The following is a 144,179-nucleotide window of genomic DNA, read 5'->3' on the forward strand; positions in this document are numbered from 1 at the left end:
TCAATCTCCTCCGTGCCGTGTCTCCTGTACAGTACAGAATGTGTTCAGCTGCCAAATTTACATAAATGTTCAATCTCTAGCCGTGTGAAGTGCTGTATGTTTGCAAGTTTTCTCCCCGACAAAACCCACAGTGTCGACAAAACGTTCTGCACCGACAAAGGCTCCTGCGGTCGCACTCAAAAGGCAGAGGAAGATGCAAACTATGGCACAAAAAGTTGGACTTTTGGACACGCTGAAGGAAGGGAGAAGTTACGGCTGTTGGGCGCTATTACAGAATAAAATAATCTTCAGTTCGTTACATAAAGAAGGAGGAAAATAAGAAAAGGACGACAAAAGCGATAAGTTTTAAGAAGGACACAAAAAGGGTTGTAACTGTCCTGTCTGAGAAAAGTGTATAAAGTGTGTGGTGAGGGGTTTTACAGCCTTAAAACAGATATAATAATAAAGCTGACTACTTTGCGGATTTCAGTTTTAGAATGTAACCCCCGCGATAAACGAGTATAAATATACCACGACGTTTTAAGTACAGTTTAGTTTCAAATTCATATAAATAGCAAAAATCGAAAGCTATATTTGGGACTTTTTTGGTTAGAAGACTTGAAATGACTTGAAGCTCAAAGCAGACGACTTGGACTTGACTTGGACTTACGGGCCAGTGACTCGAGACTCAACTTGGACCTGTTTTTGACTTAGACTTGAGGTTGAAGACTTGAGACTCGCAAAACAACGACTTGGTCCCAATTCTGGTAAACTTCTGAACATTTCCACCGTTAGAGACACGCGTAGAGCACCCCCATCGCGACGTCCCTGCAAGCTTGTCGTTGATGGAAGCCTGACCTCTGCTGGAAGATCTCAACCCGCAAAAGGTCTATAAAAGGATGCTACCCGTCTACTATTTTAAACCCTCCCAAATATTTGACAGAGTTCAAATTAAAAGTGCTTGGCTGTGAGTGGGGAGGCTGCTCAAACACAGACGTCTGTTTTCCTGGCTCCTGTTGATCCTCTGCCCTCTTCCTCTGTTCTGCCACAGGGAATGTTTGGAGTCCTGAGTCACACGCAGGGCAGTCTACCACACAGCGAGGGGAGCAGAGACAGGTCAGACCCCAGACCCTCCCCGCACCAGCAGCCCGTCTGTCAGCACCAGACTCCAAACCTCTTCCTGCGCTCGCTGGAAATGAAACTCGGTGCTTTTTTCGGAACTTTTCGCCCGGGTCAATTTGAAGTTTCCTTCCGAGTAATTTGACAGTGACCCCGGAAGATGGAGCCGCACCGGTTGGAGATAATAGGCTTAATGACGGTGGGTGGTGGTGATTATGGGGCTGCTACGGGGTGTGCAAAGTCTGAGGGGAAAAAAAGGTAGACTGCACGAGAAATGCGTCCTTGACATCCACAAGAGAGTCTGGAAGAACGGGAAGGTTTCGCGTGTTTTTGCAAGTGCATGTTTGGGTTTATAGAGGAAATCAGAACACACACAAAGAGTCTACGAGGTCCAGAAAGTTAACCCAATTTAAAGGTCCTACATTACACGAAACTGACTCGTGTGAGCTTTAAGCCACGCCAACAAACAAAGTATAAAGCAGAACATTTTAAAGACAAATAATTTTGCTCTTTAAAGGGACAGTCCCGAATTTTGGACCTCATTTCCTAGTGAGCCAGAGACGTGTGGAGACACTTTTTGAAATATTCCATCCAGTCCTTGTATTTGCAGAGGTCGCTGGTGCTAGACTAGTGCATGTCAATGGCCATAGTTATCCTGCCACTAAAAACAGTCTTACCCACTCCACAACACACCCGAAACAAATCTATTATTACACCAGACTGTCCATGTGAATGTCTGTGTTGATAGAAGTAAAACCAACTTTGTATTTGAAGGATTTATGTCTTGAAGACATGAAAAAAAATAAAATAATAATAATAATAATAATAATAATAATAATAATAAAAATTGAAAAAATAAATAAATTAATAAATTAAATTAAAATAAAAAAATAAAATTAAATAAAAATATATAAAAAAGCTTGGCAGTGGCGGACTGATATATGAGAAAATAGTCCCTCAACATGCGACGATTCATGAGATGCAAGGTTAGTTTTATTTCAAACGTTATTCTATCAACACAGACATTTACATCGACAGTCTGGTGTAATAATAGATTTGTTTCAGGTGTTTTGTGGAGTGAGTCAGAATGTTTTTTGTAGCAAATGCAAGATATATGGAATTCAAAATTAAAAAGTGGAACACACCCGGGTTGGGACGGTTGGTCATAGTAAAATTGTAAAAACAGTGCTTACATCCTTTCTCGACTCACACGTGTCAGTATTTGATCTGAGGGACTTTTTTTTTTTTTGCCTTATTCTCATTTTCAAGCATGGTTTTCTGTATTTTAGCTAAAGAAAGACAATATATTGACCTCTTACTGATGGTGGGTAACAAATTGGTGAAAAATAGGGACAACTGGGGCATTTCTTGTATTAAACTGGGACAAATCACTGGTTTTGGATAAACCTGCTGGGACAGGGCTCAAAACTGGTAGCCAGGCTGGCGCCATCTAGTCCCTCCGCTCAATTTCATTTCTCTTCAGCGACTAGGTCAGGAATCAGAACACACTAGACAGTTTGCAAGAACCCCGGAAGTGCGAGTCAGGGCACCAGCCAATCGGAGAAGAGCCGTACATTCTGTGTTGGCAACGATTCCCGAGATCGAGGATTTAAAGCCAGAACAAAGAGAATGTTTGGTGAATTTTATCAAGGGGAAAGACGTTATTGTCCTTCTTCCTACGGGATTTGGGAAAAGCTTAATATACCAGTTAGCCCCATTTGCGGTGCATTACATACGTCATGACCAAATAGCAGCAATTGGTTAAATAAAAAAAAATACCCGCCTACCTTCAAGCGAAAGAATCCTAATGCTGTGAGGTCAGACGGTTTCCACAAAGTGAAACTGGTTGATGAATCAGGCTACAAAACTGGGACTCTCATGAGTAAATAGGGACGTCCGGTCACCCTAGACATGACATCACAAGGTGGAACAGAGTGTTTTCTGGTTTGGGAGAAGAACTGAGCCTAAAATTGCAGGGTTTGTGTGTTAAAAATGTGTAAATGAAACAAAAACACAACTCCAGGTCTGTTTATGACGAAGAAAAACCTTAAAATATAGATCAGAAAATAGTGTAATATGGGCGCTTTAAACATATTGCAATAGTGATCCTATACAATTCTTATAGTCGATCAAGATGTTTTAGATGAACTGAAATCATAATAAAACTAAAAATCATCATCTTTTATTCATTATTGAGTGGAGTGCAAAAGGATAAAGCTACAACAATTAACGTCAAAATTTCACTAAACACTAACAAGCTCGTAATTCTGTTTTTAAATTTAACATTCTGCTAGTTACTGCACCAAAAATATAACGGACCACCACAGTTTGGCAATGACATTTGTGTTTTATTTTCATTAACCATCCAAAACAGAGAACTTTAGAAAATGGAGCAGAAAGTCTGACTTGTGTTTCTTGTTGCCAGTTGTAATGAACGCACAAAGAACAAATGTGGGCTGTCTACAAACACATGAACATGCTGTGTGCGCATTATTCTAACGGACTATCTATTAATGTTTATCCAAACCAGACCTGGGCATCTCGGCTTCTTTTAATGTGACCTCCGCAAGCTTTTGGTAATAGTTATTATACTGAAGTAATAAATAAAAGTAATTTGAGCATTTGACAACAGCAATAAATGCAGCAACAAACCCACTGGAGGTTTAAAGGGCCCAGATTACGTGATTTTCTGTTTTATAATTAGGGGTGTGCAAAATACTGAAATATCTCCATATTGTATCGTTTAATGGGATGATACAGTATCGATATCATGAGCTGCTGTTTCAATATGTCACCAAGAGTATTTTTTGCAAAATTATTTTGTTACAGTGCTACAGTTTTGTTGTTTGTTTAGTGGAAGGAAATTCATTTATGCAACAAATTTGACATATTCACTGTTTTGAGGATTGAATTAGGTGTGTTTCGTATTAACTTTGCACAAGAAGGGGTTTAACAAAGACTTTTAGTATCACAGTCATGATTTAGGCCCCATCCACACTAGTTTGTATTCGAGTCGTTTTCATCGTTTACGATCTGGTGCTGCCAGCTCCCACAAATTCATCTGAGTATGGATCTGATCTGGCACTGTATGGACGCCTGAAAACGTTGATATGCTGACGTAGGAGCTCTCGTTGAGTCTTTTTTGGACCACGTCACTGTGACTTGTGCCTTCCGGATTCGCTGGATTCATGACACTGGTCATGTGACGCTATTGCGGAAAACCAAAGACAAACAGGAAACAGCGTAGCTCGAACTACTTACAGTACTACGGCTCAAAATCGACTGCTACAATTTCAGACACGGTGCTCCACTTCCTTATTTTTACCGTCCACAATTACGACCATACCTCAGTTTTCATCATTTCCCCACTGACACACAACTCCGAGCGCACTGGGTACATGTGATTAGAAGAGATGAGGGCGCTAAATTCAAGATTTAAAAGTGCTTCTCAAGTCACAGGCCTCAAGTCCAAGTCAAGTCCCAAGTCTTCGTCCATTTTATCAAGTCCTAAAAATAATGACTTAAGTCTGACTCGAGTCCAAGTCACGAATTGCAAGTCCCCACCTTTGGAAACCTGGCATGCAAACCCAATCCAATTCCACACACTTTTCCGTCACTGTATGTACGCAGATTTCCTCCTGAAAACGCTCGTCTAAACATGGAATAAAAAGTGAAGACGCGACGACACTTTTGCGTCTTATGTTCAAACTGTCATTGTATAAACATAGCCTTACTTCAGTGGGTTTCGTCACAGTCGGTCGACGAGCCCAGTGTCGGGAATTACACCGGAAATTCATCGCATGTTTCCAAACGTCTTCCTGGTTTGTGACGTAAGTGTGAATAGAGCCTATATAGAAGCTTTTTATGATTTGTAGGGGGCACTGTGTGCAATGTTGTGATGTGACCCTTCCATTCCAACAGTAGGTGACACACACACATACACCTACACACATGCACATACACACACACATGCACACAGAGAACAGAATGTGACTGTGACAGAACCTGGAACAACTTACACACAACAAAGAGCCACATCAGGAAAAACTGCAGCCTCTTCGAAATAAATCTCACCACAATGCCCCGAGAAATCCCCAACCTCACCCCGAGGACTGCAAGAAAAACCTGCTTTCTCCCTTTCAAAGCAGTCAAAAGTGTCTTTCTAAAGCTGAAATAGAAAACATTTTAGATAAAGGGATCCAGGCCTCTCGCTGAAAAGGACCTCACACCAAGTTGTGTGTAATTCCAACCAGAATCCAGTTTATTTACCGAAAAATAATACGATTTAATGCCAAGGCACTTAGGCTCCGAATAAAGGGCAACAAGTGGTGGGTACGCCAGAGGGGGCAGGGGCAAATCCTTTCTTCTGCTTGTTATTTTCTCAACAGTGTTTACATGACACACAGGATTTTGGACTTGGGAGGGGCTATCTGAACAGTAGGGCAAATAAAAGGCAACAATAAACATGTCAGTGGAATTTGAACATGGGCAGCAGCACCGGGGCAACTGGACCAATCAAAACGCTCCCTCCCTCTCGGCTTTCTCCGTGAAGCAAAATCAACATTTGTAGAGAAAGTGAACAACGTTGCTGACAAGTGCGCCGGGGCCAATGACAATACAACAGAACAGAGATGCAAAGAACAAGAGAGCCACCCACGTAGTCTGAAGCGAACTGTAAAACCTCCAAGAGCCCTGTCCTGACCACACTGTCCCATTCACTTTGCCTTGAAATAAGCCACTCGCCCCCTCTTGTGCATCAGAGCAGCCTTTTCCACTGCTAATGCTGGTATTATGTTCCTATTTCGGCCACATTTCTGCAGTCAGTACGGATACCACTGTAAAATGTTTCACGGTTGACTGGATACAGCCATAAATGCAGGTCGGTTTTGGAGGAAAAGTCAGTGTTTGGAGTGTTAAATCTTGTTATGGCTGCTTTCGGGTTAGGTTTAAAATGGATTGAGTTAATGAGCAAACTGAAGGGATGTGTTCAGTTTCATATAATAATAAGAATAATGTCCATAATCTACGGCTTCTGTGAAAATACTGCTTTACTCTTCAGTCACACAAAGAGATGCTTCATATACACAGCTGGCCAAGTTGGCTCACGGTAAAGGTGGCTGCCAGTTTGTGCCAACCTTTCTGTTCATTGTATTACAGTAGAATATGCTTCATGCTGCAGCTTGGACAACCAAAAGAAGTACAGATGGTTTATTGGTTACCGGTTTTGAAAAAAAAACAAACAGCTATTGGTAATTAGACAGGCTGGTACCACCTAGTGCCTCCGTCCAATTTTATTTCTCTCCAGCGACTAGGTCAGGAATCGGAATACACTAGACGGTTCGCAAAAACCCTGGAAGTGTGAGTTCGGGCACCAGCCAATCAGCAACGAGCCATATATTCAGTGTTGTTAACGATTCCTGAGATCAAGGATTTAAAGCCGGAACAAAGGGAATTTTTAGTGAATTTTATCAAGGGGAAAGACGTTATTGCCCTTCTTTCTACAAAAAAGCTTAATATCCCAGTTGGCCCTGTTAGTGGCTCATTACATAAGTCACCAAATAGCAGCGATTGGTTAAATAAAAAAGTACCAGTCTACCGTCTAGCGAATCCTAATCCTAATCAAGCTAATTGGTATTGGCTTGATATTGAAATTATAGGCGATATTTGGCGATATTTTTTCTGTGGTGCCTTAATCTCTGTGTGCATCAGACTTGTCTTTCTGAACAAACTAAATGAGTGAAAATATGAATTTACACTCCCGGTCAAAAGTTTTAGAACACACACATTTTTCCAGTTATTTATTGCAATTCAAGTCGTGCAAGTCCAATGAAGATCTTAAAATGGTACAAAGGTAAGAACTGAACAGACAGAGGTTTAAAAAAAAGATAAAAGATACAAAACACAAGACCAAGCTCTGCCAAAACTACTTCAGGAAAAAAGAGCAAGATGGTAAAGCTTGAAATCATGGAGTGTCCGGCACAGTCTCCAGACTTAAACCCCATCGAGCTGGTTTTGAGATTACCTGGATAGTAGAGCCCTGCATCACCGACACATTTTGGAAGCTTATTGTGGGTGCGGGCAGGAGCAGGACTGCACAATGCGGGAGCAGGCAGGTGGGATGATAAACTGCAGTCCTGCAAACTAAATGTGAGTGTTAAGTAAAATATACTAATGATTAATGATTAATGTATGACTATTATACATCATTTTTTGCTGGATTTAAGATTATTTAGACACATTTTAGACAATTCCTTTCTGCTTCTCCGTGTTTGATAGAGTTTAAGAAAGCGAACGTCCCCATCTTGCGGGACTTGCGGGCGACAATGGGACAAAATATCACAGATGTAGGCGGGAGCGGGAATGAAAATTGCAATTCTTTGCGGGAGCAGGCGGAGCAAGACTGAAAATTTTGTCCCATGCAGACCTCTACTGGACAAGCCAAGCAACCTACCACACACAGTAGACACACATTTATGGGAACTTCTGCAACAGACCTGGGAAGAATATTTGATTTCTATTGTAAAAAGAACAAGCCATGAGTGTGTTCAGCTGTGATATCTGCCAAATGTGGACACTTTCATCAATCAAAAGTTTAGAAAACATTTTGGTCAACAGTAAACAGTGATTAGTAAAAAACTGGAAAAAGTATGGTGTTCTAAAACTTTTGACCGGTGGTGTAGAGCTCAGATAAATTACATTTTATTAAAATTTTATAAAAGCAAAAAGTTAATTTGCCTCACTCCACCTGGAACTCAAACCTGGAACCCTCTTGATGTGAGGCTAGAGTGCTTCACTGTAAAAAGGTTTGGAGACATTTCATCTCTCATGCAAGACACAAAGAAAAATGAAGATCCATCCTGAAGTGTCTCTCGTGGTCATTAGGATCACTCACAGGGACGCGAACATCCAGCTTTTTCATTTCCGATACTGATTCCGATACTGTAGCTTTAAGTAGCCTGAGCCTGAAAACAGCATTTATTTCTTTTAAACAAATACAAAATAATCCAATCCAAATTTATTTTTATAGCACATTTTACCAACCCAGAATCTCCAAAGTGCTGCACAGAGTAGACACAATATAAATTAACACATGAAATAAAATAAAGCATGAAATAAATAAATAAGCAAGTCAATAAAAAACATAAAAAAACTAAAAATAGCAAATAAAATCTATAAAAGACAGCCAGAGGACCACACAAATAAGACCAAACTGATCCTAATCTGTTCTGTAGCTGTTATTTATCTGTCAAGTAACTTCAGAACAGCTGCATAAATAAAAATTCAAACATTATGAGACTTTCTTGGCCAAGTATGACCGAGTATTACGTCAATTTAACCAACCAGGATATTGACTGAACCGATATTTGGAAGCCAGTATCAAAAACCATATCAAATCGGTGCATCCTTACTCAAACACTTAACACCAATCCAAAAGCTCGACAGTCCTAGTCTTTATGTCAAAATGCTTACTTTTAGAAACTGAAGCTACGTATCTTTGGTCATGATCGATTTAAAAGCTCCAGCTCCACTCTCCTCCTGCACAGTACAACATGTCAGTGGTCTCCATGAGATGAGTCCAGACAATCAGTGACAAGTGAGTTTTACCAACACAAAATGAAGGTAACCACATTGATTGGCGGAGATACGATGTGCTGCTGAGATCGTCATAAAGACCACACACTCCACACACGAACCAGATCTGCCAAAACATGATTCATTTTGAACAGTCCAAGCATTTTGGAAGCCGCTCCATCCTCTGTGGTGAAAAATAATGGAGTGAGTTTTGTTTTTTTTAACAGTGCAGCACAAGCAACGTCTGTCATTATTCTAGTTTTGAACACTGGTCCCCACAAGTCACATCCGGGGGTGGGTCGTAGGGGCAGCAGTTTAAGCAGTGGCTCTCAGACTTCCTTCACCCCGGACACTTCCTCCAGCTCCTTCAGGAGGACCCCAAGGCGTTCCCAGGCCAGCCGAGGGGCGTAGTCCCTCCAGCATGTCCTGGGTCTTCCCTGGGGCCTCCTGCCCAAGCCACCTCTGCTCCTCTCGACCTGGAGCACTCACTCTGAGCTCTCCCTGAGACTCTATCTCTAAGGGAGCACCTCCCTTGATCCGCGATCTCGTTCTTTCAGTCATTACGAAGAGTTCATGATCATCGGTGAGAGTAGGAACGTAGACTGAGATCTTTGTCTTTTGGCTCAGCTCCGTCTTCACCACAATGGTCCGATACAGCTACTGCTGTACTGCAGACGCTGCACCGATCCACCTGTCAATCTCACGCTCCATCCTCCCCTCACTCATGAACAAGACCCCGAGATACTTGGACTCCTCCACTTGAGGCAGGGAGTCTCCACCCACCCGGAGAGGGCAAGCCACCTTTTTCTGGTCGAGAACCATGGCCTCAGATTTTTAGGTGTAGAAAAACATGAATCACATTTTCATAACCCCACAAATCTTGTAATTGTCCATAAAGTTTCAATATTCCACTATTTTCTGATCTATGTTATAATGTTGTTTCCTCATCACAAACAGACCTGGAGTTGTGTTTTGCTTCATTCACACAAGTTTAAAACACAAACCCTGCATATTTAGGCTGAGTTCTCTCTCGCTCAAGCATTAAATACTCTGTTCCACCTTGTGATGTCATGTGGTAATACAGGAAGTGCTCTACTTTGTTTTAAACACTGTTGGGCAAGTTACTTCAAAACCGTAATGCGTTAATCGTTACAGTATAATATTACTGCATTTAAAATGTAAAACATTACACGAGTATTGTATTACTTTTAAGTTACTCTCACCAGAATAACTGTGAAGATGCTGAACTTTTGCACCATATATGGACTGAACCAGGACTAAACCAGGTCTAAACCAGGGCTAAACCAGAGCTGACCCAGGACTCACCCAGGACTAAACTAGATCTAAACCAGGACTGAACCAGGTCTAAACCAGGACTGACCCAGGTCTAAACCAGGTCTAAACAGCGTGGAGTTCTTTGCTGGTCCATTCACCCTCGTTTACCTGATGGTCTATGCGGGCGCGTCTCCGGTGTTTCAGCACTGCTGATATCGCAGTGATTTAAGTGAATTTGTATGAAGAAAAACCCACCACTTCAATCCAGGTTAAAAAAGCATTGTAATGTGCATTACTGACATTTGAACCAAATAAAATATTAAACATTTTTTTCCCCTGTAATGCCTTACAATACTGCGTTACAGCAAAAAGCAATGCATTACAGTAATTCCTTAATTTTATAACGCATTACTCCCAACACTGGTTTTAAAACCTCCACTAGAATCATTTGGATACTTTCAGACCTGAAATTGCCAAACTCTACTGAACAAAAGGTGAACAGTAGCTGAAAACTACCACTACATGACATCACAAAGTAAAACGGAGCATTTTGAGCTTTGCAGATGCAGACAAACATGCGTGAATGAAACAAAACACAACTCCAGGTGTCTGTTTTTGAGGCAGTAACAACATTTTAACGTGACTTAAACCCATTTTGTGTAACGTGGGCCCTTTGATACAGCGTCAGCTCTGGTCTGTGTGAGGCCTGACGCTCTCCCAGTGTTGAAAGAGTTTAAGCCCCAAAACATCTTTAAAGTTCACCGCTGGGTATTCATGTTCGCACTCTCACTCTGCCATGTCCTTTGGAGCCACGGCGGTGCTCCTTTCTTCTGTCAGCTTTAATTCTCTGTTCGAGGCAGCTGTAATAAGTGGAACGTTCACATCATAACATGAAAGTGGAGGCCTAACCTGACCGGAATCCACAGTGCCTAAATCACTGTTAATATGAGAGCCTCGCGCCCCTTGTTCTCGGGATTATCCGCCGTACAACAGGAAAGATTTTACAGGCTAATCTATATCGGAATGCCCACGTCAGACGAGGTGAAGGGAAGTGCCCAGGACTCAAAAGTCTCCCTCTTAGAAGTCACTACTTTATACTTTTGTGTAACAGTTTGAGGGGGACATCAACAGACTCATTACTTATTTTCTACCATGTGGTTCATCTGATACACATAGAGGTTTGTTTGGTAAGTGTTTGGAAAAAAAATCAGTAAGAGTTTAGATATAGATTTAGATTATATAATGCAAGTGGGAACAGTATTTTTATCTTAGGCACAGCGACTTCTGATACCCCGACTGCATCTTTAGACTTCGACTTCAACTTTATTGATCCACAAGGGACACAGAAGCTCTCACATCACAATATATTACAATAACAAAGAGTCAAAATATATATAATAATAATGGCAATAAACTCATAAAGATAGCAAGAGACATAGACAAACTTTACTGATCCACTAGTGAAATTCTTTGGACACAGTAGCTCTCACATCACAATATCATATAAATAAAAACAAAGAGAAAAAAAAAAAAAAATGTTAATAATAAATTCTAAGTAAATAGCAAAAGGTAGCAAGAGACTGGTGTGGAATAAGAGATAATTATATAAATGCATATGTACAAGTCAAAATAAAATAGAAAATTAAGTAAACAAATCTCAGCTTTGGTGTCAAATAAGACTTTTTTTTTTTTTTATTTTTTATGCATTTATTTTGTGCAAGTAAAGATTTACATTCATATACAATGGAACATATAACATAAGTGAAATCATAATAGAAATGAAAATCCCACTCCTTTTTGGGCAAAATAATAATAATAATAGTAATTTTTTGTTGTTATTTTCATTTCTGATTTCACTTATGTTCTATGTTCCATATGTTGTATATGAATGTAAATCTTTACTTGCCCCATGGTTACAGTTGTAGGGAGTATTATCTGTTACATAAAGGTGAGTTGTTGTACAGTTGTAGGGAGTATTATCTGTTACATAAAGGTGAGTTGTTGTACAGTTGTAGGAGTATTATCTGTTACATAAAGGTGAGTTTGTTGTACAGTTGTAGGGAGTATTATCTGTTACATAAAGGTGAGTTGTTGTACAGTTGTAGGGAGTATTATCTGTTACATAAAGGTGAGTTGTTGTACAGTTGTAGGGAGTATTATCTGTTACATAAAGGTGAGTTGTTGTACAGTTGTAGGGAGTATTATCTGTTACATAAGGGTGAGTTGTTGTACAGTTGTAGGGAGTATTATCTGTTACATAAAGGTGAGTTGTTGTACAGTTGTAGGGAGTATTATCTGTTACATAAAGGTGAGTTGTTGTTGTACAGTTGTAGGGAGTATTATCTGTTACATAAGGGTGAGTTGTTGTACAGTTGTAGGGAGTATTATCTGTTACATAAGGTGAGTTGTTGTACAGTTTGTAGGGAGTATTATCTGTTACATAAAGGTGAGTTGTTGTACAGTTGTAGGGAGTATTATCTGTTACATAAGGTGAGTTGTTGTACAGTTGTAGGGAGTATTATCTGTTACATAAGGGTGAGTTGTTGTTGTACAGTTGTAGGGAGTATTATCTGTTACATAAGGGTGAGTTGTTGTACAGTTGTAGGGAGTATTATCTGTTACATAAAGTGAGTGTTGTGTACAGTTGTAGGAGTATTATCTGTTACATAAGGTGAGTTGTTGTACAGTTGTAGGGAGTATTATCTGTTACATAAAGGTGAGTTGTTGTACAGTTGTAGGGAGTATTATCTGTTACATAAAGGTGAGTTGTTGTACTGTTGTAGGGAGTATTATCTGTTACATAAGGTGAGTTTGTTGTACAGTTGTAGGGAGTATTATCTGTTTACATAAAGGTGAGTTGTTGTACAGTTGTAGGGAGTATTATCTGTTTACATAAAGGTGAGTTGTTGTACAGTTGTAGGGAGTATTTTCTGTTACATAAAGTTGAGTTGTTGTACAGTTTTAGGGAGTATTATCTGTTACATAAAGGTGAGTTGTTGTACAGTTGTAGGGAGTATTATCTGTTACATAAAGGTGAGTTGTTGTACAGTTGTAGGGAGTATTATCTGTTACATAAAGGTGAGTTGTTGTACAGTTGTAGGGAGTATTATCTGTTACATAAGGGTGAGTTGTACAGTTGTAGGGAGTATTATCTGTTACATAAAGGTGAGTTGTTGTACAGTTGTAGGGAGTATTATCTGTTTCATAAGGTGAGTTGTTGTACAGTTGTAGGGAGTATTATCTGTTACATAAAGGTGAGTTGTTGTACAGTTGTAGGGAGTATTATCTGTTACATAAAGGTGAGTTGTTGTACAGTTGTAGGGAGTATTATCTGTTACATAAGGGTGAGTTGTACAGTTGTAGGGAGTATTATCTGTTACATAAAGGTGAGTTGTTGTACAGTTGTAGGGAGTATTATCTGTTACATAAGGTGAGTTGTTGTACAGTTGTAGGGAGTATTATCTGTTACATAAGGGTGAGTTGTTGTTACAGTTGTAGGGAGTATTATCTGTTACAGTTGTTGTACAGTTGTAGGGAGTATTATCTGTTACATAAAGGTGAGTTGTTGTACAGTTGTAGGGAGTATTATCTGTTACATAAAGGTGAGTTGTTGTACAGTTGTAGGGAGTATTATCTGTTACATAAAGGTGAGTTGTTGTACAGTTGTAGGAGTATTATCTGTTACATAAAGGTGAGTTGTTGTACAGTTGTAGGGAGTATTATCTCTTACATATAAAGGTGAGTTGTTGTACAGTTGTAGGGAGTATTATCTGTTACATAAAGGTGAGTTGTTGTACAGTTGTAGGGAGTATTATCTGTTACATAAGGGTGAGTTGTACAGTTGTAGGGAGTATTATCTGTTACATAAAGGTGAGTTGTTGTACAGTTGTAGGGAGTATTATCTGTTACATAAAGGTGAGTTGTTGTACAGTTGTAGGGAGTATTATCTGTTACATAAAGGTGAGTTGTTTGTACAGTTGTAGGGAGTATTATCTGTTACATAAAGGTGAGTTGTTGTACAGTTGTAGGGAGTATTATCTGTTACATAAGGGTGAGTTGTTGTACAGTTGTAGGGAGTATTATCTGTTACATAAAGGTGAGTTGTTGTTACAGTTGTAGGGAGTATTATCTGTTACATAAAGGTGAGTTGTTGTACAGTTGTAGGGAGTATTATCTGTTACATAAAGGTGAGTTGTTGTACAGTTGTAGGGAGTATTATCTGTTACATAAGGGTGAGTTGTACAGTTGTAGGAGTATTATCTGTTACATAAAGGTGAGTTGTTGTACAGTTGTAGGGAGTATTATCTGTTACATTGTACAGTTGTAGGGAGTATTATCTGTTACATAAGGGTGAGTTGTTGTATAGTTGTAGGGAGTATTATCTGTTACATTGTACAGTTGTAGGGAGTATTATCTGTTACATAAAGGTGAGTTGTTGTACAGTTGTAGGGAGTATTATCTGTTACATAAAGGTGAGTTGTTGTACAGTTGTAGGGAGTATTATCTGTTACATAAGGGTGAGTTGTTGTACAGTTGTAGGGAGTATTATCTGTTTACATAAAGGTGAGTTGTTGTACAGTTGTAGGGAGTATTATCTGTTACATAAGGGTGAGTTGTGTTACAGTTGTAGGGAGTATTATCTGTTACATAAGGTGAGTTGTTGTACAGTTGTTAGGGAGTATTATCTGTTACATAAGGGTGAGTAGTTGTAGGGAGTATTATCTGTTACATAAAAGGTGAGTTGTTGTACAGTTGTAGGGAGTATTATCTGTTACATAAAGGTGAGTTGTTGTACAGTTGTAGGGAGTATTATCTGTTACATAAAGGTGAGTTGTTGTACAGTTGTAGGGAGTATTATCTGTTTACATAAGGGTGAGTTGTTGTACAGTTGTAGGGAGTATTATCTGTTACATAAGGGTGAGTTGTTGTACAGTTGTAGGGAGTATTATCTGTTACATAAAGGTGAGTTGTTGTACAGTTGTAGGGAGTATTATCTGTTACATAAAGGTGAGTTGTTGTACAGTTGTAGGGAGTATTATCTGTTACATAAAGGTGAGTTGTTGTACAGTTGTAGGGAGTATTATCTGTTACATAAAGGTGAGTTGTTGTACAGTTGTAGGGAGTATTATCTGTTTACATAAAGGTGAGTTGTTGTACAGTTGTAGGGAGTATTATCTGTTACATAAGGGTGAGTTGTTGTACAGTTGTAGGGAGTATTATCTGTTACATAAAGGTGAGTTGTTGTACAGTTGTAGGAGTATTATCTGTTACATAAAGGTGAGTTGTTGTACAGTTGTAGGGAGTATTATCTGTTACATAAAGGTGAGTTGTTGTACAGTTGTAGGGAGTATTATCTGTTACATAAAGGTGAGTTGTTGTACAGTTGTAGGGAGTATTATCTGTTACATAAAGGTGAGTTGTTGTACAGTTGTAGGGAGTATTATCTGTTACATAAAAGGTGAGTTGTTTGTACAGTTGTAGGGAGTATTATCTGTTACATAAAGGTGAGTTGTTGTACAGTTGTAGGGAGTATTATCTGTTACATAAAGGTGAGTTGTTGTACAGTTGTAGGGAGTATTATCTGTTACATAAAGGTGAGTTGTTGTACAGTTGTAGGGAGTATTATCTGTTACATAAAGGTGAGTTGTTGTACAGTTGTAGGGAGTATTATCTGTTACATAAAGGTGAGTTGTTGTACAGTTGTAGGGAGTATTATCTGTTACATAAGGGTGAACAAAACACCACACAAACATCCACCATAGCACAGAAATAAATAACAGACCGAGTACGACCACAAGTGATGCACCAACACGACCTTTAAGTCACTCTGTACAGGCAAACACTTCGCAATCTATTAATAATTGTACATTCCCTAAGTCTGTGTGCAGTTTTGATGGCACATTTTCTTGATCTATGTGCAGTTTTTATAACAGGGGTGTCCAGACTGTGAGAACAGGGGTGTCCAATTTTTGTTGCTTCTGCTAAATTGGCCCGACTCATCATAGTCAGAACTTTTACTACAAGTTGAAGTGATTCTTGTCATGGTTCATGTTTTGTAGTCGTTGTTTTTGCTTATTTTGATATCTTTTTCCTGTAGTGTAGTGCGCCTTTAGTGTTTTATTTTGACATTTGTCCTGTCAGCTTGTAGTTTTGAGTTTTACTTCCTGTCTTGATTGATCTTTGCCCCGCCCTAATGTGTTTCACCTGTGTCTGTAGCATTTATACCCTGTGTTCTCGTCTGCCCTTTGTTGGTCCATTGTCTCTGTCGGAGTTTCTCCTTGTTTCGTGTCATGGCATTTTAGTCTTGAGTTTTGGATTTTTTTGGTTTTGTCATTAAATACTTTGAAGCAGTCCTGCATTTTGGGTCCTCCCTCTGTTTCTTCGTGACAATTCTAGCGCAATAACCTCAATAAAACCACATTGCATTTGTACTACTGACCTAAAATTAATGTTCCCCATTATTAAAGGTGCAATGAAAAAACGGATAATGATTCGTTTTTTTCAGGTTTCGATTTTGTGTTTAAATGAATAATGGAAAAAACAACCGTTTCCTGTTTATGCGACTTAAACTGCGATGCCGGACTGAATCAGGACTAAACCAAGACTAAACCATTTTCAGTCCTAGTCTGGTCCCAGTCTCAGTCCCGGTCTCAGTCCCAGTCTAGTTCCGGTCTGGACCTGATTTAGTCCTGGTCTGGTTCAGTCCGTATGCGGCACAAAAGTCCAGCATCGCAGTTTAAGTCACAAAAACAGGAAATGGTTGTTATCCGTTTTTTCATTTTGGTTTTGGAGACAAATAATGAAGAAAACTGTTAATATGTGTTTCATTTGTTCATTTGATTATCAAAATAAAACCAAAAATAAGAAAACAAAAAAAAAACAACGGTTTTCTTCATTATTTGTCTCCAAAATCAAAATGAAAAAAGAGATAATGATTAGTTTTTTCAGTTTTCGATTTTGTGTTTAAATGAAAAATGGAAAAAAAAAGGATAACGGACTGAACAAGGACTAAACAATATCCTGGACCAGACCGGGACTGAGACCGGGACTGAGACCGGGACCTGGCCGGGAACAAACCGGGACTGAGATCAGGACTGAGACTGGGACTGAGACTAAGACCAGCACTGAGCCCGGGACCAGATCGTAATTGAGACCTTGACTGAGACCAGGACCAGACCGAGACTAGACCGGCATCGCGGTTTAAGTCACGAAAATGGGAAACATATCCGTTTTTTTCCATTCTTCATTTAAACACAAAATCAAAAACTGAAAAAACAAATCATTATCCATTTTTTTCATTTTGGTTTTGGAGACAAATAACGAAGAAACCCGTTGCTTTTTCATTTTCTTATTTTTGGTTTTACATTGAAAAACGAATGAACGAACGATACACAGATTTGCCGCCGCTGTTTCCTGCAGTGATGCGAGTATGCAAATCACCTGCGTAAAAGTCTGATTCTTTTTCCTCTGCTCGTAAATCTGGTGTCCCCGAATAACCATCCCAGATCAACAGGGCCATTGACCACGTACCTGCGCAGCTGTAAAACGTATGGCGCATAAATCTTCCATGTGTACCCTTACTGTATATGGCATCAGGGGAGGGCCGGTGGAGAACTTTTAATTAGTTTGGCGTTGGGGGGGGGGACTGCACAGAGCCGCCGTTGTAGAAGCTTAGTCTCCAGCTGTAGCGCTAAGTTCTTCCTCCTCCTCCTCCTCCTCCTCGCCCCGGTGCTGGTTCAGGTGTCCCGGGCCGCTCCAGGGACCCTTGGGTGGCACCGACCCCAGACGCGGCGCTGGAATGTATGAGCGGGTTCCTGGCAGGCGTTGCCGTGGAGACGAGGAGGCCAAGTCGCTGTCGAGAGCGGCGCGATGAGCTCACGGGAAGACAGGATGTATGCAGACAGAGATGGAGTTCTTTCGCGCCGGCCAAGGAACACGGTGACATTAATAAAGTCAAAATATCCAACGAGTAGTGACTGGACTTAATTAAAGGAGACGTACTGGGCTTGTGACTGCTGAGTCGTCAGAATCTGTGACACCCTGAGTCCTGCACGGGTCCATTTTTGGAGACCCGGTCCCGACCGCACCCGCCCGTCAACCCGTGATTATGTCAAAGTTAAATCCGCACCCACCCAGACCAGTAACAATCACCTGTTACACACCTGTGCCCGTGATAAATCGGGGTCAGGCCATTAGTCCGACAGCCCAGTAGTCCCGGACTAAACCAGGACTAAACCAGGACTGAACCAGAACTGAACAAGGACCGAACCTACGCTGCGTCATTAACGGATTATAAATATATACATGCCACAATCGCAGAGCCGATCACCAGGACTACACCAGGACTGGACCAGGACTAAACCAGGACTAAACCAAGTCTAAACCAGGACTGGACCAGGACTGAACCAGGACTGAACCTACGCCGTGTCATTAACGGATTATAAGTATATACACGCCGCAATCACTGAGCCGATTGCCAGGACTACACCAGGATTGGACCAGGACTAAACCAGGACTAAACCAGGACTAAACCAGGACTAAACCAGGTCTAAACCAGGACTGGACGGGACTAAACCAGGACTAAACCAGGACTGGACCAAGGACTAAACGAGGACCAGACCAGGACTAAACCATGCGTAAATCAGGACTAGGTCAGGACTGGACCAGGACTAAACGAGGACTAGACCAGTGTCATTAGCATAAGCATATACAAGCCGCAACCACCGAGCCAATCGCCAGGACTACATCAGGACTGGACCAGGACTAAGCCAGGTCTAAACCAAGTCTTAACCAGGACTGGACCAGGACTGAACCAGGACTGAACCTACGCCGTGTCATTAACGGATTATAAATATATACACGCCGCAATCACTGAGCCGATTGCCAGGACTACACCAGGATTGGACCAGGACTAAACCAGGACTAAACCAGGACTAAACCAGGTCTAAACCAGGACTGGACTGGGACTAAACCAGGACTAAACCAGGACTGGACAAGGACTAAACGAGGACCAGACCAGGACTAAACCATGCGTAAATCAGGACTAGGTCAGGACTGGACCAGGACTAAACGAGGACTAGACCAGTGTCATTAGCATAAGTATATACACGCCGCAACCGCCGAGCCAATTGCCAGGACTACATCAGGACTGGACCAGGACTAAACCAGGTCTAAACCAAGTCTTAACCAGGACGGGACCAGGACTGGACCAGGACTAAACCAGGACTGGACCAGGTCTAAACCAGAACTGGAACAGGACTGAACCAGGACTAAACCAAGAGCGCAGCAGCTGGGCCAATCACCTCCGCTGATGGTTTTATGTAATAAATACACTAAAGTCAGAGTGGCTCAGCCTGGTCCATTTTTTCTGGAAAAGACCAAGAAATGGTCGTCGCCGTTAATTTCATAACAACAAAGAGCTATGACGTTGTCGGAACCTCCTGTGGATCACGCTAGAGAGTAGTGCTTTTTTTTTTTTTTTTTGTATTAAAGTGACAATCCAGTACTACCAAATCCTATGTGCATCACCATATAAGAAAACAAAATTGGAGAAGTAAGTACAGAGCTCTGAAAAGTCAATTTTGTATAATAGGCCTGCTTAAAAAAAAAAAAATCTGATAATAAAATCTGAAAAACAACAAATGTGGCTCTCATACATGTCTATGCCCAAGTGTTGATAAAGTTAAAGACTCACTGTGTAACTTTTCTAGTGAAGAGGCCTTCACCTGTGTCTCATGAAAACTTTATTGCTTTGCCAACATGCAATAAATCCAATTCATTTCACTTTATATTTATACAGCACATTTTATAAACATGACAGTTTCCTAAGTGCTAATTATTACAGTAAAAAAACAGTAAATCATAAATAAAAACAATAAATAAGTTTTAAAAAGTGTTTAAATGCATAAAGCTAGGAAAAGAGAGAGAGAGAAAAAAAGGTTCATTCATTTATTTAAATGCAGCCGGTTTCATTGCCAAAAATACTTGGTTTTGTGGAGTCACCAGCTTGTCTCCATGGAGATTGCTAAATTTTATGGATTTTTGACGATAGATGTTTTTTTTTTTTTTTTTTTTTCTAGCCTAAAAAAGAAAAATCTCCATGGAATACACATTTTCGTACCCTACATTTAAAACCGTACAGTGTCCTTTAATTTTATTTTTTATGATAGTTCAGTTGTGTGTGGCGCTGTCTCAGAGTGTTGTGTGCATCGAGTGACTTATCGTGGTGCATAAAAGCGATACAACAGTGACACCTACTGGACAATATCCTGATGTGCACCATTTCTGTTCTGTAACACGACGAGTTCATGGTCCTGTTAGGAGTTTGATTTTCAACAAAAACGTGAGAGTGACTAACAGAGAAACTTTGTTAACCGCACAAATAATTTCACATGTTTTAATTCCAGATAAATCAGATTATGTTAAACTAAAACTCAGATTAAATCTAAATTGAGTAACAGAGCTTCAGACAGAGCAGTGCTTTCAGTTAGCATCACACCTCCTGGGAATGTTGATGGCATCAGCTTCAAAGTATCAAAAGCATTTAGGTCTAAAGATGAAATGCATTTGACTTTAATTCATTTGAGTCGAATGATGAAGATTGTAAAGACAGCGCTTTACTGCCACCTAGTGGGAATATTCTGCAGGTGCGTTTTATATTATGATACAAGCCGACGTTTTTATTTGCTCAAGAAACAGACTAATGTTGGCAAAGTTACAGAGATACAGGTAAAAATTCTGACTCATAATAAATTGATCCAGGTTTATATTTCTGTTAATCGCTAAAATAACAAAATGACAACATGTGTTCATCTTTGATAGTATTAACAAAATGTATTATTCTTCTCTCAAAAATGGTGAAAAACAAAAGCCTTTAGTAAATCAGTACCACTGATCAGAACATTTTGAGTCCCTACTACTTTTTTTTTTTTTTGCCTATAATTGATCTAATTGAACACTAAAATAAAATATTATCAGTCCTTTCTTTCAGAAGGAAATGTAAAATAGAATCACACTACCTTGCTATATTGTTATTTGAAATTTTAATTATAACTATCAATTAATTAAATAACAAAATATATATATATATTTTTTTTTTAAATTATATTTTTGATTCATTAATTCATTGTGTGGGGGCAGTAACAACAACTTCACAACACCTCTCACTACAGTTTCAATGTAATATCATGCGCCCATGATGACCTGTGACTTTCAGAGTGTGTGCTCTGTGGTCTGAGGATGTGAGGACAGGACCGAGCGTCATGGTCAGCTCCGTATCAGGGACCAGGTCTTCTCATGTTCTGCTTCAGTCTGTCAGTGCAGCTGCTGATGAACTCTGAGTACAGTTTCACATCTGTGGAGGTGTCCAGAGCTCTGTGCCTTATTCATGTTGAGTAGATTTCGGTTTCATCTGCAGCCAGTGTCCCTGATGTAAACTCTGGAGTGGATTATCAAGCAGAACATCACTGCAGCTGTGGGGTCTCATCTGGGTCTCCTCCTGTTTGTATACTGGGTTCAGAGAGGTGTGGATCAGGAAAAAATCTTCCTAATCATCACTCTCCAGAGCATCTGGAGACACCAGGCTCTGAGGTTAGACTTCTGTTTCATCTGGATTCAACACGATGCAACCACACTGGCAGAAAAACTCACCAAACTATTCAGCTGGAGTAGAGTTTCAGTTTTGTTCTGTGGATGAGACTTTTTCTCAGAGAGGCCACAAAGAGTCTTTGTTAACAACACGTCTGACAGTAGGAACACTGACAGGAGCACCACAGGGCCATGTCCTGTCTCCTTTATTATTCTTCCTCTAAACCAGGGGTCTCCACCCTTTTTCCTCTGGTGAGCTACTTTTACAAAATAAAAATGCCAGAGAGCTATCAGTTATGGTGGTCGCAAGAAATCGAATCAATATAAGAAAGAGGCCAAACCTTAAATGGGGTTCAGTTAGATGCCTGTAAAACATAAACCATTATGTATTTATTATATGCACAAAGTTAGGCGTCAAAATGATATTGGTAATAGGCATTTAATTAATCAAATTGTAATTATTAGCACGATACGTATAATTCAGAAATCCCTTGACAAGCGACTTGTTGCCCCTGAGCTACAGGTCGGAGACACTTGCTTTAAACCAGGGGTGGGCAAACTACAGCCCGGGGGCCGTATGCGGCCCTTTAAACTTTTTAACTCAGCCCGCCGAACTGGAATAAATTACAGTAATAAACCTTGTTGATGTTTTATTTATCATGCATTTCCGGCGTTTCCCAGTAGATGGCGCACTATATATATATATATACATTGAGGTGCGGCGTATTATGTTGGCCGCAACGCTTTATGGGAAAGTGTTCTTACAGGAGTTATTTGGACCATGTGTGAAGTAGAAGTGTTCAAGATATAAGGCTGCACTGCTTTCATCTTAATTTGGTAAATATCAAACATGGATGATCTATAGACCATATGTTGTCATTCTTGATGCATGGACTGTCTAAGAGTCTGGTTTTACTGCATGCACAGGTAGTGATTCTGTGATGTGCAGTGGAACAGATCTATACAGTTTTATATGTTTTGAATCTTTCGCGGCAATGTTGTAGCGCATAGTGCACGTCCTACATAAGCGTAAATACAAATGTAATGAAGCCGAACTCTTAACCCGTTATGTCCTGTCTTCTGTCCGGCCCTTCAGTCAAATTATAGGACCCTATGTGGCCCGCGAGCCAAAAAGTTTGCCCACCCCTGCTCTAAACTCATGACTCCTGGAGCAGTCAGGTCACTCGGTGAGGTTTGCACTAGATACTGGTCCCTGCTCAGAGTCCGTCACACCAGCACAGCTCACGACTCACGCAGTTTGAATGGTGTGACAAATCCATGTCAAACATGACGTAAAAAAGACCAAGGAAATGATCATTAATTACTGCACCATGCAAAAAGTGTGATGAAGAATTTATATTTTAACCAGTGAACTGCCTTAGTGCACACAGCTCAACTATGGTGTAATTACAGCAAAGCAAAGATGCATAAGATTAAGGTGACATATAACGATGCTCTCAGAATTCTGCTGAAGACTCCAAGGTGGGAAAGTGCCGGTGCTTTGTTTGTGACTGCAAATATTCCCACGGTCCAGGCTCCAGTGAAGAACTTCATGTACAAATTTATGTGTAGGTTAAATGAATCAAGAAATGGAATTATAACGAGGAAAGTGACACCCAATATTACTCTGACATCTGGAAATATTGGAAGAGCCAGCTGTATGTATTTTAATTCTACGGACCTTACGTCACTGTGGGTTTTGTGTGTGTGTGTGTGTGTGTGCTGGTGGTTTTATATATGAATGTAGTGTATTGTGAGTGTGTGTCTTTCTTGTGTACGTTTTGGACCCTGATTCTGTAAATAAAGTTATATATATATTACTCTTCCTTCTTTAAACTATCCACCAACGGTTAAAATATCACAGTAACACAGTGTCACCTGAGAAAACTCAAACACTCAAAGAGGCGTTTGGACTTCATTTAATCATTTTTATCTGCCTATCTGATAAAAGAAAAAACCAAAAGTTCATGGACATAAACATGAGGGGAAATCTGCAAACCGTCTTATTTTCAGTCAAATATTCTGGGAAGAATCTGGACTTTCAAACCCACAAATAAAAAAATACCAGAAAATTCACAAAACTTTAATAGGCTTTTAGTATTTTTTTAACCTAATTACAAGTCCCTAAATCCCATTGTTAGTGACGTATGCTTCAGCTTTGACTGAAAGGTCCAACAAATAATCCATCTCGAGTCGATCCGAGCGTCCCTCCAGAGAGCAGCTGTGCCTACTCCTATATTTACAAAAACAATTAGGCGGGTTTCCATTGTTAGCTCGTATAATGGGAGTAAACGAGGGTTGAGAAACAGATTCAGTTTGGATTGATGGTCTTTTCAGTCCGCAGGTGTCTGAGGAAAAATAGACCTCGTTGGTAAAAGGAAACCATTACATCATCACGTACAATAAGATACAACGTAAAATGCTCACCAACGAAGACTTCTCTGTGAGTGAAAAAACATCTGGGTTAATTCAAAGGGCCCATCTCATGCAAAATAACTCTTTTCACATTGTATCTTCTGCACTTATACAAGCACAATTTGGGTTTTGGATAGTGATGGACGAATGGAGCCTCGTGAAGCATTGACACCTCAGTCGCAATATTGTCTCAAATGGTTCGACGTGTCTGAGGCCTCAGACAAACACTGACCTCTAGTGGACAAATTTAACTTGTGTGCAGAGCGACACCGTACCTAACAACAACAGTAATAATGATGATTTTAAAATAATATGTAAAGAGCAACATAAATAGCAGCTGTAAATAAGAAAATAGTTGTTACCTTGTTAGGTGGAATCCCAAACCATGGATCGCTTTTTTTCCACTTGTAGATGCCATCGAAAATGAAACAAATGCCAAAAGTCGCCAAAATCACCACTAACGTCACACAATACTCCTCACTACCCAACATTTTTAAGAAATATTGGTGCATCTTTTATACTGTAGCAGTTTAGAGCTTGTCAAACCACAGAAGTGCGCTGAACACTCTGAAGCACTCTGAACCAATCGCAGAGCGGAACATTTGCCGAGCCAATGAAACGCTTCGATACACTGAAGCGATTGACACGCAGACGAAGAGGGGGAGGGACCGACACTTCCACACTTTGGTCACGTGAACGGCTGCTGCAAGACGAGCTCCGAGGTAGTGCTTCGGAGCAATTTGTTTCAGAAAGAACGAGACGTGCTCCGGAGCTCCGACTCATTTGCCCATCACTAGTTTTGGAATATCCATTACACAATAGTCATGAAATCTTACCGGCTATTGCTCATCCCCCCGCCCGTCCTGAGAAAGCACAGGCTCCGCCCTCCAAACGTGACGTAGACTCTGAGTGAGCCGCCCTTCCTCCGCCATCTCAGGGAGGGAGGGGGAGACAGACGTGCACCCTGATAGTGGTAGGAATAAACTTTTACAGCGTGTTCAGCCGCATGTGTTGGACCCGGAATCGGACGAGGACTTTGAGGAGCACGAAGCTCAAGCACCACGTTGGCATCAGCTGAACATTACTGATTGGTAAAGTTGTCATGACTGGTGCTCCCCCTCCCTCTTTTCCCCTGTGTGTGTGTGTGTGGGTGTCTGGACCTCTAATTCTACTCACCTGCGAGCAATCAAGAGCCTGACTACTTTAGACCTGCTCACCTACTTACCTGGGTTGTCTGCTCTCCAGTGATCCCTGCCGTTTCCAGTCCTGCTCCAGCCCACATCCTACCTATTGTAAAATAAATTCTCCTTTTTTTCATTTTGTGAACCCGGTCTGCAGTCTATTTTTGGGTCCCTCCATTGTTGCGCCACAACAAAAGTATTAATAAACACTAGTAGATAAACTTAGTATATCATGTTCACTGTAGTGTAGAACAATGAGCTTATGCTGTCACTTTTGTTTAGGTGTTCATGTTGGAATTGTCAGCCGATACGTGGTGGAGGTGGTGGCGTGGGGGAGGGGGTCGTGTGCGAAGCGTTTTCTGCTACGTCAGACACGTCATAGGTGTAGCTGCCGCGTCATCGTTGTAGCAGCTTTAATTTGTTGTCACGTGGGAGAGTGGCAGAAATACGTTGCAATTTGTTAAAAAAAAACACCGAATCAATCTAAAAAACACTTCACCGACATATACAAGGCCCACACATCACTCTTAGAAGGTAGAAAGCTCTGAAAAATTGATTTTGCATGAGATGTTCCCTTTAATAAATGTCTCCATGTCATTTTTATTTGTTTATTTCAGTTCAAGTGTTTAAATAGTCCAGTGTAATCTTCTCTCTGACTCTGTGACATTTGACCCGCGCTGTCTTTCCTCCGCCCTGTGCTCATTTTTGCCACAAACTATCCGTCATCATCTTTGTTAGAGGAGCGCTCTATTTTTCGCCCGCAGATCAGCGTGGGGGTCTGAGCCAGGAAGAGGTGATGTCATGATGCTATCACTTACAATGGAAGGGCCAGCTGCAGATGTCCACGGCCGCTCTCCCGAGGTATGAGCTCACAGAGGAACATCTGCTGGGGCCTGGCTCTGGAGAACAGGATGCACCTTTGATCTGACCACAGACATTACACCCCCGAACACTGCTATTCTCTCATAATTAGAGCCCGGCCTTCACAACACGCTCACAAACAAGTACACCTTTAGATTTGTGGAATTATTTGACATCAGTCTCTCGCTATTTCTGCAACTTCTTTAGAATTTATTACGCCATTTATTTGTTTCTTTTTGCTTTTATAATGCGCTGTGAGCTACTGTGCCCAAATCATTTCTCAAAATTGAAATCTAAGTCTAATAAAAAGAAAAAATTTCAGAATATTTTTGATCAGTCTTATTTTTAGTTCCGCTCTCGACATAAATACCATTGGTTGGCGGTGCGATTCCAGCTCCCGCAGATGAATGCTGTCGTTGTGTTGTTCACAGTGTTGGGGAGTAATGGATTAAATGTAGCGGAGTTACGTAATCAGAGTACAAATCATGAGTAACTGTATTCGGTTACAGTTACTGTTTCAGTGAGTGGTAATTGGATTACAGTTACTCTGTTGAAATAAATGGATTACATGGCAATATTTTCACATTTTGGGCTATATCCCTGTTTTTTGTTTTTTGTTTTTCCCTCTGGTAATTCCACTCATTCCCAGAAACTAAACCAGGTCTAAACTACATCGAAACCTGGTCTAAACCAGGTCTAAAACCAGGACTAAAACCAGGTCTAAATCCAGGTCTAAACCAGGACTACAACAGGACTAAAAGCAGGTCTAAACTAGATCTAAACCAGGTCTAAATCCAGGACTAAACCAGGACTAAGACAGGACTAAAACAGGACTAAAAGCAGGTCTAAACTAGATCTAAACCAGATCTAAACCAGGTCTAAAATCAGAACTAATTCCACTCATTCCCAGAAACTAAACCAGGTCTAAACCAGATCTAAACCAGGTCTAAACCAGGACTAAAACCAGGTCTAAACCAGGACTAAACCAGGACTACAACAGGACTAAAAGCAGGTCTAAACTAGATCTAAACCAGGTCTAAATCCAGGACTAAACCAGGACTAAGACAGGACTAAAACAGGACTAAAACAGGACTAAAAGCAGGTCTAAACTAGATCTAAACCAGGTCTAAAACCAGGTCTAAAATCAGAACTAAACCAGGACTAAAACAGGACTAAATCATGCTGGGCGGACGTGTCTCCTCCTCTTCTATCAATAATATTTTTAATACGGTTAAGGGAAGTCTGAGCTTTTATTTTCTTTTATCAGACATGTGAAGATTTCCTCATCTTTGCTTCTCTACAGCAAATCAAGTAATCTAAAGTATTCAGATTACATTACTCACTTTAAGTAATTTAATGGATTAGGTTACAAACTACATTTTGGGGTATGTAATCTATAATCTGTAGAGGAACACATTTTAAAAGTCACCTTCCCAACACTGGTTGTTCAAATGATGAAACAAAGTTCTAAAATAGGACCTACACTACAAAAGTTTTAGAACACCCTAATTTTTCCAGTTATTTATTGCAATTCAAGTCGTGCAAGTCCAATGAAGATCTTGAAATGGTACAAAGGTAAGAACTGAACAGACAGAGGTTAAAAAAAAAGATAAAAGATACAAAACACAAGTCCAAGCTCTGCCAAAACTACCTCAGGAAAAAAGAACAGGATGGTAAAGCTTGAAAACATGGAGTGTCCAGCACAGTGTCCAGACTTAAACCCCATCGAGCTGCTTTTGGATGGAAAAACTACAACGTGAAAAGTAAAGGAACGGAGAAGTTGGAAACGTAAGTAAAAGTAATTATCATTATTCGTTTCACGTTGTTGTTCTTCTTCTTCACTTGCCGCTTGATCGGTCTGTCAGAAAATAGAGTCCTGCCGTCACTTCCGTTGTGGCTTTTTAATGTGTTGTGGCTTTTTAATGTGTTGTGGCTTTTTAATGTGTTGTGGCTTTTTAATGTGTTGCAGCATTTGCGTTTGTGTTGTGGCATTTGTATTTGTTGCGGCGTTTGCATTAAAATAGAGTCCTGCGGTCACTTCCGTTGTGGCTTTTTAATGTGTTGTGGCTTTTTAATGTGTTGTGGCTTTTTAATGTGTTGCAGCATTTGCGTTTGTGTTGTGGCATTTGTATTTGTTGCGGCGTTTGCATTAAAATAGAGTCCTGCGCTCACTTCCGTTGTGGCTTTTTAATGTGTTGTGGCTTTTTGTTGTGTTGTCCCATTTGTATTTGCGTTTGCGTCGGTTGTGATCCCTCTTGACTTCCGTAAATAACACTTTTTTCATCATTCTTAAACACATATATTCCTTGTTCCTGTATCACATTTATCCATATTAACATTTTTCCATGTATAACCCTTATATTTATAGCACAGTGGTCAGGTCGTGTTCAGATGCTGCTTTGAAAAGATGAAAAAGCAACGTGGCAGGTAACAACAAGCCTCTGCTCAGCTCCGACCTCCGAATCTTCAAACAGATCGAGTGTCCTGAAATTCATTAATCAGGAGCGACCCCCTCCTCCCACTCAACACCTCGTCTCTCACACGGACCCGGCTAAAAGCGACTTACAGGCTGTACATATATGTAGACCTGTGTGTGTGTGTGTGTGTGTGTGTGTGTGTGTGTGCGTGTGTGTGTGTGTAAGAGGAGATCGTAGCGTGACACATGTATCTTTGTCGTAATAAGCAAAGTAAGTGATGATCTACATCTGACACAAACAGGCTGTAAACATTTAGGACGCCATTCGAAACAGTCATTGAGTTACCGCAGGCCTTTGATCATTTCCCTTTCATTAAACTGAATATTTATATTTTTCTTAATATTATCAGTATCATTACAGTTTATTTTTCTTTCTACATACCCTTACGTTGATATGAAATTTATGTTGGGGAAAAAAAAAACTATGTATATACAGCAGGGGTCATCAGACTAAGGCCCGTGGGCTGACTCCGGCCCGCCACGCCCCTTTGACCTCAGCCCATCCCACGCCCACAACACAACTCGCCCTATGAGGCAATACTCAAAAGTTTTCATGGAATATTTTTTTAATACATTTTGGCAAATAACATGTCTGCATCTTATATTTTGTTGATTTTTTTCAATTAAAAATTATATTTATGTAAAATATTTATCTTTATATTTAAATAATTATGTGAAGTATTTACATTTGCCGCCAAATTTGTGCAGAATTTTCACCACCCGACAAGCTCGAAATCAAATCAAACAGTGATAGTCAACACACACAACAATAAATAAATGGAATATTTGTGGTATTTCCAATTAAAACAAAGTGTGAAGTACTTACTACTTTGCAAACCACTAGTAATGATAATATAAAATAAATAAATAAATGGATATAACATAAAAAGTCTACAGTGAGAAAGTTCCAGGTTTGACTCCTGGTGTGTACATGGTTGGGATGATTTCAGAACATTCATAATAAAATCCTCCATCTAAAGTAGAGCTGACCAAACCTAGCTCAAGATCTGGAGACAGAGCTGCATTGTGCTGTCAAATATTTATATTTATTTATTTACAGCACACCTGTTCATATATATATCTTTTGCTCATTCATATATGTCCTAGACATTTATATTTTCTAAAGCACACCCTGTACGTTTGTTCATAGTATATATTGTTTAGAGATAATACCTAATTCCGTCCTGTTCATACTGCATACTCTTCATACTACCATATTATTTGTACATATTCACTACAGTCTACACTGTAATATACTGTATATTGTCTATATTCCATGTCCCCAAAGCTCCATGTCTGGAGATCTGGTTGTCGAGGCCTCTGCCTTCGACTGCCGCCCCGATCTCCCTGCACCGGCCCCTTATGGATCCTCCCGCCGGTGGTGGGTCCATGGGAGGACGGCCCCATGTCGCTCTTTTGTGTGCCCCATGGGATAAGGCCCGGTTACCAGGTGCTCGATTTTGAGCACCCACCTCAGGCCTGGTTCCAGGGTGGGGCCCTGGTACCGCCAATCTGGGCAACGTCACGTCAGGACCTGTTTGCCTTGGGTGACCCTACCAGGGGCATGAAATCCGCAACAACATTGCTCTAGGGATCATTTGGGCGCTCAAACCCCTTCACCACGTTAAGGTGACGGTTCAAGGAGGGGTCAAGAGGAGCCAGTTGAGGTGACTCAGGCATCTGTTCCGATGTCTCCTGAGCGCCTCCCTTGGGAGGTGTTCCAGGCAGGTCCCATCAGGAGGAGGCCCCGGGGAAGACCCAGGACACACTGGAGGGACTATGTCTCTCGGCTGGCCTGGGAAAGTCTTGGGGTCTCCCTGGAGGAGCTTGAGGAAGTGTCTGGGGTGAAGGAAGTCTGGAAGTCCCTGCTTAGACTGCTGCCCTCACGACCCGGCCCCGGAGAAGTGGAAGAAAATGGATGGATTTATACATGTGTAAAGTAAAAGTAAAGTTGAATCTAATCTAAAATTGTCCTGATGGGTTGTCCCAGTGGCATTGAAGGATGGGTCAAATACAGAGGACAGATTAAAAGAACTGGAGACATGATGCAAATCTCACCATAGACCAGCAGACAACCACAACTTTTGAGATTTAATGTGCTTTTTCATTGTGTGCTCATGTGTCATAAGATTTAGGTGGAACTGTGACCATTTTGACTTTTCTGGGTCTTTCTATTTTTATCTGAGTCTGAGTTTTGAGTCATTTGTACAGAAGAGCACAGCTGAAAATACAGGTGGACCTCATGTGTCGCGCACAGACAGGCCGTGGGGGCAGTTGGTTGAAGTTCAGAGCGACACCTTTGTGTGAAATGGGGCTTTGACGGACAGCTGTGTTTTTGGGGTTAACTGTGTCTAACAAGTGATCATGACAGCTGCATCACCCCCACGGACGCACACAGATGCACACACACACACACACACACACACACACACACACACACACACAGACACACACACAGGGGCTGGGGGCAGACACTCTCCACACTGAAGGCGTTGCAGGTGGGGGGAGGTCTCCACACCAACAAGGGTCATTTTACGCTGAAACTCAGAAATGCTGCATTATTTGTCGAGTCCAGTGGTTTCTGATCATGGGGCTGTTCATTTACTGCAACACACTGGCATTAAAGAAAACTCCAGCAACAAAATCTGCTTTCCCAGGAGGTTAAAAGCTGTGTTTTTGTTTCTTTGCTGATAAAATAGCGTGTTGATAAATGAGCCAATAGAGACTCCCCTGAGGATCTTACATAACACTTGAAATTATTGTTCAGATGTTCAGATCTTCAAATGCTTTTGGTCAATACTTCAACAGAACTTTAACTTCCATAACTTCACTTTGTTGTTGCTGGACTTTTCCCTGTAAAAACGTAAATCAGTGTTTCTCAAACTTTTTAATGGGGACCCATATTTTAAAAGTCACAAACCTTTGCTGACCCAAGTCAATAGACATTATTCATAAATCAGAAAAATAAAGTTGGATTTGACCATTATTGAACATTAATGAGGATATTTTATTGTTGACTAAGTGATTTACTTAAGTTTTTAACAATGAAAAACAGTAATTGAAGCAGCAATAAAAGGATCCATAAGTCACCTATTTGGACATTAAATAAAGCCCATTTCTTTTTCTTTTCAACATTCATTTGAACCAGCAATATTGGAACAAAATTGTCAATTAAATAATTACAAAAAGATTGGATATTATACAAAACATGTCTTAACATTTCAACATTTCTAATGAGATAGGTGGGCCTGAGTGTGTTTTTGTAGCGTGTTCCAGTCCAGGTGTAAGAGGAGAACGCAGCAGCAGATCAGTGTCAGAACTCTATATTGCAGATCGTGATAAGGCGACCCCCCCAAAAAAATCTCTTGCAACCCACCTGAGGGTCGCAACCCAGTCTTTGGGAAGCAGTGCTATAGATGATTTCACATCAATCTGCCAAAGGACTGAAGATGGAAATTGGCCAAGTCGGCTATAATCGTTACATTGACATAAGTGCTTATTGATCAAGTCAAAATCAAATCAAATCAAACTTTATTTATAAAGCGCTTTTCAAACAAAATATAACACAAAGTGCTTTACAGTGATTAAAAACAATCTCACATTTCCATCCACCGACCCACCCAACCCCCACAGCTGCCTGACCCCACACAACCAAACAACCCAAACACACACACACACACACACACGGTAAAATACACAAAACTACACCAAGTAAAATATGAGGCTGAATACAGGCGAACCAGTTGAGAAAGCACCATCAGAGGAGCCGTCTACACCAGGAGCAGAGAGACGTCCACCACCACCAGGAACCACCACAGGAGCCAGGGGAGAGATGAAGCCCAAGCACCAACTCTCCACCAGGAGCCCACAGGACAGACCCAGCAGCTACAGCCGACCTCCGCTCCTGATGCAGAGGCTCCTACAGAGGAAACACTGGAAATCCTAAAAATATGCCTAAAATAAATAAATATAATAAAATGAATACAATAGAAACAAGTAAAAGTATAAGATTTCAATCAAAAGCTGAGCTAAAAAGGTGGGTCTTGAGCCTGCTCTTAAAAACATGAACGATCTCTGCAGCTGTCCCTTTACAAATAAAAAATAAATAAATAAATAAATGCATTTCATTTATTCAATATTTTACCAGGGAAGTCAACTGAGAACATCTTTTGTAATGATGACCTGGCCAAGAGGAAGCATAAAACAAGTCCAAACTCTCACACGTCGATCGTAACATGAAAACTTCCACCACAGATTCAAGGTCACATGTTGATAATGAATAAATTGGTTCAAATGTTCAGTACATTGAAAAGAATCGTGCACATGTACATATACTCAGTGTTGGGGAGTAACAGATTACATGTACTGGAGTTATGTAATCAGAGTACAAATTATGAGTTATTAACTGTATTCGGTTACTTTTTCAGTGAGTGGTAATTGGATTACAGTTACTTTGTTGAAATAAATGGATTACACGGCGGGATTTTCCTGTTTTCACATTTGGGGCGTTTTTTGTTTTTTTTCTTGGTAATTCCACCCATTGCCGGACACTAAACCAGGTCTAAACCAGGTCTAAACCAGGACTAAAACCAGATCTAAACCAGGTCTAAACCAGGACTAAAACCAGGTCTAAACCAGGACTAAACCAGGTCTAAACCAGGACTAAAAGCAGGTCTAAACCAGGTCTAAACCAGGTCTAAACCAGGACTAAAACCAGGTCTAAACCAGGTCTAAACCAGGTCTAAACCAGGACTAAAACCAGGTCTAAAACAGGACTAAACCAGGACTAAAACAGGACTAACCCAGGTCTAAACCAGGTCTAAACCAGGACTAAACCAGGACTAACCCAGGTCTAAAACCAGGTCTAAACCAGGTCTAAACCAGGACTAAACCAGGACTAACCCAGGTCTAAAACCAGGTCTAAACCAGGATTAAAGCAGGACTAAAACCAGGTCTAAAACAAAGGCTAAACCCAGGTCCAAACCAGGTCTAAACCCAGGTCTAAAACAGGATTTAACAGGACTAAACGATGCCGTGTGGACGTGTCTCCTCCTTTTCTATCAATAATATTTTTAATACGGTTAAGTAAAGTCTGGACTTTTTATTTTCTTTTAGCAGAAAAAACATCTTAAGTGAAGCTATCTTAGTCTTTCGCTTCTCTACAGCAAATCAAGTCATCCAAAGTATTCAGATTACATTACTCACTTTAAGTAATTTAATGGATTATGTTACAAATTACATGTTGGTGTATGTAATCTGTAATCTGTAGGGAAATACATTTTAAAAGTCACCTTCCCAACACTGCATATATTTCACGAGCGCTTATTTAACAACCCAACAACATTCGGCACAAACGATTCTCTGTACACTTTTTGGTGCCAAACTCTTTCTGTACCCACACCCTCATGGCATTAACTTCAACTCACGACACAGAGATGAGTTCAACATGAGTAACGTGACCATCCTGTGCACATCTGACTGATAAAGGACCTCAGACTTTCCAGCTCTTTGTCATTGGTCTTTCCTGTATTCTTTACTCTATTCACGCTTATGTCACAAACCAGGACCACGTTTGGAAACATGCGATGACACCTTCTGGCGGGCTCATGTTCGTGGCAGTAAGTCTGACAAAATGTAGGAAAAATGAGAAAATGTCCCAGTTTTCTCCATCTCCGTGTCACTGTAGTGTTCCGTTATGTTCGGCAAATCAACAGTTACAACCACACCTCAGTTTTCATCATTTCCTCACTGACACGCAGCTCCGAGCGTGCTGCTTCAAGGTGATTCCAAACAGCACATACGTATGCAGTCTTCATTTTACCGCATTTTACATTTACTTCAGTGGGGTTGATCACGGTCGGTCGGCGAACCCAGTGTCGGGAACTACACCGGAAGTCGTCATCGCAAGTTTCCAAACGTCTTCCTGGTTTGTGATGCAAGCGTGAATAGAGAATACCATATTTTCCGCACTATAGAGCTCTGGACAATGGATGGCACCACCTCGGAAGCTTTCAAGCCAGCGGAGTACTCAGCTCACTTTAATTCACAAGAAATTGAGCTTTATATCAAAAAATGTAATCGATTAAACATTACCGACCCGTATAATGCTCCTGGGGTGCTTTTTGAAAAAATATTTCTGCTGAAGAAGACGTCCCAGATCTGCAGTACACCGGCAAACCAATCAAAATTGGTCCGATTGACGTGCCTCTGTTTCCCGGTAGAACAGCGATACCTCCAATTATCAACACCGATGTTCCCTGTTAAGACCGCGGGCCGTCCTCATCTCAAGTGTCATCATGAACTCATTAAACAGCAGCATGTAGAACTTTGTACAAACTCACCACATCAGCCCCGAGCAGAAGATCTAAGCTCCGGAAACAGCAGCAGCCAACAGCCGTAAAGAGGAGCACTCAGCGCAGCGCAGCTCCTCAGGACGGGGCTGGGGTCTGGTCCTTGGTCTGGTTCTCCGAGCGCGTTGGTCAGATGGTCCAGAGGCTCCGTCCTCCATGTGACGGTTCCAGACAGGGGTGAGCAAAACCAGTGCTTGATGGACTGGGTCAGAGCGGTTCCGTGTCGTCTGCGCGTTGGTTCCGTGCGGGGAAAGCGAGAATGCGCTGTGGACTACAGGTCCAGACGGGCTGCTTCTCCGCGCTTAAGAACCGCGGCTGGTTCTGAGGTGATGCAGCATCCGACAGAAGTATGAGTCCAGTTTGGTTGGTTATATGTTGTTCTGAGTGATCTTCGTGTATTATATTCTCTGTATTGGCCATTGTTGGCAAAATAATTCTAAAATGAATCGCGGCTGCGTCTGGAGAACAATCTGTTATTGTGCTGGAGTCGTACAACACGAGTCAGCCGATCTGCCGATTACTGCCAAAATGGCGACACCTAGTGCGTGTGACGTCAGCTCTATAGGATTATAAGACGCACTGTCATTAAATGGTCTATTTTCGAACTTTTTTCACAAATAAACCGCACTGGACTTTAAATAAAACACAGTTAGATGACGAAACAGTTAGACTCTGGGCTTTGTTCAGTTGTGGCGTGTAGGGAGGGTGCTGTCTGGGACCGCTGGATTGTCGGTGTGTTCGCAGTGACTCAGTTGTTCAGTCGTGTCTAGAAGCGGCACATTGCACTCGCTTTTTCGGTTCGTTCCTCCGTTCCGTTCCTCTTCGGCGTGGAGTGATGAGTGTGGCTGTGGGTGTTTTTCACTGTGCGGTCGCTGTCTGCTCCGTGTGTGTTTGCGTGTTCTGCGGGTGGTGCGGCTTTGTAGTTCACTGAAGTCGTGCTGGGACACCCGAGAGGATTCGTGTATGGGGCGCTCTGGATTGTGGGGCGCGCGGTCGTTTTTTGATGGGGTTGGAGGCTTAAGAACGCGCCCAATAGCCCGGAAAATACGGTACTCTGTTGAGCAGGCAACATTAAAGGAGCACTGTGCCACTTTTCTGGTGGAGGGTCTGCAACATAAACCTGCCAGCAAGATTCATTCTCACAATATTACATCACAAACTCATGAGAATCGCTCAGATTGCTGCTGCTGTGATTGGCTGGAGCCGCACTGTGCAGAATTCAGAGTGTTACACATCTGAGTCTGGTGTTAGCCCGGTTATGCACCACCTGCCTGTCTGCATGTTGTTACTTTACCTGGAATGTTCCACAGCATGAGGTTAAAATAATTTTCTCCACGGAGACAAGCACAAGGCCAAGTTACAGATAAGATCTGCAGAGGCAAACCCGCATGGTAAGAAAGCAGGTTTTTTCAATTTGTTTCTGTTTGTGTGTTTCTTTTTGGCAATAAAACACCTGTTATTGAGTAATGCCATAAGGCGGAACATTCTAGGCATAGCAAAATCACAAGCAGGTGCCAGAAAAGTTACATAGAGCTGTATTCTTCGGACTAATTAGAGTAAAATCATATCTTTGACTAACGTATTTTTCGGAATATAAGTCGCACTTTTTTTCATGGTTTGGGTGTTTTTTGCGATTTATACTCCGGTGCGACTTATACATTAAAATTTTCACACTGACAGCCTCGAGAGGCTCTAGTCTTGTGTGTCAGTATCTGCTGCTCCTGTTCCTCCTGTACCACTGTCACTTCACTCTACTGCGCATGTCTCCTGCAGAAAGAGCCTCTGTCCTGTCTGAGCAATCAATCGCACCACTGAAAATTTCAAATTTAAACAAACTTATTAAAACACTCAGAAGACTGAACACAAATGCCCCCCAAAAAGAAAATCATATTCTGCAGATAACAATCTGCAAGTAGTGAAATATTCAGCCAAAAACGGTAATCAAGCAGCAGAAAGAAAGTTTTTAGTGAGCGAGAAACCTGTGACACCAGGAGGATGCACCATGAAACTTTCCTGGAGTCACTGGATGGATGGACAAAGCCTGGACTTCAGTGACACCGAAACCATCCTGTCGGGATTCAGAAAGGCCCGAATAATTCTAACTGGAACTGATGCTGAGTCTGACGACAGCGACACAGAGGAGGAAGCGGCGCTCTGTTTACCTCCAGAGGTCACGGAGTTGCTCAGAAGTGACACCGAGGATGAAGAATTGAATGGATTTAGTGATTTGGAGTGAGATGGAGAGTTTGGTAAACTTGTTCTGTTCTGTTGTTTATGTTATAGTTTATCTGAAGAACTGTTCATATGTGACGTTAACAGTCTGTTGTTCTCTCTTCTATTGTTTTTACTATAACTTGCCTTTCAAGATCAAATGTCAGTTCCTGGTCTCTGATTTTATAAAATACATTTCCCTCAAAAAGTGCGACTTATATATGTTTTTTCCTTCTCCATTACGCGTTTTTTGGCTGATGCGACTTATACTCCGAAAAATACGATAATAAAACTACTGCTGTACAATGCAAACATCAGAATTTTCCATGGTGTGACTTCAAAAATTCCCATCTAGTATTTATTCATTTCATTTTTATTCATTTTCTATTGCTCAGTGAATGTGAATACCCCCGACTCTCCACAGATCTGAATTGTAAAGTTAGAGCAGGTTTAATCTACACTGTGGAACATTCTAGTCGGCGCAGTAACATTTCCATGGAGACATCGGGTGCATGCAGGACCCTTCAAAGAAATGTTACGCAATGAACCATTAAGATTTGAACATCTAATCTGTCCGTCACTTATCCTCTGCTGGAAACTGCTTGAGAAAATACAACATTATATAACTTGGCTCTCGCTATCATTGTTCAACCACAAAATATAAATATAACCACGCCAGCGCTGCACTCCGCCCGGGTGTAGGTCAGCGCGCCCCGAGGTGAAATCTGATTGGTGCATCCCCTGTCTCCGTGCAGTAAAGGTAGATAAGGTAAACCAAAACCCCCCGGAGACAGCTTTCAAATATGACCACGCCGGACATTATTTCTAGAAGGACTCGCGCCAAAAAGCGTCCCGTTTGAAATCCGACCCGGCCAGATGCAGTGCCGCCCATTCCTGCCAAGTCCTCGGCGATACCCAAATGAATCGCATGTGCAAAAAGGGGGTGTCCATGTGTGCCCGTCGCTGTTCAGCATTTCAACCATGTGCTAAGACCACGGAGCTAATGTTGTAATCAATCCGAACCCGGGTGTGTGTGCACTCTTCCTCTTTGTGGGTAGTGACAGGCAGCGGTCCAAGCTTTCCAAATGGCTCCCCGTGAACCCTGACCTAATACTACCTACAGCTCAGTGGCTCAAATGTTAATGCTGCATCTGTGTGTTTTAAAGGCAGGCGACATCGCAGTAAAGACAATTATGGCCGTCGCAAATCTTCAGGTATTTTGTGATATATGTGGATCTGTTAATATAAAATAATAAATAAGAAAATGTAAAAACTGTTATTTTCTTCATTATTTGTCTCCAAAACCAAAATGAGAATACGGATAATGATTCGTTTTTTTTTCAGTTTTCGATTTGCAATTCCGGACTAAACCTAAATGGTAACAAAGGGATAACGGAGGATTAAAGTTGAGTTAAACTGTGATGCCAGACTGAACCAGTCTGGACTAAGACTGAACCAGGACTAAAACTGGTCTAAACCAGGACTGAAACAGGACTAAACCAGGACTAAATCAGGACTAAAACAGGACTGAACCAGGACTAAACCAGGACTAAAACAGGACTAAAGCAGGACTGAACCACGGCTAAAACAAGACTAAACCAGGACTGAATCAGGACTAAAACAGGACTGAACAAGGACTAAACCAGGACTAAAACAGGACTAAAGCAGGACTGAACCACGGCTAAAACAAGACTAAACCAGGACTGAATCAGGACTAAAACAGGACTGAACAAGGACTAAAACAGGACTGAACAAGGACTAAAACAGGACTAAAACAGGACTAAAACAGGACTGAACCAGGACTAAAACAGGACTAAAACAGGACTAAAGCAGGACTGAACCACAGCTAAAACAAGACTAAACCAGGACTAAAGCAGGACTGAACCATGGCTAAAACAAGACTAAACCAGGACTGAATCAGGACTAAAACAGGACTGAACAAGGACTAAATCATGACTAAAACAGGACTGAACAAGGACTAAACCAGGACTAAAACAGGACTAAAGCAGGACTGAACCACGGCTAAAACAAGACTAAACCAGGACTGAATCAGGACTAAAACAGGACTGAACAAGGACTAAAACAGGACTGAACAAGGACTAAAACAGGACTAAAACAGGACTAAAACAGGACTGAACCAGGACTAAAACAGGACTAAAACAGGACTAAAGCAGGACTGAACCACAGCTAAAACAAGACTAAACCAGGACTAAAGCAGGACTGAACCATGGCTAAAACAAGACTAAACCAGGACTGAATCAGGACTAAAACAGGACTGAACAAGGACTAAAACAGGACTGAACAAGGACTAAAACAGGACTAAAACAGGACTGAACCAGGACTAAAACAGGACTAAAACAGGACTAAAGCAGGACTGAACCACAGCTAAAACAAGACTAAACCAGGACTGAATCAGGACTAAAACAGGACTGAACAAGGACTAAAACAGGACTGAACAAGGACTAAAACAGGACTAAAACAGGACTGAACCAGGACTAAAACAGGACTGAACTAGGACTAAAACAGGACTGAACCAGGACTAAAACAGGACTGAACCAGGACTAAAACAGGACTAAAGCAAGACTGAACCAGGACTAAAACAGGACTGAACTAGGACTGAACAGGACTGAACCAGGACTAAAACAGGACTGAACCAGGAGTGTCGGGACGGGCCCAGAGGTGCAGTGGTCCAAGCTTTCCAAATGGCTCCCCGTGAACCCTGACCTAATACTACCTACAGCTCAGTGGCTCAAATGTTAATGCTGCATCTGTGTGTTTTAAAGGCAGGCGACATCGCAGTAAAGACAATTATGGCCGTCGCAAATCTTCAGGTATTTTGTGATATATGTGGATCTGCTGATAATCAGGTTACTCGTTTTTCAATATAAAACCATAAAGAAGAAAATGAAAAAACTATTTTCTTCGTTATTTGTGTCCAAAACCAAGTTTCAGTTTTTGATTTTGTGTTTAAATGAATAATTAAAGGACTGAACCAGGACTAAAACAGATCTAAACCAGGACTAAAACAGATCTAAATCAGGACTAAAACACGACTGAACCAGGACTAAAACAGGACTAAACCAGGGCTAAAACATGACTAAACCAGGACTGAAACAGGAGTAAAACAGGACCAAAATAGGACTGAACCAGGACTGAACCAGGACTAAAACAGGACTAAAACAGGACTAAAACAGGACTAAAACAGGACTAAAACAGGACTAAAACAGGACTAAAACAGGACTGAACCAGGACTAAAACAGGACTAAAACAGGACTGAACCAGGACTAAAACAGGACTAAAACAGGACTGAACCAGGAGTAAAACAGGACTGAACCAGGACTAAAACAAGACTGAACCTGGAGTGTTGGGTCGGGCCTAGAGTTGCGCCCACGTAGACTGTCTGGTGATCAGGACTGAGACCAGGACTAGACTGGGACTGAGTTTAGTGCTTGCTTAGTCTGTCTTAGTCCTGTTTTAGTCCTGGTTTAGTCCGGAAACGCAGTTTGTTTAGTTTTTTTTTTTTCATTTAAACAGAAAAATTCGAAAACTGAAAAAACTGAATCGAATACTATTTGAATTTGAAACTCTGTTTTTAGGTAATGTGTTAGGAGCTCAGAGTAGAGCCACTGCTCCTCCACTGTTCCGGATGCCTCCTGGACGCTTTCCTCAGGAGGTGTTCCAGACATGTCTCACCAGGGGCCCCGGGGAAGACCCAGGACACGCTGGAGGGACTGTGTCTCTGGGCTGGCCTGGGAACGCCTCGGATTTCCCCCGGAGGAGCTGGAGGACGTGTCTGGGGTGAAGGAAGTCTGTGAGTCCCTGCTTAGACTGCTGCCCCCGTGACCCGGCCCCGGATAAGCAGAAGAAAATGGATGGATGGGTTACTTTTTAGGAACGGAGAAGTGATAAGAAACTGCTACAAACTCTCTTGGTGGCAAGCAAAAAAAATAATAAAAAATCACAAAAAAATGGTTAACCTCCTGTTCCTCCTTCACTGTCTGGACTGATATAATATCTGATATATTTAAGATGGAAAATCAAACTTATACAATAAACAAATTTTACTGTATTGGAACAAATGGATCAAGCCCAGTCAGAACAGATTTCTTGTAACATCTCCATTTCTGGTGAAGATTTGTTCTATTTTATTTTACATACAACATAACACAATATTTTTGGTAGCATTTTTGTTTTGTTCTGTAAATAGTTTAGTGTTTTTTGCTTTTTCTTTCTTTTTTGTTTTGGCTATAACAATAATTGAAAAGATCTTATTTGAACTGGAATGTGTAAAATGGAAAAAATATTCAACGTTAAAGTCTTGGTTTACTAAATATAATCACTGCACAAAGAAGAAGGTTGGATTGGGGTTATTTGTCTGATGATAATGTCAGTGAACCTCAAAAAACTCCACGAAGGCTCTAAAATCTAAATAAAAGATTGAGTTCTGTGGTTTGTGGCGACCAAACGTGTGCTGAAACCAACTTGTGGCAAAAACAAAACCTGCCTCCTGACCTCAAACGGATCGCTCTCTAAAACAGCCGTTAAGTTTTTGTTATGCCTTTTCCCCATGAAGCCTGTGGAATTTTTACAACTGCATTTGAACACACCGAGCTGTGCCGACCCCCTGGAATCTCTAGCGCCCCCTGGGGATTCTGGACACAGGGTTGGGGGACTAATGCTCCAGAAAAGCAAGGTTTTCTCCACCTGCTTTGATATTTCTTTGCACTGGCTGTGACTCAACAAAGCAACACAGAGAACTGGAGATTTAAAAAAAAGTATGGTTCACAAATTGAGTTTAATGATGTGATAAAGATAAAACAGTCTAACATTTATTGACTGTTGTAGCTTGATCATTTCTATGTGCATGCATTTAAAATAATTTCTCTTTCCCTTTTGCTTCGGGCATGTCATAAACTTCTGATGACAAAACAGGACATAATTATATTTTTTATATTTAGTGCATTTCTAAGCTCAACACTCAGTACATCCAGTTAAAGAGCTGCTGGTGCAATTCTAAAAACCAGAGGGGCCTTTCTCAGGGCAGCCGCGAGGTCTTAAAAGTCTTAAAAAGGTCTTAAATTTTATGTTCCTAAATTAAGGCCTTAAAAAGTCTTAAACTAGAAAAGCACTCAGAGAGCGCAGAGGACTACCCCCATTTTTTATATAAATTGCGATAAAATCAGTCTTCTGGATCAGATCCGGATCAGCCTTTGGAATATGAAAGAGGATCCCATTGTCCATCCCTGAGTCAAATTTCATGGGGTTTGGTCAATAATTAACCGAGATATTGAGAAACAAACTTTTTGGCCCCATTTACCACAATGTTAACTAAAATTTCAAAGTGATCCAGAATCCAGGATTTCTTCCGGATCACCCCCAAAATGAAATCAGTTCTTCCTTTTCACATTTCCAACAAATCCTGAAAATTTCATCAAAATCGGTCCATAACTTTTTGAGTTATGTTGCTAACAGACAAACAAACAAACAAACAAACGCGGCAAAAACATAACCTCCTTGGCGGAGGTAATTATGTTGTCTAAGTCTTATTTTTTCACGAAGGTCTTAAATTTCATGAGTCTATTTTTTGTATACTCCACCGGGCTGCAGTGCGATGTAAAATGTTAAACGAAACGTGACTGAACGTCTAATTTGGAAAATGCGCAAACAATATTTTGTTTTTGGTGCCGGTGGCAATGAGTAAACAATCAGTTCCGTCCACACTGCCCAAGACGCAAAACTCTGGTCAGATCTGCTCACGTCACGTACGCGTTTACGTCACACGCATCACCACCAAGCCGCCTGGCATGCATACCCAATCTGCACGCAGATTTCCTCCCGAAAACGCTTTTTTAAACGCGGACTAAAAGGTGAAGACACTTTTGCGTCTTCTGTTCAGACCGTCATCATCTAAACGTGGACTTAGATTCTAGATATAGTACCAGTAGTTGGTTGGTCATTATTAGAATTAGACCTGGTGTTTTTTGCCCACAGCGGTCTTAAAAAGGTCTTTAAAAGTCTTAAATGTGGGGTAGTCAAACCTTGGGATACCCTGTTTCTGTGTTGGTTTATTTAGTCTCCTCCTTCCCCAAAACTGACCAAGATACGAGTGGAGAAGAAACCCTGCAGCTGACGGGTCACAGAGGAGGGCAGAGAGGGATGGGTCAAATGCAGCACACCCAGAGGAGATCATAAAGTCCACAATCATTAACAGTGTTGGGGAGTAACAGATTACATGTACTAGAGTTACATAATCAGAGTACAAATTATGAGTAATTGTATTCAGTTACAGTTACTGTTTCAGTGAGTGGTAATTGGATTACAGTTATTTTGTTGAAATAAATGGTTTACATGGCGATATTTTCCTGTTTTCACATTTGGGGCTGTATCCTTTTTTTTTTTCTCAGTAATTCCACTCATTGCTGGACAGTAAACCAGGACTAAACCAGGTCTAAAACCAGGTCTAAACTAGGTCTAAACCAGGACTAAACCAGGACTAAACCAGGACTAAAACCAGGTCTAAAACCAGGTCTAAACTAGGTCTAAACTAGGTCTAAACCAGGTCTAATCCAGGTCTAAAACAGGATTTAACAAGACTAAACCAGGTCTAAAACAGGATTTAGCAGAACTAAACCAGGTCTAAACCAGGACTAAAACCAGGTCTAAACTAGGTCTAAACCAGGTCTAAAACAAGGGCTAAACCCAGGTCCAAACCAGGTCTAAACCCAGGTCTAAACCAGGACTAAACCAGGTCTAAAACAAGGTCTAAAACCAGGTCTAAACTAGGTCTAAACCAGGACTAAACCAGGTCTAAAACCAGGTCTAAACTAGGTCTAAACCAGGACTAAACCAGGTCTAAAACCAGGTCTAAACCCAGGTCCAAACCAGGTCTAAACCAGGACTAAACTAGGTCTAAACCAGGTCTAATCCAGGTCTAAAACAGGATTTAGCAGAACTAAACCAGGTCTAAACCAGGACTAAAACCAGGTCTAAACTAGGTCTAAACCAGGACTAAACCAGGTCTAAACCAGGACTAAACCAGGTCTAAAACAAGGTCTAAAACCAGGTCTAAACTAGGTCTAAACCAGGACTAAACCAGGTCTAAACCCAGGTCTAAACCAGGACTAAACCAGGACTAAACCAGGTCTAAAACAAGGTCTAAAACCAGGTCTAAACCCAGGTCCAAACCAGGTCTAAACTAGGTCTAAAACAGGATTTAACAGGACTAAACCATGCTGTGCGGACCGTGTCTCCACCTCTTCTATCAATAATATTTTTAATACGGTTACGAAAAATCTGGGCTTTTCATTGAGATTTCCTCATCTTTGTTTCTTTACAGCAAATCAAGTAATCCAAAGTATTCAGATTACGTTACTCACATTAAGTAATTTAATGGATTCTGTTACAAACTACATTTTTGGGGTGTGTAATCTGTAATCTGTAGGGGAATACATTTTAAAAGTAACATTCCCAACACTGTTCATTAACTGTCTTCATGCGCAGTGGGTTTATAACATCAGTCCCCTTCGCTCTGACAGGGGGAATCCTCGCGTGCAGATCGCTGAATGAATGAATGGCTGTCTGTTTTGAAAGCTCTCATCTGAACAGCTTTGGAGAGCCATCTTTCTGTTGCCACTCATCATCATCTTCATCGTAATCAGCGCCCTTCCATCCACCTCTCCCGTGCGCGCCCTCCCTCCCCCGGCTCCGTGCGTCCGTGCGTCCCTCCCCCGGCTCCGTGCGTCCGTGCGTCCGTGCGTCCCCCCCGGCTCCGTGCGTCCGTGCGTCCCTCCCCCGGCTCCGTGCGTCCCTCCCCACGCTGTTTTCCCAGATTTATTCACGTGCGGCTCGCTCAGACATGCTGTCGCCAGCCCCGTGACGTCACCTGCACCAGGAGCCCTCCTCCGCTCGCGCTGTTTCCTTCCGCGATGTCTTCTCAAGAATCTAGTCCCCCTCCAGCTCCTGCCACAGCGCTGAACTTGACTGATGAGAGGAACTTTTTAAGCATTTTAACACTTTTTACTTATTCTTTTTATTTATGATTTACCGTCTTTTATTGCGTAAATGTGTCTGGGAACTGTCATGTTTATAAAATGTGATATAAAAATAAAATAAAGTGGATTGGATTGGAGGACTTTTCCTTTCCATTTGCAAAAACTCAAACTTATTATCACAGCACAGACACAAAAACTGATTCAACTCATTAAACAGACAACTCGACATGATTTAAATATTACAAACACTTAGACTAAACTGGGACATTCCCGATTTGGGTTGGTTGGTAATAACGAAATTGTGAAACGAGCGTGTAATTAAGGAAAATTCTGCGTTCGGCACTAATGTGAGTCAGTATAGTCGCATTTTCTTTGTGTTTTGGTTATTTTTGGTTAATTTTACCTCAACAAATGGGAATAAATCTCTTTTTACGGTCGGCAGGGATCAGATTGGTCAAAAATAGCGACACCTGGGTCATTTCTTGTATAAAACTGGGATAAATCAGTGGTTTTGGATAAATCTGTTGGGACAGGGCTCAAAACTGGGACTGTCCCGAGTAAATAGGAACATCTGGTCACTCAAACTTTATCTTGATCCACAAAAGAAATTATTTGGACACAGTAAATGGTAATAATACATGTACAAGTCAAAATAAAATAGAGAAATAAGTAATAAAACATAAAAGAGGTCATAGGAAAAGAGTGCAACAATGATATGATGATTGACAGGACATAGTTTTATCCGTTACAAAGAGAAAGACAAAACGCTGCTGAATTAACGACGTGTTTCCTTGTGTTTCGTGGCTATTTTCATGCAAATGCGTCTGGCATGCGGCACGTCTTTGAGTTAACTGTTAAATCTCACACTGGAGGGCTCCCGGAGGACGTCTGTGTAACGCTGATCCTATGGGGGCATGTGTGTGCACGCCTTCAGCTTGTTCTGCTCTTCACATGCTTTTGTTCTTGACACTATAAATTGCTGTTATCGTCTCACTATCAAAGCAGAAAGGGAACCGAGAGCACTAGACGGTTCACAAGTTCACAGAGCTATCAGATAAACCGCACACTCACAATCAGTTAAGACCTTGTTTGGATAAACTTGTGATTTTAAAAGTGTGGTTAGGTTAAAGCGCTAGACCGGTGAGCAAAGTAGCAAATTTGAATCGAGATGTAAACAGAAGTGGAGTCGACCCCTCGCCAAAACCGACCACAGGTGAGTCCACATTTATCTATCCAAGCAGACGCGACCTAGATATTCCGCTCAGTTTCATTTCTCTCCAGCGACTAGGTCAGGAATCGGAATGCTACGGAAGCCGAGAGGGGTCACAACAAACGCAAACGTCGCAATAAATACAAATGCGACGACACAAACGCAAATGCCGCGACACATTAAAAAGCCACAATGGAAGTGACCGCGGGACTCTATTTTAATGCAAACGCCGCAACAAATACAAACGCGACGACACAAACACAAATGCCGCGACACATTAAAAAGCCACAACACGTTATTTTAATAGATCCATGGCCACAACACATCAAAAAGCCACAACGGAAGTGACCACGGGACTCTATTTTCCGACGGGCCGATCAAGCGGCAAGTGAAGAAGAAGAACTACAACGTGAAACGAATAATGATAAAGTAACTTCTCCGTTCCTTTACTTTCCACGTTGTAGTTCTTCTTCTTTACTTGCCGCTTTATCGGTCCGTCGGAAAATAGAGTCCCGCGGTCACTTCCGTTGTGACTTTTTGATGCGTTGTGGCTCTTTAATGTGTTGTGGCTTTTTAATGTGTTGTGGCATTTGCGTTTGTGTTGTGGCGTTTGTATTTGTTGCAGCGTTTACATTAAAATAGAGTCCTGCGGTCATTTCCGTTGTGGCTTTTTTTTGTTTGTTGTGGCTTTTTGTTGTGTTGTCTAGGTCCCTTTTGTGGAAAAGCACAACGATAAACAAAGCGATCGAGATGGATGTAGACGAAGACAGACATTCTGTGTTGGCAACCATTCCCGAGATCGAGGATTTAACGCCGGAACAAAGAGAATGTTTGGTGAATTTTATCAAGGGGAAAGACGTTATTGTCCTTCTTCCTACGGGATTTGGAAAAAGCTTAATATACCAGTGCATTACATACGTCACGACCAAATAGCAGCGATTGGTTAAATGATAAAAAGTACTCACTTACCGTCGAGCGAACGAATTCTAACCCTGACTCATCAGACGGTTTCACTTCACAGAAACTGTCTGATGGTCAGGCTAAGATGATGAAGTCATGTCAAAACTATTAAATGCAAAACCTCCTTCAAAATAAGACGAGTTATCTCATGACAGACATACGCAACGCAACTGTCGACACAAACGAGCGACCCAACTGACTTTGTGCCTACCAGCCACTGTGTCCATGTGGAAAAGCCGGATGTAAACAAAAACAAAATTTTCTTGTTTTTTGATTGGTGTTATTCGAAATATCAAGGGGAAAGACGTTATTGTCCTTGATTTGGAACATTACATACGTCACGAAGAAAAGCAGCGATTGGTTAAATAAAAAGAGTACCTGCTTACCGTCGAGCGAACGAATCCTAATGCTGCGAGGTCAGACGGTTTCCACGAAGTGAAACCAAACTACCCCATGTTCTTGACGAATCATTCTAGTTCAATGATTAATCAAACTGGGACATGTCGAATTCGCTTTCAAACGATTCAACCCTAAACGATTCTTCGCTATCATAAAAGTACAACACTAACCACAATCACCAGCTGTGTTAGTAAACTTGAAACAGATTTGAGATTTGAGCGTTGTCTCTCAAACCGAAAACACTCTTTTCCACCTTGCGATGCCATGTGGTAATACAGGAAGTGCTCCATTGTGTTTTTAGACTCCACACATTTTCATGAAGCTAAATTATTCCCTGATTATGGTAAAGATGGACTGGCTTGGGTTGTGTTGTGTTTTAGTTTTTCCTCGAGTGACCCACAAAAGAGAGAGCCACTGTCTGTGTGAATGTTCATATACAGTAACTAGAATCATTTGGATAACTTCACTCCTAGACTTTCCAATCTTGGTTGTTCTAAAAAAGGGTGAGGAATTTTCAAAATAAACTTGGACACCCCCAGTCTGGAGCAGTTGGTAATAATAAAATTGTGAAACGAGTGCGTGATTAAGAAAAATTGTTGGACTCGGCCCATTCAAGACGAACATGTGAGTCAGTATAGTCCCGTTTACTTTGAGTTATGGTTGTTTTTAAGCAGCTTTTTCTATATTTGATCTAAACAAATGACTTAGATTTTAGATTTTGAAAAACTTTGATCCACAAGGGAAATTATTTGGACACAGCAGCTCGCAAATTACAATATAAAAAGACAATTCATGCCTCTCTTTACTGTTGGAACGTATCAAATTGGGCAAAAATAGGGACATTTCTTGTATAAAACTGAGACAAATCAGTGGTTTTGGATAAATCTGCTGGGACAGAGGACACAGGGCTCAGAACTGGGACTGTCCAGAGTAAATAAGGATGTCTTATCACCCTATTTTAAAGGTAAAACGTAGCTCTTAACTTGAAAACTAAAAAAACAAGACTCATGTTGTTGTGTTATTATTATTATTTCATTATTTGTTTATTTATTTCATTCATACACACAAGAAATTAATGAAAAGGAGTAGTAAGAAGAGTAATCTTATGTTATCTGCCCTGTTTTCCCTTTTCCAGACAACACATCAACACTGATAGTCACTTTAAAACATTTCAAATCAGTCCGTTTCCGTTCACTCGCGATAAATCACAACGATTGCAAACAGAAATCTTCCCTATTACGCACGGACAACTTTTTCACGGTTACATAATCTGTATCCACGCAGCGACTGAGGATGGGAGAAGTGTAAAAAGTAGGTCTTGTTGTTGTCAGAGTTGCATCCCGCGGCGTGATACTGGCTCTGGCGGAGTGTGAAGCGGCCCCGCGACTCACTGACGCCAGCCCCAACACAACCGAGACGCACACTGAAGAACACACAGGAACAGCGGCGCACTCAAAGAAAAGGTACGGGCAACTTTAAAACTTACGTATCGTGCACAATACCAACTTTACGCACGCGTTTTTTACCCTCCTCGCACCCGCTTTAAAGTTGTAAAAGTACGTGATTGCAGCTTTGCAGTCGGACGCTCCACTGTTGCTGAAACTTTTTTCTCCTTGTACAAGAGTTGGAGCTTACAGTAACGATCGTTTCTTCGCTTCGTGGAGTTTTGCGCGAATATTTCACGCGTGCATTCCTTCGCAGATTGAGCACAACTACCTTCGAGCTCATTTGTAATCATAATTTCGTGCTGCTTCTCGCGGATACGTTCACGTCTGACACTGAAGTAACTTGAATGGGGCAGAAGTGGGCGTCAAAACTGTGCGTAATTTTGCGTAAAAGTCTTTTTTGGAGGGAATGTTCGCCTCTGTGTCTTATCGTGTTAACAACAATGTGACTTCTTATAACTTAATTAGAAAGCAACAGGGTGTGCAAGCGCAAGTGGCCTCGTGGATTAAAAAGTGAACTTAATCTTTGTCTGGATAATTGCGCGTGCACAAGAGATGGCCTACAGCACGCTAATTACGCTCGTCGAAGTTTTATCTGTGCGTAATGAGCGGCGTGCCGTAATTGCTTAATTGGGTTGTCATAGCTACGCCGTTGGAGTTGCTTGAACGTGATGTGTGCGCGATCGTGCGTTTCGTGTTGAGTGGATGTCGAGGTATGGTGAGTGAGAGACGTACAGCAGCACCACAGCGCTGATCTCCTGTCCCTATCGAGGATGACATATCAGATAACCCACAGGACAGGAATTTGCCCTTGTCCGTGATTTTCCTCGAGTTTGAGACGTATTTAAAGGTCCTACATTGCGTAAAAATCGATTCCTGTGAGCCTTAAGTCATGTTATAATGTTGGTTCATCAGAAACGTGCCTGGAGATGTGTTTTGTTTTGTTCATATGTTTGAGAAATCCTTTATTTTCAATCTGTTTCAGTCTTTTCCACCTTGTGATTGTTCCGAGTTAACAGCTTCCTTTTAGCTCTAATTTCTGTAAAGATCGGCAATTCCAGAGCTGAAATCAATCCAGTTTTTTCTACTAAAGGTGTATGGAGTTTAAAAACACAGTGGAGCACTTGCTGTTTCGCTCAAGCTGGAACAGTTTTCCGTTTGAGAGAAGAACTGAGCCTAAACATGCAGGATTTGTGCATTAAACATGTGCTGATGAAACAAAAACACAACTCCAGGTACGTTTTGGATGAGGAAACATTTTAACAGTGTAACACAGTTCCTTTATAATTTCTAGTAAGATGCCGCTTTATTTCTAGAACCTTCTGTTGCTATGTATTTGCCCTTGTCCGTGATTTTCCTCGAGTTTGGGACGTATTTAAAGATCCTACATTGTGTAAAAATCGACTCCTGTGAGCTTTTAGTCATGTTGTAATGATAGTTCATCAGAAATGTACCCGGAGATGTGTTTAGTTTCATTCAGACGTTCGAGAAATCCTTCATTTTCAATCTGTCTACATCTCAAAATGCTCTTTTCCACCTTGTGACGTCATGAATCGGTCATGTCCGAGTTAAGAGCTTCCTTTTAGCTTTAATTTCGGTAAAGGTCGGCAATTCCAGGGCCGAAATTAATCCAGTTTTTTCTACTAAAGGTGTATGGAGTTTAAAAACACAGTGGAGCACTTGCTATTTTGCTCATGACATCACAAATTGGAGTATTTTCTGTTTGAGAGAAGAACTCTAAAGCCTAAACATGCCAGATCTGTTCTCTCTGTTGCTATTTATTTGCCCTTGTCCATGATTTTCCTCGAGTTTGAGACGTATTAAAGGTCCGACATTGCTTAAACTCCTGTGAGCTTTTAGACATGCTGTAATGTTAGTTCATCAGAAACGTCTTCAGAAACGTACCTAGAGATGTGTTTTGTTTCATTCACACGTTTGAGAAATCCTTTATTATTAGTCTTGGCTACATCTCCAAAGCTCAGAATGCTCTTTTCCACCTTGTGATGTCATGAATTGGTTGTTTCCGAGTTAACAGCTTCCTTTTAGCTTCAATTCGGTAAAGACTGCCAATTCCATGGCTAAAATTAACAAACAAAACACAACTCAAAATAGGTTTTTGATGAGGAAACAACATTTTAACAGCGTAATACAGTCCCTTTAAAATTTCTAGTAAGACGCCGCTTTATTTCTAGAACCTTCTGTTGCTATTTATTTGCCCTTCACACATTTGAGAAATCCTTTATTTTCAGAGTTTCTACATCTCAAAATGCTCTTTTCCATCTTGTGATGTCATGAATTGGTTGTTTCCGAGTCAACAGCTTCCTTTTAGCTTTAATCTGGTGAAAATCGGCAATTCCACGGCTGAAATGAATCAAATTTGTTCTACTAAAGGTGTATGGAGTTTAAAAACACAGTGGAGCACTTGCTGTTTCGCTCGAGCTTGGAACAGTTTTCCGTTTGAGAGAAGAACTGAGCCTAAACATGCAGGATTTGCGCGTTAAAACGTGTGCTGATGAAACAAAAACACAACTCAAAATACGTATTTGGCGAGGAAACAAGATTTTAACAGCGTAACCCAGCCCCTTTAAAATTTCTAGTAAGACGCCGCACTATTTCTAGAACCTTCTGTTGCTATTTATTTTTACAGCAAATGTGGAAGTTATCGTAGGCCTAACTGTATGAGCCAGACGAAAAGCACTTGGAGTAAATATAGGTTAGAGGCATTCCTATAGCCTCTGTATCCAGTCACAACAGTAGTGACCGCAGTGTGTTTGTGTCTCTCTGTGTGTGTGTGTGTGTGTGTGCGTCCAGGGACAACATATGTCGGGGTGAGGTGTCCACGCTAACACAACACTAACCCAAAGCCGAGTGCCGAGCGTGGTTGAGATAGCTGCAGGGACCCCATGTGTTCTCTGGTTATGTCTACAGAGCATATGTACCACCGAGCCCGCTCCACTGAAAGCTGCGAGGAGGCGGATTCTTACCGTGTTTTGTCTAGAATTTTTAAGATTTGGATTGATTTTTGTCAGAAGGGTTTAAAGGTTGTATGGAGGATTTTTTTTTCAGTTTCAAATTGTCAGTGAAAGTTTAAAATACCATTACAGAGACGCAGCAGCTTTGTAATTATGATGACTAAAAAAAAAAAGAACGAAAATCTATCAACTGTGGACGTGTTGAGGCCAGATAAACATCAGCCAATAGAAAACCAGGCTCCCTCATTTTCTATTGGCTGTTAGGTTGTCAATCAAACTCCCTGCGTTTCTAGTGTAACTGACTCTTTGGCGCACGGGATTATGTGGTTTTTGCAGCGGTTCTTAGAGGCTTTTTTTAAAACTGTCGCTTCCTCGCATTTCGCACAAAGTTTGTCGGGACGGCGGACGAGAATCCACGACCGGTTCGCCGCAAAAGAAAGTCCGTTTTTGAGGTCGCTGAAAGAAGAAGAGAAGAGGAAAAGGAGCGAAGACAAACTGAGGTGATTCTTGGAGATCTCGTCCAGCGATGGCGCGACCGAAGCAGACGAAGCGTCTAAAAACTGACGCGTCGGTCGCTGAATTACTTCTAGACAGGAAACTTGAACAGTAATTCTGAATGCGCACAAGGACTGTCGCTGTATTTCTCTTCCCTTAAAAAAATCCTCTGTACAACCTTTAATTGTTGTGTTTAATAATAATAATAATAATGGTGCGTTTTATTTCTGGACACGCAAGGACGCCGTACAAACAACAATTAAGACGCGTAATTAAAAACAATCAAACAATACAGGACAGAAATTGCAGATATGATACATACCTCGATACAGTGTGCTTTCGATTTTATATATTTCAAATCGATTCAGTACGGTTCAATAAAACATAATTTCTAAATCATGGCTGTGGTACTAAAAGTCTTTGTTAAATCACTTCTTGTGCAAAGTTAATATGAAACACAAACGTTTTAATCATCAAAACAGTGAAAATGTCAAATGTGTCGAATCCGTGTGTCATTCGTTCATTTGTTTTTCAAAATAAAACCAAAAATAAGAAAACGAAAGAACAACTAATGTCTTCGTTATTTATCTCCAAAACCAAAATGAAAAAAATAGATAATGATTCATTTTTTCAGTTTTCGATTTTGTGTTTAAATGAAGTCCTGTTTCTGGACTTAAACTGCGATGCCGGACTTTTGCTCCGCATACGGACTGAACCAGGACTGAGGCTGGGACTGAACCTGAGACCGGGACCAGACCGGGACTGACACCAGGATCCTGGTTCAGTCCTCGTTTAGACCTGGTTTAGTCCTGGTTCAGTCCTGGTTCAGTCCTGGTTTCAGTCCTGGTTTAGTCCTGGTTTAGTCCTAGTGTAGTCCTGTTTTAGTTCTGGGATCAGTCCTGGTTCAGTCCTAGTCCTGGTCCCAGTCTCAGTCCCAGTGTCAGTCCTGGTCTGGTCCCAGTTTGATCCCAGTCTCAGTCCTGGTTCAGTCCTGGTTCAGTCCGTATGCAGCGCAATTTTTTTTTGCATTTTGGTTTTGAAGATAAACAATGAAGAAATTTATTTATTTTTTTCTTATTTTTGGTTTTATTTTGACAAATGAATAAACAAATGTTACACAGATTGTGTCGCATAAACAAGTTTCCTTCCTCTAAACAAACAACAAAACTGTAGCTCTGTAACAAAATAATTTAGTAAAATATAACAAAAAATACTCTTATATCAATACAGTTTCCAACGATATTGATACTGTATCATCACATTAAACGATACGATATATTGATATTTCGATATTTTTGCACACGTAATCAGGTTGTTAATGTTGAAGGCGAATTTAAATAAGTGTTTTGAGGGGAATCTGCTGGAAAGTCCTCATGAATTGTACCCTTTATTAAAGTTAGTTAATCTTAAAAAAAACAAACAAAAAAACATTGTATTGTATTAATTAGACAAGCAAATTACAATATATCTCAACACAAAACAAAATGATGTGGTCTTAAACACGCACAAATATAGTAAATACAGTTTGTCAAATTACTCCTCAGGAATAATCCAACACTGGAAACTCTTGTGTTCTCAATAAATGTGCCACAACTAATTCAGAATTTATCTTACAGAATTTGTTCAAGTTCTTCTGAATGATTTTTTAAACAAATTCTGTATCTTTTTAAGTTTCTTGCGTTGCGCTGCTTACAAATTACGTTCATGGCGGGTAAGGAAATAATTAATATTTCGTCTCAAATCAACAGTTACAGATGCTATAGGACATGGGAGCAAGAATAAATGATTAATAAAAATACGATTTCATAGTAAACGTCAGCGAGCAAATGAGGATTATATTGATATTACAAACTGAAAAAATGTGTGCTGCTTCAGGAAAATCGGTAAAATGACATAAACAAGGCCCGACGTTTGGTCTCGCTTTGTTCACATTTCATTTTATTATGACATAGAAGCTGATTTTCTAACTCAGTACTTCACAGACGAAAGGCCGGAGAGAAGGGGACATTCGAGCTGGGACTTTCAAGCTTTCAAGAGCCTGTATTCGTTTTGAGTCTGGATTTTGAATGTTGGGAGTGAATCAAAATTACGGATTTACGGATTATTTACAGTTTGTGACGATTGTGGAACCAGATTAGAGTCATATTAGGAAAAAAGACGGAATTGATGAATAAAAAATCTGCTCAAACTACTTCGAATGGATAAAATTATAGAAATAAAAAGGCAAAACGTAATTGTCAGTGCTAGAAAAATGTGCCAGTTATGAAGAAATAGCGTTGTTGGAGTTCTGCGCTGGATGAAAACTTACAAAAACAGGTGCTTATTGGAAAAACTTGGATTCATTTAGAGGTGAAAAAAGGATGGCAAACGCGCTCTGATTTTCAGAGTATTTATTAATCGTCACGCAACAATAGAAAAAAAAAAAAGTTATCATCTGCGCAAACTGTTTGGAGCGAATACAGTTATAGAAAATAATAAATTTTCATAATTGTCGATCTGAGATAAAACATGGCAATAATAATGTAACTATTTTGACATAAGAGTAGAGCTGAAATATTGGGATGTGCAAAGCCGTACACGTCAAAAATCTGTTACTAGTTTGTAAAATACGCTTTGAATTTGGAAATGTTGTAACACTATGTTTTAAAATATGAGTTAACGTACTTATAACGTCATTAAGAGACTGAAAAGTATTTTGTTAATAATATTTGCCGTTAATTTACACTTAAAAAATGCAGACACTGGAAAAAGAAATGTTCAGGAACTGGTGTAGAAAAAGAGGAATCGTTATGTTACTGATATCGAAAAAAAATGTAATGTAAAATGAAAAAAATGTACAGTACCCAGCTATTAAAATCTCTTTCTTATCTTTATGTATGACTGTTTTTAATGCCTATATTAAATCTCTGTATGTCTGACGTATTGCAGCTGGGAAACAGAATGTCCTTTGGGATTAATAAAAACTATATATGGTTTGGCCGATATATCAGGTCGATATTTGCACTTTTTTTGCAAATTGTGTATCAGCCATAACTCTCCACCACATTCTGATAGTTTGTTTTGGCCGAACTGCTGCCAAAAAGTCCACAAATGTTTATTTGAACACAACACAAGTGTGAAAAGATAACTGCATTTAATGTGACTACGCTGCTCGAATGCAGGTTTGTACTGAAACAGGTTTGTGAATGAGTTTGGAGTAAAATGAAATTACAGAATTTGGAGAGAAAGAATCAATATCGGACCAAAAATATCGGCAGAGCTTACGGGTCATCAGTTTCTCTGGTCTCTAATTAATATAGTTTACATCGGCCATGAAAAAAAAAAAATGTATTGGTCGATCTCTATAATCTATCTATAATAATAATTAAGAATGTAACAATAACCGAAATATCGTGATATCGTATCGTCAAAGTTCCCACAATAATATCGTGGACCATCACAATATATCAAATTACAAGTCTCTTTGCTTAAATTAAGAGTTATGGTGCAGCAATTGTCAAAAAAAGACAGAGGAACCACATAGACCATGATCCTTTGCTCTGTTTCAGTGCAGACTAGAAGAAGAAATAATAGTTCTGACCACTTTTAAGTCTTATTTCTTTGGATTAAGTCTTGTCAAGACATATTAAGAGGAAAAAGTTGCATATTAACAGAGTAGCCTCCACAAAATATCACAATAAATATCGTACGTCTTGAAAATTTTGCGTAAATATTGTAAGAGATTTGTTTGTTTACATCCTTAATCATGAGGCTCCCTACCATATTTTCCTATGATATTGCAGTAAATATTGTACCGTGAGGTTCATAACGTGACGATATCGCATCGTGACACTTGGATATCGTTACACCCCTAACAATAATAATATATCGTATCGTTTCATATGATGATAGAGTATCGATATCTTGGGCTGCTGAATCGATATATTGCCAAGAAACTAAATTATTTTGTTACAGAGCTACAGTTTTGTTGCTTGTTTAGAGAAAGGAAACTCATTTATGCGACACATTTGACATTTTCACTGTTTTGATGATTAAGATGTTTGTGTTTCATATGAACTTCACACAAGAAGTGGTTTAACAAAGACTTTTAGTATCACAGCCATGATTTAGCCTTTATTTTTTATTCAAACGTATCGAATCGAAAGCTCAGTATCGAGACATGTATCGTATCGTGGCCTTTGTATTGAGGTATGTATCGTATCTGCAACTTCTTAATGATACCCAACCCTAATAATAATAATTATAATAATAATAATCTTTATTTTGAGCTGTGTCACGGCAGAACAAACAGATGAACGCCATCTGTACTATTGGAGTCTAATATTGATTCATACAAATAAAAGATTAATGCTCGAAATGGAGGATATTTTTAACCCTCTCCAGTGTCAGAAAATGAAATAAAGAAAAGCCATTCATCCATCCATCCATCTATCTGTCGAGTTGTGTCCACTCTGTATCTCTTCACACAGACACCAGGGCTCTTTTGGAACAGGCTCCGTGTGTTTTATTTATTTATTTATTTATTTTTTATGGCTGCTTTCGAGGCTCAAATTGCTGCATATTTATGTGTTTATAATTGCGCCAAAGCATAAGCCGCCTCCTCGTAGCATCACCATCGAGTCCGTAATGAGACCTGAAGGCACTTAATCCAGAGACCAGCGATTCTCCCAAACATTCTGCTGTCCGTCTCCCTCCCTCCGTCCCTCCCTCCGTTCGCATTTGTCTTTCTAGTTATCTATAACTCTCTCTCTCTCTTCCTGCACTCGTCTGTTTATAGCCATTGAGCGGGGGCTAATGGAGGCCCCATCCAGGACCCTGCTGATAAATAATGTAGGTTCTTTATAATGCTGGCTCCCCGGGGAGGGTCCAGAAAGCATTATTACTGTCTCCTCATCCTCTTCAGCCCGAGCCTAAATTGATTAACAGACACTGGTGCAAAATGATCTGCAGGACTAGTGTAGCGGCTAACAGCTCGCACCAGGTGGGTCAAACCGGGGAGGCCCGAGAGTGTCCCATTAGCTTCACTAACTGTCCGCCGGGCTAAAGGATGGCCATCAGGAGCTACCGCTAACGCAATAGCCAGGGTCGTATCCTCGCGCCGCGCTGTGGGGAATGTCAGAGAGGCTTTTATGGGGCTGTTGTGTAAATGATGGTGTGTGTTTGAGCTTTTATGGAGGAGGAGAGAGGAGAGAGAGGAGAGAGGAGAGAGAGGAGAGAGGGGGCCAACTCCATCCCAGACATGACTCTTCATTTAGTCTGTGTCACTTAAGATGACCGCACAGTTATCTATCTGACTGGGCTCTGAGCTACTGCTGCTACTATACTGACATTTTTTTTTTCAAACTTGATTTCAATACTAAGGAATAGACACTCAATCATACTGATTCTGATACTAAGATAATAAAAAACACACTTTATTTTGACAGTACAATCAGATTTTTCAACATTAAATCTTAAAAAGTTGAAGGGAGTCTCCTAGGGATATAACAGTAATCGAAATATCTAGGGGTGTGCAAAAATATCGGAATATCGCTATATCGTATCATTTAATGTGATGATACAGTATCGATATCGTGGGCTACTGTATCGATATATCACCAAGAGTATTTTTAGGTGTGTTTTACTAAATTATTTTGTTACAGAGCTACAGTTTTGCTGCTTGTGGAGTGAAAGGAAACTCATTTATTCAACACATTTAATATTTTTACTGTTTTTATGATTAAAATTTATGTTTTTCATTTTAACTTTGCACAAGAAGTGGTTTAACAAATACTTTTAGTATCACAGCCATGATTTAGCCTTTATTTTTTACTGAACCGTATCAAATCGATTTGAAATATATCATATCGAATCGAAAGTGCACTGTATCGAGGTATGTATCGTATCGTGGCCTGTGTATCGAGGTATGTATCATATCGGCAACTTCTTAATGATACCCAGCCCTAAAAAAATCGTGATATCATATCGTCAAAGTTCTCACAATAATATCATGGACCATCACAATATATCGAATTACAAGTCTCTTTGCTTGAGTTAAGAGTTATGGTGCAGCAATAGCTAAAAAAAAGACAGAGAACTACATAGACCATGATCCTTTGCTCCATTTCAGTGCAGATTACAAGAAGAAATAGCACTTTAAGCACTTTTAGTTCTTTGGATTAAGTCTTGTCAAGACATTTTAAAAGGAAAAAGCATATTCACAGTGGTTTTAGCTCCACAAAATATCGCAATAAATATCGTAACGTGAGATGTATATCGTGAAAATATTGTACCACGTTAGACCGTTACATCCACCAGTTACCTGTGAGGAAGTTTCTGAGACAAGTGATGGCACTGCCGTTACAAACTGCCATCTGACCACATACAGAACCTGGGGGACTTTCCATCCAGGAGGACTTTCCAGCTGATTTTCACTACATCCCTCCATCCAACTCGAACAGAGCCCCACTGAGGCGCTCACTTTATCTCCTGTTTTCATTAAATCGTAGTACTTTTTTAATATTACCATTAAATCTGTGTAATCCCTCAGTGGTCCAAGTACTTTCCATAGTGGTCCATGTGCGTATACTAGTCTATGTGCTCTTATACTTGCTCAAGATCAGTCCAAAACCTTTCAGGAAAAGTTCATTTCTGTCTCGTAAACATGATTTTTTTTTAGTATTGATATTTGCTCAAATGAGTATCTACTTTTGATACTAGTTTAAGTGTTGATTAGTATCTGATTCTTTTGATTCCATTGACAACTCTACACTGAGCACATGTTAAAAAGTGTGGGTTGTCAGATAGAATAGAGAAACAGTGCTTCTATCAGCCATATGTTCAGTTTAAGTGGATGAAACACATGGATGTCTGGATCATATTTAGGCAGTTTTTTAAAAGAACTGTACAGCTATTTTTGATCAGTTTTATGACAAAGGCAGCGTTCACATTTACACACACACTATATCGGTGTTGGGAGTGAATTAAACCTGGACTAGACTAAACCAGGACCAAAGCAAGTCTACATCAGGGACTAACCAGGATCAAACCCAGTAAAATGTGAACATATGTAGCCTAAAGAGAAGACTGAGTACCATCTGGTTAGTAGAATGTGGGATTTATACTGACAAATAATAAAATGAATCTATAATTTTAGGGATTAGCAGGACATTCTCTGGAGTCTTGACCACGACCTGTGACACTAACACTGCAATACAATTTTTTTCTTCCTTCACTAGGGCTGAGTATCATTAAGAAGTTGTCAATACGATACATACCTCGATACATAGGCCACGGTAAAATACATATCTCGATACAATGCGCTTTCGATTCGATTCGATGTATTTCAAAGCGATTCGGTTCAATAAAAATAAAGGCTAAATCATGGCTGTGATACTAAAAGTCTTTGTTAAACCACTTCCTGTGCAAAGTGAATATAAAACACACTCATATTACTCATCAAAACAGGGCATATGTCAAATGTGTTGCACAAACGAGTTTCCTTCCTCTAAACCAGATATATTAAACTCAGGCCCAGGGGCCAAATTTGGCCCGTGATATAATCATATTTGGCCCACGAGATCATATCAGATATGTATTAGAGCTGACCCTCTGTTACAGATAGGCTATAGAGACATTATTCACATAAATTTTGTTATTATTTTATATACTGCTTGTTCTGGATTCAATGTTTAAGCAAAACTGTTATTAATCATTTAATAAATAAGAAAAGCTTTTACATTACATATCTCAAAAGAAGAGAAAACATGCACATGTTGTTGGAATTTTTCAATAAATATTTAGTTTGGCCCACGACTTAGTCCCAGTTTTTAATTTTGGCCTCTGTGAATTTGAGTTTGACACGTCTGCTCTAAACAAACAACACAACTGTACATACCAAAAAATACTCTTGGTGATATATCGATACAGCAGCCCACGATATCGATACTGTATCATCACATTAAGCGACACGATATGTCGATATTTCTATATTTTTGCACACCCCTGTCCTTGACGCTCTTTGAATAAGCTTAAAATGTGATATTATTCCAAATCAAAAAACATGCCTGGGGAGGTTTCAGATGTCATCCATGCATGTTTGAGTAATTTAGCAATCTAACCTGGGCCCTATTCAAACCCTTCTTCTTATGGTTAACTGTTAAGATTCTGTACACGGCTCCGCCCACAAGCCTACGTCCTCCACACCCCCGCGTGACAATTCTCCATAAATACACAAAAACGTGATACAAAACTGTGCACAACAACTTGACAGCCCTGATGGGATGTGATGCAATAGTTTCATTGTGTTGTAATAGCGCTCTGAAGGAGGGAGTGGCTTAGCATGGGGAGCAAAGGGAAGGAAGACTCAAAAGCGAAAGTAGATACATTTTTGGCAGAGACAGCATTTTCAAAACAATAAAAGAGAACACGTTGATCTAAATATGTTACGTGTTTGCAGTTAATACCCCATAGAAGTAAAATACACCTTCTTTGATTAACTAGTGAGAAAATGTAATGACTTTTTAGCGATATTTCTGAATAACTTTGGTCTTGTCAATCTGATTGTAACTCCCAAAAACCCAATTCCACCAAACTGTCACTCAGAAAAGCTTGTTTATATCAGTGGAACATTGTAGTCTATACATAGGTATAGAACAGGGAGGCCCATTGGCGCCTTCGTATTTTGTCTGCCCCCAAGGAAAATCCAAACTTGCATTGTCCAAAGAAGCAACACAAAGCCATATCAGGCTCTTGAATACGCATGTGGTCAGATATTTGAGCTTGAGTTAAAAATATGCTCACATTTAGTCCACGCAGCTCTCGCCCGGTGACAGTGAAGAATTGGGAGCTCCAGATGTTACCGGGCCGAACCTTGTCGATTTTTCCATCTGAAATAGATTACTGGTCTTTGTACAGCCAGTCCTGAGTGTAGGCTGCTGATAGAGCAAAGTGGTTGGAAGGGGATCAAAAAGACTAGATGGGGCTTTTGTCTTTTGATTTGCATTGTGTTGAGTTTGTATTGTTCTTTTGCGCAGTTATGGTTCCAATAGAAAATGGCCCCACAAAGCTGCACAACAAAGACACAGCTAAAAAACACAACAAAGAGGAGACGACAAACTATGCGAGTTTCACTGAAATCGAGGTTTTATTCCATGTATCAAACGCACATGCTTTGACCAGCTGTTTTTCATGTTTTATCATGACTTTTGTTCATACCAATGGGAAAAAACAGATATAAAATGATAAAACTCAACATAATATTTATATTTTTTATGCACTGTGGAGATGATTTTGCTTTGCCTGGAATGTTCCATGGCATGGCATTAAAAATATTAGACATAAACATCAGTATTTTTTCATTACGGGTGTTTCTATTGCTCAAAAATACAACAATTCCTTCTGTGAATAGGGGCGACTCTCCATAGATGTGAACTGTAATGTAGCGTAGTGCTGTGACCTGCTCGTCTCCCTCGTGATACATGAGTTTAATCTTGACCCCGACCGATATATCGGTTGGCCGAAATGGGCACTTGGAGACATATCGGCCTAAATCTTACCAATATGAGCCGATACTCCACATCGACAAGTTATACCTCGTTATAAAGCTTAGACTCTCTATATTATATAGTTTAATCCAATTTACAGACAGACAAATGTCCAAATATGTGGCACCACAGCAGTATTTTTATTAAATTGTAATTTATCTGCATCTGTGATTAGGCCTGTAATGATAACAGATTTTGCTGGAAGATTAATTGACCAAGAATTTATTGCGATAAACGATAATATTGACATTTTGAGACCAATTTCAGCTAATATAATGACCACGGAATAAAAATGCAAACATAGGCTTTCAAAGATCAATAAACTTTACTTTCTAAAGAACATTTAACGAAAGAAAGAAACCAAAAACAATAGGCTTAATTAAAACAGACTTGTTAACACAGGACTAGCCTAATGTAGTCTGGCTCACAGCAGGGACTTGTTAACAAAAATGCATTTGAATAAACCATTGTTGAACCAAATACAACCAAAGCAATAAATAAAAATAATTATTAACTCTCTGTAACAAAATTGCCCTTAGAACTGATTTTAGTCACTGACTTACATTGGTATATTGTGTCTCGTCTCTCTGTGGCTGCTGCTGTGAGACTCGTTGTTTTGGTCTTGAGGTGTTCGTATTAACCTGCGACACAGGATGTTATTTCGCTATGAGGGAGCCACTGTCCTGTCTGGTGTCGTGTCGGTGTCTTGTGGGATTTCAGTGGATTTCAGGTTCTCCCGGGGGCTAGGCTAGTTGTGTCGCTCAGGTTTGGGTTTATATCGGCTGCTGGGGTTTGCGACATTTCTTCTCGTCGTTTGCGTTTCGCTCGCTGCATTTGACGCATGTGGCTGTTGAGACGTGTCCCGCTCACCAGTGTTGATTTGGCATCGTGACTTGTTTTGGCACATGGCGATGAACTGTTTTGTCACTCTGACAGCGGCGCTTGTGTTGTGGCTTCATGTTTAGCCGCACAGACAGCGGCGCTTTCTGCACTCAGACGACGCGCGCATCCGCTGTGTTGATAAACACAGTGCACACTGGTTCAAGCGTCATTACACTTGTTCAGCGAGAGGAGTCAGCGAGCGATAGATGCTTCTAACATCCAGTCTCTTTGAAAGCGAGAGAGCGAGTGAGGAAAACAAGCATGCAAATTGAATTTATCGCAGCCAGAAAAGTGATTGACCTTGTTAAAATTTATTTTACGATTAATTGATTTATTGATTATCGTTACAGGCCTATCTGTGACCCTGTACTGCCCCTGAACGCACCCCAGACTCACGTGTGCTTGTTTACACATGCAGCTGCTGGATTATATTATTTTTACACACAATCATTTTGAGTCAGGATTGAAAGGACACTTTTTTGTGAAGACTTGTGACCAGTTTGAGCACTGAGTGTTGCAAATGTGTTGGTTTTGAAGCTACTTTTGGTTTTACTCATTGGTTAGCTCTTAGCTGCTGTAGCTCCCTCACATAAACAGCCTGTTTTCTTACATTGGCCTAGTGCAGTGGTGTCCAAACTTTTTTCATCAAGTGCCACAGATCTAAACACAGACAAAGCAGAGGGCCGATCATGGCCATAGACTGGTGCTCAATACAGTGAATAATTGAAATATGTGCATGTTTATCACATTAGAATGAGTCATCAGTCCTTTATTCATCCTAAGATCCTTAAAAGCACTCACTAAATATTCAATATTGGCTTCATGAAGGTAGATTTTCAAAAAACTTGCAATAAAAAGTTAATTTTTCATTGTTGCAAGGTAAATTGGGCCAATTCTCCTGGAAGCCTGAGGGCCAAGAAAAGTTTTCTGAGGGCCGCATTTGGCTCATGGGCCATAGTTTGGACCTGCCTGGTCTAGTGTAAAGAGAATATAGTGGCTGGACACTAGGGGTGTGCAAAAATATCAAAATATCGATATATTGTATCATTAATTGTGATGATACAGTATCGATATCATGGGCTGCTGTATCGATATATCACCAAGATTGATTTGGTATATTTTACTAAATTATTTTGTTACAGCTACAGTTTTGTTATATGTTTAGAGGAAAGAAACTCTTTTATGCGACACATTTGACATTTTCACTGTTTTGATGATTAAAATGGGCGATTCTCACATTAACTTTGCACAGGAAGTGGTTTAACAAAGACTTTTAGTATCACAGTCATGATTTAGCCTTTATTTTTATTGAATAGAAAGTGCACTGTATCGAGATATGTATCATATCAGCACCTTCTTAATGTTGGTTCCTGGTCTCTCATTTTATAAAATATATTTCCCCCAAAATTGCAGCTTATAGTCCAGTGCGATGGTGTATGTTTTTTTTCTTCATCATTACGTATTTTTTGGCTGGTGCGACTTATACTCCGGAGGGATTTATAGTCCAGAAAATGCGGTATTTAATGTCTTCCTTATATAAAATAGAAAGTAGTAATAAAAATAAAGAAAACAAAAAATGAATGAGAGGGAGTGTCCAAACCTTTGACTGGTAGTAGTTTTTACTCTTACAAAACTATTCTTGAACTGTCCCAGTAGCAACAGCAAAGAAACCGCAATCAAAATCCATTTGGTTCGCCTTTTGTTTACGCGAATAGAAACAAAACAGACTCCGGCGTACAGTCAGATCTTTCTCAATGGAAAATACTCGATTTGCTCATTTGTTATGGCAATAGTTGGACCCACGCCCATGACATCTCTGCCCTCCCCTCCTCGACTTTTTCCACAAATCCTGGTTCCACCCTGCACCTGTACAGAACTGTGCCACGCTCAGCAGAAAGGAAATGAGTCTGCTGCCCTGTTAACCATCCCAAACCTACAGTGCACTTCCTGTCCATAGGCGCAGTATAGAATGTATAGGATGGCTTTGATGAGTGATATGTGCTCTGATATCTGCCCCCCGTCTCCTCCCATATTCCCTTTCCGCTGTGTGCTGCTGTTGTCATGATACTAACATTTCAAACAGGATTTCTGCTCAAAGGAAAACGTTTGATACTGATGATTTTATTCCGGCTTTAAAGCTGCATTGTGTGACTTTTGTGGTGGAGGGTCCATCAAAAGCTTTTTTTTTTCCCCATGTAGATGTTATTGTTTTGTCTGGAACGTTTCACACTAAAGCTGCTCGATCATGAAATTATTATTTTGGTCACAATTATTTTTTAGTAACACAATGCATTTATTCTGCTTTTCTCTATCTCAAAAAACACTTTGTTATTGATAATTTAGTTTCAAATTGAAAATAAATCTGTGCCTTAGAGCAGTTTGTGATGTATAAAACCTAAAATGAATTTAAAAATATACTTTGAACATGAAATAAGGCATAGAAAAGCATAAATGTATCCAAAATAAAATATGTATCCAGCTGATCTACAATCTCTATAGTTAAAAAAATAAAATAAATATTTATATAAAAAATATTCCAGAACAAACTTTGTTAAGCTTTATCGTTTCAACTCGATTATATGAGTTTGGAGATCGTTTGACACACAACTTGAAATCACAATCAAAATTCAATTAATTGCACGGCCTTATTTAATTTATTTCATTTTAAATCTTTCTATCTTCATGGAGACCAAACCAGACCAATTTACAGGTCAGATCTGTGGAGAGGCGACTCCGCTCACAGTCAGAATGCCTGTTTTTCTAGGTATTTTTGAGCAATAAAACCACCTGTAATCGAATAAATGTAAAGTAGAGCTGTTTAATGTCTAGGAGTGTGCAAAAATATTAAAATATTGATATATATTTTTCATTTAATACGCTGATACAATATCAATATCATGGGAGGCTGTATCGATATATATCGTCAAGAGTAGAGCTGGGTATCATTAAGAAGTTGCCGATACGATACATATCTCGATACAGTGAGCTTTTGATTTGATACGCTATATTTCAAATTGATTCAATACACTTCAGTAAAAAATAAAGGCAAAATCATAACTATGATACTAAAAGTCTTTGTTAAACCACTTTTTGTGCAAAGTTCATATGAAACACAAACATTTTAATCATAAAAACAGTGAAAATGTCAAATGTGTCGAATTAACAAGTTTCTTTTCACTAAACAAGCAACAGAAGTGTAGCGCTGTAACAAAATAATTTAGTAAAATATACCAAAAAATACTCTTGACAATATATTGATACAGCAGCCCACGATATCGATACTGTATCATCACATTAAACTATACAATATATATCTATATTTTGACATTTTTGCACTCCCCTAGTCAAGAGCATTTTTAGGTATATTTTACTAAATTATTTTGTGTAAGAGCTGCAGTTGTGTTGACATTTTCACTGTTTTGAGTAAAATGGGTTTTAATACTCGACGCATATTAATGAACTAATTTGTTTTTCATTGAACTGTATTGAATCGATGTGAAATATATTGTTACGACCCAGCTCGTTTGGGGTGAGGGAAGTAACAAAAATAAAACCAAGATGTAAAATGGAATAAATTAAGTAATGTTTAATTAACAGGAATGTAAAGGTAAATTAACAAAACACTAAAAATATACAGAAAGCAACCTAAACTAAGAAACAGAACAACAGAATAAACTGAGTTTTGTGCCAGAAAAGGGGTCACGCAGGCTTACACAAAAACGAGTGGTAAAACTTAGGGACACACACTAAACCAAAACACAAGTTCCCCAAATTAAACCACATAAACTCACAAACAGAATCAAGTGACCAAATCAAAAAAGGCACAAAACAGAACTAGACTAAACTACATACACGAAACCAAAATGGCAGACTGGCCACCAAGGCCAGCAGCCCCGAACAGGTGCTGGCAATCTCCTTAAATAGGGGGAGGTGGCTGCAGGTGAAGTGGGCGTGGACTTGCCCCACCAATCACAGACCAGGGCTCGTGCAGCAGGAATCAAGAGAACTCTGCAGAAATATTACAACTAAGGCCTGGGGCCGTAACAATATCGTATCGAATCGTATTGAATCAAAATCTCACTGTATCCAAAAGCGTATCGTATCGTGGCCTATGTATCGAGGTATGTATCGTATCGGCAACAGCTTAATGATACCCGGCTTGGTGGACCCTCAACCAAAAAGTTACATAGTGCACCTTTAAAAAAAAATTACTGCGATTTCATTTTTTGTTTTGTTATATGATCTTATCCAGGCTCTGATATGGATCCAAACTTTTCCAAAACTATTAAAGAGGGTGTCCATTTTTCGAGCTTTCTACCATGTTGTTCCCTCATCAAACACATTCGGACCTTTGTTGTGGTCAGCTGTGAGATTCTGTGCAATACTCGGCCCACAAACCTACGTCAGCCGCGCTCCCACACGACAATTCTCCGTAAATATACAAACACATGGTACAAAACTGTGCACAAACAACCAACTTGACAAACCTGATGCGATGCAGTAGTTTCATTAGCGGGATGAACTGGCTGTGAGAGAACAAAGAGACGGGGCTCAAAAATGAAACTGAACCTTTTTTTTTAAGCAAATATAGCACTTTCAAAACAATAAAAGGTAACACGGTGATCTAATTATGTTATTTGTAAAACCTCCATAGAAGTAAAACACTCCCGCTTTAAGGAAAGGTCCAGGTTTGAAGAATTTAAACTGTTTTTTTATGTATGTTTGTTGATTTTGAGATTCATCGTGCTGCATCATTCTGCTGCGTGATGAATCTCAAGAGGCTATGCAAAATAAATAAATAAATAGTTGGGAGTGGTCCTGTATGGATTTTGTCAGATGATACTAATATCCAATGTCCTCCTGCTGTTGTGACTGATAACCGATGCATCTATTTGGCCAGTATCAATTTAAAAATCTATTGTAAAATTCGCAAATGAACTTTTCGCTTTGTAGAAAATTATTACAAAATGAGGTATCGTAATTTCTCATTTCGCAGATTTTTATTGTTTCGTAAGTTCGTTTTAGCTGCAGTGTTTCTCGCAGAAAATTGGTCAGTCAAGGTGGTCACTGTTGGCCTGATTTGTTTCGTTTGACTTTGTAGAAACCGTGTGACCTCGCAGTGTTAGAATTTGTTCGCTCGACAGTAGGTAGGTACTTTTTTTCATTTAACCATTTAGCTGCTAACGGAACCAACTGGTATATTAAGATTTTCCCCAGTCTCGGTAGAAAAAAGGGCAATCACGTCTTTCCCCTTGATAAAATTCACCAAACGTTCTCTTTGTTCTGGCTTTAAATCCTCGATCTTGGGAATCGTTGACAACACAGAAAATATGGCTCTTCGCTGATTGGCTGGTGCCCGAACTCACACTTCTGTTTTTTGTTGTTTTTTTTACGAACCATCTAGTGTATTCTGATTTCTGACCTAGTCGCTGGAGAGAAATGAAATTGAGCAGAGGCACTAGGTGGCGCCAGCCTGACTATGTGACTGTGCCAGCGAAAGGCAAAAGTGAGGACTGAGACTCGACAACTAGGGATACAGCGAAATGAAATTTGTGGCCGAAACCGTAACCAAATAAAAATTAAATGCTTGGCTGAATTCTGAAACCAAATATTCAGTTTTTCTTTTTTTTTCTTTTTTATATTGCATAAATAGCCTAAAATTAATTTTGAGACATGTCTTTAAAAGAAAGGAGAAGAACAACCTCTAGATATTTTGGTCTGACATTAATTGCAAATGGCAGTTCTTTTCTCGCTCTCAGACACTTTAAAATATTTCCACACTGCCGACATTTTAAAGTAGGCGCCAGATCACCCCGTCACTGCACGTTGTTTGATTGCGTCATCGCATCATACGCCACTATTTAACTCACTCCACCGAAAGCCGAATGTGGCCGTTTTTGCAAAATTTGATGTATCCCTAGTGACAACTGAAGTTTTGTGAGGTTCACGTAGTTATAGACAAAGACAAAATATCAGTAAGACAGATCTGTGTTTCTAAATGTATCTATATTTTTCCTTTATTGGACTAATACCACTATGAGAAAAAAAACAAAAAAACATATATACTGGCCAATAATGATCTTAAAGGGCCCATATTATGTTATTTCCTAATCTCTGTTATTATTAAGTCTGGGTATCATTAGGAAGTTGCTGATACGACACATACCTCAGTACAGTGCACTTTTGATTCAATATGATATATTTCAAACCTGATGCCGTACGATTCAGTTAATAATGGCAAAGTCATGGCTGTGACACTAAAAGTCGTTGTTAAACCACTTCTTGTGCAAAGTTCATATGAAACACAAACATGTTTAATGCATGCAAACAGTGAAAATGTCAAATGCGTCGCATAAACGAGTTTCCTTCCTCTAAACAAGCAACAAAACTGTAGCACTGAAACAAAATAATTTAGTAAAGTACACCAAAAAATACTCTTGGCGATATATCGGTACAGCAGCCCATGATATCGATACTGTATCATCACATTAAACTAAAGATATTTAGATATTTTTGTACACTCCTAATTGTAAAGTAAAATTCACCAATTAACTTTTCACTTTGTAGAAAATTATTACAAAATGGGTAAATATCGTAATTTCTCATTTCACATACAACCACCTCTTTATCTTTATTGTTATGTAATTTATTTAAAAAGGCAAATTAGTGATGAATGAATTATCGAATGTGTGAATGACACATAGACACAGAGACAAAATATCAGTAACACAGATCTGAGCTCGGTCAAGCAGAAGTAAACAACAAGGCCAAAAGTTCAAGTTAATGCATCTGATATAAAAATGTATTGAACAGATACATATGTACTCTAGTTTATGAAACTGTTTACCTTTTTTCTGTACCATTTTTGGTTCTAAAGTTCCATACGTTTTAAACAGACCATGTATGAAACATGGAACAAAAATTATTTCCCAAATTTCAAAGACCTGCAAATCATGTAAATAAATGGATGTATTTCATCATATCTTGTGTTATTCCATCTTTGAACTGTTGATTGTTGACATGAATTTAAAAAAAAAATGTATTTAAAATTATAAAAATTTGCTTGGAAGGACTGACATATTTTATAGAAATAGTTTCCTTTCATTTTGAAGTAATATTAAAATATTCAGAAGAAAAAAGCGACAAATTATGCAAAATCCTGCACCTTCTACTTGTTTGCACAATTTTCCCTCTGTTACTTTTCCCTCCGTTACCATGACCTTTCTTAATAAAAAATCTCGTTGCTCAAAAAGTAAGAGGTTTTTCAACCTAATCTTGTACCATATGGTAGAAAACTATATGAAGCAAATATTCAAACCAGTTTGTTAAGGATATGTAAGTGAGAACCAAGAGTTATCACTGTTTGGATTTATTGCCCAAAAAGTGCTGCATATTTCATTCCCTCCGTTACTGACATGAGTTTTAACATTTTTTGTCAACAACTTGAAAGAATATCACAGGTTTAACTTTACCCTGTTGGAGTGTAACTCTTTCCTACATTCTGATACTTTACTTATTTCAATAGTCCCTCTAGTTTCTGAATAAGAGGTATTTGAATGTAAAAAATCTGCCCCTGTTTCCCTCCGTTACCACTTGACCAGACCCATCTGTTCTCTAAATGCATTTATATTTTGCTCTTATTGGACCAAAACATAAATACAGGCCAATAGCGATCTTAAACGGCCCATTTTGTGTTATTTCTGATCTATTTTATAATGTTTCCTCATCACAAACAGACCTGGAGTTGCGTTTTGCTTCATTCACACATCTTTAACACACAAAACCTAGCATATTTAGACTCTTCTCACACAGAAAGCACTCTACAGGAAGTGCTCCACTGTGTTTTTAAACTCCATACACCTTCACTAAAATCATTGGATAATTTGTAGACTGGACAGTTTAATAACAAAGACTTACTCGAAAACATGTGAATGAAACAAAACACAGCTCCAGGTCTGTTTTTGATGAGATAACATTTTTCTAACACGACTAAAACCTCTCACGAGTCAATTTTGCGTAACACGACACCTTTAACTCCGCGATCTTGCCCATCCCTCTGTAGTTACGACATTTTTAGCCGCTGGAGTGTCTGGGCTAAGTATAGGCACAAACTTTAGCTTTACAGTTTACAATAGTAGCCCACGTTATAAACAGCACCTGCTCTCATCGCCGTGCCCTGGCTCTCTCGCTCATGCAGTAGCTGATAAACATAGAAATATCTGCTCATCCCATAATCTGAAGGGCCCAGAATAACTGCGCTCCGCTCGCTCTTAATCATCTATTTGTTCCTGCGCGTAGGAAATACAATCTTCTACCAGCTTTACTGTCGGAGGCTTCTTCTACGGTGACTCATTAGGGTCAAAAAGGTTAGTGCTTTTTGACACACGGGCTATTCGATTTCGTCCGTACGTTTTCTTTGCACTACGTGGGTGTTTTTGGTTATTTTTTCGCTCTTCTAGGTGGAGGGTCCTTCAAATGCTTTGCTGGATACGTGGATTTTTTTCGGCACATTCTGATGATAAAATTATTATTATTATTGTTATTATCGTCACAGTTAGAGGTGTAACAATAACGGAAATATCGCAGATAATAAAAAACACACTTTATTTTGACAGATTTTCAGCATTAAATCTTAAAAAGTAAAAGGGAGTCTAATAGGGATGTAACAATCATCGAAATATCCTGATATTGTATCGTCAAAGTTGTCACAATAATATCGTGGACCATCACAATATATCGAATTACAAGTCTCTTTGCTTAAATTAAGAGTTATGGTGTAGAAATAGCTAAAAAAAGACAGAGGGAACTACATAGACCATGATCCTTTGCTCCATTTCAGCGCGGACTACAAGAAGAAATAACAGTTTTTTTTTTTTTTTTTTTTAACTTAATTTTTATTTTCTTTTTCAGCAATAATACAATGATTTAAAGTCAATGCAAACATTTCAATTTTTTTAAACAATATACGTTTGTAACAAAAAAGAAATAAGCAAGCAACAGGGTAATAATGACATAATTAAACGTCCACTCTTTATGTATCAGAGACAATTATAAAAGAAGCTCCATGTCGTCTCTACTGTATTAGCAGAGGCAAAACAGGTTTCCAGCGCTTAATAAATATGGGTTTATGAATCCTTAAAGAATAGGTTATCTGTTCCATTTGGTATATATCCCATACTTTCTGAATCCGTATGTTATAAGAGGGAGGATCTGGTTTGAGCCATCTGATGGTTATACATTTTAAAGCAGCTGTAAGTAAAATATTCAAAAGGTATTTTTCCATCTCGTGTGCCAATACTTGTCGGTAACGCTCCTCGTAATGCCACTACTGGGGTAGATGGGGTAAGAAATAACAGTTCTAAGCACTTTTAGTTATTTGGATTAAGTCTTGTCAAGGCATTTTAAGAGGAAAAAGTTGCGTAGTAACAGTTTTGTTTGCCTCCACAAAATATCACAATAAATATCGAACCGTGAGATGTACATTCGTGAAAATATTGTACCGAGAGATTTGGATATTGTTACATTCTTAATTGTGAGTCTCCCCATCATATCGTGAACTTTTCCACGATATAGCAATAAATATCGTACCGTGAGGTTCATACTGTGACACTATTGTATCGTGAGACTTGGATATCATTACATCCCTAGTCACTGTATGATATTTAATGGTGGGGAGGCTCGCGATTAGAGACGTAACAAAATCCAAATCTCTCGGTAAGATATTATCACGATTTAAATCTCGCGATACGATATTTATTGCGATATTTTGTAGAGGCGAACAAAACTGTTAATATGCTGCTTTTTCCTCTTAAAATGCCTTGGCAAGACTTAATCCAAAGAACTAAGACTTAAAAGTGTTTAGAACTGTTATTTCTTCTTGTAGTCTGCACTGAAATGGAGCAAAGGATCATGGTCTATGTAGTTCTCTCTGTCTTTTTTTTAACTATTCCTGCACCATAACTCTTAATTTAAACAAAGAGACTTGTAATTTGATACATTGTGATGGTCCACGATATTATTGTGAGAACTTTTGTTGATACGATATCACGATATTTCAGTTATTGTTACATCCGTAGCGATTATCTTTGTTGGCGATTATCACAATTATATAAAATGTCCCATGAACGATTATTGTGTACCCTTTGTATCACAAAAAACGATATTATTGTTCCATCTCGATAATTACTGTATCGACTTGACTGACTTTTTGAGGTTCAGTATTTATCGTCTGTACATTTTTTTGCACTATATAAGATTTAAAGGTGCACTGTGTAACTTTTCGGATGGAAGAGCGTGGAGATGTTATAGCTTTGTCTGGAATGTTTCACAGTATGCTCGTAGGAAATACAATCTTGTGATGACTTTGCTGTCAGAGGCTTCTTCTACAGTGACTCATTGGGGTCAAAAAGGTTAGTGCTTTTTGACACATGGCCTGTTCCATTTCAAAGCTCAAAGTCTCGTAGGTTAGGGGCGTGTATTTCCGTGAATCTGGCTTTACGATATGGCTGGTGTTGATTCAATACTGTCTATCGCAATAAAGCCTAGATCAGGGGTCTCAAACTCAAATTACCTGGGGGCCACATTAGATAAAGTCTGAGTGAGGCTGGGCCGCATTGAGTATTCGATAAATAGCGGTTGCATGAAAACAAAACGCTGTATGTGCACATGTACTCGTATTAACAGATCCACTTAGACTCGTTGCTTCACAGCTGCTGTAAGTTGAGTTTTGGGATGTAAGTTGCGTTAATAATCTGTTGTTAATCTGCACGGGCGCCGATTGCAGCGTCATCTGTCAGTGTGGCCCGCGGTCGGGGGGTGGGACTGTGTGTACATCTACCGCGGGCCGCACTGACATTATTCTTTGGAATTAAGTGGAGGGCCGCAAAAAATCCTTCCGAGGGCCGCAGTTGGCCCCCGGGCTGCGAGTCTGAGACCCCTGGCCTAGATAGACAGAAGGACAGATCTGATTCCCTTTTGCATTTTTTTTTATACTGCTTTTCAGAACTACAGCTTCTCAAATTGTATAACTCACCAGCTCTTTTTTGTCTAAGGTAAAGGTAAATCCAGGTTGAAACAAGCGCAGTCAGAAGTAGCAACCTGGTCCTCATCGGTGGGGTCAGTTCATCACCACAGAAGCAGTTTACGAGGAGCTCAGCCCACATTACATGATCGTTATATCCACAATGCAATGTGTGTATCTGTACAGGCCAATGAACATTTGTGTGATATTGGTCACACACAAGAATGTCTGTGTTTACGAACGTGCAACCAAAATGTAATGTTTCGTGAGTTGTGTTTATGTTAGTTGTGTGACTGTAGATCAGTGTGTTGTGTATCACCAGAAAAAGAAGCAATGGAATTTATTTTTGTTCCAATTATAATTTTATTTGCATACACTGAAAGAGAAAGGAACTGTTATAATTAGTGATTATCTCGAAAACTATTAATATTTTACTATACAAATGCATAGAATTATAAATAGATAATAATTTTTCTGAGATTTTGAGACCACTCCCGTTGCTCTAGCTCGATCCTTCGCGGAGTTATGACCAAAAACGCATATTTGACCTTGTTGTTCAAGTGACCTTGACCTCAACCTATAGCATCCAGTGGACCCCGGTTATCTGTGTGCCAACTTGTGTGATGATTGAGTGAATATTTTAGCGCGTAGATGGTTCAGAAATCGCCGAAATTGTCTATTCTTTATAATGGCGTGACCTTTCAATTGACCCGTGTGACCTCAAATGACCTCAGATCGTCACCAAACTTTTTTGCCGCATCGGGCACAAGGGCTTGACCCACGTACCAAATTTGGTGACGACTGGTCCATAAATGGCGGAATTATCGCGGGTGGACTGATACAGACACACAGGGTGAATACAAAACCTGGTCAACCTTTCAGGGACCAGGTAAAAATCTCATGAGAAAATTTTTCTCATGTGTGCACGATCTTGGGGCAATTTTGTCTCGCAAGATCTTGTCCCATCCCTAGTATTTGTGTATGGTTGAATGTGCAAACAATATGTAGTAGGGATTTGATATTAGAGACAGTACAAACAAAAAGACAGACATTTGGACTTGACGGGACAGGATACATCGAGGTTTGAAGGGATGACAGGACAGTAAAAATGGCTTCTGTTCTTATATGAAAGGGCAAATGTGTGTGTGTGTTTAGGTAAGTCATAAAACAGAAGAGATGTAAGAGGGTAAGGGCGGAAGGGAGGGAAGACAAAACAAAAATAAGATAAGAAAACGGAAAAAACTATTATTCTTGTAATTAATGATCATTCTTTTTTCCCTTGTTCCTTTGCTTCCTCTCCTTTCATTGCCCCATTGTTCCTTTATGTATTTTTTACAGTTACAGTTACATTTTTTGAGCGTAGTCTTGTCTCGTTTTGTGAAAATTGTATCTCATCGTGCCCCTCGTATGTTATCGTAGGTTTTGTTTTAGAGAACCAAGCTAACTTAGAATTTCCTCATACTCTTCTTGGTATGACTGGTAATTCGATTTTCTAGAAACTGGAACTGAAAACTATTTATATGACCAACCAGACCCACACGCTTCGACAAAACTTTACAAAGACGAGTGGATCTGGAGCTGTGTTCTGTCTCCATTGTCTTAATGGTCTTGGGCCTTCTTATCTTTCAGAGCTGCTTTTACCCTACGAACCGTCGCAGACCCACCTTTTTAGCTTACCTTTTGATTGAAATCTTATACTTTTACTTGCTTTTATTGTACACATTCTATTATATTTATTTATTTTAGGCATATTTTTAGGATTTCCAGTGTTTCCTCTGCATCAGGAGCAGAGGTCGGCTGCAGCTGCTGGGTTCTGTTCCGTGGGCTCCTGGTGGAGAGTTGGTGCTTGGGCTTCATCTCTCCCCTGGCTCCTGTGGTGGTTCCTGGTGGTGGTGGACGACTCTCTGCTCCTGGTGTAAACGGCTCCTCTGATGGTGCTTTCTCAACTGGTTCGCCTGTATTCAGCCTCACATTTTACTATAGGTAGTTTTATGTATTTTAGCGTGAGTGTGTGTGTGTGTGTGTGTGTGTGTGTGTGTGTTTGGGTTGTTTGGTTGTGTGGAGTCGGGCAGCTGTGGGGTTTGGTTAGTGGGTGGGTGGAAGGAAATGTGGGCTTGTTTTTAATCACTGTAAAGCACTTTGTGTTACATTTTTGTATGAAAAGCGCTTTATAAATACATTTTGATTGATTGATTGATTGACAGGCGAATTAACCAATCAGAGAGACACATGCTCTGTCTGCTTCATTTTCATTACACTTCATAAATGTTAAATTATTTGTGATAATATTAGACTTACCAAAGTCATACTAAAATATTTTGGTAATACGGTAATACCATATTAGGGATGGGCATTTGATGAAATCTTCTTAATCAATTGTCAGAAGAATTAACCATCGATTATCGATTAATCATTAACGTTTTTATATAAAAATGATCATCATTATTATTACTATCTGCACTACTAATCTGCATAAATAAATTCAACTTTACGACATATAAACCGTAACGACTCTAGAGCCACATCAGTCCGTTTTAGATTATAATGTGTTTAATTCAGTTTTGTGCAACTGTCACAGAAACAAAACTTAAAACTGCATCGCTAATTTGCATAAACTAAGCGAAGATAAAACTACAGCTCTTGTGCGCTGATGCGGTCAACTTCTGTCGGATTAAAAGACTTAGTGGAACACAGGTTAGTGTGACCATATTTGCGTTTGTCAAACAGGACACCAGGACACCGTACGGGGGGAGGGAGGTGGGGACTCGTCATCCACATTGGGCGACTCTCACCTGGCAAAACTTTTCCCACTGGACATTGAAACATATGTGCCGCTTTGTACATTGTGCACATGGACTCACACTTGTCTCGACCGGAAAGCGTGGAATTTCTTGTACAAGTCATCGTTGCACATCGTTCGCATTTGCACTTCAGTACGTTGCAGACTGACCGACATGTACGGACCTGTTTGGTCACAATACGCACAGCAACCTACATTCGGTTTGTCGATTAAAATGAACGTAATCGATGAAATTCTTAATGAGCAATTATCACGGTATCAAAATTTGAATACCGCCCAACCCTAGTATCTATGGAAACAAGCAGGCGACGGGCCGCTAAACAAAAAATTACATAGTGCACCTTTAAGATTAGATTTTCAATTAAGTTTTTAAAATGAAAAGCTCAGTCCAGAATCTTTACCATTTGAGAGCAGACTGAAATATGACCTACTAAACTAAACTAATACAATAATGCACCTATACATTCCGAGTACATTCTCCTGTATCACGTATACTCTGGTTGGCGTATATACTGTAACTCTGGAGTAGGGGAATTCGGCGTGCCCTTGTTTTCGCCTTCAAAAGCTCCAGTGCCACTCTGGGGGCTTCTGAATAGCTCCTGCGAGACTCACTGAATGGGCACATTTATCCTGGGGTCTGCATACACTTCCTTTTTATTGTCCTAAACGTTGCCACATTCCTGCCCTGAGTCACTGGGCGCAGGTCGCTGGTGGTAAAGCCCAACTTGAACGTATAGCTTCCTCTGCACACTTCAAGGCCCTTTCCTAATCTGATGGAGACAATAATAACGTAGTAGAAGAAGTCATTTTGTTTCCAATGTAAAGAAAACGTGTTGTTGGCTACACGAGTACATGAAAATACTTTATAGTTTGATGAATATCTGACCAATGGAAACTTGGAGTTAAAGGTCTTTACTATTACACAGTTGTGAGTCGTGTTTTAGAAAGTTAGAAGTTGTTACCTTATCAAAAACATACCTGGAGTTGTGTTTTTCTTTCATTCACACGTGTTTTTAAGGCCAAATTATTAGGGATGTAACAATAACCAAAATATCGTGATATCTTCAATATCGTCAGAGTTCTCACAATAATATCGTGGACCATCATAATATATCGAATTACAAGTCGCTTTGCTTAAATTACGAGTTATGGTGCAGCAATAGCTAAAAAAAGACAGAGGGAACTACATAGACCATGATCCTTTGCTCCATTTCAGAGCAGACTACAAGAAGAAATAACAGTTCTAAGCACTTTTAAGTCTTGACATGGCATTTTAAGAGGAAAAAATATCATATTAACAGTTTTGCTGTCACAAAATATCGCAATAAATATCATACTGTGAGATCTATGTGATGTATAGTGAAAACCAAGAGATTTGGATATTGTTACATCCCTAAACGTGAGCCTCCACACAATATTGTGAGCTTTCCCATGATATCGCAATAAATATCATACTGTGAGGTTCATACCGTGACAATATCGTATTGTGAGACTTGGATATCGTTGCACCTCTTTATAGTTATAGTATAATAATTATAGTTCTGCATCGACTCAATGCACACTTCTGCTGTCGCCTTGTCATTGTAATTTTTGATTCATGGATCTCCATAGAGGTCTACGCGCCGCAAAGTAATTCACCGCCACAACGCTAAGAGGCCAGGATTTTAAAAATGGTGTTCGTGTTTACAAAATGAAACAGGAAAGCTTGAAATGTGTTTTAATTTTATCTGCCATGTGGTATTAAAGGCTTTAAATTATTTTGTACTTTTTGATTAACTGCATTTTTTTCTACTTTGTATTTGAGACTGGTCCCTACAGTGAAGAGCACCAAAAGGACAATTCTACACAATCTCTGTACGTCCAAGTAACACTCCTGCCCCCTAAAGTTTTACCGGAAATGTATGTAGAGCCGATGTAGAGAGGACGGATCACAGCCCTTATTGTCTGTGTTGCTTTCTCCTGCTGTCCCTTGCTTACAGAATTTCGGAGGTGCACGCTGGTCAACACACACGCTCTGCAGAGGGGGTTCAAGGCGACGCAGACGATTTGACACATGACCATAAATTGTCTGTCTTTAGTCTGTCTCCACCTCCACAACGCTCTGTTCCACTGTAGTTTTCAAATTAGCAGCTCCTTTCGCCTTTTGGTCGGTAGAAATCGGCAATTCCAAGGCTGAAATTATCCAAATGATTCTTGTGAAGGTGTACGGCGTTTAAAAACACAGTGGAGCACATCCTGTATTGCCATTGTCATTCTTGTGAATGAAACAAAACACAACTCCAGGTCTGTTTGTGACGAGGAAACAACATTATAAACAAATCAGAAAATAGATTAGACTAAGGCCGTGCAGTTAATCAAACTTTGATCGCGATTTGTGTGTGAAACGATCTCCAAATTCATACAGGCATGTTGAAACAATTTAAGCTTAAAGTTTATTTTGGGGTATTTTTTTTTATATAAATAAGTACATGTATTTTATTTTTTAAACACAGAGATTGTAGAACAGCTGGATATTTATTTTTTTATTTTGGATGCATTTATGTTTTTCTATGATTTATTTCATGTTCAAAATGTATTTTATTCATTTTTTTACATCGCAAAACTGCTCTAAGGTTCATATTTGAAAGTTTTGCGTAAATTATCAATAACAAAGGGTTTTTTTGAGAGAGAAATGCTGAATAAATGCATCGTGCAACAAAAAAAAAGTCATTTGAATAATCGTGATAATGATTTTTTCCATAATCGAGCAGCACTATACTCTTTATCATTCCTTGGACTTTAACTCAATTCATTCCCTTTTTTTTTTTTTTTTATTATTGCACTGTTCTTTCTTGACCAAAACCACAATGAGCATCTTGAAACCATAACTCTCACTGCAGGCGCTGACAGGTGCAAATACAGACCTGAAAACGTAACCGCTTTAGCCGGGGAGACGAGCTGTCAGATACATTACCCATAATACCTCTGTGATCAGCCGACCGCGATTGACTTGTTGGCATCACGGAGCACGAGTGTATGATCCACATTCCCACACACTGACTCTTTAAGCGTCTCTGGTGTAATCTACATTAGCGAGCAGCGGTAATGTGACAAGCCATACGGACAGGAAGCTATCTGCACAATGTCTGATGTAACTCCGATGCCGATGCCAAGTTCCCAGAAGCCACGAACGCCACGGCCAAACCTGCTATATTGATAACATCGTCATTTACCATAAAAAGACGCGGAGATGAGCTGATGCGTTATAGGCGTGTCTATATAATGACTCAATCAGCGTATGGTTCAGTAGATGATACGCGGGACGATACTGGTGGGTACTTTTTCTTTGTATTGTTATTTTTTTGTGCTGCAGTAAGATTTCAGGTTTGCACGGTTGAATAAAATAACTCCTCATTATAGATGCAAATAGATATTTTATAGTGCATTGTGTAACTTTTCTGGTGGAGGGTCTGTCAAATGCTTTTTCTCCATGGAGGTGTTATTGCTTTGTCTGGAATGTCCCACAGTGTGGCATTAAACCTTTCTATCTTCAACGAGACCGATCCTATCCAAGTTGCAGGTCAGATCTGTGGAGACGCGACCTCGCTCAGTCAGAATGTCGGTTTTTCTGAGTGTTTTTGAGCTGTAAAACCACTGGTAATTGGATAAATGTAAAGCAGAGCTGTTTGATGTCATACTGTGGAACATTCCAGGTGATGACATATCCATAGAAACAAGCAGGTGGACAGTAGCCTGATTTCACTTTGTGGAAACTGTCTGACCTCGCAGCATTACGATTCATTTGCTCGACAGTAGGCGGGTACGTTTTTATTTAACCGATTGCTGCTATTTGGTCGTGACGTATGTAATGGTTCAAATTCCATAGGAAAAAGGGCAATAACGTCTTTCCCCTTGATAAAATTCACCAAACATTCTCTTTGTTTCGGCTTAATTTCTCGATCTCAGGAATCGTTGCCAACACACAATGTCTGTCTTCGTCTACGTCAGGGTTGTCAAACATCCAGCCCTCCGAGACCTTTAATCTGGCCCTCGGCTGATTTTCTACTAAAATATTTTTATTATATTTTCTATTAAAATATTGGTAATTTTCTGCGGTGTTTATCATATCAGCGTCTCCAGCGTCTCTGTACGTGGCTCCTCCCACCAGAGCAGCACAAATGAAGACTTGTCTCTTTCCAAACGCTCTTAAAGGACGATCGTTTTGACTGTTGACCGTGACACCCTCATCAGAAAAATGTCAAAAATTAGAAAAGTGGAGCTGAGTGCAGGATTTTGCAAGAAAAATTGACTTATTCCTATTCACATACAAGTTCATGTTAAAACTTTGTGTTGAAATTGCATTTTTCTTAATGTTTCAGGTTGTTCATAATATTGTAATATTTTGTAAAAGGAAGAGTTCATCAATTATAAAAGATTTCTGTAATAGATTTGCATTTCACTTTACAAATATTTGAACTTATTGTTATTTTTGGGGTTTATATGCCATGAGTTTTCTGATCCGGCCCCTTTGGGATCAAAGTAAGTTGGATACGGCCCCCAGACCAAAATGAGTTTGACGCCCCTGGTTTACATCCATCTCAACGCTTTGTTTACTGTTGTGCTGTTCCACAAAATGGACCCAGACAGGCGCTTGAGTTTGACGTCATGGCTTCACAGCTCTTCACTGATTGGCCGATGTGTGGTCCACAACTTCTGGGGTTCTTGCAAACCGTCTAGTGTATTCCGATTCCTGACCTAGTCGCTGGAGAGAAATGATATTGACTTACTAATTTCACATTTGTTTATTAGGAGGAGGTGTATCATGTCATTTTGAAAGGGTTTTGTAGCTCCTGTATTTAAAATTGTACAAGTAGAACATTTACTTTTTGTTGTAACTCTGCTTTCGTGTTGTTGTTGTGCCAGTGGCTTAAATTTGTTTACACTGTGGGAGAGCTGCTCACAGGAAACCCAGTCAAATCACTGATCTAAACCAGAGACCATTTTATGAGCCTGATGTCCTCAGGGGGGCGCTATCAGATGCCTCAGATTGGGACTAAGCAGAGGCATCTTATAATTCTATGTCTTTTATTTTTTTCAGTTTAGTATTTTGACTCTAATTGTATTCATTTTAAATAAATCACGTGAACAGTCGTTGAATTCAAGGGACTCATAAAGCTTCCTGATTCTGATTCTTTCAAAATGATTGTTTATTCTATTCCTTCGTGACAGGTCGTATTGGTTACAGAATTGACTTTGTACTTTCTTTTTCTCTCCTAGGATCCTCATTGCTTTTGGACTCTTCCTCCTTTCGTTATCCGTGGACTGTGAAGCTCCACACTCGGACGAGCAGAGGGGAGGTGACCGCACCCGCCACGATGAACGTCACCTCGCTGTTCTCCTTCACCAGCCCGGCCGTCAAGAGGCTGCTGGGCTGGAAACAGGGCGACGAAGAGGAGAAGTGGGCGGAGAAGGCCGTGGACGCTCTGGTGAAGAAGCTGAAGAAGAAGAAGGGGGCGATGGAGGAGCTGGAGAGGGCCCTGAGCTGCCCGGGTCAGCCCAGCAACTGCGTGACCATCCCTCGCTCTCTGGACGGGAGGCTCCAGGTGTCCCACAGGAAGGGGCTGCCTCACGTGATCTACTGCCGCGTGTGGCGCTGGCCCGACCTGCAGTCCCACCACGAGCTCAAGGCCCTGGAGTGCTGTGAATACCCGTTTGGCTCCAAGCAGAAGGACGTGTGCATCAACCCCTACCATTACAAAAGAGTGGACAGTCCAGGTAAAATATCATATAAAATCATAAAAAATAACTATGATAATATCTTCAAAAAGCTCCTATATTTACACAAAACTGATTCTTGTGAGCTACTATTTAGTTTTATTTAATTAATGTTTAAAAATATATATAATAATACATATAAGTACTAATATAGGTGGGAGATATATTGAAAATTTCCCGCTTTTTTAAGTTTGGACACACTTTTGCGTTTATTTTTCTTTTTCTTTATTATTTCCATGATTATTTCCATTGTAGTTTCTAACTGAATTCATCAAAACTATGAATGAACACAAAAACAAAATCTAAACTCAAAATAACTCAATACTTGTTTTAGATTAAAACAGTGTAAAAAACAAACAAACAAAAAAGTCACTCTAAAACAAAAAAAGTTTTGGCATTTCTTGGCACAGCTGTGAGGTGAAAACCATTTCAGGAGACTTTATCATGAAGCTCACAGAGAGAACACCTTTAAGAATTATAAACAATCAGTGTATCATTTGTTCATTTGTTTTTCAAAATAAAACCAACAATAAAAAAAACTTTTTTTTTTTTTTTTCATTATTTGTCTCAAAAACCAAAATGAAAAAAAGGATAATGATTCATTTTTTCAGTTTTTGAGTTTCTGTTTAAATGAAAAATGGAAAAAATGGATAACAACCATTTCCCGTTTTCGTGACTTGAACTGCGATGCCGGACTGAAGCAGGACTAAAACAGGTCCGGGACCAGACCAGAACCAAACCAGGACTGAGACCAGGACTGAGACTGAGAACAGGACCAGGCCCAGATCAGGACCGAGACTGGGACCAGACCAGGATCAGACCAGGTCCAGACCAGGACTGAGACCGGGGCCAGACCGGGACTGCAACTGAGACTGGGACCGAGACTGGGACTGAGACTGGGACTGGGACTGAGACTGGGACTGAGACTGGGACTGGACTGGGACCAGACCAGGACTGAAAATGGTTTAGTCCTGGTTTAGTCCTGCTTCAGTCCGGCATCACAGTTAAGTCTCGGAAACGGGAAACGGTCATTATCCTTTTTTTCCATTATCAATATAAACACAAAATCGAAAAGTGAAAAAACAAATCTTTGTCCATTTTTTCATTTTGGCTTTGAAGACAAATAATGAAGAAAACAGTTTTTTTTTTTTTTTCTTATTTTTTGGTTTTATATTGAAAAACGAATGAACGAATGATACACAGATTATATACAAATATTTTGTTGAGTTATTTAACTTTTTGCTTTACTAGATAATCCTATATATCTTGCTTCATCTAGTAGGGAACTATCATGATATTGTATCGTCAAAAGTCTCGCAATAATATCGTGGTATATCGAATATATCGAAAGTTCCTTTGCTTAAATTCATGGTTTTACAGTAGCAACAGTTTATAAATATTGTAAACTACATATCCCATGATTCATTTCAGCGCAGATGACATGAAGAAATATGTTTTTTACTTGAATTCTTGGGATTATGATGGAAATAATTCACACCAGAATCTTGTCAAGGTATCTTAAAAGCAAAAAAGTGTCTCCTCTTCATAATATCGCATTAAATATTGTACCGTGAGATGCATAATATCGTACCATAAGATTTGGATATTGTTACATCCCTCTTGTCTAGTATCTTTGTGGTTTCCTTATGTATAAAGTGTAGAATTGAAAACACTGAATGAGAGGGTGTGTCCAAACTTCGGCTGGTAGTGTAGTATTTTCTTTTTCTCACAATATCTTATTACTTACGAAATCATTTTAATCATTTCGTCATTTATTCAGCTTTTATAACTTGAAACTTTACTCTGTGGCCCTGCGTTCAGCCTGGGTGATTTATAACAGCAATTAACCACGATAACGACTCACATTCCTGCGATTGTGTGTTGCTCGCACTTGGTCTGGCTTAAATATTTTGGGTTTGCGCGAAACATCTGCAAATTTTTCTCCGACTTGATTTAAGAATTTGACCTCCTGAATTCTAGGTCAAATATGTATCTGCTCTGGCGCAGACAAAATAAATTTCACCATTTGGTCTCAGAAAATACAGGTCAGCTGACAAGATAGGAGCAGCTGTCTGTAGGGTGCCTCTGTGTGTGTGTCTTTGTGTGTCTGCATGTGTATGTGTGTGTGTGTGTGTGTGTGTGTGTGTGTGGAGCAGGAAATTCCATCTCTCGCAGAATGAGGGCTTTGTTTTGGGGCCGTGCTGTGTGCGCCTGTCCTTTTTTAAACTCGTGCGCGTTACACTCTCTTCTCCTCTTTGCTCGATAACAAAGTTTGGTAACACTTTATAATAAGGCATACCTACAAATCATCTTTTACTAAAAAAAAATAAGTGCTTAAATCAACTATACATTATTGTCATTTATACCACGGTCAGTCGGAAAACAGAGATATCTGTGCGTTTAATAATAATTTAGAAATGTGGACAAGAAGTGTTTTTACTTGTTTATAAAAAAATCTTAAAAATTTGTTATTGAATCATCTAAAAACAATTTACTAATATTTATTAATCACTAACTAGGGATGTAATATGGAGTACAAAAGCTTTCAGAAATATTTATGTGCATAGGATAAAAATCCGTAGCCAGGCTGGCGCCACCTAGTGCCTCCGCTCAGTTTCATTTCTCTCCAGCGACTAGGTCAGGAATCTGAATACAATAGACGGTTTGCAAGAACCCCGGAAGTTGTAGACGGCGCACCGGCCAATCAGCGAAGAGCTGTGAAGCCACGACGTCAAACTCAAGCGCCTGTCTGGGTCCCTTTTGTGGAACAGCACAACAGTAAACAAAGTGTCAAAATGGATGTAGATGAAGACAGACATTCTGTGTTGGCAATGATTCCCGAGATCGAAGATTTAAAGCCGTAACAAAGAGAATGTTTGGTGAATTTTGTCATAAACAGATTGGTTAAATAAAAAAGTACCCACCTACCGTCAAGCAAACAAATCCTAATACTATGAGGTCAGACAGTTTCCACGAAGTGAAATCACACTAAGAAATCCGTGCATATTTGGGAAATCTGTGCATATTTGGGAAATCTGTGCATATTTGTCTGTAGTTTAGCATAAAATAAATATTTGTAAACTCTCGAATGAGTCTATTCGTACATAAAATGTGCTGAGTGTATTTTATCCATCAGATTACAAATGAACAGTTACAATATCAAGAATTGCAATCACGAAATGAAAATTTAGGATTATGCTTTCTTCAGTACAAACACGAATTCATAGACATGACTTTACTGTCAAAAATACATCATCACTTCACAGGCGTTATTTAATCAGTCCAATCCAATGCAACTTTATTTATATAGCACATTTTATAAACGAGACAGTTTCCAAAGTCCTTTACATAGCAATGCAAAACATTTTATTCTAAAACAAAATCAGCAGAATTATGTTTCAACCATGAGGAAACAAATAGAATCAGTACATAGAATAATAATAATTAAATCAATGAACAAAAATAATAAAATCAATACATAAAAGCAGTAATAAAAAATAAAATGGATAAATAAAATAAACAAATAAATAAATAAAAGATACAGAGGAGCACAGAACTCAGAGACTTAAAACACTCCACACTCCGTTTCTTGAGGAGAAGAAACATCGATCGAGAAGCTGAACCGCATACGAACTGAACCAGGACTAAACCAGGACTAAACCAGGACTAAACCAGGACTAAACCAGGACTAAATCAGGACTAAACCAGGACTAAACCAGGACTTACTTAACATACTTAAAACACACACTATATATTTTATGTACAACTGGACTCATTAGAGAGTTTATGAATATTTATTTTATGCTCAACTACAGCCAAATATGCGCAGACTTCTATCGTATGCACACAAATATTTCTGAAAGATTTTGTACTCCATAATGTAACAGTAAACGAAATATCATGATATTGTATCGTCAGAAGTGTCACAATAAGGCCATCATCATGAGGCCATCATAATATATCACATTACAAGTCTCTTTGTTTAAATTAGCTGTTATGGTGATTTTAATGTCTTTCTTATTATGTAAAGCACTTTGAATTATTTTGTGCTATACAAATAAACTTGCCTTGTTACACCTCTAGTTAAAAAACAGAGAGAACTACATAGACCATGATCCTTTGCTGTTGTCAGTGCAGGATACATGAAGAAATAACTGTTATTAAGCACTTAATCGGCAGATACTTAAAGCCGTAGTATTTCTGTCTTCACGGAGACCAAACTAGACCAAAGTAGAGGTCAGATCTGCAGAGAAGCGAGTCAGAATGCCTGTTTTTCTAGTTATTTTTGAGTTATAAAATCACCTGTAATTGAATAAATGTGAGGTAGAGCTGTTTAATGTCATACTGTGGAACATTCCAAACAAAACAATAACATCTCCACCAGAAAAAATGCACAATGCACCTTTAAAACTTATCGTATGGCCAAAAAAATAACCAAAGTACTAAATATTGACCCCAGAAAATATTATTCCACCTTTACTACTTTGAACAAGAAGTTGATAGAGTAATTATCGTGACAGGCCTCCTCTCCGCTCCACCCAGAACACTCCGAGCTCCCGATATTCCAATTTGTGTGAGGATGCGGAGCACAGGAAGGCCCTCACCCACCACACAATGGGAGGAAAGACTTGCTGCCTGCCTTGCACACTTTTGTTTTCAGTTGGGAGGAGACCAGAGCTGAGGCTAACCACTAATGGAGAATCGTCCCCCGCGGCACCTGTGTACGCGCCGACTGCTCATCCAACTGTCAATCTCACAGCGGCGATCCTTTTGACAGACAGTTTGAGATTGATTTGATTGTTTAAGTCCAGTTTAAATAGGAAATATTATGCAAAATTGACTGTTTGGAGCTTTCTACTAGGGCCTGACCGACATGATTTTTTATTTCAGTTGATATTATACCAATAAAATGGGAGTTGGAGATATAAAAGCCGATATATTTAGAGATGTAAAAAAAAAATCATTGCAAAAAAATCACTGTAAATCTTCAGTTGATTATAAAACTTAGGTCTGGCTCTACTGGATTTTAAATTGGGTTTGTTGAGTTACTCCCTGACCACCTGAGAGCCCCACAGTCTACTTCAGTTTTTAAACGAAATCTTAAAACGTGTCTTTTTACCAAAGCCTTTTTTTTATTATTTTATTGGTTCTATGTTGTGCTCTGTAATAGTTTTAGCTTGATGCACTTTTATTCACTGTTTTTACCTGTAGCACTTTGAGATTAGTTTATGTAAACTGCAATTGCAACTGCAAGTAAATTATTATTATTATTATTATTATTATTAGGCTACATTTATTGTTTATTGTTTACATTTATTATTTTTTTATTTTATTTTTTTTTTTTTGTTTACATTTATTGTTTATTTACATTTATTGTTATGTTGTTTATTGTTATCTTAACAGTCATTTAAAGACACTAGATCGGCCTATTGGTGTTTTTGCATGACATTCTAGCCTTCAGTGGTAAATGCGTGCGGTAATTAATTATATGCGTAAATGCCGATCATTCACACCTCTATTCAGAACTCATTTACATATCAATGCAGGTCCGGTAAAGTGTGTGCAGCCACTATAGTTACTTTACAGTTGGCCAATGTAAGAGAAAATTGGCTGTTTAGGTGTGGGAGCTACAACAGCTAAGAGCTAAAGAATGAAAAAGAACCAAAAGTACCTTCAAAACCGACACATTTGTAACACTCACCGCTCATACAGGCACCTCTCAGATCACAAGTCTGCACAAATAAGTTTGATAAAAAGAAAGAGTACTTTTATTTCTGGCCTAAACTGCGCTGAAGTTCACTTTTATTTATAGTCAGTCAGTATCATGGATCAGACACAAGAGCGTTTAAAGCAAAGTCTCAGTGTTGCGCACATGGATCTTGTAAGCAAGCGCGCGTGAGTGACGTGACTCTGGGGGTGCATTCAAGGGCAGTATGGCGTCACAGACAGACAAATTACTCCGCAGATAAATACTGATGCAGCACTACATATTAGGACATTTATCTGTCTTTAAGTTGGATTGAATGGACATGATATACAGAGTCTAACCTTTATATAACAAGGTATAACAAGCCCAAGTGGACTATCGGCCCATATCGGCTAGATTTAAGCTGATAGTCAGTATGTCTAAAAGTGCCCGTACCGATATATCGATCTGGCCCTACTTTGTATAACATCGTTGCCTCTTCGAAATCACATCTGAAGAGGTTTTAGATGTTGTCCACACGTGTTTAAGTAATCTAATCAAAGAGCTATAGCTTTTCAAAAAATGTAACTCTTCAGATTTAGGCTATGTTTATATGATGAAGGTCTGAACTTTTATTTTCTGAACTTCACTTTTTATTCTGCGTTTGGATGAGCGTTTTCAGGAGGAAATCTGCGTGCATACGGTGACGCAGAACTGTGTGGAATACGATTGGGTGTACATGCCAGGCGGCTAGGTGATGACTCTAGGTGGTGATGTACACGATGTGCACGTACGTGACGTGAGCAGATCTGACCAGAGTTTTGCGTCTTGGGCAGTGTAGACGGAAATACTACGACGGAGCATATTCAACTTTTCCACTCTGGAGGGTGGCTTCATATTTTTGCGTTTTTAAGCCCCAAAAACGGCGTCATCGTCTAAACGAAAGGCTCTTCCAATAAAATATTTTCTCATTTTTATCCTTAAACTCTTTTTGTTTAATCCAAAAGTCCAAATGTCCTCTTTGTGTCCAATCTAAAAACACATGGGGAAAAAATGCATAAAATGTGCGCAATTTTGTCTCATGAGATCTCGTCCCATCCCTGTTGGTTACCTTTCAAAAAATCCAAATAGCTAAAACCCATGATCCCATTTGTGCTGTCCTGGATTACTCAACTCCCATCCATCTTAATACAAAAATCTGGCAGTGACTCCTCATACTGCGTACAGATGTCCCTGCATTTTTCAAGAGTCAGAACCCGGGGCCGGCTCTCTCTCTCTCGCTGGCCCTGACGGTATGTTTGAGGTGAGCTATTGTGGAGGAATGTTTCAGTCGGGGCAGTTGTGATCCCGTCTGCCGGTCGGCTTTGACTCACTCCCATTTGTGTCTATAAATACCGGGCTGATAAATAAAGCGTATGGTGAAACTGAAGACGAGCGCGGCGTACTGGGAGGGCTCCTGCAGGTACGGCGTGATCCTGCTCATCAATGTGGATGTTTATTCTGAAGGTTAAACATAGAAGAGACAGCTGAGGATAAGGGGGAGGAGGAGGAGGAGGGGGGGAGATGACGAAGCTCCGGTCATGATTTTTCAGAGCTTAGATCACGGTTTTGATGTAAACTAAGCGTCTTTAAACCTTTTACGTAGGAGATAATGAAAGTAAACTGTTTAAATCTGTCTGTCATCCACCCACTCCTCCAATTAGACATGGATTTTATTTATTTTATTGTGAAATATCTAAAAGGTGAAGTAACAAATGTTGAACCTGGTCATTTCACTTATCGACTAGACCCAAGAACTCACTGTATTACAAGGAAAATTGGCATTTTAACACTATTAATTTTAGCTGCCCCCATCTTTATTAAATAATATTAACCTATAGAATAATGAAAATGAAAATGAAATGAAAAAAAAAAAAAACTTGCTTGTCACCCGCTTGTTTCTAAGATGTCATTGCTCCGTTATTTATTTATTTTTTTATGTATTTCTTATACTATTATTCTCATACTTACTCACACTTAATACAGATCCATAAGGAAAGGATTAGTAGTAATAATAAATAAATATATTATTATTATTATTATTATTATTATTATTATTATAATAATAATAATAATAATAATAATAATAATAATAATAATAATAATAATAATAATAATAACATAATAATAATAACAATAATAATAATAATAATAATAATAACAATAATAATAATAATAATAATAACAATAATAATAACAATAATAACAATAATAATAATAATAATAACAATAATAATAACAATAATAACAATAATAATAATAACAATAATAATAATAATAATAATAATAACAATAATAATAATAATAATAATAATAATAATAACAACAACAGAAACTCAAATTAAAAACTAAAAAGGTATAAGCATCTCAACAAAGGGCTCAAACCATATTAAAATTAAGAACACAAGAAATAAACAATAACAATAATGATTATTATTATTATTACGACATCCCTAATACCATTGAGCAAATACTCCTACTCCTATTACCCTCAAAAGTTTTAGAACACCGCACTTTTTGCACACTGTTTACTGTTGACCAAAACATAATCTAAACTTTTGATTCATGAAAGTGTCCACCTTTGGCAGATTTAACAGCTGAACACACTCGTGGCTCGTTTTTTTTACAACAGAAATCAAATATTCTTCAGAAAGTTCTTCCCAAGTCTGTTGCAGAAGTTCCCATAAATGTGTGGCACTTGTAGGTTGTTTGACTTTCACTCTTCTGTCCAGTTCATCCCAAACCAGCTCGATGGGGTTTAAGTCTGGACACTGTGCTGGACACTCCATGTTTTCAAGCTTTACCATCTTGTTCTTTTTTCCTGAGGTAGTTTTGGCAGAGCTTGGACTTGTCTTTTGTATCTTTTATCTTTTTTTTGAACCTGCTCAGTATTTACCTTTGTACCATTTCAAGCTCTTCATTGAACTTGCACAGCTTGAATTGCAATAAATAACTGGAAAAATTAGGACGTTCTAAAACTTTTGAACAATAGTGTATGCGCCGATAATTTGTTATTCTCCATGGCAATTCGTTTTTTTAGATTGTTCTGATTGTGAATTGTGTTTTTCAAGTATTCTAAACATAAATTTGAAATATGTATTCAGTAAATTTCCCCTCAGAAATGCACAATATGATGAACCTAATAACATAAAATATCAGAAGACCAAATGAATCTCAATGGACTATGATGTTGCTCTGTTTGGAATGTTCCACAGTATGACTTTAAACAGCTCTACCTTACATTTATTCGATTACAGGTAGTTTTATAGCTCAAAAATACCATGAAAAACAGGAATTCTGACTGTGAGCTCCACAGATCTGACCTGTAACTTGGTCTGGTTTGGTCTCCGTGAAGGTAGAAAGGTTTAATATCATACTGTGAAACATTCCAGACAAAGCAACAACATCTCCACGGAGACAAGCATGTGCTACGCCCTCCACCAGGAAAGTTACACAGCGCATCTTTAAGTCTCTCGCGTGTTTCTCTCTTGTGTCTCCAGTGCTCCCTCCGGTGTTGGTTCCACGAAACAGCGAGTTCAACGCCAAGCACACGATGCTGCCTCGCTTCCGTAATCCTCTCCAGCAGAACGAGCCGCACATGCCGCAGAACGCCACTTTCCCAGAATCCTTTGCTCAGACCAACACCATGCCTTTCCCCCAGTCGCCGGGCAACAGCTACCCGAACTCTCCGGGGAGCGGCAGCAGCGCCACCTTCCCTCACTCTCCGTCCAGCTCCGACCCGGGCAGCCCATTCCAGATGCCAGGTGAGACCTTCAACTGAGTAATAAAGCCTTAAATTTCACAGGTGTTATTTGATTCTCGATTTCGATACTGATACTCAGTGCTCGATACTGATACTGATACATACACAGAAGCCATCAGTAGCCCGGGCCGCGCCTCTAAACCAGGACTAAATCTAGGTCAAACCTAGATCTAAACCAGGACTAAAACCGGGTCTAAACTGGGTCTGAGTCAGGTCTAAACCAGAACAAACCCAGGACTAAACCAGGACTAAAATCAGGTCCAAACTAGGTCTAAACCAGGTCTAAACCAGGATTAAAACCAGGTCTAAATCAGGACTAAACCAGGACTAAAATCAGGTCTAAAGTACGTCTAAACCAAGTCTAAACCAGGATTAAAACCAGGTCTAAATCATGACTATAACCAGGTCTAAACCAGGTCTAAATCGGGACTAATTCTAGGTCTGAACTATGTCTAACCAGGTCTTAAGACTAAAATCAGGACTAAAACCAGGCCTAAAGCCGGGTCTAAACTAGGTCTAAACCAGGATTTAACCAGGATTAAAACCAGGACTAAAACCAGGACTAAACCAGGGCTAAATCTAGGTCTAAACTAGGTCTAAACCAGGACTAAAATCAGCACTAAAACCAGGAGAATTATTGTATTTTTTGAACAATAGAAACACCCAAAATTAATAAATAAATATGCATTTCATGTCATACTATGGGACATTTCCAGATAAGGCAGTGGAGCACCCTTTACCCAAAAAGTTGCATCTGCACCTTAAAATATGAACTAAATATATATATATTTAAATTTTATATATGAAAATCCTCACAGTATCCACCCTTTGCTTTGTCACCACTGCTGCAAACCCTTCCAAGCAAAGGGTGGATATTTTTAAATCTAAAAATCGCTTTATAAAATTAGTTTATTCATAGTTTTGATGTCTTCAGTGAGAGTCTACAGTGTAAATAGTCATGGAAATAAAGAAGAAAACAAACGACCAACTGATGCCACACTGAAATTGAATTAGACGTTTATAGAATAGACTTCTTTCCTGTTATTATTTTTGGCATGAAGTGTGAATGATGGTGAACGCAAGGGTGTGAAGAGCTGCTTTTTCACAGACTCCGTGCATTAAACGAGCTCTGTCAGTGCCCATCCTCACGGTTTGATATCTTAAAGGTCCTATATTACGCAGAATGGACTCTTGAGAGCTTTAAATCGTGTTATAATGTTATTACCTCATCAAAAACAGACCTGGAGTTGTGTTTTGTTTCATTCACATGTTTGAGTAACTCTTTTATTACCTGGCCCTCGAAGGGTTGACCAGGTTTTATATTCACCCTGTGTGTGTTTGTGTGTCTGTCCACCTGTGATAATTCCGCCATTTGTGGACCGATTGTCACCAAAATTGGTACGTGGGTCAAGCCCCCGTGCCCGATCCCACAAAAAAAGTTTGGTGATGATCCGAGGTCATTTGAGGTCACACGGGTCAATTGAAAGGTCACACTATTATGAAAGAGAGACCAATTTCTGCAATTTCTGATCCATGTGCGGTCTAAAATATTCACCCAATCATCACACAAGTTGGCACACACTTAACCGGAGTACACTGGATATTACAGGTTGAAACCGGTCAAGTTCACTTGAAGGTCAAGATAACCAAGGTCAAATTTGTGTTTTTGGTCATAACTCAGCGAAGGATCGAGCTAGAGCAATGGTGTCAAACATAAGCCCCTGGGGCCAGATCCGGCCCTCCAAGACCTTTAATCTGGCCCTCGGCTGATTTTGTACTAAAATATTTTACTTATATTTTCTATTAAAATATTGTTAATTTTCTGCGGTGCTTATCACAGCAGCGTCTCTGTACGTGGCCCCTCCCACCAGAGCAGCACAAATGAAGACTTGTCTCTTTCCAAACGCTCTTAAAGGACGATCGTTTTGACTGTTGACCGTGACAACCCTCATCAGAAAAATGTCAAAAATTAGAAAAGTGGACGCTGAGTGCAGGATTTTTTGCATACAAGTTAATATTAAAACATTGTGTTGAAATAGCATTTTTCTTAAAGGTTCAGGTTGTTCATAATGTTATAATATTTTGTAAAAGAAATAATGCATCAATTAAAAAAGATTTATTTAACTTATTTAACTTTATTTAACTTATTGTTATTTTGGGGGGATATATGCCATGAGTTTTCTCATCCGGCCCCTTTGGGATCAAAGTAGGTTCCCGGACCAAAATGAGTTTGACACCCCTGAGCTAGAGCAACGTGAGTGGTCTCAAAATCTCAGAAAAAACTATTATCCATTCATAATTCTATGCATTTGTATAGTAAAATGTGAATAGTTTTCGAGATATTTACTAATTATAACAGTTCCTTTCTCTTTCAGTGTATGCCGATTCTGATTGGAACGAAAATAATTTTGATTTCTTGTTTTTCTGGTGATACACCACACACTGATCTACAGTCACACAACTAACATGTACACAACTCATGCATACACACATTGCATTGTGGATGTAACAATCATGTAATATGGACCGGGCTCCTCATAAACTGACTCTGTGGTGATGAACTGACCCCACCGATGCCTCATGGGGACCAGGTTGCTGTCTCTGATTGCGCTTGTTCTTAGTCTGTCTACATCTCCAAAGCTCAAAATGCTCTTCTGATATTCTGATTACCACATATATTTATTTATTTAAAACAAGGACAGTGCACAGAAAAGTATTCACCTCATAGAGAACAGATGCTCTGTGCCATCTTTAGCTACAAGCTTCTTTCCATCGTCAGTCCTTGGGCAGACACAAAACAAATTAAAGAAAGTATTTACATTAAACCACCAATAACAACAACATTTCATCAATAACAGTGGCTCCTTAAAATAACCACAATCCAATTCATCATTAAACATTTAAAACAATCAAAAATCATTCATTCTAATTCCATAAATACAACATTTCAAATTCAACATTATCTTCTAAAAATACTAAATAATTCATTGTCATTGATGTTCTCTAAAATGTGCACTTATGACCGCAAGGTAGAACAGAGCGTTTTCAGTTTGAGAGAAGAGCTCAGACTAAATGTGCAGGTTTGTGTGTTGAACATGTGTAAAAGAAACAAAACAGCAACTCCAGGCATGATTGTGATGAGGAAATATTACGTTAAAAATAAGGATGGGGTGAGACACAGTTTTCACGAGACGAGTTCAGGTCCACGAGAACGAGACAAAACGAAATTGTGACATAATTTGTAATAACTAAGTAGTGCAATTTATTTCACAGTGTTGGCTTCATTTATTTTAGGTAATACTTAGAGGTCATTGTAGTGGCACTTTTTGGAAGTACGGCTTTTCAAATTGTAAAACTCACCCGCTCTTAATTCATTTTAGTCCAAGTCAAAGGTAAATTCAAACCATCTCATGAGATTGTTTTCCTCATGTGTGCATGATCTTGTGGCAATTTTTGTCTCGAGAGATCTTATGGCAGACATGTCAAACTCAGGCCCGGGGTCACAAATAGGCTACAAATAGGCTGTAAAGACATTATTTAATTAAAAGGTTGTTATTATTTTATATTTTGCTTGTTCTGGATTAAATGTTTAAGCAAAACTATTATTAAACATTTATTTTAATAAGAAAAGGTTTAACATTACATATCTCGAAAGAAGAGAAAACATGCAGACGTCTTGCCTCTTACCTCTGTGAATTTGAGTTCGACACCCCTGACTTACGGCACGAGATCTTGTACCAGCCCAAACTAAAATGTATTTTAATCTCAAAGGGACCATACACATAATAATTACTTGTCAATTAATCATAAAAATAATGGCTCAAATCATTAGATCTTGTCACGTAAACAGAAATATTTTTTATCATTTATTCCTACTGAATACTGAATACTTGAGTACAAAAACTCTCTTTTGTTAAACCATATACCTACAACTTACCCTTTATGCTTTCTCTCTCTCTCTCTCTCTTTCTCTTTGCTTCACAGAGACCCCGCCTCCTGCCTACATGCCCCCAGAGGAGCAGATGACTCAGGACTGCCCCCAGCCCATGGACACAAACCTCCTGGCTCCTCCTTTACCCCTAGAGACAAACAATCGCTCCACAGGTACTCGTGTTGTCTGTAACTATACTAACAATTATAGTAACATTTCAGACTTGATTTTGATACGGTGTAGACTCAGTATTTAATAGAGAGAAGGTGCTGATACCACAGTGATAATAAAAGCACAATAAAATGCCATTTTCAACATTAAAAGGTCCATATTACCCTATTTTCTGATGTTATAATGTTTTTTTCCACATCACAAACATACTCTGAGTTGTTTCATTCACATGTTTAACACCAAACCCTTCTTCTCTCGAACAAAAAAACACTGTGCTCCACCTTGTGATGTCATGGGGTAAAACAGGAAGTGCTCCATTGTGTTTTTAAACTCCATACACCTTCACTAGAATCATTTGGACCCTTTCAGCTCTGGAATTGCCAACCCCGACTGAACTAAACATAAAAGGTAGCTTCATGACATCACAAGGTGGTTCATTTCTCATTTTTTTAGTTTAGTTTATTTGTTTAATAAGACAGGGACAGTGTACAGTATACATTATCCTTAACACTAGTTCTAGTCTAGTTGTAGTCCGTGAGCAGTAGGGATGGGAATCATTAAGAAGTTGCAGATACGATACATACTAGGGATGGGCATTCGATGAAATTTTCTTAATCGATCGTCGGAAGAATTAACGATCGATTATCGATTAATCATTAACGTTTTTATATTAAAATGATCATCATTATTATTACTATCTGCACTACTAATCTGCATAAATAAATTCAACTTTACGACATATAAACCGTAACGACTCTAGAGCCACATCAGCCCGTTTGACATTATAATGTGTTTAATTCAGTTTTGTTCAAATCTCACAGAAACAAAACTTAAAACTGCATCACTAATTTGCATAAACTCAGCGAAGATAAAACTACAGCTCTTGTGTCGCTGATGCGGTTCAATTTCTGTTGGATTAAAAGACATGACTCAGTGGAATACAGGTTAGTGTGACCAGATTTGCGTTTGTCAAAACCAGGACACCGTACGGGGGGAGGGAGGTGGGGACTCGTCATCGACATTGCGCGACTCTCACCTGGTAAAACTTTTTCCCACTGGACACTGAAACATATGTGCTGCTTTGTTCACTGTGCACATGGACTCACACTTGTCCCGAACGCAACGGAAAGTGTGGAATTTCTTGTACAAATCATCGTTAAATACGCATTTGTGCTTCGGTACGTTGCAGACTGACCGACTGTTTGTGTCTCGCTCCTTCTGATGCAGAGACACATGTACAGACACCTGTTTGGTCACACTACACACAGCAACCTACATTCGGTTTGTCGATTAAAATGAACGTAATCGATGAAATTCTTAATGATCAATTATCAATTAATCGATTAATCATGCCCATCCCTAATACATACCTCAATACAGTGCATTTTTTGTTCGATACGATATATATTTCAAATCAATTTGATACAGTTCAATAAAAAATTAAGGCTAACTCATGGCTGTGATACTAAAAGTCTTTGTTAAACCACTTCTTGTGCAAAGTTCATATAAAACACAAACATTTTAATCCTCAAAACAGTGAAAATGTCAAATATGTAGAACTGTAAAAAATACTTTTGGTGATATATCGGTACAGTAGGCCCCAATATCGATATTGTATCATACAATATAGCCTACCGATATTTCGATATTTTTGCTCACCCCTAGTGGACAGGCTGAAATTATAGTTTATAAAATCAAACATACAAAGAAAATGTCTTCGCTATGACCAGATTATCATAAAAGTTCTGTGTTATCATTCATACTGTCAGCTTCTCCTGGAGGCAGCCTAAACAGAGGATCTTAAGAAAGAGACTTGGAGAGTTAGAAAAGTTCTCAGACATGTCTCTTTATTTGAGTCAGGCAGATTCAGGTCTCAAGATTCAAGTTGATTCAGCATGATTTTGCCTACGCGGCGTCTCTCTGTGCGTCGGTCGTCCCTCGACAACGCGGTCGGCGTTTCCCCCACTGATGCACAGAAAAACTGGGTGCCTTTTATACCAGCATAACTGTTGAGTTAGCATCTTCATGGAAACTTACACAGCACTTTGTCCCAACACGTGTCCCATAACAGGCTGGCAGATGCTAAAGGTTGGAGACACACCCCTTATCTGTCCCATATACATTCACAGTCCATATGACATCATATCCCAACCCCATTGACACTCCAAAGTCCAAAAACATACACAACATGTCAAGGAACACAGATTAATTACAGGGCGTATTAACATATGAATGAAACTTTAAAAACACAGGGTAGAAGCCCACAATACCCAGTTCTAGTTTGAGTATCGATACCTGCTCAAATGAGTCTGTAGTTTCGATATTAGTCTAGAATCAGATTTTTGACATTTCGCAGCCCGATCTCCCGCCCTCCCTGCCTTTGCTTCACAATGATCTCATCACATAAAGCTGTCTGCACCTGCTCGCCTTGAACTCCAGGTGCAAGGATTTCTGAGAAGTCTGGGGAGTTGTTTTTAAAGCTTCATTTCCCCTGGTGGTTTGAGTCCAATTAAAAAAAAAAAAAGTCTTTATCACCTTTGGCTGTGACTTAGATTTAGAGCTGCCATCTGCAAAGGCAAACCCAGGGGAAGCTCGGCAAACCTCAGCTTTTACGAGCGCTATAAACGTAAAAGCTTATGTCATCTCTGCTGGTGGTAACGACTTAAATCTCGTTAACAATAAGATGCACTAATTTACTCTTAAAGCTGCGATCTGATGTAAGGCTGTAATTGCCACTGTTTTAATTGAACAAACCAGAGAATTGTGGTTTATATGAATTAAACGAGCCAATAAAAAGCACAAAAATGACAAAAAGCAGCCCGTATCTATAAATAGCCTACACGTGTTTTAAATGCTCCTCACATTCACACTGGAGTTGGCGTTCGTTTAAAGGTCTTATATTACACACAGTGGATTCTTGTGAGCTTTAAGTTAGTCTATAATCTTGTTACCGTATTTTCCGGACTATAAGTCGCTCCGGAGTATAAGTCGCACCAGCCAAAAAATGCGTAATGAAGAAGAAAAAAACATATATCATTCGCACTTTTTGGGGGAATGTATTTTATAAAATCAGAGACCAGGAACCCACATTTTATCTTGAAAGGCAAGTTACAGTAATAACAACAGAACAGAGAACAACAGGCTAAATTGGCATTAATATGTTAACGTAACGTAATGTATTATGAGCAGTGTTGGGAAGGTTACTTTTAAAATGTAATCCCCTACAGATTACAGATTACATATCCCAAAATGTAGTTTGTAACGTAATCCATGAAGTTATTTAAAGTGGGTAATGTAATCTGAATACTTTGGATTACTTGATTTGCTGTAGAGAAGCAAAGACGAGGATGGTTTAGACCTGGTTTAGACCTGGTTTAGACCTGGTTTAGACCTGGTTTTAGACCTGGTTTAGACCTGGTTTTAGACCTGGTTTAGACCTGGTTTTAGACCTGGTTTAGACCTGGTTTAGATCTAATTTAGAGCTGGTTTTTAGAGCTGGTTTTAGACCTGGTTTTTGGTTTTAGACCTGGTTTTAGACCTGGTTTTAGACCTGGTTTTAGACCTGGTTTAGACCTGGTTTAGATCTAATTTAGAGCTGGTTTTAGACCTGTTTTAGACCTGCTTTAGATCTAGTTTAGAACTAGTTTAGACCTGGTCTTAGTCCTGGTTTAGTCCTGGTTTAGATCTAGTTTAGATCTAGTTTAGTTTCCGGCAATGAGTGGAATTACTGGGAAAAATAAATAAATAAATAAAAAGCGGGATATAGCCCAAAATGTGAAAACGGGAAAACAGGAAAATACCACCATGTAATCCATTTATTTCAACAAAGTAACTGTAATCCAATTACCTCTCACTGAAACAGTAACTGTTACTGAATACAGTTACTCATCATTTGTACTCTGATTACGTAACTCCGGTACATGTAATCTGTTACTCCACAACACTGATTATCAGTTATTCAGATAATTATAGCATAAACAACATAAGTTTACCAAACTCACGATCTCACTCCAAATCACTAAATCCATTCAATTCTTCATCCTCGGTGTCACTTCTGCGCGACCTCCAGAGATAAACCATAGATCCATGAGCTAAACAGAGCGCCGCTTCCTCTTCTGTGTAGCTGTCGTCAGACTTAGCATCAGATCCAGAATTATTCCAGCCAAAAAATACAGTACTTCACCAAAAACATGCCTGAGTTGTGTTTTGTTTCATTCACACATGGATTATTAGGCTGCCTGCTTCTCCAAAAGTAAAAATGACCAGTTCTACTTTGTGTTGTAGTGGTAGTTTTCAAGTTAACAGCTACAGTTTACCTTTTGTTCACTAGAGATTCGGTCAATTCCAGGGCTAAAAGTGTTCCAAATGATTCTAGTGAAGGTGTATGGAGTTTAAAAACACAGTGGAGCACAATATCACAAGTGTTTTCTGTGTGAGAGAAGAACTCAGTCTAAGGGCCTGTTTACACGCGAACGCTTGGGGGTAAAAACGACTAAATATTTTATCGGAAGTGCCTTTCGTTTAGGCAGTGAGAGCGTTTTTGGGCGCCACCTAGTGCCTCCGCTCAGTTTCATTTCAGGTCAGGAATCAGAATACACTAGACGGTTCGCAAAAACTCTGGAAGTGCGAGTCAGACACCAGCCAATCAGCGAAGAGTCATATATTCTCTGTTGTCAACGAGGATTTAAAGCCGGAACAAAGAGAATGTTTGGTGAATTTTATCAAGGGGAAAGACGTTATTGTCCTTCTTCCTACGGGATTTTGGAAAAAGATTAAAATAGCAGTTAGCCCCGTTAGCGGCACATTACATATGTCATGACCAAATAGCAGTGATTCATTAAATCAAAAAAAGTACCCGCCTACTGTTGAGCAAACGAATTCTAACACTGCAAGGTCAGACAGTTTCTCCGAAGTGAAACCGACTGATGAATCAGGCTAAGTTTTTGGGGCTTATGAAACACTCTGCCTTAGTGTTTCCGTTTACACTGCCCAAGATGCAAAACTCTGGTCAGATCTGCTCACGTCACATACGCGTTTACGTCACATACATACAGTACACAGAAACGTGTCGGATGGCATGCATACCCAATCCAATTCCACACACTTTTGCGTCACCGTATACACGCAGATTTCCTCCCGAAAATGCTCGTTTTAACGCAGAATAAAAAGTGAAGACGTGACGCCGCTTTTGTGTCTTCTGTTCAGACCGTCATCATATAAACATAGCCAAAATATGCAGGTTTTGTGTGTTTAATGTGTGAATGAAACAAAACTCAACTCCAGGTCTGTTCTTCTTGAGGAAACATTATAATATAGATCAGAAAATTGTGGAATACGAGCCCTTTAAGGTTAAGGCAAAAGTAAAAAAAGGACTGAAAAAGTTAAAGCATATGGTTAAAAGTTCCTTCTTCAATGTCCTTCTTCACTACCCCCATCAAAAAATACATTTAAAAAGCTGACACTGCAAGAAAAACAAGACTTTTAATTAATTAAACTTTGAACTTTTAACTAGAATTGAGTGATTTAAAAAATAAATCTTTCAAGTGCCCTACCCTTTTTTTGTTTATTTCAAGCGACAGTAGTGTGTAACTTTCTGGGGTTGGTACATCACCTGCATGATTCCATGGAAGCAGAAAATGAAAACAATACTTTGGAACATTTTCCATGGTAGTAGATATGTTTTATGTCATGGATCTGTGGAGGATTGCAGTGAAAGAAAACAACATTTCCATGGAAGCAAACAGGAGGATTCCAAGTAAATCGTGTTTGTGCTTAATTCTTATTTGGCCTGACTTCTAAGCAGTAAGAAGAACTCAGTCTAAATCTGCAGGATTCCAGGTCTGTTTTTGAGGAAACAACATTATAACATAGATCAGAAAACATTGTAATATGGGCCATTTAATAACATTCAAGCACTTATTATTTCTAGAATAACATTTTTTTTTCCAGTTTACTTTAGACTTAAACTTAAACTAAATGTATTGATCCACAAGGGAAATATTTTGGACACAGTAGTTCACACGTCACAATATAATAAAATAACGAAGAGAAAAATAATAATAAAAAAAATAAATAAATATAATAATAATAAAATAAAAGTAATAAATGGTAATAATAAATTCTAAATAAGTTCCAGAAATAAGGCAAATTATATAAATGTACAAATAAAACTAAAAAATATATAATACAAATATATAAGAGGTCTTAAAGGTGCAATGCATAACTTTTTTGGTTAGGGCTCCGTCACCTTCTTGTTTCTATGGAGACGGCATTGTTCTACCTTACATTTATTCAAATACAGGTGGTTTTATAGCTCAAAAATATCTTGAAAAACAGGCGTTCTGACTGTGAGCGGAGTTGCCTCTCCACAGATCTGACCTGTAACTTGGTCTGGTTTTGTGTCCATGAAGATAGAAAGGTTTAATGCAATCCGTGTATCATTCGTTCATTTGTTTTTCAATATAAAACCAAAAATAAGAAAACGGAAAAATAACTGTTTTCTTCATTATTTGTCTTCAAAACCAAAATGAAAAAACAGATAATGATTAGTTTTTTCAGTTTTCGATTCTGTGTTTAAATGAAGAATGGAAAAAATAGATAACGGCCGTTTCCTGTTGCCGTGACTGTGATACCGGACTGAACCAGGACTAAAACAGGACTAAACCAAGACTAAAGCAGGACTAAACCATTTTCAGTCCTGGTCTGGTCCTGGTCTGATCTCGGTCTGGTCCCGGTCTCAGTCCCGGTCTGAATCACAATGTGGTCCTGGTCTGGTCCTGGTCTGGTTCCGGTCTGGTCCTGGTCTGGTCCCAGCCTCAGTCCTGGTCTCAGTCCCGGTCTGGTCGGACCTGGTTTAGTTCTGGTTTAGTTCTGGTTTAGTCCTGGTTTAGTTTAGTTTGGTTTATTGATTTAAACACAAAATCGAAAAATGAAAAAACACAAAAAAAAAACAAAAATTTCATTTTGTTTTATAATTTTCTTATTTCTGGTTTTATATTGAAAAACAAATGATACACGGAAGCAATTGACGGACCTTCCACTAGTATAGTTATACAAATGTACCTTTAATTAAAAAAATAAAATAAAAACAGTGCAAAGATGGAATAAAAATAAGATCACAGTTTACACCCACATAGGAGATTACCAAAAACCCTCCAGTATTCCAAGTATTTCTCTATAATTGTTGCAGTCAAGGTTCATTCGTCCTACTGGCTGGTGTGGTGACAGCTCTGACGGGAAGATGTGTTGAAATGCATTGTGGGGGTTTGGGGAGTTCTTTAGCACAAGCTGCATCCTGTTAGTGCGGACTGGCCTCTATTGTGGAGCGGGTCTGGGAAGGTGACAGACAAAACACACCTGCTCCACAGTGCCATGTTTCAGAGGAAGTTTGGGAAAAGTTTGGACAGGACAAAGCGAGTGGGCGAGGGCAGCTGGCACCCGCGGGCGCAGTGCACAGAGAGCGAAGCCCGGCGCGTTATTGGAGTATAAACCTACACTGAAACGCTTTAAAATCAGTCAAGAAATAACCAGCGTGCAGGCCGTGCGGGTTTGCGTGCAGATGTGTTCGAGGCGAGTCTGTCGAGTTATGAATCACAAGGAACTGGAATGGGAAAGAAAAATGACACACGCATATTTTCTATTGTTATTGGCTTTTAAACACCAGTAGCTCTTGAGTGAATGCATTTCAAACATGCAAACTGTAAAACACAACTCGTGACACTTGTGAACTTTTGCTTTTGGCTTGTACTCTGAAAAAACATCTGTATTTTTTTATTCTAAATTCCAGCTGATTAAAAAATGATAAATGATAATGATAATTTTTTGGGCATGATTTTAGAATTAGAATTTATTTATTTGGAGGATAAACCCCTTGAGATGTCTTGTCATCTTGTTTTCGAGGGGGTCCTCACAACAACAAAAGACAGATACAACAAAAGACAGATACAGTAGGGCAGACAGTAGGATACATAAATTCAAAAAAGCCTGAAAACAACAAAATCAGCACAACCACAAACACACTCACTCACACTTGACTGTTTGACTTATAATAAAACAAGTTTGAGGAAAAAAAACAACCTGATAGTCACAAGATGAACAACACAAATTGAACTAATTTCGATTTCACTTATGTTGTATGTTCCATTGTATAAGAATGTAACATTTTTACATGCCCAAAATAAATGCATAAAATAAAATAAAAATGTATAAGAATTCACCTTTTAACTATTCAGCATATATATTTTCAAGTCCTCAAAATCAAAATAAGTAACAACCATGGAAAATGCTGTAGAGAACCGATCTGATTGTAGCCAGATTCATCAGCCGGTTTTACTTCGTTTTACTTCGTTTCACTTTGTACAAACCGTGTGACCTCGCAGTGTTAGATTTCGTTCGCTCGACAGTAGGCGGGTACTTTTTATCATTTCAAAGAAACAGAAAACGCACACCAAAACTCTTGTAGAGGTGCAAATGCAAGGAGCAGCCAGACCACTTTTAGTATCACAGCCATGATTTACCCTTTATTTTTTATTGAACCGTATTGAATTGATATGAAATATATTGTATTGAATCGTGTTGACTGAAAAACTCACTGTATCGAGATAGTTATCGTATCGGCAACTTCTTAATGATACCCGGCCCTGCTCCACATAAAGGTTCTTTTTAACACTGATCTGACATAACATAACATAGACATAACATTGGAAAACCAAATTGAACCTCTCTGAACTTTATTCAAAAGGTAAATTTTTCATTTTGAGTTTTAAACATATCAAAAGTGAGAAATTCAGCTGCATTTAAAATTCTAAATCTGATGAAACTTCCAGGTTGTAGTTTTGTTCAGTGTGTCTTGTGTCTGTCTTTTCTGCACACGCTCTCTAACCGTTTAATGTATTTCCTGTGCAGATGTGCAGCCCGTGGCCTATGAAGAACCCAAACACTGGTGCTCCATTGTTTACTACGAGCTCAACAACCGTGTGGGGGAGGCGTTCCAGGCTTCCTCCACCAGCGTCCTCGTCGACGGCTTCACAGACCCCTCCAACAATCGCAACCGCTTCTGTCTGGGCCTCCTGTCCAACGTCAACCGCAACTCCACCATCGAGAACACCAGGAGGCACATCGGCAAAGGTGCAGTAGCCCAAAGACATGAGAGTAAAGGTGCAGTAGCCCAAAAACCCAAAGACATGAGAGCAAAGGTGCAGTAGTACAAAAACCCAAAAGACACGGGAGTAAAGGTGCAGTAACTCAAAGACATGAGACTAAAGGTGCAGTAGTACAAAGACAGGAGAGTAAAGGTGCAGTAGTACAAAAACCCGAAGACATGGGAGTAAAGGTGCAGTAGTACAAAGACACGAGAGTAAAGGTGCAGTAGTACAAAAACCCAAGAGACACGAGAGTAAAGGTGCAGTAGTCCAAAGACACGAGAGCAAAGGTGCAGTAGTACAAAGACACGAGAGTAAAGGTGCAGTAGTACAAAAACCCAAAAGACATGGGAGTAAAGGTGCAGTAGCACAAAAACCCGAAGACATGGGAGTAAAGGTGCAGTAGTACAAAAACCCAAAAGACATGGGAGTAAAGGTGCAGTAACTCAAAGACATGAGACTAAAGGTGCAGTAGTACAAAGACATGGGAGTAAAGGTGCAGTAGCACAAAAACCCAAAGACATGAGAGTAAAGGTGCAGTAGTCCAAAGACACGAGAGCAAAGGTGCAGTAGTACAAAGACATGAGACTAAAGGTGCAGTAGTACAAAGACATGGGAGTAAAGGTGCAGTAGTACAAAAACCCGAAGACATGGGAGTAAAGGTGCAGTAGTACAAAAACCCAAAAGACATGAGAGTAAAGTTGCAGTAGTACAAAAACCCAAAAGACATGAGAGTAAAGGTGCAGTAGTACAAAAACCCAAAAGACATGAGAGTAAAGGTGCAGTAGTACAAAGACACGAGAGTAAAGGTGCAGTAGCCCAAAGACTTGGGACTAAAGGTGCAGTAGTCTAAAGACACGAGAGCAAAGGTGCAGAAGTACAAAGACATCAGAGAAAAGGTGCAATAGCCCAAAGACTTGAGGGCAAAGGTGCGGTAGTTCAAAGACTCAAAGACACGAGAGCAAAGGTCTAGTACACCAAAGACCCAAAGATATGCGAATGAAGTTGCAGTAGCCCAAAACATGCGAGTAAAGGTGCAGCCGCCCAAAGACATGAGAGCAAAGGTGCTGTAGCCCAAAAACCCAAAAACATGAGAGCAAAGGTGCTGTAGCCCAAAAACCCAAAAACATGAGCGCAAAGGTGCAGTAGCCCAAAGACCCAAAGACACGAGCAAACGAGCAGTCGCCCAAAGCCAATGACCGCAGACAGGGCTGAATCAATCTGTGCTGTCGATATTTGCCGAGGATTAGGAGGTGGAGGGGAGAACAGCCATAACAACAATGTGAGCTGACTGCAAATGTATTGATTTTGGGCTGACCATGTTTTCATTATTGTTTCTGCTGATAAAAAGCTATACATTCATACTAACATACCATCGCATTCAGTGTTTTTTTGTCCTTTATTTTTCCTACCGTCTATATTTTAAATACACATAGAAGACATCAGATATATGAAGAAAGATATGTGGAATTATGTAACAAAAAGTGAAATAATAATACATTTTTTAATATTTTATATTAAAATCCTCAAAGTAGATACTCTTTGCTTTGTCAGAAATTACTACACAAGTCCATAAATCTTGCTTCATATATTTGATGTCTTGTCTAAAATGTAGAAAGTAGTCAAAATTAAAAAAAAATAATAATAAATTGAATGAAAGGATGTGTCCAAACTTTTGACTTGGTCGTGTATGTTTAAATACCAGCCAAAAGGTTGGACACACTCTCTCATTCAATGTTTTTACTTCTTTATTTTTACTACTTTCTACATTTTAGAAACATACTGGCACAAGATATAAACAAAAACAAAGTAGGAGACTTTAGTACTTTATTACTTATTATTTTACCCTCACATGAAGTTGTAAAACTGTATAATTCTCTTCCAGATTATCCATAGAGTCTGTCCTCCGTGAATAATCTAAAGTCTAACAAAGCTGCAAACAGATCAGTGCTTACAGTTTCAGCTGCAAAGTATCAGTACAAATAAAGTGAATTAGACTGGATTACTGACTCTGCTCTTCTCCAGGTGTGCATCTGTATTACGTGGGAGGGGAGGTGTACGCCGAGTGTCTGAGTGACAGCAGCATCTTCGTCCAGAGCCGTAACTGTAACTACCACCACGGCTTCCACCCCACCACCGTCTGCAAGATCCCCAGCGGCTGCAGCCTCAAGATCTTCAACAACCAGGAGTTTGCCGAGCTGCTCGCCCAGTCTGTGAACCACGGCTTTGAGGCGGTGTACGAACTCACCAAGATGTGCACCATCCGCATGAGCTTCGTCAAGGTGAGATGGAGTTTTAGACTGGTTTAAAGGGCCCATATTACTGTACTTTTCAGACTATAAGGCGCACTTAAAATCCTTTAACTTTAACTTAAATTGACAATGCACCTTATAATCTGGTACGCCTTATATATTAATTCTGTTTGTGCTTACTGACCTCGAACGGATTTTATGTGGTACACGGTGCTCAAAAATCTGTCAAAATGTTTTAGTACGACTTTGGTGAGATATTGTCCACTACCTGCCAATGGATCTCTAAGGTTATCAGACAAAATTGTCGTCCTAATGTTTTGCTTAATGCGCTTTATAATCTGATGCGCTTTAATCCAGTGCGCTTTATAGTCTGAAAAATATGGTACGCTGTTTTCTGAGCTATGTTATAATGTTGTTTCCTCATCATAAACATACCTGGAGTTGTGTTTTGTTTCATTCACACATAATTTAACTTTATACAACTTCACTAGAATTGTTCGGAATCACCAATCTCTGCTGAACAAAAGTGAAATGTCAGCTTTTAACTTGAAAAACTACCACTTCCTGACATCACAAGGTGGAACTTTGAAGACTAATAATAAAAGATTACTAAAACATGTGTGAATGAAAGAAAACACAGCTCTAGGTGTGTTTTTGAGGAAGTAACAACATTCTAACAAGGCTTAAAGCTCATAAGAGTCAGTTTTGTGTAATATAGGACCTTTAATTGCCCTGTACCTGATTGTTTTTACTGTTTCTTTTATTAAGTAAATTTAGACTAATATTGCAAATGAGCAATTTATAACAATGATCCACTGATGTCATTATGTCTTCTGTAAAATATTTACTTTTTGAACTTTTGGCCATGTGATAATGTTATGTCCTCATTGCAGTTGCACATGGAGAGCTCTTTTGTGTTTTTAAAGCTGTTTTACTAGCTTGTCAAACATTTCTCAGGTCAGTTTAGGGAATGTGTAGGCTTTATTCACGCTTACTTCACAAACCAAGAAGACGTTTGGAAAGATGCGATTACAACTTCCTGCGGGCTCTGTTCACTATAGTAAGTCTGACAAAATCTAGGAAAAACTGGAAAATGGCTCAGTTTTCTTCATCTAAGACTACGTTCAGACTGCAGCCTGAAGTAACCGATATTTTATATCCGATTTTTTTACCACTATGCTCCTGTGTCTGATCTTTTAATGACAGTCTGAACGACACAGATCTGATTTTTTCAAATGTGACCCAGGCCACTTGGATATGTGGTCCTAAAACCGATACATATCCGATCTTTTGACATGCGTCTTCAGTCTGAACGGCCAGGTCACATTCATCCCACCTACACGTCACAAATGTACACAAATGTTCTTCTCGTCATACGAAAATCGTGTGTGAACTCCGTGTCAGTGAAGGAGCGAAGCACATCTGAATCCCATCATTCTTGGCAGCGACTGTGCACCCACACGTTCCTTTCTACGGACGTCGCTGCCACTGCCCCACAAAACGCCACGGTCAAAAACCTCATCCTTCTCATCCTCAATCTCCTCCCTAAAACAAATAAGTTGTACATGTTCTGGCTCCAATACGACAGCATCGTTAAAATCTCTAGGTGCTCAATGCTCGCGTCCATGTCTCGGCGACTTCTGTAAACGCTGAGCACACTCGCTGCCTGTGATGTAGTCGTGTCCTCTGATGTGCATGCAGGACACTTTTGGAGCATTTAAAGTTCACACTGGAGATCACATACAAGTCACATTTAATTGGAAATGTGAACGACCTCGCAAAAAAATCAGATTTCACCAAAAAATCAGAATGGAGCATTAAGCCCTGCAGTCTGAACGTAGCTTAAATGCCATTGTAGTGTTCCGTTATGTTCGGCTGATCAGCAATTACAACAGTATCTCAGCTTTCATCATTTCCCCACTGAAACACAACTCAACGCCAAATCCAAGATGATTCCAAATAGCACATACGTTTGCAGTCTTCATTTTACCGCTGATCACATTTACTTCAGTGGGTTTGATCACAGTCGGTCGGCGAGTCCAGTGTCGGAAACTACACCGAAAGTCGTCATCGCATGTTTCCAAACGTCTTCCTGGTTTGTGAGCGTAAGCATGAGTAGAGCCTCTTGAATCTCTTTGTTCCGTGTAATAATAAGAATGCTTTACTTTGTCACAGGGTTGGGGCGCAGAGTACCACCGCCAGGATGTGACCAGCACCCCCTGCTGGATTGAGATCCACCTGCACGGCCCCTTGCAGTGGCTCGATAAAGTTCTAACCCAGATGGGCTCCCCTCACAACCCCATCTCCTCCGTGTCCTAGGTTTTACTCCCCGTTCGCCCTTGCGGCTGTCCATACCCCAGCATTTTGGTTAACGTAGCAAGAAATCAGGCTAGCTGGTCCCAGGCTGGTTTGTGCTTCGATCGGTCGCTCGGAGATGTTTGAGATGAACCACAAGCTGATCTGGGGCCTGTTTTGTTTGTCCCACCACGCTGTTCAGTGCTTTTGGTTGGTCTTGTACTTGAAGGATCTGAATTGGGCACATTTTAGTCTGGGAGAGGATTCAAGCGACAAGAGCGTGATGCAACTGGAAGATACTTGATCTCTGTGACCAACTGTAATAATTAGAACACCCATCACACTCGTTAGGATGCGTTTCTTCTCCCAAATCTCTCCCCCCCTCTCTTTCGCCGATCTACAATTCTGACTCTCGCGGTGTTACGTCCATTTTGTTCCTTGAAATCTCGAGATGCGTTCATGTGTAGGAAGATAACGGGACATTCCAAATCACGGAGATGGTTGGATGCAACGATGTCTGAACAAAGCAGAGACTGGGAGCACGACCAGCACGACTAAAGTGAAGATCACAAAAAAAAACAAAAAAACTATAAACTTTTCAACAGTCTAATGAAATTCCGTACCATGAATTTTAAAAAGGGGTGGAGTTCGGGTGGGTTTTTATTAAATGGGGCATGGCACTAAGGGCATTTCAGACTAGTCTACAAAGTATTGTAAAATAGTTGGTCATATTGTGTTACTCTTGTGTCCTAAAGACTTTAAAGGGCCAATATTACGCTATCTTCTGATCTATGTTATAATGTTTCTGTCAAAAAACATACCCGGAGTTGTGTTTTGTTTCATTCACACATGTTTAACACACAGATCCTGTATACATAGGCTGAGCTCTTCTCACAAACTGAAAAGACATCTTGTGATATCAGGTTTTAATACAAGAAGTGTTTTTTTAGGCTATGTTTATATGATGACTGACTGAACAGAAGACGCAAAAGTGGCGTTGTGTCTGCACTTTTTATTCCGCGTTTAGACGAGAGTTTTCATTAGGAAATCTGCATGCATACGGTGATGCAAAAGTGTGTGGAATTCGATTGGGTATGCATGCCAGACAGCTCGGTGGTGATGCACGGCGGAGATGTATGTGACGTAAACTCGTATGCAACGTGAGCAGATCTGACCAGAGTTTTGCGTCTTCGTAGACGTAAACGCTACAGCGGAGCGTTTTCAACTTTTCCACTCTGGAGGGTGGTTTCAGACTTTTGTAATTTTAAGCCTCAAAAACTAGCTTGATTCATCAGTCGGTTTCACTTTGTAGAAACCGTCTGACCTCGCAGCGTTAGAAATCATTTCGCTCAACAGTAGGCTGGTACTTTTTTTAATTTAATGCGCCACTAACGGGGCTAACTGGTATATTAAGCTTTTCCCAAATCCCGTAGGAAGAAAGGCAATAACATCTTTCCCCTTGATAAAATTAAATAAATAAAACATTCTCTTTGTTCTGGCTTTAAATCCTTGATCTCGGGAATCATTGCCAACACAGAATGTCTGGCTCTTCGCTGATTGGCTGGTGTCCGAACTTTCACTTCGGGGTTTTGCGAACTGTCTAGTGTATTCCGATTCCTGAACTAGTCGCTGAAGAGAAATTAAATTGAGAGGAGGAGCACGAGGTGGCGCCAACCTGGCTACCCAAAAACGCCGTCACTGTCTAAACAAAAGGGACTTCCGATAAAATATTTTAATCATTTTTACCTGCAAGTTCTCTTGTAAACAGGCCCTTAAACTCCAAACACCTTCACTAGAATCATTTGGGTGATTGCCCTTGAATCTCAGCTAAACAAAAGGTAAATGGAAGCTATTAACTGGAAAACTACCTCGTCACGACGTCACAAAGTGTAACAGAGCATTTTGGGCTTTGGAGATGTAGACAGACTAATAATTAAGGATTACTCGATGTGTGAACGAAACAAAACACAACTCGGTTAAGTTTAACAACATTATAACGTGGCTTGAAAATCACGTTTGCGTAATATTGGCCCTTTAAACAGGAGAATAGTGTTGTCCGGATATACTCACTATAGAATATGTGCTGTGCATTCTGGGTTTTGCAAGGCATAGTTTGGTAAATGTAGAGTTACAGATTTAAACCGTAGCTGAACACAAAGCAGAGACAAACAATACACTGTAGTTTGTCCGTTGTTGTGCAGCAAGTATGTCTCATTTAGAACAGAATGGCTGTGTCCGATTGTCCACACTAGAGGACGCTTTTTTATGGGTGTCCGAAAGTCCAGTGTGTAAAAAAGAAGTGCACTCAAAATTTCCCACAATACAACCTGAAAAGTAATGGGCATTGATGGTCACTAGACTGATCAATATAGACCACAGTGCATTGCAAGAGTTGGTAAAACAACAGCAGACAGAGACAAGTGTTAAACGTAATAAAGCAGATTAAAGCGCTGGTTTATCGCACTCTTGATCCTGATTAATTTGAATAAAACACAATTAAATAAACTGTTATGGTGTGAAGGTGCTAGTGTTCGCTCTTTAACTTAGCTCAAGATGTTAAAATATGAATAATTCCCACATCTCAGACAAAAAGCGGATTGATCCAGTCTATTTACGAAGGCCTGTCACGGTAACAAGTTTTGAAAGACGATATATTGCTGAAATTGTACAAACGATTATATTCAGACTAGTTTATGCTACTAAAACGATAAACCAAGAGCAGATTTAAACCACAAAAACTATTCTGAATGTACAATATTGTTTAAAAAAACACAAGCTGCAGAAAATACATAGAAGAATGAAATACTGTAATTCTTAGTTTGCATCTGTAATGAGTCTCAGAAGCAGAGGCGGCGCTACCATTAGGCAAAAGTAAGTAAACCTGGAGGGGCCCCCAACCAATTGCCCTCAGTGCCACTAATGTCCGAGGCCTCAGAGCAATTTGATTTTCTCTCAATATGACATTAAATGAGAGTAGTTTACTTTTAAACAATAATCAGAAGAAAACTAAGAATAATCATATGTAATGGATGTAAACAAAAATGTAATTGTTGCAAAAAAATAAAACTACTTTCAGTTCTGGTTGTCTAGTAGTCTCCCTAACTAATAAGACAACTTTCCAATCCGCCATAATTCAAATAAATAGAGATGTTCATGTCTCAAGAACAATGAGGAAAAACAGGCAATAAATATATTAAAACAAAACAACTATTTTACTGGGGGCCCCAAACTCAAGTTCGCCTAGGGTCCCCAAATTGCTAACTCTGCCACTGCACAGATGTGATTAATTTAATCTTTTACAGCTCAAATCTCATTATATAGACATAAAAAAAATAAAAATGTACTAGTAGTGCAAATAAAATGTACACATAATAAATACTGATGCCAAAAACCACATTGTTCCATCTGTCGTATATTGAACGATAAAAACTTGTGTGGTCCATAAACACTCCTGTGCCAGTCGGATTTAATCATTATTTATTATAGAAATCAAGTTTTATCAGAGTTTGTTGGACTTTTTTTCCACCCAAATGTAGTGATCTGCAAGTCTGAATCGCTTTGTGAATGAGACACTAAAGTCCCTTAAAGAAATATTTCACATCAAAATCTTGTCAAGCTATTTTAAAAGCAGAAATATGGGGGATTATAGGTACTATCAGGTCCTGGATCTAAAAAAATGAACTTAATAGGAGTTGATTTGTGGCTGCACAATGATTTAAAAAAAAAAATTAAGAATTAAAAGGGAGTCTAAAAACTTTTTGAGGCGATTGTAGAAGCTTGTCAGAGATGTTGGTCATCAAAAAAGTTAACTTCACGTGGATTTAACACCAAAATGTTCTCGGCATCCATTACAAAGGACTTATTACAAAAATAAAATTAACAAAATCTAAATGCTAAGGTTTACATTTACCTTCAAACAGATAGAAAATCACAAAAAATAAAATACTGCAACACACTTTATTTCTTCGGGTCCCAGGAGGATATATTGAAGTCAATGTTTTAATTATCTTGACAGGCCGATGTTTACGTGGGATTCAGCTTGACGAAAACTTGTATGATCCATTGATACTTGTGTGCCAATCAATTTTAATCATTATTTATTGTAGAAATCAAGTTTTATTAGAGTTCAGTGGACTTTTTCACCCAAATCTAGTGAGCTGCAAGTCTAAATCGCTTTGTGAATGACTACAAAGTCCTCTAAAGAGTCTAGGACCTTGTCGTGAATGAAAGGTTAGGGACTGGGGTGGACATTCGGACACAGCCTACGCGTTTGTTTTCAGGGGAGTCGACAGAGGGGGGCGCAGTCGTCTGTCGTCCAAGAGGCTTAAAAATTGCCTCTCTTCCTATTAATTTATATCAGAGGGGGGCCCACGTGAGGATTCTTGCCCCGGGGCCCCCCAAATTTCTGTCGACTGGCCTGTTTGTTTGCATTTATTACATAGACTGAGCAAAAACTATGACTGTTAAGGAAACCCCTATGTAGTGTTATCTATAAAAAGAGTTACTGATGTCCAGATGTGACTTGTTGTTTTTATATAAAATGTAAATGCAGATGTTGCCATTTCATCCTTTTTGTTTGCTTTGAACAGTCCTATTTGCTATCGAACTCGTCACATTCTTTTTGTATTTTTGAATGCTTTCTTTTTAATCCTTTGCACTTTTACATATCGCTCTGTTTTTGTCCCTATGTTTTTGTTGTGTCGGCTCAACAAAACTCACAGAAAGAGGGTGATGGGTGATGCGGCGATGAACGTGGAATCGTGAGCATCTGCTTTTTTTTGGTCGAATCGTCTCTAAGGCTCTGAGTGAGTGGCAGCTGGATTTTACCAAACAGTGAAGTGAAAGTGAAAGTGAAAGTGCGTTTGACAGGTTTTGACGAGTCTCTAACTTCTACGTAAAGATGTAACTTTTCTGGTGGAGGGTCCGTCAGATGGTTTTCTGAATTGAAATGTTATTGCATCATCTGGAGTGTTCCACAGTATGGAATTAAACCTTTCTATCTTCATGGAGACCAAACCAGACTAAGTTACAGGTCAGATCTGTGGAGAGGCGACCCCGCTCACAGTGAGAATGCCTTTTTTCTAGGTATTTTTGAGCTATGAAACTACTAAAACTGTGATTTAATAAATTTACATCCATGTATCATTCGTTCATTCGTTTTTCAAAATAAAACCAAAAATAAGAAAACAAAAATATACTTTCGTCATTAATTGTCTCCAAAACTAAAATGAAAAATTTATAATTTTTTTCAGTTTTTTGATTTTGTGTTTAAATGAATAATGAAAAAAAATGGATAATGGCCTTTTCCCATTTCTGTGACTTAAACTGCGATGCCGGACTTTTGCGCCGCATATGGACCTAACCAGGACTAAAACAGAACTAAACCAGGTCTAAACCAGGTCTAAACCAGGACTAAACCAGGTCTAAACCAGGTCTAAACCAGGACTGAACCAGGACTGAACCAGGTCTAAACCAGGTCTAAACCAGGTCTAAACCAGGACTAAACCAGGTCTAAACCAGGTCTAAACCAGGTCTAAACCAGGTCTAAACCAGGTCTAAACCAGGACTAAATTAGTCTCCATTCTGGTCTCAGTCCCGATCTTGTCCTGGTCTCAGTCACCCGACAGTCTATGTGGGTGCACCTCCGGGTCCGTCCTAACACTGAGTCCTGGTTCAGTTCTGGTTTAGTCCTGGTTTAGACCTGGTTTTAGTCCTGTTTTACTCCTGGTTCAGTCCTGGTTTTGTCCTGGTTCAGTCCGGCATCGCAGTTTAAGTCACGGAAAACAGACGTTATCCGAGTTTTCCTTTATTCATTTAAACACAAAATCAAAAACTGAAATTTTGGTTTTGGAGACAAATAATGTAAATAAACAGAAAACAGTTGGTTTTTCATTTTCTTATTTTTGGTTTTATTTTGAAAAACAAATGAACGAATGATACACGCATTAATGTAAAGTAGAGCTGTTTAATGTCACACTGTGGAACATTCAGGCAGAGCAATGACATACCCATAAAATCAAGCAGGTGATGGACCCACAACTAAAAACGTCTCTGTTGTAAATATAAATTATAATTTTACACAAATCATGAACTAATTTGTGAAAAACATGTTGAAAATTGCAGGAAGTAGAGAGTTCAGACATATTAATCACATCACACTAGGCCAAATTTACACTTTAGTAACATTTTTTCTACAGTTTAAATGTGATTTCAACAATTACTTTTTTTTTTTCCTTATATTTTTATTAGTCAAATTATAATTTCAATGTACATTAGAGGATTTTTGGTTCAGTGTCTTGATTTCTAACCAGGAAGTAAAATTTGAAACCTAAAAAATGAACAAACTGGATGAAACTTAAAGGTGTATTGTGTAACTTTTCTGGTACAGGGTCCACCACTTCAACTCCATGTTTTCCGCAAATGATCTACAGTACGACATATCATTTAACTATCGCCATGGAGACGGGCAGACCGCATCACCAGGCCAAGTTACAGGTCAGATCTGTGGAGAAGTGGACCCGCTCACAATAATGACGCACGTTTTTGCAGAAGTTTTCAGAATTAAAACATTTGTAATTGGATAAATGCAAGATATATTGGTTTAATGCCGTACTGTGGAACATCCCAGGTAAAGCAGTAACATCACCATGGAGACAAGCAGATGGCAGACCAGAAAAGTTACACAGTGCACCTTTAAATATCTTTCGGTAGCCCAACCTGTCATAGGCGCTTGAACTTTTATACGAAGCAGATTATTTTATTGACCTCCTAAGGGCATTACAAAAATAGTTAAAAGTTAATTATGAATTGTGTAAAATCGAAATCGTGATCTGGCTCCAAGGAAATCATGATATCAGTTTTTTGTCGTATCACCCACCCCCACCCAGAAATAGCTGTTTTATTCCATGAAAATGTCATGTCTCTACTGGAAAAATAAATTTGTTTCATTACTTAAAGTCTGAGTCTCTGGGGTCTTTGTGTACTGGGGATTGTCAGAAGTATCGAAAATCAGATACTAACTGATACTAAAACTAGTGTTGAAATTAGATATTCATTTGGGTAAGTATCAGTACTCAAAAAGTCACATTCACAGGACAGAAATGAACCTTTCATGAAAATCTTTAGAATGATTTTGAGTTGTATCAGAACAAGTATAAGAGCACATCCATCCATCCATTTTCTTCCGCTTATCCAAGGACGGGTCGCGGGGGCAACAGTCTGAGGAGGGCCTCCCAGACTTCCCTCTCCACACACATGTCCTCCAGCTCTTCCAGGGGGATCCCGAGGCGTTCCCAGGCCAGCCGAGAGACATAGTCCCTCCAGCAGGAGGCATCCGAAACAGATGCCCGAGCCACCTCAACTGGCTCCTCTCAACGTGGAGGAGCAGCGGCTCTACTCCGAGCTCCTCCCGTGTGACTGAGCTCCTCACCCTATCTCTAAGGGAGCGCCCAGCCACCCTGCAAAGGAAACTCATTTCGACCGCTTGTATCCCCCCCCAACTGCCACCTTACCGTGGTGGGGGAGTTTGCGTACCCGAATGATCCTAGGAGCTATGTTGCCCGGGGCATCACGCCCCTGGTAGGGTCTCCCATGGCAAACAGGTCCTAGGTGACGGGGCAGACTAAGAGCAGTTCATAGAACCAATATGAACAGTTTAATATCGAGGACCGTTACGTCGCCCGGTATGGCGCAGCCGGGGCCCCACCCTGGAGCCAGGCCTGGGGTTGGGGCTCGAATGCGAGCGCCTGGTGGCCGGGCCTTTGCCCACGGGGCCCGGCCGGGCTCAGCCCAAAAGGACGACGTGGGTCCACCCTCCTGTGGGCTCACCACTCGCAGAGGGGTTCATAGGGGTCGGGTGCATAGAGGACTGGGCGGCGGTCGGGGACGGGTGTCCCGACGGCCTGGTCCGCACACACAGCACCTGGCTGTGGCGACATGGAATATAAGAGCACATCAAGTTCAAAATTTCAAAAACGTTTATTGTCAATTCTTTGTACGAAAAAACAAAGAATCGACACTGTGTTTCTCACTCTCATGCGTATAAATTAATAATAAATGCATAGACCAGTATACACCCATGCAGCACTAGGGAACCAACCTGGACCATTGAGGGAGAACACAGATATAAAACCACATGGGAGTAGAAAAGAAAGTACTGTGATTTAATATTGAAACTCACGTTCTGTTGTCTAAAGGAAGAGTGTTTTTTATTATTATTGTGGTATCAGAATCAGTATTGAGTATCGAGTCTGTTCCTTGGTATCGATATCCAGTTACACTGCAAAAAACAAAATCTAGTCAAGTTAAGATGACTTGAATTAAGAAAGTTTTATCATGGTTTGAGTAAATTTCACTTGAATAAATCAAATAAAATAAAATAAAATGATTTGCCAGTGGAATAAATTTTTTTGTATTTGCTATATCTTGCTACACTTTAAATAAGAAAAACATCAACTTTTTGCACTTAAAATAAGAAACAAAATCAAATGTTGCTTAAATTAAGAAAAACACTTATTCCATTGGTGGATAATTTGACTTGTCAAGTTGAATCGACTCAAATAAAGTAAAATTTTCTTAATTTAAGTCATTTTAACTTACCTAGATATTGTTTTTTTCAAGTGTAGAAATTTTATTAGGATGACATTATAATTAGGATGAAATTTGTTAAATAAAATGATTGTTTTAATATGTATTTATTGTTGTATTTGTATTATTGTGTATGTATTTATTTATAGTTATATATTATTTATATTTTTATATTTATTATTAAAATTATCTAAATATTATATTACGATGATATTTTATTAGGGACAAAATATCGTGATATCGTATCGTTAAAGTTCTCTGAATAATATCGTCGGTGGTCACAATTTATTTAATTACAAGTTCTATTTGTACTATTTTATATATGTATTTATATTTATGTTTATTATTAAAATTATCTAAATATTATTACGATGATATTTATTAGGGATGTAACAATAATTGAAATATCATGATACCGTATCGTCAAAGTTCTCTAAATAATATTGTGGGCTGTCACAATATATCGAATTACAAGTTCCATTTGTATTATTTTATATATATATTTATTTATTTATAGTTATATGTTTATTATTTAAATTATTTAAATATTATTATTTCGATTATATTTTATTATGGATGTAACAATAACCAAAATATCGTGATATTGTATCGTCAAAGTTCTCTCAATATTATCATGGACTGTCACAATATATCTAATTATCAAAGGTTTTTTTTTGCGTAAATTGATGGTTTTATAATAGCAACAGCTAATAAAGATAGGGAACTACAAATCCCATGATCCATTTCAGTGCAAACAACATGAAGAAATGTGTTTTTCTCTTAATTCTTGGGTTTATGACAGTAATGATTCGCACCAAAGTCTTGTCAAGGTATTTTAAAAGCAAAAAGTATCTTCTGTCTACAATTTTATTTGCTTTTCCAAAATATTACAGTGAATATCGAACTGTGAGATGCATATCGTGATAATATCGTAACGTGAAATTTTTATATCGTTACATCCCTTCACAACTCCACAGTTTATTGTCTGTGTGTGGCTGTACTGTATGTTTTTTGTTTGGGTTTGACTAATTACAGAGTGCACTTTCTGAAACAAAACATACATGTTTTATTTTAGTGACAGACGCATTACGCACGTGGAGAACAAACCTTCAATTAGACCACCACAACAACTGCACCGGCCTCTGATTCCAACGCAACTTTTACCGTTTGATAAAAGCGTTAAAGGAACATACTCTTCTTCTCAAAAGTTTGGAGACACTTTTTCATTCATGTTTCTGTCTTATGTCCATGGTTATTTTACACTGTAGATTCTCACATTAAATATATGAATGAACACGGATGTTATAAATGTAGTAAACTAAAGATAAACTCAACTTCACTTGCACAGATCAGACCACAATGATGGAATACGATTAGTGCTGTCATGCGATTAAAAAAATTGAGAGATTAATTAATTATGATCTGTAATTAATTAATCGAATTAATCTCATTTTAATCTCACCTAAAAATTGCTGAAAAAAGCCTTCAATTTGAGGTATTTTCATTTAAATTCATTATTACATTATTGTGGCAGATCAAAAGACTGATATAGAACAAAAAAAAGTGACTTGATAAAGTCATTTATTGTTTAACAAATCTCTCCAAATTGGTTGTTGAGCCCAAGTCTCCATGAATAAGAAACTGTTTGCTGTAAAGTAGCAAAGACGAGGAAATCTGAACATAATAACTTTTGTCTACTTAAAGACAATAAAAAGTCCAGTCTTTCCTTAACCATATTAAAAATATTATTGATAGAGAAATGCTTTATATATGAAATCACTGGTTTTAGTTCTTGTTTTAGTCCTGGTTTAGACCTGCTTTAGTCCTACTTTAGTCCTAGTTTAGTCCTGGAATGGATTAATCCTGGTTTTAGTCCTGGTGTTATTTCTGGTTTAGTTCTGGTTTTAGTTCTGGTTTAGTCCTGGTTTAGTCCTGGACTGGATTAGTCCTGGTTTTAGTCCTGGTGTTATTTCTGGTTTTAGTTCTGGTTTTAGTTCTGGTTTAGTCCTGGACTGGATTAGTCCTGGTTTTAGTCTTGGTGTTAGTTCTGGTTTAGAGGTTCACAGGAGGAAGCGCGGTTTACGCAGCGTAGCGAGAAAACACGATCCACACGCGGCTCACGGGAGCACGTCGGTGTCCACGCAGTAACTACGGAAGGAAACGTGGTCCGCGCGTTCTGAGGTTAATGACGATGATGAAGGTGTGTGTTTGTTTGTGTGTGTTTGTGTTTGTGTTTGTGTGTGTGTGTGTTTGTGTGTGTTTATGTGTGTTTGTGTGTGTTTGTGTGCGTGTCCCCTCATGTGGCAGGTCACTATAGGACAGTAGTGCAGACATCATGAGCCTATGCAGGTTGTTTTCATCAGTGACATTTAAGTTGTAGGCGATTTTATATTTGTTATTTTCTTTTATATTTCACGTCGGGAGAATAATTTCCAAGACACGAATGTGTTTTTACCTGTGCACTGCTGCTCTGTTCTACTGGCTCTTCCACCTCGTCAATTGTGTGACTGACGCCGCAAACGTGAACATGATGTTTACGTCGCTCTTTCTGCGCACGTTTTGTGTGAGTTTCCGGCAATGAGTGGGATTACTGATAAAAAAATGTATAAATATGTTTTTTGTGTGTGTGTGTGTGTTGTTGTTGTCCTAACAACACATAAAAACAGGTTTTATAATAAAGCAACTCACATACAGAAACACTAAAATTAGAGATTAAAAATGAGATTAACGCGATTAAAAAACATAACGCGCTAAATATGACTGTAATTAATTAATCGCAATTAACGCGATAATTTGACACCCCTAAATACGATAAAGATTTTTCTTGACGGTGGATAGATGTGATGGCTGAGGGTTCAATCTCCAATCCAAAATGGTCACCCAGTTGATTCAGAAACCCCTCCTTGAGATGACGACTTTGGACTGACGGATGGACAAAACTGACATGGACAGTTTTGTTGGGATAGGCCGTATAAACAGGGCTTCTGAATCCGTGTATCATTCGTTCATTTGTTTTTCAAAATAAAACCATAAATAAGAAAATGAAAAAACAACTATTTTCTTAATTATTTGTCTCCAAAACCAAAAGGAAAAAAAAACAGATAATGATTCGTTTTTTTCAGTTTTTGATTTTGTGTTTAAATGAATAATGGAAAAAAAATAAAAATAAATAAATGGTCGTTTCCTGTTTACATAACTTAAACTGTGATGCTGGACTGAACCAGGACTAAACCAAGTCTAAACCAGGACTAAAACAAGACTAAAACAGGACTGAACAGCTCTAAACCAGCTCTAAACCAGTACTGAACCAGGACTAAACCAGGTCCCAATCCTGGTCTCAGTCCCTGTCTGGTCCCGGTCCCAGTCTGATCCCAGTTTCCTGATCATCCGACAGTCTATGCGGGTGCACGTCCTGGCCAGTCCTGACACTCCTGGTTCAGTCCTGGTTTAGTCCTGGTTCAGTTCTGGTTTAGTCCTGGTTTAGTCTTGGTTTAGGACTGAGACTGGAACCGGGACTGAGACCGGGACTGAGACTAGAACTGAGACTGGTTCAGACCTGGTTTAGAGCTGGTTTAAACCTGTTTTAGTCCTGGCTCAGTCTGGTATCGCAGTTTAAGTCACAGGAAACGGCCGTTATCTGTTTTTTTCCATTCTTCATTCAAACACAAATCGAAAACTGAAAAAAACCGAATCATTATCTGTTTTTTCATTTTGGTTTTGGAGACGAATAATGAAGAAAATAGTTGTTTTTCATTTTCTTATTTTTGGTTTTACAGTATATTGAAAAACAAATGAACAAGTGATACATGGATTCTTCTGGGTAAATGAAGGTGTGGTTGAGATGAGCTGTGGTTGGCTGGAGAGGAGGTTGAGACGTGGTCCAGCTCCTGAATCATAGTTAATCATATTAACTCCATATAACTCAAAAACTTGTTTTAGATAAAAATAAAAAATAAATTCCTTTGCCTTTGCTTTGAACCCTGGTTTGCACTTTTAGCATTTTTTTTTTCCTGACATGGCAAAGCAGTGAAATGAAAAACATTTCAGGAGACTTCATCACAAAGCTCAGAGAGAAGATGAAGAGTTTGCAGCACTGTCAACAAAGCAAGTAAGGAATTTGAATATATTTTTCCAGTTAATTATTGCAATTCAAGTCGTGCAAGTCCAGTGAAGATCTTGAAATGGTACAAAGGTAAGAACCGAAAAGCCAGTGGTTAAAAAAAAAAAGATAAAAGATACAAAACACAAATCCAAGCTCTGCCAAAACTACCTCAGGAAAAAAGAACAAGATGGCAAAGCTTGACAATATGGAGTGTCCAGCACAGTGTCCATCGAGCTGGTTTGGGATGAACTGGACAGAAGAGTGAAAGTCAAGAAACCTACAAGTGCCACACATTTATGGGAACTTCTGCAACAGACTTGGGAAGAACTTTCTGAAGAATATTTGATTTCTATTGTAAAAAGAAAGAGCCACGAGTGCGTTCAGCTGTTATATCTGCCAAAAGTGGACACTTCCATGAGTCAAAAGTTTAGAATACGATTTTGGTCAACAGTAAATGGTAAAAAAATGGAAAAAGTGTGGTGTTATGAAACTTTTGACCAGTAGTGTAGATCTTACTTCGTATATTTGATGTCTTCTGTATGTAAATAAAATGTAGAAAGCAGTAAACAAAGTAAAAAATATGAATGAGAAGGGACTGAAAAAGGAAATTAACCACGTTTACATATTTACCTTTTAAATGTTCATTAATATGTGCTGTTTCTTTACAAATAAATTAAGAAATACAAAGTTGTGTCCAAACTTTTGACTGGTAGTTTACGTCAAAAGTCGATCCAAATTCTAGGAAGTCTCACGTCACCGAATAAAATATCTAACCAAGGCTATGTGCATTCTTCTTTGTTGGAGTCTTCGTGACCCGGGAGCGACGGTTGCACAGTGGTTTATTCTGTCTTGACTCAAGAGTTCACACGATCCTTGTAAATTCCACACACACGTACGAGCTGAACAGACTTGAACTAGGCCTAAACCTTGAACTAAATCTTGCCAAGTATTGACACAGTTTCCAGAAGATTAAACCTTTAGTTAAACTACAGTAAAAAAAAAGGCCTTGAGATTAAAACAGAAAGGCTTGTGTTGATTTTATATTATTTATACTGGCTACATTTATTTAATAGTATGTTTTATTGTATTTATTTATAGTAGTTTTGTTGTTGTTGTTGTTGTTTTAATAGAAAACCTAGTTCTAATCGTGATCAAAATTCATCAAAAAGGTGCAGAGATCATATATTGTGATTCTAACCTGCAGGGATTTTTAAATGTTTGCACATCTGACGAAGAAGTGACTGATGTCTTAACAAGTTTGTACAAATACAGATGAGTCTGATTTGATTAGTAGAATGTAGAATGTGTTTTTGTGCAAATGTTGGGGCTTGGTACAGAGTGGAAGAGGTGCATGTGGTTGCGTGTCTGCTGTTTGCACTATTGGGAAGGTTATTTTTAAAATGTATTCCCCTACAGATTACAGATTACATACATCAAAATGTAGATGTAACGTAATTCATTAAATTACTTAAAGTGAGTAACGTAATCTGAATACTTTGGATTACTTGATATTGTCATGCTTTTTAAAACTACATGAATGTAGCAACCACATTCTGCAAATTCTTGTTTGTTCTCTTCAAATTGGCCGTTGAGCCCAAGTTTCTGTGAATAGGTATTTGTTTGCTGTAGAGGAGCAAAGATGAGGATCTTAACCAGTTAGTCTTTACTTAACCATATAAAAAAATATTATTGATAGAAAAATGCTTTCTATATGAGATCACTGCTGCCTTCAATTATGTTCGTAGATATAATATTGTTTATAAAAATAAAAAAAAAATCACTTTCAGTGCAAACATAAAGGTGTCAGCCCAGTAAAAATCAGTAATACTGGATGTTTTTTTACTCAGAATGATGAGGAATCAAATAATTAACAACGGCGATTATTAACGTTGTTAATTTTGTGACTGTGTGACTGAAGGCACCAACGTTAACAAGACGTTTACGTGGCTTTTACTGCACACGTTCTGTTTGGGTTTCCGGCAATGACTGGAATTACCGAAATAAAATTTTAAAAAATGGGATACAGCCCAAAATGTGAAAACAGGAAAATACTGCCATGTAATCCATTTATTTCAACAAAGTAACTGTAATCCAATTACCACTTACTGAAACAGTAACTGTAACTGTAACAGTTACTCATAATTTGTACTCTGATTATATAATGCCGGTGCATGTAATCCATTACTCACCAACACTGGCTGTATGTTGTTTTTAGAATAGTATTTCAACCCTGTAACCCTAAGTAATATCTGTTTTAATGGATTTTTGTTCAGTTTATCTCTATAAACTGAATCTGTATTTTAATATTTCCACCAACCTGCTCAGACACGACAGGTGTAAATGGGCATCCATTTATAACCCGGCACCAGCATCTTTCCTTTGACTTCTGTCTTGGTTAATGTTTTGTTGTGCACTGTCCCTGTACAAATAAAAAGCATTCCATACCACATCGTTTCCCAAAGATTGGGTCGCAACCCTCAGGTTTGTCGCAAGAGATTTTTTTTTGTGTTGCCTTGTCACGATCTGCAATATAAGTTTAATTTTGTTCCAATATTGCTGGTTCAATTGAATGTTGAAAAGAAAAAGAAATGGGCTACATTTAATGTCCAAATAGACGACTTATGGATCCTTTTGTTGCTGCTTCAATTACAGTTTTTTTCATTGTTTAAAACTTGAGTAAAACTAATTGTTCAGAGACACGATCACTCAGTCAACAATAAAATATCCTCATTTATGTTCAATAATGATAAAATCCACCTTTATTTTGTGATTTATGAATAATATCTATGGTCTTGGGTCTTGAAGGTTTCTGACTTTTAAAATATGGGTCCCCAGAAAAAAAAAAAGTTTGAGAAACACTGCCATACCATACCATATGGTTATTTGCTGCCATCTTGTGGTCACATTGAAAAAGTGTTTGCTTTTTCACCGTCAACCTTCACCAAAAAATACTGTATTATTATATATTTTTAGCAGATACTTTGTTGTAATGACACATTATTAGAAGCCATTTTTGTTTTGTTACTCCCATAGACCATATATATAATTTTTATACTTTATACTTTTTACATATTTACTACTATTTTTTAATTTTAATTTATTTTCCTTTTTTCCTTTTTTAAAATTTTTTTCTTTTTAACTTATTATTTTTTAAATTTAAATTTTTTTACTTTTTTATTTTACTTTTAAACTTTTTATCTTTTTTTACTTTTAACTTTTTTTTACTTTTTTTTTTTGTTTTTTTTTTTTTTTACTTTTTTTTTAACTTTTTTTTTTTAACTTTTTTATTTTTTTTTTTTACTTTTTTTATTAACTTTTTTAACATTGCTCTTTTTTTTTTTTTTTAAAACGTTTTTTAAACTTAATTTTTTACTTTTTTTACTTTTTTTACTTTTAAAAATGTTTTACTTTTTTTTTTTTTAACTTTTTTTTACTTAACTTTTTTATTTATTATTTATTATTATTATTATTATTATTATTATTATTATTATTATTATTATTATTATTATTATTATTATTATTGTTGTTGTTGTTGTTGTTATTTTATTTTTTATTTTTTTTTACTTATTTTTTACATTTTATACAGTTTACGGTTACGCCTCAACTTTTCAACAAATCAGAGTTCCGATTGGTCGGGGCGGTGCTCTACGTCAGCGTGTCCCGGAAGTACAACATGGCTCATATGCAGCTCCTGTGCTAAACCTTCACAGCTGATGCGAGGTCAGTGCTTTTAAGTGACACGTTTATAAATGATCATTACGTCTTTTTTTCTTCTCACGATAAAAGTGACGTTGCTTCGTTTTCTCGTAACTCCATATTTAGCGTGAAAACAGAGGAGATGAAGCCTGTAGTAGAGCAGAGCTAACACTTTCTGTCTTTTCATTCATAATAACACACATAAAAACAAAGTGCTGCTCTGTTTGCAGTGTTGGGGAGTAACAGATTACATGTATCGGAGTTACGTAATCAGAGTACAAATTATGAGTAACTGTATTCAGTTACAGTTACTGTTTCAGTGAGTGGTAATTGGATTACAGTTACTTTGTTGAAATAAATGGATTACAGGGCAGTATTTTCCTGTTTTTACATTTTGGGCTAAAAACAGGACAAAACCAGGATTAAAACAGGACTAAAACAGGTCTAAACCAAGTCTAAAAGCAGGACTAATCTAGGACTAAACCAGGACTAAAACCAGGTCTAAAAGCAAGTCTAAACCAGGTCTAATCCAGGACTAAACCAGGTCTAAACCAGGTCTAAACCAGGTCTAAACCAGGACTAAACCAGGACTAATCCAGGACTAAACCAAGTCTAAACCAAGTCTAAACCTCAACTAAACCAGGTCTAAACCTCAACTAAACCAGGTCTAAACCAGGTCTAAACCAGGACACCTAACAGTAGGTGAACATAATTTCAGGCAGCAGTGATCTCATATAAAAATCATTTCTCTATCAATAATATTTTTAATATGATTAAGTAAAGACTGGGCTTCTTATTTTCTTTTATCAGATAAAACAAAACATCGTATGTTCAGATCCTTGTCTTTGCTTCTCTACATTAAACAAAAGTCTGTTCATGGAGACTTGGGCTCAACAGACAATTTGAAGAGAACAAACAAGAATTTTCAGGATGTGGTTGCTACATTCATGTCATTTTAAAAAGCAAGACAATATCAAGTAATCCAAAGTATTCAGATTACGTTTCTCACTTTAAGTACTTTAATGGATTACATTACAAACTACATTGTGGGGGATGTAATCTGTAGGGGAATACATTTTAAAAGTAACCTTCCCAACACCGTCTGTTTGACACTAAAGTTCTCACTGCTGTTTTTGAACTGGTGTTTTCCAGTATTATCCATTACATTTACATCATTGACATTCTAAAATAGGGGTAGGCAACGTGGCAAAAGCTTTATATTTCAATTTTCTTGAAGCCAGATCACGATTTCATTTTTTTAATCACCATTAATGTGCACTCTGTATTTGTCTGTTCCCTTCAAAGGTCCTAAACTACGCAAAATAGACTCTTGTGAGCTTTAAGCCATGTTAGAATGTTGTTACATACTTGGAGTTCCCAATCCAATCCACTTTATTTATACAGCACATTCCATAAACAGTTTCCAAAGTGCTGCACAAATACATAGTAATAACAACAATAATATAATGATCAAATAAATGCTCAGATTTAATCATACTAGTCGTAAAACAATAACACCAGTAAAATAAAATAAGAGCAAAAACAGAATAGCAATAAAATAAATTAAAAATAAATAAAAGACACAGAGGGCGACACAAGCCGGAGAATAAAAGTGGGATTTAAGACTTAAACTCTCCACTGTGAGGGCTGTTCGGATGTGGGGGTGCAGAGCGTTCCAGAGCTTGGCCACAGACAAGGCCCTGTCCCCCCGGAGTTGTGTTTTGTTGTTTCATTTGCACATGTTTAAGTAACCTTTTATTATTTGTCTGTCTACATCTCCAAAGTTCAAAATGCTCTGTTCCACCTTGTGATGTCGGAAAGTGACAGATCTTATCCAGAGAAAAGAATTGGTGTGAGAGTGGTGTTAAAGAATCTATTTTTGTTTGGAAAGACAATTCATCTTTGAACAGGAATGGAGGACTCAGACACCATCTATCTCCTATTTACAATTCCATCCTCAAATCTAAATCAAAACAAACAAAGATAAGAATAGGGGTATCCAGGTCAGCACCAAAGGTGTGAACGCTCCATCATGGCCCTGAATGATTCTGCTAATATGACCCCACACTCATTGCAAGATCAATAGGCCTAACTATCTAAGAAAAACTGTAAACAAGTAGGTGTGGTAGTTTCAGAGTAGTTTCAGTGTAGTTAGCTTGTCCCTTCAGGCAGATATAAGGAAGTGTCCACCAGCATTTGGACCAGAACTGAAAAAGCAGCTTGGATGAGCTGTGAAACAAATTTGACCAAATAAACTTTTGTCCAGTTGATATATTGAATTTCTCCTTTTACCTTGACAGTTTTAAAGTTACCTTTTACCTTTAGTTCAGGCAAATCCAGGGCTGAAATTATCAACAGTATTTTGGTAACTTTAATTTTGTAGTTTTTTTTGTTGTTATTCACCTCACCTCATCAGTTTTTTCTGTTAGAAAGAAGAACTAAATGTGCAGGGTTTGTGTGTTAAACATGTGAATGAAACAAACACAACTCCAGTTATGTTTTAGAAGAACATTGATCAGAAAATAGCAATAAATATCATTGGTAGAGCAGTCAAAGGTGGAGGTGTGATTCCAGCTCTCACAGGTGAATACTATTTTTGTATCCTTGGGCAAGACACTTAACCCCCCTCGCCCTCGGTGTCTGAGAGCATTTGTATATGAAAAGGAAAGGCTCTATGTAAAAATGTGACAATTCACCTTTTATGCCCAGTTAATCTTTTGTGTTTTTATAGATGCCTCCGATGTGTAACAAAATGAGAAGATATGGACTTCCTCTTTTGCACCGTGCCTCCTCTTTGTACATCGCCAAAAACACCTGCTGCCTTCACCAAAGACTATCCCGTCCCTCCGCCATTTTCCCCAGTGCCAGATGTTTCACCACAGCTGTGAACACTGAGCACATACAAGACCTGAGTGGACCAGAGCAGAGACTTCTCAATAAACTGTATGAGGGGCTGATTGGAGGGCAAAGGGCGTCTCTGGCAGAGTCTATCACATTAGTGGAGACCCAGCATCCCAGGAAGAAGGAGCTGGCTCAGGTGCTGCTGCAGAGGGTGCTGGCCTACAGGAGAGAGCAGGAGAAGCAGAACAGAGGGAGGCCGCTGGCGTTCAGAGTGGGTGTGTGTTTGGTTTTTGGTTTGTTTTTATAATGGAGCTCAGCACTGACCGCTCACTGCACATTACACGGTTTTAGAAATAAATTTCTCATTAATTTTTCACATAGACTTTCATAAAAAAATATTTTAGAAGTTTGAAAGCTCAGGGCTATTCAGCGATGTGGAAACTAATGAGCACAAGACTGATAATTTGATTTAATATCTCTTTCTGAAACTTGATAAACTGCTAACTTATTAAAGCATTTCACCAAATCTTTCAGTTTAAATGTACTTTTTGGACTTAAAACAACCACATTATGGATATTATGTGTAAAATCCCTCAGTCGTTCAAATAGAATCCATGACAAAAGGAGAAATTCAATTTGTCAACAAGACAAAAGTTTATTTTGGTCAGATACGTTTCACAGCTCATCTAAGCTGCTTCTTCAGTTCTAGTCCAAATGCTGGTGGACACGGCCTTATATCTGCCTGTGGTGCCATTTTCTTACCCATTAGTGAGCTGGTTTAGCCTCTGCGATGCCTTTGAACTCTTAATATTTGATATGTTCAAAAAGTCTATGGGAAAAATGGAAAATTTACTTCCGGAACTGGAGCAGACTGTTGAGCTGCATTATGGTTATGCAGTCAAAATAATGTCAGAAGTACAGTAAAATACATAGAGTAGTGGCATTTATAAACAGAGGAGAGTAGTTTATAGGTTTGTAACAATTAGGGGATGTGCAAAAATATTGAAATATCGCTATATCGTATAGTTTAATGTAATGATACAGTATCGATATCGTGAGCTGCTGTATTGAAATATCGCCAAGAGGGTTTTTTGGTGTATTTTACAAAATTATTTTGTTACAGCGCTACAGTTTGTGTTGTTTGTTTAGTGCAGGACGTGTCAAACTCAAATTCACAGAGGACCAAAATTAAAAACTGTGACTAAGTCGTGGGCCAAACTAAATATTTACTGAAAAATTTCAACAACATCTGCATGTTTTCTCTTCTTTCGAGATATGTAAAGTTATTAAAATAAAATTTTTGCTTAAACATTGAATCTAGAACAAGCATAATATAAAATAATAACGAAATTTTTAATAAATAATGTCTCTATAGCCTATCTGTAGCCGGTGGGCCAGTTCTAATACATATTTGACCTGAGTTTGACATGTCTGGTTTAGAGGAAAGAAACTCATTTATGCAACACATTTGACATTTTCACTGTTTTAATGATAAAAATTGGCGAGTTTTATATGAACTTTGCACAAGAAGTGGTTTAACAGACTTTTAGTATCACAGCCATGACTTAGCCTTTATTTTTTATTGAATCGTATCGAATCTATTTGAAATACAGTATATCGTATTGAATCATATTGAATCGAAAGCTCACTTCATCGAGGTATGTATCGTATCGGCAACTTCTGAATGATACCCAGCCCTAGTAACAATATCAAATAATCGACCGTTTACAGTATGAATATTTGAATATTATCTGTTTGCTGTGGCTCTTTCTCAATATGACATGACAGCAGGGAACCACTTGGTAAAAACAGACTGCTCACCAAACTGACAGTGTATTTTTCTCACAGGTCTGTCTGGTCCTCCTGGTGCAGGGAAGTCCTCCTTCATTGAGGTTGTGGGTAAGATGCTGACGGGACGGGGGCATAAAGTGTCCGTTCTCGCTGTGGATCCATCCTCGTGCACAACAGGAGGTACAACTGGAAAGATTAAACAGCTGCATTTAAACCTGAAGTCATTTTGATTGACCACAGACCCTCTTAAATCTGTGTATCATTTGTTCATTCGTTTTTCAAAATAAAACAAAAAATAAGAAAATGAAAAAACAACTATTTTCTTCATTATTTGTCTCCAAAACCAAAATGAAAAAAACAGATAATGATTAGTTTTTTCAGTTTTTGTGACTTAAACTGTGATGCCGGACTAAACCAGGACTGAACCAAGACTAAACTGGTCTCAGGTCCCGTTTTCAGTCCCGGTCTCAAGTATAGTCTGGTCCCGGTCTGGTCCTGGTCTCAGTCCTGGTCTCAGTCCCACTCTGGTCCTGGTTTCAGTCCTGGTTTAGACCTGGTTCAGTCCTGGTCTCAGTCCCAGTCTCGGTCCCAGTCTGGTACCGTTCTGGTCCAGGTCTGGTCCCGGTCTCAGTCCTGGTCTGGTCTCGATCTCACTCCTGGTTTCAGTTTTGATCTTGTTCCATTTGATCCTGTTCGGTCCCATTCTCAGTTCTAGTCTCAGTCCCGGTCTCAGTCCCATCTGGTCCTGGTCTCAGGTCCCATTTTCAGTCCCATTCTCAGTCCCGTTTTGGTCCAGGTCTCAGTCCCGGTCTTGTTCCTGGCTCAATCCTGGTCTGGTCTGGTCCTGGTCTCAGTCCCGGTCTGGTCCTGGTTCAGTCCTGGTTCAGTCCGGCATCTCAGTTTAAGTCACGGAAACGGGATGAACGAATGATACACGGATTCTCTTTAAACTGACCCTCTGCTTTATTTAGGCTCCCTCATGGGCGATAAAACCCGAATGACTGAGCTCTCCAGGGACATGAGCGCGTTCATTCGGCCCTCGCCCACCTCCGGGACCCTGGGCGGCGTTACCAGGACGACCAACGAGGCCATCGTTCTGTGTGAAGGCGCCGGCTATGACATCGTCCTGGTGGAGACTGTGGGTAAGAAAATGGCACCACAGAGAACTTAGGCCACATCGCAATTCTCTTTCCTCGCTTCCTTCACTGCAAATGTCTGTGATCTGGCCAAGATTTTAAAACTTATATCAGGTTATTCATTTTGTTTTCATATTTATTGTCTACTTACTAGTTCTGAGACTGTTTAAATCTAGATTAGGACTATAAATCACTCTGGAGTATAAGTCGCACCAGCCAAAAAATGTGTAATGAAATGAAGAAGAAAACATATATAAGTCGCAATTGTTGGGGGAAATGTATTTTATAAAATTAGAGACCAAGAACTGACATTTCATCTTGAAACACAAATTATAGTAAAAACAATAGAACAGAGAACAACAGTCTGAATAGGAGTCGAGTATGTTAACGTAACATCCATTCATCCATTTTCTTCCGCTTATCCGGGGCCGGAAGCAGGGGCTCCCAGACTTCCTTCACCCCAGACATGTCCTCCAGCTCCTCTGAGGGGACCCTGAGGCGTTCCCAGGCCAGCCCAGAGAGATAGTCCCTCCAGCATGTCCTGAGTCTTCCCCAGGGCCTCCTCCCAGTGGGATATGCCTGGAACATCTCCTGAAGGAGACGCCCAGGAGGCATCCGGAACAGATGCCCGAGCCTCAACTGCTCCTCTCGATGTGGAGGAGCAGCGGCTCTACTCCGAGCTCCTCCCGTGTGTCTGAGCTCCTCACCCTATCTCTAAGGGAGCACCCAGCCACTCTGTGAAGGAAACTCATTTCGAGCGCTCGTATCTGCGATCTTGTCCTTTCGGTCATTACCCAGAGCTCATGACCATAGGTGAGAATAGGAATGAAGATTGAACGGTAAATCGAGAGCTTCGCCTTTCGACTTAGCTCCCTCTTCACCACAACGGTCCGATACAGCGACCGCATCACTGCAGACGCTGCACCGATCCACCTGTCAATCACACGCTCCATCCTCCCCTCACTCTTGAACAAAACCCGAGATACTTGAACTCCTCCACTTGATGTTAACGTAACATATTTAGAGTTATTCAGATAACTATAGCATAAACAACAGAACATAAGTTTACCAAACTCTCCATCTCACTCCAAATCACTAAATCCATTGAAATCTTCATCCTTGGTGTCACTTCTGCGTGACCTCTGGAGGTAAACGGAGCGCCGCTTCCTCTTCTGTGTAGCTGCTGTCAGACTCAGTATCGGTTCCAGATAGAATTATTCGGGCCTTTCTGAATCCCGACAGGATGGTTTCAGTGTCACTGAAGTCCAGGCTTTGTTGATCCATCCAGTGACTTCCAGGAAAATTGCATGGCGCACCCTCCCGGTTGTGGTGAAGCTTCCGTCAGTCCCTCACAAGTTTCTTGCTCACTCCAAACTTTCTTTCTGCTGCTCGATTACCATTTTTGGCTGAATATTTCACTACTTGCAGCAGGACAGAGGCTCTTTCTACAGGAGACATGCGCAGTAGAGTGAAGTGACAGTGGTACAGGAGGAACAGGAGCAGCAGATACTGACACACAAGACGAGAGCCTCTCACGCTGTTAGTGGGAAAATTTTAATATATAAGTTGCACCAGAGTAGTCGCAGGAAACTTATAGTCCGAAAAATATGATAAAAAATAAGTTTATTTTTAAGATAACTTGTGAAGCAAAATGATTGCTGCATGGACAGATCATTTCTCTACTTTTAAGTCATTTTCTAATCGATTTAAGTGTTTATATCTTTTGGCCAAGCTTTTTTGCAGTGTTCTCCTTGATTCCTCTCCTCGACCCTCCATTTTTCAGCTGTCAATCAAATGTGTCATATTAAGAGGTGTCCCACAGAAAACCACGGACGGAGGGAGTAAACAAGAGGGAGGCTTCAGGAACAAACATCAGATAAGATAATAAAACTTTATTGGTTTCAGTGAGGAGTTTATATCCTCTCTCCTCGCTTTGTCTCCTCTGTGGGCGGGATTTCCTCACCCATTTCCTGCAGAATCGAGGAGAAGGAAGCGAGGAAAGAAAAATGAGACGCGAGTTGGACACAGCAGCTCACACATCACATGTAATATAATGACAAACAGTAAAAATATAAATGGTAATAATAAATTCAAAATAAGGGCAGTATTTTTTGGAATACTAAAACCAGGTCTAAACCAGGACTAAAACAGAACTATAAGTAGGACAAAAATCTGGACTAAACCATGACTAAAACTAGGTCTAAACCAGGACTAAAACCAGGTCTAAAACCAGGTCTAAACCAGAACTATAAGCAGGACGAAAATCAGGACTAAAACCAGGTCTAAACTGCATCTAAACCAGATCTAAGCCATGACTAAACCAGGACTAAAATCAGGACTAAAAACAGGACCAAAACCAGGACTAAACCAGAACTATAAGCAGGACGAAAATCAGGACTAAAACCAGGTCTAAACTGCATCTAAACCAGATCTAAGCCATGACTAAACCAGGACTAAAATCAGGACTAAAAACAGGACCAAAACCAGGACTAAACCAGAACTATAAGCAGGACGAAAATCAGGACTAAAACCAGGTCTAAACTGCATCTAAACCAGATCTAAGCCATGACTAAACCAGGACTAAAATCAGGACTAAAAACAGGACCAAAACCAGGACTAAACCAGAACTAAAAGCTTGACTAAACCAGCACTAAACCCAAAACTAAAATCGGGACTAAAATGGGGTCTAAAACCAAATCTAAACCAAATCTAAACCAGGACTAAACCAGGTCTAAAATCAGGTCTAAACAAGGTCCAAACCAGGACTAAAACCAGGTCTAAACCAGGACTAAACCAGGACTAAAATCAGGACTAAAGTCAGGTCTAAATCCAAATCTAAACCAGGTCTAAACCAGGACTAAACCAGGACTAAAACCAGGTCTAAAACAGGTCTAAACCAGGACTAAACCAAAACTAAACCAGGTCTAAACCAGGACGACTTACTCTAAGGAAAGGCTCACATTCAACCCCTGATTTCTTTGGAACAGTTTTTCACTTAGTCACTCCTTTTTTTTCCTGAAAATCAAACACCTAAACAGAACCATGAAGACTTTTATTGATCACAGGCTCCTGAACGTGTGTTGCTTAAATCCATTTTTTTTTTTTTTTTGAGTTTTCAGACTATCTTCAAATTTTTTTTGGCAGTGTTTGCTAATTTGTGCATCGTGTTACCATGGCAACTTCCACAACCCGTCATAAACATACAGACATGATTTCACTGCAAATTATCAATGATTACTAGTAAGAATAGTTTTGTAATTTGTCATAAATGTGCTAAAATGTGTCTGTAATGGTTTTGGTTCACACACAGTTGAAGAGATTATAAAATTAGACACAAAAAAGGCTTAAACTTATCACTTTATACACTTATTTGGAAGTTTTTGTGCTTTCTGTTGTAATTCTTAGTTGCTATACTTTATGACAATGTTCTTACTTTATAGATTATACTACTTGGTTTTCATATTTTACATAAAAAGGTTCACAATAATTTCATATAAGACAATTTATGGAGTAAATGAGTCTACTGATAAAGCACTGATTACAAATTTAATACAGTTACTTCTATATTATAACATATTCATATTCTTAACAATAATTTAAGTATAAATTAGTACCGTTTTCAGCTTTTTTTTTTTTGGACTATAGAGGGAAAAATTAGACAACAGAAGAAGCAACACATTGTCTTCAGTAATTAGAAAACACTGGCTCACTTTTGTTCCTTTGCAGATCTCCACATGCAAAAAGGAAATTTAAATGCATTTATATATCAACTACAATGTGAAACAAACAAACAAAAAAAGTTATTATTATTGCTGTTCTTTCGTTCAGGTGTGGGACAGTCCGAGTTTGCAGTGGCTGATATGGTCGACATGTTTGTGCTCCTGATTCCTCCAGCAGGGGGCGACGAACTCCAGGTCAGTGAACAGCAGACGGAGCAAAGCTTTTTATAAACTCAGATTACACTAATATACGAAGTCAGACGCTTTGTGAAACTGTGTGTAAAAGCTCTTTATGATCATTTAAATTAGTGAAGCAGGAAATAGGATTGTGAACGAAGCATTTTTTCACTATAAAGCAAAAGGAGATATTATTGTTTTCCTTCAAGGGCGTTCCAGAGGCAAATACAAAATGTTCTTTTATAGTTTTTAATTAATTCTATTTAAATGTATTTTATTTATAGTATTTTTATCAATTAATTCATTTATTTATTTATGTAAGAATTTTTTTTTCTTATTATACTTTTTTTTTTTTCACTAGAAATTATTAGGAAATATTTTTGTATTACTTCAGGGGTTTTTAAGAGGCAAATAAACAGCTCTTTTCCATTTTTTAAATTTTTTTTTCTTTAATTATTATTATTATTTTTACATTTACATTTTTAAAAATTATTATTTAATTTTATTATTCATGTATGTATTTATATATCTATTAATTATTTTGCCATCGATATTTATTATTTTATCATTATTTATACGGCATGCCAGTATGGTGATTCGAGTTTGGTGGCATGAAGAGGAATGAGACTGTGAGACATTGCCTTGTGTTTTCTCCAGTCCATTTGTTAAAAGTTGGAGTTTCCGCACAGTTTCTTGAGTTGCGTCCAGGTTGGCAGCGCCCGCCTCGTGTCCCCACATCACTGTGTATCCAGATCACTCAGCAGATTAGACGTCTAGACATCAGATTTATTTACAGTGGATCTTCGGGACTTAATGCCCCCTCCCTCTGTGATGCCAGGGTATCAAGAGGGGCATCATAGAGAGAGCCGACCTGGTGGTGGTCACCAAAGCGGACGGGGACTTGCTGGTTCCTGCCAGGAGGATCCAGGCCGAGTACACCAGCGCCCTCAAGCTGCTGCGGAGACAGACGCGATCCTGGAACCCAAAGGTACGCAACATCTACAGAATGTGGCCCTCAGAGTCAAAAAAAAAAATGTAAAAGTTCTTCTCATAGTAACAAAAATAAAATTCACAAATTGAGAATGTTCTGGTTGTTTAAAAAAGATACACTGTGCTTGAGCCTGTTATATAACTAAAATACTAAACCATGACATCTAAAACCTCTTCAGGCCTCTTTTCGATGAGGGAACAACATTATAAAAAGAAAAAAGAATCAAGTTTGCATAATACCCTCCATTTAAAATTAAACTACCAGTCAAAAGTTTGGCCACACTTTTTCACATTTGTGTTGTCTTTATTTTAATCTGCAGTGTAAATAGTCAAAAAATTTAAATATCTTGACTATTTACATTGTAGATTCTCACTGAATGTATCAAAAGTATGAACAAACACATGGAAAGTAGTAAACAAAACTCGAAACACTCAGTTTGTTTGAGATTTTAGAGCTTTAAAAATGGTAACCTTTTTGTTTCGGTCACTGCTCTGCATTTTTGGTATTTCTTGACCCTGACGTGGCACAGCTGTGAAAAAAAAAACATTTCAGGAGATGTCATCAACAAGATTATTGAGAGAAGGCCAAGCAGGGTTCCCATGATCATGGAAATCCTGGAAAACTCATGTAAATTGAAAATGTCACTTTCCAGGTCAATAGAAAAGTCATGGAATTCAATGAAAGTTTTGGAAAAGTCATGGAATTTTAGTATCTCTTTCATGCAGTTACAGCATTCTGTTAAGTTCTCATTAGACTATTATGATTATTTCTGAATGTCTGCAACTTTTGATTAAAAAAGATGACAATAAATGCACTGTCAGGATTTTGAATGTTAAAAAACTATAATACCAAACCATAAGGTGAGTGGAAAGCAGGGGTGTAACAATAACCGAAATATTGTGATATCGTATCGTCAAAAGTCTCGCAACAATATCGTGGACTGCCACAGTGCATGGAATTACAAGTTTCTTTGCTTAAATGCATGGTTTTATAGTTGCAACAGCTTATAAACATCAGAAACTACATATCCCATGATTCATTTCAGTGCAAACAACATGAAGAAATATGTTTTTAACTTGAATTCTTTGAATTATGACAGAAATAATTCACACCAAAATCTTGTCAAGGTATTTTGAAAGCAAAAAAGTGTCCCATCTACAATTATATCAGCCTCTTCAAAAATATCTCAACAAATATCGTACCGTGAGATGCATATCGTGATAATATCGTACCGTGAGATTTGGATACCGTTACATCCCTAGTGGAAAGGGTTAACATTTCCTTTTTAACCCTAAAAGCATGATCAGTTCTAGGTGCCATAAAGTCATGGAAAATTCACTTTAGGTCATGAAAAAGTCATGGAAAAGTTTAGAAGTTTTGTCAGTGAAAAAAGAGTGGGAATCCTGGCCGAAAGTTTGCAGCGCTGTCGACAAAGCAAAGGGTGGCTGCTTTGAAGAATTTGAATTGAAAATATAAAAAGTTAAGAGACATTTAACTTAAATTTTCTTAATTCTACACATTTTACATCATATATTTGAGGTCCTCCGTATAAAAAATTTACAAAGACAGAAAGAAAATGAATGAGAAAGTGTGTCCAAACAGTGTATTTTGCGATTAACTAGATTTCCTCTTGTATAATTTTGATTTATTCACTCCCATTTCTAAACACAATCGTCATTGAGTTACCAAACCCCATTTTTACGACTGTCAATGATCCCTTCAACTCCTACATCTCAATAACTCAGAAAGGTTATGTAACAAACCCACTGATCTCTGACCCCTTATCACCATGACAACAGCCACGGTAAAAAAAAAAAAAACACACACACACACACAAGGATGTACTCCCCGGACAGAGCGCGGACGTCAGGAGCCGGACACTTCTCTCCGCGTATCGTCCATCTGGTACACGACTAAATGAAGTGGATGTAAGTGCGTGCAGCGGAGGCAGGAGGATGAAGTCCAGAGGTCAGAGGGGTCGCGGGGGTCGCGGGGGTCACGGGGGTGAGGGCAGAGGCGGTCAAGAGCGCAGATGGTCTGATCCGGCGTCCTTTCATCACAGTGACATGCGGCAGTGGGCGGGGCTTCGGCGAATGTTAGATTCCTACAGCGGGACCAGAGATACTTGGTTAGTTTTTAATCTTTTTTTTTTGTTGTTGTTCTTGGTTAAAAAAAAGTAAATACAATGGGAAAATGCATCTGATTGATCTCTGAGATTCTGTATCCCGTTTACTCCACAAGCGTTTGAGAGAAGACTGAAACACGAACTGCTAAACTATTACAAGAATCCTGTGCATTTCAGAGCATTGTTAAGATCTAACTACAAGTACAACAAGATTTTTTTAAGTGACGGGGTATTTTGTTCTTTCTATTATCTACATAATTGCAACCTTTGATAAATGTGCCAACTCAAATTTCAAATGCGAGATTGTGTAACTCTGTGTGTGGTATGTGAGACTGGAGCTTTGGAGGAGGACAAATGTAGACTACAGTGAGGTCTAAACCAGTGTTTCCCAATCAGAGGTACACTACCAGGGAGTACTTGGAATGATTTCTCAAAGTTAAATAGTATAAAATGGTCTCTGAAGTAGGGCTGTGTATCATTAAGAAGTTGCCGATACAATACATACCTCGATACAAAGGCCATGATACGATATGCTTTTCGATACGGTACAATTTCTATTCAGTACGATATATTTCAAATTGATTCAGTACGGTTCAGATACTAAAAGTCTTTATTAAACCACTAAGTTTGTGCAAAGTGAATATGAAAAATATTCCCCACCTGTTTTACTCAGTGAAAATATCAAAATAACTTTCTCTAAACAAGCAACACTATTGTAGCTCTTTATCAAAATAATTTAGTAAAATATGCGGAAAAAATGCTCTTGGCAATATATCGATACACCAGCTCATGATTTCGATACTGTATCATCAAATGAAATGACCCAATATATAAATATTTCAATATTTTTGCACACCCCTACTTTGAAGTAAATGTTACATTCATTCCACAAGAGTAATTGAAATCCTGATTTGAATGATCGCAATGAGCAAACAGTACAATCATTTCCTGAACAAACAAAACTGCAAATATGTTTGTAAATACTATTACTATTATACTATTATAAAAACATAAATCGTAATTTGAATTGTAATTGTAAGATTTGCCAGAAAACTCATATATATCAGATATTTTTATATAAAGCATCATGCAGCCCTAGTCTTTATAGGACAATCCTGGTGTCTTTAAAAAAAACTAATGTAATAGCATTCAATAATGATAGATGAACATATTTATACCTATTAAAGATACATGAGTTAGAGCAGGGGTGTCAAACTCAAATTCACAGAGGGTCAAAATTAAAAGCTGGGACTAAGTCATGGGCCAAACTAAATATTTATTGAAAAATGTCAACAACATCTGCATGTGCTCTCTTCTTTTGAGATATGTAATGTTAAACCTTTTCTTATTAAAATAAATGTTTAATCAAAGTTTTGCCTAAACACTGAATCCAGAACAAGCATAATATAAAAATAATTACACAATTTTAAATTAATATCTCTATACCCTATCTGTAGTCTGCAGGCCAGCTCTAATGCATATTTGATATGATCTTGTGGGCCAAATATAATTATAACGTGGGCCAAATTTGTCCCCCAGGCCTGAGTTTGACATGTCTAAGTTAAAGGGTATCTGGTAAGCAGTGTTGGGAAGTAAATGAATACATGTACTGAGAATACATTCTGAATAGTAATTTTGAGTATCTGTATTCTGGTGACATTAGAGTTTCATTTTTTGGTAATCAGTATTCAAAAATTACTACAATTAAAAGGAGTACATGACAGTACTTCATAGGGGTGTAACAGTACACTAAAATCACAGTTTGGTACATACCTCAGTTTTGAGGTCATGGTTTGGTTCATTTTCGGTACAGTTTGGGAACAAAATGCAAAACCATTTGATTGTTGCTTATTTGTGTTTTTTAACAAAAGTGAAAAGTGCTAAGTGCTAAGTGCGTGACAACCATAGTTTTGTGAGGATTCACGTGGTTTGAGGGACAACATAGTTTGTAATTATGTGACATGTTTTCTCACTGTAATCCAACGTGATGTAAAAGTATTCCAAATACTCAGAATATAGTACTCTATAGTAACAGGATGTTACATAAAACATTAATTCAGGTATTCACTCTTGTGTAACTAAATACATTTTCAAGTCTTTTTCCCATCACTGTTGGAGTGTAAGTGCTGGGAACCACTGGTCTAAAATAAACATCAAGATTTTTCTATAAAGACACAGGATATGTAGTCCTTTATAGATGACAGTGTATTAAATAATTGCAGACTTTGTGATTTGATAATTGCATCAAACTCAAATTTCGATTTGACTTCGAGTGACATATTGTGCAGCCCTATGGGAGAAGAGAAGGAAGAGGAGGAGAAGCTGTCTCTAAAGAGGAGGCTGAGACAGACATCTGGAGGCACAGGCAGCAGCTGGACTCCTGACAGGTTTACAGCCGGCCCACATGGACACTCTCATTACCGCTGTGACTATAACGACACTGGATTCATCATAGAGAAGCTCTACCCCAGTGTGAGTTTGAGCTCATGATCAGGAGACTCACACATCCTGAGCAGAGGCAGAGTGACCTTTGACCTGTTGGGACTGTTAGATGTATCATTCATTTTCAGGCAGCAACAATACAAAGAAAAACAATAAGATCTGCCGATATTTTTGAGCCAATATTTAGGGCTACATTTTTATGTCATTTTAATTTAATACAAACTTGACCACTGCTCTTTTTTTTTTACTTTACCCATAAGGAAACTGTGTAGCCATATTTTGTGCCATGTTTACATAAGTAACTAAGGCTCTGTGTGTGTTTTTAGGCAGCAGATCAACCTAAACAAAATATCGGCCTGTGCTGGAGGTGTAAGGCCCATAGGTGATGCTAAAAAGTCAAAATATTGGCCCAATTTATTGGCCAACCAATATTTTCATCTATCTCTAAAAAAAAAATAAAAATACAATTGCACTTCTTGAAGCATTATTCAGACACCATCATTTTACTCCTATTTCAACATTTTGGAAGCAAAAATTCTTACTTTTACTTACAGCTACGGTGAGATGAGGGACAAAAGCTTGATGTTGAATATGCTAAATGAAACATTTGTGTTGCTCACTCTGCCCATCTATCCTGTCAGATATGACTTTTTTTTTTCTAATTTTGTCCTCTAGACTTTGTAAATACCATGTTTTTGAGTTATTTTGTGTTTTGCCCCTCCAATTACATCAACGTCAAATTATGAAACAGATGTTATGTCCTAGCAGTTACTATTACTCTTACTTACAGGGGTGGTCTTGACTGCACTTGTATCCGGACCAAAAAAGACCTTGTGCATGTGTCAGATATATATATATATATATATATATATATATATATATATATATATATATATATATATATATATATATATATATATATATATATATATATATATATTATATATATATATATATATATATATATATTTATATATTATGTTCTAGTTTGCATATGACAATATTCATCCAAACGACTTAAAAAAGCAAGTCTTCTTACTTCTACATGAGAAAGCTGCAGTGCCCAGTGGGTCATATGTCGTAAACGTCCTCACAACAAAGGGTCAGCACCGTCTGTGGAAACTGCACATCACTCTGGTTAGTAGCAACTGTTTTTTTTTTTTTTTCTTTTATTATTATTTGCCCCACTTGGATCACTGATTAAGAAAAATAAAATTGGAGAACGTAGTAAGTACAGAGCAGTGGGCGTGTGCCTGTGGCGATGAAAATGGGGGTTGGTTGGCACTATAGCATGATTAAAGATTACTCAAACATCCACAAATCACTCCAAATATAACTCTGAGGGAGAAGACGAGAAGGCTAAACAGCTATAACATGCTTAAAATCTTGCTTCAAGTCAATTTAGGGTAATAGGTTTGCTTGTAAGCCAAAACATAAAATAAAAGCATGTGTTCTTTATTTCGTTTGTTAGTACAGAAAAGCATGTGCCTTTACTCTGAGTGGACTTGCATCTCCACAAACCTGACTCTTATTTGACCTGCTTGTTTCCATGAATGGAAATGTTGCAACCATCCCCATGAAGAATGTTGCAAAGTATAGTTTTTTAACTTTCGATTTGGACTGGAGTGACACTTTCAGAAAGTTGCATGCTCTACCTTTTAAGCTTACTTCTTCCTTCATTCCATCACTGACAAAGACTGGCCTCATCTAGCTCAGGAATCAAACCGGAGACTCTTTGGCTGTGGGGCAGAAATGCTAACCACTCTGCCAGGTCATCCACACAGGCTCTGGTTCCTCACAGTGACAGAAGCGTGCTCTCTGTCCCGCATGCCCTGCTCGCCACAGGTGTGTACACAGGTCCAGTATGTGGCCTGGAAAAACCAACAGTATTCTGACCATTAGCCGACTCTGCAGATGAACTGTGGAGAGGTGAGGGCCCATCCAAAACACTGTCACAAATACTGCTCTGATTAAACCAACAACACTGAGGAAGTGCTACAGAAGCAGACGTGAGTAGAGTAGCCAAAACTTACACTCGAGGAAGAGCCAAATCACTTCAAAATAATATTACTCAAGCTGATGTAAAAAGGAGTGGAAATCAAGTAAGAGTAGAAAGTAATCTCAAGTTCTCTCAAGTAATCTGATTTATACTTTATAATGAATGTAACCTCAAGGCAATGCCCAAAATCTATATTTTTCAAAGGATAAAATACAAAAATTATAAAAACTAAACCATATCAGAAGCAGCAGTGGAAGCAACACAAATGTTCAAAAAATATGGAAATTTTTGTTTCTCAGCAGCAATGCTTGCAGTTTATAGCTCATGTCAATCTTGTGTGTCAATCATCCCACATGTTTGGTTACCAGATTTGAAGTAGGACTGCACCAGAACTGAACCAGGACTAAACAAGGACTAAACAAGAGGACTGGCCTTTACTAGGACTGAAGGACTCTGCCTGTCTTCTATTAGGCTCATAGTGAGTAGAAAAGAGCAGCAGACTCCTCAGAACAGCCGCAGGAATAGAGTCTTTTTGATATTGATAAAATAGTTTTGACTTGAAAAGGCTTTTGATATGATTTGGACTTCATTTCATAGAAAAATCATATCCAAGTCAAAACAGCACAACACTGGTTGAATGCTCTATATTCTGATCAAGTAAAGAGCTCGAAGCTAAAACAAACCTTTATTATATTGTTTAGTGACTTTTATTTGCAACATGCGATTAGTCACAATTTAAGCGTGTAATTAATCCAAATTAAATATTTCAATAGCTACCCAGCTCTTTATCAACATAAAGCTTTTGTCACTTGCAGACTTA

At 38.9% G+C, this 144,179-nt stretch overlaps 2 protein-coding genes across 2 annotated transcripts; both read left to right on the forward strand.

The window, feature by feature from the left end:
- The first annotated feature begins 48,993 nt into the window (after positions 1-48,993).
- Positions 48,994-116,690, forward strand: smad1 (SMAD family member 1). The gene is made up of 7 exons (XM_055158112.1): positions 48,994-49,048; positions 81,980-82,477; positions 91,703-91,966; positions 95,950-96,069; positions 104,972-105,193; positions 107,233-107,489; positions 109,635-116,690. Exons 2-7 carry the CDS (start codon positions 82,078-82,080, stop codon positions 109,776-109,778), a joined length of 1,407 nt encoding a protein of 468 aa, XP_055014087.1. The 5' UTR covers positions 48,994-49,048; positions 81,980-82,077; the 3' UTR covers positions 109,779-116,690.
- Positions 116,691-126,089: 9,399 nt separating this feature from the next.
- Positions 126,090-140,393, forward strand: mmaa (metabolism of cobalamin associated A). Its single transcript, XM_055158501.1, has 7 exons — positions 126,090-126,162; positions 128,870-129,254; positions 130,828-130,950; positions 131,742-131,912; positions 135,735-135,820; positions 136,641-136,790; positions 140,376-140,393. The coding sequence occupies exons 2-7, from the start codon at positions 128,870-128,872 to the stop codon at positions 140,391-140,393; spliced, it is 933 nt and encodes a 310-aa protein (XP_055014476.1). The 5' UTR covers positions 126,090-126,162.
- The last annotated feature ends 3,786 nt before the right edge of the window (positions 140,394-144,179 follow it).

The sequence above is a fragment of the Boleophthalmus pectinirostris genome, unplaced genomic scaffold (genome assembly GCF_026225935.1).
Source record: "Boleophthalmus pectinirostris isolate CB_2022bp ecotype Guang Dong unplaced genomic scaffold, ASM2622593v1 HiC_scaffold_22, whole genome shotgun sequence".
NCBI classification, from domain to species: domain Eukaryota; kingdom Metazoa; phylum Chordata; class Actinopteri; order Gobiiformes; family Gobiidae; genus Boleophthalmus; species Boleophthalmus pectinirostris.

Coding starts and splice junctions, on each gene's coding strand:
- smad1 (XM_055158112.1), top strand. CDS start 82,078: ATGAACGTCACCTCGCTGTTCTCCTTCACCAGCCCGGCCGTCAAGAGG. Junction 82,478..91,702: donor CAAAAGAGTGGACAGTCCAG/GTAAAATATCAT, acceptor TTGTGTCTCCAG/TGCTCCCTCCGGTGTTGGTT. Junction 91,967..95,949: donor CAGCCCATTCCAGATGCCAG/GTGAGACCTTCA, acceptor TTTGCTTCACAG/AGACCCCGCCTCCTGCCTAC.
- mmaa (XM_055158501.1), top strand. CDS start 128,870: ATGCCTCCGATGTGTAACAAAATGAGAAGATATGGACTTCCTCTTTTG. Junction 129,255..130,827: donor GCCGCTGGCGTTCAGAGTGG/GTGTGTGTTTGG, acceptor TTTTTCTCACAG/GTCTGTCTGGTCCTCCTGGT. Junction 131,913..135,734: donor CGTCCTGGTGGAGACTGTGG/GTAAGAAAATGG, acceptor TCTTTCGTTCAG/GTGTGGGACAGTCCGAGTTT.